At 39.5% G+C, this 130,329-nt stretch overlaps 2 protein-coding genes and 3 long non-coding RNA genes across 6 annotated transcripts; 3 read left to right on the top strand and 2 right to left on the bottom strand.

The window, feature by feature from the left end:
- Positions 1–13,814: 13,814 nt before the first annotated feature.
- Positions 13,815–32,544, top strand: apip (APAF1 interacting protein). Of its 2 annotated transcripts, XM_032517877.1 has the most exons (9): positions 13,815–13,956; positions 21,551–21,619; positions 22,724–22,824; positions 26,012–26,060; positions 26,178–26,295; positions 26,999–27,028; positions 27,246–27,381; positions 31,560–31,727; positions 31,892–32,544. In XM_032517877.1, the coding sequence occupies exons 2-9, from the start codon at positions 21,554–21,556 to the stop codon at positions 31,989–31,991; spliced, it is 768 nt and encodes a 255-aa protein (XP_032373768.1). In that variant the 5' UTR covers positions 13,815–13,956; positions 21,551–21,553; the 3' UTR covers positions 31,992–32,544. The 2 variants fall into 2 exon arrangements, with proteins under 2 accessions (XP_032373768.1, XP_032373775.1); XM_032517884.1 differs by lacking the exon at positions 26,999–27,028 and having other exon boundaries at positions 13,821–13,956.
- Positions 32,545–50,363: 17,819 nt separating this feature from the next.
- On the bottom strand, positions 50,364–63,216 carry LOC116690508 (uncharacterized). Its single transcript, XR_004332275.1, has 3 exons — positions 63,088–63,216; positions 59,955–59,966; positions 50,364–50,376 (listed from the first exon to the last, which is right to left on the bottom strand). It is a non-coding gene; the product is annotated as an uncharacterized LOC116690508 (long non-coding RNA).
- LOC116690514 (uncharacterized) lies at positions 55,023–115,624 on the top strand. Its single transcript, XR_004332279.1, has 6 exons — positions 55,023–55,141; positions 68,504–68,509; positions 89,442–89,452; positions 112,978–113,057; positions 115,359–115,363; positions 115,612–115,624. It is a non-coding gene; the product is annotated as an uncharacterized LOC116690514 (long non-coding RNA).
- lrrc4cb (leucine rich repeat containing 4C, genome duplicate b) lies at positions 66,549–112,150 on the top strand. Its single transcript, XM_032517512.1, has 2 exons — positions 66,549–67,574; positions 105,555–112,150. The coding sequence occupies exon 2, from the start codon at positions 105,582–105,584 to the stop codon at positions 107,475–107,477; it is 1,896 nt and encodes a 631-aa protein (XP_032373403.1). The 5' UTR covers positions 66,549–67,574; positions 105,555–105,581; the 3' UTR covers positions 107,478–112,150.
- Positions 76,590–89,962, bottom strand: LOC116690521 (uncharacterized). Its single transcript, XR_004332280.1, has 3 exons — positions 89,952–89,962; positions 80,097–80,100; positions 76,590–76,696 (listed from the first exon to the last, which is right to left on the bottom strand). It is a non-coding gene; the product is annotated as an uncharacterized LOC116690521 (long non-coding RNA).
- Positions 115,625–130,329: the final 14,705 nt, after the last annotated feature.

Below are 130,329 nucleotides of genomic sequence, written 5' to 3'. Positions count from 1 at the left end.
TAAATCTTTGTTTGGCTGAATGTTATGCATTCTGGAGGAAAAAGCAATGTGTATTTGAAATAACTTGGATCCTGCAACTTTACGATACATATTAATGGATAGCTCTTAAGACACCTATATTCCATTTTGTGTGCATCCATGTCCCAGAAATGCTTGTTACTAATCTAGCTCTGGGGAGTCATTCCCCGGAGTCCTTATGTTCTTTTTTGCCCCAGCATGTTTCCTTGGATCAGGGAAGCTCCAAAATCATGGTAGCAGCTGTCGCCATGGTCCCGCTACATGTTCTGTGATGCCCTGTTACATCCTGCTACGCTCTGCGGTTCCCTACTACGTCCTGCTACGCTGTGCTGTGCCCTGCTACGTCCTTCTGTGCCTTGTAATGCCGCACAGTGCCCTTCTATGCCATGAACTACTACAAAGAACTACTACACACTACAATTTTTTGTGACTGTTATTTCCACTCTTCATTCTAACCCCAACTGGTTGTCAGACACCACCTACCAAGAGCCTGGGTCTGTCCGAGGTTTCTGCCTAAAAGGAAGTTTTTCCTTGCCACTGTCGCACTGTTGCTTGCTCTGGAGGAAACTACTAGAACTGTTGGGTCCTTGTAAATTCTGGAGTGTGGTCTAGACCTACTCTATCTGTAAAGTGTCTCGAGATAATTCTTGTTATGAATTGATACTATAAATAAAATTGAATTGAATTGAATTCGAATTCAATGAGATGACATCACCTAAGCCCATCACCGTGTGTGATCAACGATCTATGTACACTTTATACATGCCATATAAGACAGGCCCCCCAAGTTGCTAGGGCAATGTCCAAATGGCTGTCCATGTTGGTCCGCAAGTTGCAAGATCCTCCAAGGACACAGTTAAAAAAAACGCCAGATGCAAGAATTAAAACTGAGTCTGGGCCACCCGAGTCAGCCCACCAGACGCAAGGCTAACCAAGAGGGACTCACCCCCGCTCTACACAAAGCACACACTGGCTACCACCTTCAGGCAAACTGCTATGCCTCACAATTAATTAACAAAAGGCAGTCTCATCATCTTCACTACCCTCGTCTGTTCTGTCATCATCTTATTCAGACCCTTCATCCCTCTCTTTGTGTTCTTGGTGTTGGTGTAAGTATGATGCAGCATATCCCATCATTGCCTTTGCAGGAACAATAACTGGTACAGGCCAGACCTACAGTTGTACAGCTGCACTTTGGTAATGTGCAAGGTTTCAACCCGACTTTGCAACCACAGTTGACAACATGTAACAAAGCAGGAGGATGGACTTGAATCCTGGGTGGGCATAATAAGTTCCTCTCCTTCCTTTAGGCCCATCTTCTTGTCCCATCCATATAGGCAAGGCAAGGCAGCTTTGTTTGTATAGCACATTTCAGCAAAAGGGCAATTCAAAGTGCTTTACACAAAAAACAGTTAAAAAACAGTTAAAAAATAAAAACAGATAAAACACAAGAATAAACAGTTAAAAATAAAAAATAAAAACAGATAAAACACAATAATAAAAGTTACAGTGCCGTATAAGAAATTAAACATAACCATTTAGAGAAAGGCAACATCAAAAAGAAAGGTCTTCAGCCTTGATTTAAAAGAACTGAGAGTAGCAGCGGATCTGATACTGTTGACACATAAGTCCTTTAACCCTTGATATATTCTTAAAGTGTTAATAGGCTGACTTTGTAATTGTCTTAATGTGGCTGTTAAAATTCAGGTCAGAGTCCATGACTACACCAAGATTTCTGGCTTATCTGTTTTTTTTAACATTGTTGTTTGAATCTGAGCGCAGACTTTAAATCGTTCCTCTTTTGCTCCAAAAACAACCACCTCAGTTTTTAATTTCGGAAAGTTCTAGCAAATCCAGCCATTCATTTGTTCAAAGCACTTACTTAGTTTTTGTATTGGACTATAGTCCCCTGGCCAAAGTTTATGTAAATTTGTGTGACGTCTGCATAACTATGGTAACTTATTTTGTTGTTTTCCATAATCCGAGCCAGTGGAAGCATGTAGTTGTTAAACAGAAGAGGCCCCAGAATGGAGCCTTGGGGAACTCCGCACGTCATATTTGTATGCTCAGATATATAATTAGCTATTGACACAAAGTAGTCCCTATTCTGCATGTAAGATTCAAACCAGTTTAGTACTGAGCCAGAAAGGCCGACCCAGTTTTCCAATCGGTCTAGTAATATGTCATGGTCGACCGCGTCAAATGCAGCACTGAGATCAAGTAATACTAAGACTGACATTTTGCCACGATCTGTGTTAAGGTGGATGTCATTAAAGACTTTGACAAGAGCCGTCTCAGTGCTGGGGTGTAGCTGGGGAAGCCCGACTGAAAGGTATCAAAACTGTTATTTAGTGACAAGAAATGGTTGAGTTGTTGAAAAAACGCTTTTTTAATGATTTACTTAAAAACAGGAAGGTTTGATATCGCCTATAGTTGCTTGTTAGTGATGTGTCTAGATTGTTCTTTTCAGAGTGCTTGATCATTGCAGTTTTCAGGGCCTGTGGAAAGATACTGAAAGAAGAGATGTGTTCACATCTGTAGAAGATCAGAAACCAACAATTGGAACATTTTGAAACACCCGTTTGGTAGAATTCAAGGCAACAGGTGCCAACACGACCGATCACACCCATCTCAAATCTCTCCACTGGCTTCCTGTGTCTCTCAGGATTGAGTACAGGTCTCCCTCCTCACCCATCAGTGCATCCACGTTGAAGCCCCCCCTACCTCAAGGAACTTCTCACCCTCAGACCTCTACCCGGACCCTCCGATCTGCCTCAGGTTATCTCCTGAAACCTCCCAGGACAAAGCTCCGTACTATGGGAGATCGGGCTTTCTGCTAGCGGCTCCCAGACTGTGGAATGCTCTCCTGACCACTGAGGACACACAGACTGTGGATGATTTTAAACGTGGCCTTAAAACCCACCTTTTAGGAGAGCTTATGACTGATCTCTTGCCCTTTTCTACATTGTTTTTGTTTATTTTATATTTATTTTCATGCTCTCCATGTTTTTATTTTATCACTTACTTTTCTTTTTTTTTTTACCATGTAGCACTTTGAGATTTTTGCAAATATAAAGTGCATTATAAATTAAATTTATTATTATTATTATTATTAACAGGAGGAGGTTTTTCAGATGTTGTATAATGTCCTCCAGGTTTTTATAGTTGATCGTATGAAATACTGTCATATTGGAACTAGTTTTGCTTAAACACTGTGACAACAAATATCCTGTACTTGATATGGAGGCACTGATTGTTTGTCTAATCTTCTGAATTTTGTCTTTGAAGAAGGAGGCAAAGTCATTGCAGGCCTTGGTAGATAAAAGTTCAGATGCTACTAGTACTTGAGGGTTTGTTAACCTATCAACAGTAGCAAACAAAGCACGTGAATTATTATTGTTTCTAGCGATAATGTCAGAGAAAAGGACCTTCTTGCATTCCTTAATTCCAAATTACAAATGCGAAGTCTCTCTTTACAGGTGTTATAATGGACCAGGAGATTTGTTTTTCGCCACCTTCGTTCAGCTTTCCTACACTCTCTTTTTTCTGTTCTCACCAGTAGGACATTTCTCCATGGAGATCTTTTCTTACCAGAGACAACTTTGACCTTAGTGGGTGCAATGGCATCAATGACATTTGTAATTTTACAGTTGAAATTATCTACAAGCTCAGTCACTGAGAGCCCAGAGAGGGTGGTGTGGAGGAGAAAAGCTAAATAAATGTTTCACTGGTGTTTTCAGAGATATACCGTTTTCTGATTATCTTTGTTTGGACACTTTTGGGCACAGAGATAGTGCCGTTAGAGGAAACACAGGAATGAACAGAAAGAGCAACGTCAGTCACCACAACCTTGGAAATGTTCAGACCCTTAGACACAATCAAGTCTAGAGTCAAATAAGTCAAGTCAAGAGTCAAATAAGGTGATATCCACAGCCGATGGATCAGGCTGGTCTGCTGCTTTCCATTAAAGTACCTTTAGGGAGACACGTCTTCCATGAAGGCACATATTGCGCTCTGTAGGAGGTAGTGGCTTCAGTGCTGGGGGCCTTTTGCACTTTTCGGTAAATTTCATACCTGGTTGCATCAAGGTTACAGAGTTCCTCTGATTGTATAGAGCCAGCAAGGAAGCCCTCGTTTCTTTTGTGATCTGTTACTTTGTGGCTTCGGCCTCTCCAATACAGGGGAGAAGTTTACCAGGTATGACTCTCATGGCCTTGAGTGCAGACACCTTCTTTGTAACCACTTTGTAATTTACAAGTAGCCCACAGTTCTAGTAGTTCCGTCCAGAGCGAGCAACAGTGCGACCGTGGCGAGGAAAAACTTCCTTTTAGGCAGAAACCTCGGACAAACCCAGGCTCTTGGTAGATGGTGTCTGATTGCCGGTTGGGGTTGAAATGAATAGTGGCAATAACAGTCATAGTAAGTGATAATGGACAGTGACTAGAAATAGTCAGCAGTAGTATTAGTAGTGGTTCATAGCATAGCAGGACACTGCACCGCAGAGCACAGTAGGATGTAACAGGGCATCGCAGGACGTGTAGCAGGACCACAGCGACAGCTGCAACCATGATTTTGGAGCCTGCCTGATCCAAGGAAACATGCTGGGGGAAAAGGAACATAAGGACTCTGGGGAATGACTCCCAGAGCTAGGTTAGTAACAGGCATTTCTGGGACATGGATGCACACAAATGGAAAGATAAAGAAGAGAGGAGCTCAGTGTGTCAAAGGAAGTCCCCCAGCATGTTACTACCCAGTTTACTATTAGCTTTAAATAAGCAAAACTACAAAGAGCCATATGAAAGTGCAGCTTTAACAATATTTATACATATTGGTTGGGGTATGGGGTTTAACCATGATCTCGGTCTAGGCTGTGGCTGATCCTTTTGTGGTCTTGTATGCGACGTACTAGTGTCTTGAAGTGAATGCAATTGGTAACCAGTGAAGGGAGCAGAGGAGCAGTGTAGTATGAGAGAACTTGGAGAGGCTGAAGACAAGTCAAGCTGCTGCATTCTGTATGAGCTGCAGGGGCCGGATGGCACATGCAGGCAGGCAGGCAGGCCAGCCAGGAGGTAGTTGCAGTAGTTTAGACGTGGGATGACTAGTGCCTGAACCAGAACCTCCGCCACATTCTATGTTAGAAGTGGACGTATCCTTCTGATGTTATGCAGCATGTACATACACGATCGGGTAGTTGCAGCAATATTGGCAGTGAAGGAGAGTTGGTCATCAAGTGTCACACCCAGGTTCCTAGCAGTCTGGGTGGGGACTACTACCACAGTTGTCATTTTCTTTTTTTTGTGGTCGAATTTTTACATATTTAAGAAATGAAAAGCGACAAACAATTACAAACAATACACTGATTAGAAGAACGCATCCCAGTGCCAAAAAAAAAGAAAATATAATTAAACGGAGGAAAGACGGGAGGGAGGGAGACAAAATAATACACGCAGAAACAGACACACACCAAACAATACATAAACAGACATCCACACAGGCAGACACAAGACAAGGGACCTAACACCTGAGCATGTTAGAGCCCGGACCTCACAGAGTCAGCAATGCACCGCTCTAGGTCCAGAGTCTTCCCCAGGGCATCATTAATCCCAGAACATGTTAATTATTTTCATGTGATGCATTTTCACGGGGGAAAGTTAATCTACTGATGGTCTGGATTGCGTGACACTTCTGGAATGTTAGACCATACATCATGCCAGTCGAGATTGATACTCAGGCCTGGCCAATCACGTCTCCAGATCTTCTCAATAGAAAGGCCAATGCGGTCAGATATCATTAAGAACTGATAAAGCCTCGATACCATACCACAGATTTTAGTGTGCACAGCAAATAACTTCAGGATAGGATGGATGGGCAAAGGCCTCTGGCAGAGCCAAAGAGAGAAAACAGTTGTGACACCCTTTGATCTCGCTAGTGGTGGTCACGTGGTTCATGTCAGCCTGTATAGTTCTACACAAACGCTGTGCTGTCATGGTCTTCTATGGGACTGACAGCAGCAAGTGCGGTATTGAATGGTAAATATGAATGAAAACACATGAAAACAGTGAAGTACTTGTTTCACTGTTTATGCATTATTGCATATTTGTAAATGTCAGTTTTACATTTGGAGTGCCATTTTCTTAAAGGCATAATCCGCCATTAATTCAATTCAATTCAATTTTATTTATAGTATCAATTCATAACAAGAGTTATCTCAAGACACTTTACAGATAGAGTAGGTCTAGACCACACTCCAGAATTTACAAGGACCCAACAGTTCTAGTAGTTTCCTCCAGAGCAAGCAACAGTGCGACAGTGGCGAGGAAAAACTTCCTTTTAGGCAGAAACCTCGGACAGACCCAGGCTCATGGTAGGCGGCGTCTGACGGGCCGGTTGGGGTTAGTGGAAATAACAAATATACTGATTACATTAATGTACACCCAAAATAAGTTTAAAACACATGAATAAAGATCTTTTACCTCCAGAGTGATTGTCAGGTCTTACACACACACACACACACACACACACACACACACACACACACACAAAACCCACATATATATATATATATATATATATATATATATATATATATATAATATATTATATTATATATAACTGTATATATAAATGAATGGATTATTTACACAGGGTCAGTTCTAATATTACCATCTGAAAATGTAATAGTGGGAATATCTGTGAAGTAATCAGATGACTAGGTCTAGCACCCTGAAAGTAATAGCGCTGTCTTGCTCCGTGAATTAGAAAATCAGACTTCTGTTTCACAATGTTCTTTACATCTTTGTTGACTAATGATCGTTCTAAAGCTTTTTTATCAGTAAAATTATTTTGTGTATAATCTGGTGAGCACATCTTCAAGGTTTTGCAGCTTCAGTGACGTAGTTTTGCGTGCACTAGTGCAGAAAAGTATAGTATTGCTCCTAATAAAAACTTTTTATCGCATCCCACAACATCCTTGGGTCTTCTACAGAGCCAACATTAATTTCTGTAAATATCTGGAATTCAGCAATAAACTGAGTGATGTAGGATTCATTTTTCAGTAGAAAAGTATTGAAGCGCCATCTAACCGCACGTTGAGATAGCTGGTCAATGATGGCGGGGCAAAAGGACCCATTTATGGTCAGACAATGCCATTGGAAACAACATAGCTTTATCAATTGGATGAAATAATTGAGGGGATGCAACAACAAAAAAAACAATTCTGGAAAAAGATTTATGTCTACCTGAGAAAAAGGAATAATCCTTGCAGGTGGGATTAACTACACGGCAAATGTCTATAAGCCTCTAGCTGCTGGTCCATGATTTCAGAGCATTTGTAGCCTGAGCCTGGTCCCTAGTGGCCTTTGCGTTCGACCGATCAATATTTGGGTCCCACACAGCGTTGAAACATGCACCAACAATAAAAGAACAGTCTGTTAACTCAAGCATTTGATTGGTGAGCGTATTGTAGAAATTGCCATCAAAAACATTAGGCGCGTAAGCTGACACAAATGCAATTTTCCTGGCAGCAAACTCTGTTGTGGAGATCACAATCCATCCTGTATCATCTGACCAAGAGGACAACACTTTAAGTGGAAGATTCCATTTGACAACAATGGCTACTCCTTTTGTTTTAGAAGTTGCTGATGAGGATACAATTGTGTGATAGAGTCTATTGGCTGCCTGCAGCAAATGTGTCTCCTGTAATAATGCAATGTCAACATTTCTCTTTTTTAGTAAGCCCAGAGTTCTGGCTCGTTTATGAGGAGCATTCAGGCCGCCCCAATTCCAAACTAAAAAAATAAAATATCACCCATTAAGCTGCGTTCTAAATTAGAGTATATGTGGAAATTGCTACTGCCTTTCATTTCGTTAAATCCTAACAATAGTGCATCCAAAGGTAAGTCCCTCATTACACAAACCATGTAAAAAAAACAGAGGAACAAGAACATACAAGATAGTGACGCAAAAGAGAGGAGAGAAGTGGGGAAACCATAGCCAGACGGCTAACACGCAAAGTAGGTCTGTGATCAAGACTGGATACGGAAGGTTGGAAGGATGACGACGGAAGAGAGAGAGAGGTTTCTCTAACGATGTGAAGCGTCGGTGACAGCAAGGGGGGCAGTTTCTGTTGAGTGGCCAGCCTTAAAGCCAGACTGGTGGGGATCAAGAAGGTTGTTCTGGTGGAGATAAGTAGAGAGTTGAATATAAATGGGATGCTCAAGAGTTTTGGAACTGGAAGAAGGAAGACGGGTCTATCTTGTTATTTAAGTCATATCAAAAGACTCCCTCCCTAATTCTCTCCACCTCGCTGTTATCTCATGTTTCTTGGCAGACACCATTGTTCCCATCTCCAAAGTCCCAAGGAAACCAAGCCCGGTGACATGTGCACTGCAGCTCTCACATCCATTACCACCAGGAATAATATAGAGAAGCTAGTCAGCCCTTATCACTGCCATTCTACCATGGACAAATATTGACGTCAGTTTGCAAATTTCTGCATCAAATCCAGAAAAAACACATAAAAGCGGTTCTCCTCAAAACAGTTTTATATATTGCTTGACGACCATCCAATTTTTACCATATCAGTGCAATGTGAAAATGATTCAAACAGGGAGGACAGTAAAATATTTAAGGAAATACTATATTCCTTGGACGTTTGGAGAGTGTATCCACCATGCAATCTGCAATAAAACCATTAATGCATATTTGTATATCCAGTCACTGAAGTGATTAGTCTTTGTTTACAAAGTGTCACAACCCAGCTCCTAGGCTGGGGTTGTCATAAAAGTCCTCTCAGCTACAAAAAAGGCACACACACTGTAAATTGTAACATGACTGTGCATGTTTTATATCAGTCACGCAAATGCAGAGGTGGGTAGAGTAGCCAAAATTTTACTCAAGTAAAAGTACTGTTACTTCAGAATAATATAAGTAAAAGTAAAAGTAGTCATCCAAATAATTACTTGAGTAAGAGTAAAAAAGTACTTGATGAAACTTGATGAAGTGAGTAACTGTTGAGTAACGTCTGATTTATTTCTTAACATAAGCATCAATCAGACAGACAAAAATACAAAATAATCATATTCAGGCAAACAGTGAATTAAAATAAATTAAATAAAAGTGAAAATAAATAAATTTAAATTAATTTATTAATTACAAAATAGCTTAAATGAGAGACTTGTCACATTAAATTTGGATGGATACTGCATGTGTAAAACATACTGTAACCTAAAAGACAAAGATCCACCTGTCCACAGCAGAAACTAAAACTACCGCTACGTCTCCTCAGGTTAGATGTTGAGCTGTTGAACGCTCACATGTCCGTTTGTTTTGGTCGACACTGAAGACGCCGCATGATGTAGCTGCTGTTTCGCACTTTTCCTAAGGTAACCATGCTTTCACTATGAGGACGGGGGGTTCCTCCACGTCTGTGTTGCCTTGGCGACGGTTGATTCTTTGTTTTGCTACGACTGTAAGCTAACACGTCCCGCCCATAGATATATACAGTCTATGGTCCCGCCGCTAGAACGAGGATGGTCACGTGACTGCACAACGCCGTTTGATTGGTGGAACACAGTCACGTGGTAGAGCCTTAAGCGGAAGACTTCTCTCTGTCAAAATAAAACATTAAAATGAGACGTACGCAGGGGTAAAAACAATGACGCGTAGAATACCAAAGAGGTAAAAAGAAAAGTAACGAGCTCCTTGTAGCCTGATGTAGCGGAGTAAGAGAACAGTTTCTTCTTCACTAATCTACTCAAGTACAAGTAAAAGTATAGTGATGTAAAACTACTCCTAGAAGTACATTTTTTTTCAAAAACTTATTCAAGTAAATGTAACGGAGTAAATGTAACTCGTTACTACCCACCTCTGCGCAAATGGAGATGCTTACCACACCAAAACTAATATGCTTCTTCTCTGCCCTTTCACCTTTCTTAACCCTTGTGTCAAATTGACCCATTTCAACTTTTTACAAGAAGAAAAATGCTACAATTTTTTCTTCCTGAAAATCAAAAGAATTCCTGACTCAATTCTGAAAAAATTATTCTGGATAGGACCACTGATGTTTTTTCCATAGTGAATTTGTAACATGAATTATAACCTTATGACAAAATTCCACTTTTTTATTGTGTGCTAGTTGAGACTGATTGCATTCCCTAAACATTTACTGTATGTTTTCTCAATTGTTGGAAATTGAGATAAAGACAATATTTGTTAATAGATTATTAAGTAAAATGTTATTTCAGAATTATTTTTAACCCTTGTGTTGTCTTCCCGTCAACCATGAAACATTATTATTGCTTTTCTCGACATTTTTGTCACTTTTTCAATGTTGTTGGTGCTTTTTTTGATGTTTTTTCCAAAGTTATTTGATGTTTTTAATGTTGACATTTCCAGGGCTTATTTCAAAGGCACATTTTTTGTGACAAAAAAACTGAAAATGGATCAAATTTGAGCAGAGGACAACATGAGGGTTAAGGAACCAAAATCAATGGTTTTGCCTGAAATCAGTTCCTAGGTCCTTGGCAAGTGAATTAATAATAAGGCACTGATTACGTCACATGTTAAAAGGTATATACGCAACGACTTCCTCAAAAACAATGTATAGACTCATACAAAAGTAATCAATCTCAATCAGCACTCATGACCCCCTAGAGGTGTGTGTTGGTGTCTGTGTATATATGGGCGGTCTGGTTCAGTGGTAGAGCGGTTGTCTGCCAATCGGAAGGTTGGGGGTTCAACACCAAGTCCATGTCGAAGTGTCCTTGGGCAAGACACTGAACCCTGAGTTGCCCCCGTGCTGCGCATCGGAGTGTGAATGTGTGTGAGTGTTTATCTGATGAGCAGGTGGCACCTTGTACGGCAGCCCCGGCCACAGTGTATGAATGTGTGTGAATGGTGAATGTTTCCTGTATGATGTAGAAGCGCTTTGAGTAGTTGTTAAGACTAGAAAAGCGCTATATAAATACAGCACATTTATATGCAGAGACCCTGCCCTCTGCCTATATTTTCTCTTTTCTTCTCATTTTGGAGAGTTGGAATCATGGTCGAGAGTCGGGACGCTTCTGGGCGTCAACAAAGAGAAATGTCTTATTTCTATGAACTTACCTTTCCCTGAACTTCACAGACACTTCATTTAACCATGGGAGCCTGTCAGTGGGAAAAACAAGCTCTTTTAGTGAACGCACATTGAATGTAATTGAGCCGTAGGATTACTCAATACTGGACATGTCCCCATTAGTCACCTAGATCATAAAACGTGTGAAAATGCAAAATAATTGTCTGGTTTTAAGCCCAAGTGTTTTTTACATACAGTATATACGATGTTTGTACATCATTTCTCACTGTTGATTAAGGAATTTCACAAAGTAAAATATCTTGTCACGTTTACTGTAGATTACTGTGATTCTGAGTCTAACTTTTCCTGGTTGAAAAAAAAAATGCAGCTGCCAGACTCCCCAGCAGATCATTTAGAAATTTCATATTCATTGTTACCATTCTAAAATGCATAATTATTAGATTGTTTTAATTATTTCCTGCTTCTATGCCTGCTGTTATTTTTGAAAGTCTATTGTGTTACATTTACTCTACTCTCTATTATAATTAATTCATGGGATTCCATCCAAAAGTTGTCAGGTATGATCAAAACTGTCAACCCAATGATGGTTCCAGATAAAAAGTAAGTAAGTAATGGTTGTTTAAAGAACGCTACAATTCAAGTGAATTTCAGAAAGCATTACAATCAGCAAACTCTACACACAGAGCAGCTCATCTAAGGGATAAAAGGGATTCAAAACATAGTAGAAGGCCTGCTGAAGATTGTGGGCCTGTTTCAACTCGTGTAATATGTGTCACTAGTGCAGTTGATGAATTTAATGACGCTTGATTCTTACTCTGACAAGCACTTTCACCAACGTCTGCCAGACGATTGACCAAAAATGGGAACCTCCACATGATACTCACTGTTACCCTCGGGCCTTACCGATATGACTTGGACTTTTTTCAAGAGGAAACAAAGCCAAGCTGTGAGAAGGAGTGGCTGCATGGAGTAACTGTGGGCCAAACAACAGGTACTGTAGATACATAGGCCTACAAACAGTACATAGGCCTACACACACACACACACACACACACACACACACACACACACACCACACACTAGAGTCCAGGTCTGGAGGAATTTTTCTTCTGTCTGAGCCCGGCCAGCGTCTGACAGAGCCATGAATGAACCCGGCCCGAGCCCAACAGGCATTAAGAAACCTGTATCCGGGCCCAACCTGAGCCCGACACAGAATCTCATTTTTTCTCATACTAATGATACATGTAGGCTAAGTTTTTGTGAGAAAATCCCACTTTTATTAAGCAACTGTAGGAAGGCATTTGGAAATGTCAACAGACGAGAGCATCAGCGCACACGGGCCAACAAGCACATGTTAATAAGCTGTTTAATTTTAAATGTTTAATGTGTTGAGCCAGGAGAGACTTGTTTCCTCCAAGGCTGACGTAAAATGAAGACTTCTGATGAGCAAATGAGTGAACTTGGCTTTCAGTCTGGGGTTTATTTTGGACACCGCACACACTGTGTACAAAACGTATTCCACCAAATTTCCTCCGGTCACATCTACAACATGTCTGCTTCCTCTTTCCTTATTTCTCGTCTGCCAACTTACCCCCCCCTCACACACACACACACACACACACTGAGCTCTTTTAAAGGAGCTGCAGTACCATTTTACAACAAATGCCTTTTTGCAGTGATGTGACCGAGCCTGACCCAAACCTAACCATAATTTCTAATTATCTGTCCGAACCCGGCTCGCCCCGCTGGGTACCGTCGGACTCAGGACCCGTCAGGCTCAGGTTAGGTATCCCTGCCTTAACACACACACACACACACACACACACACACACACACACACACGCCCATGCACACACAGAGTCTAAACCCCATCTGTGAGGTCCAACATTTTTAGGTCTACCTTTAAGCTGTTTTGGCTGGCCATATGTATTAATTTTGATAAAACTCCCGCACACTGTATAACTTGCAAAACATATAAAGTTTTAATAATGGGCAACGTACGGTACTTGGCCATCTTCAGGCAAAAAGCACTTGTGAAAAGCAAATGTGACTGTGAGCCGAAATAATACAGCACATTGTAATTTATGTATTCATTACCAACAATTAGTAGCCTATGCAGTTAAAATGGGGGAAATTGCATTACAGGTTTAAGGTGTGTGCCCCTGAATTTTCCGCCTGTGGCCCTAAAATTGCTCTTAGTAAAAAAGTTAGTCTGAGGCCCCTGCTACATATAGTAATGTATGCTGATATATGTTCAAACTAAATGACCACTTTAATAGTCATGTCTTGCTTGAAATAAAATCTCATATGTGGTGTTTGCATTTATGGGTTGCATTTCATATGCAGTAATTAACACATGTTCATGACAGCTGTTGGTAAATCTAGGCTATTTCTAATCTACTTCTATATATTTAGAGAAATAAGGGGAACGGTGGGGGGGGGGGCAAAGATTAGCCTACTACTTGTAAGTTGTTAATACATCATGGTTAATGTACCTACCTACCTTACACTATTGCAGTACTTGTTCCTTGGCTCTGCAGCATACCATAACACTAAATATGATATGTTGTAGGCCTAAGTTATGTTATGTTCTATGTTATTTATTTAATTAAGGAACAATAATTTCTGTGTTCTGTTCTGTGTTGGGGCTTCGGGCGTCATCAATAAAACAATATATGCCTCGAGCTCGATACGCGCTACACAGAAGACTTCCTCAACAAGCCTCAGCACAGTACACTACAAATCCCATCCGGCAATGTATCCTGTTTGGATGTCGCGTGTTGATGACGTAGTGTTAGCAGCTATTGGGTTAGATAACGTTAGCTGTTTTAACCACAGACTGACTTCTCAACATAAGTAAGGTAATAAGTTGTGTTTTTTATCCATGTTTTACTGGCCGTAAGAGAAGTCAAACTACCGTTGCCATGGCGCAACACAATGCGTTTACAAGCGTAACTAACAACCTGTTTGTCAGAGTTAGTCTAACTGCTGCAGGTTATCCAGCTAAAGCTACAGCTGTTAGGTGGATATCGTTCGGTGAGGCAAACATTAACGCAAGCACGACGTCTTTACTTAGTTAGCGACTCAACCTTTTCATGCTCCATAACGGAGACAACAGGGACGTTAATGCACGCTGACTCCTCCTTTGGGAAGACACATTTGCGTTTCAGTCTTTTGTGACTTTAGTTTATCATCCAACTATGCGTGCAGACGTGTGAAACGTAGTACTAAGAAGGCACGTAGTATTATGCAGGATTCTAGTCATCCTGCACACAACCTCTTCTCCCCCCCTTCCATCAGGGATAGTTTTTATCCTCAGGTAATCAGGTTGTTGAATGATAGCGCAGCAGGAAGGAGGGCTGGGGTCTGGATTTAGTTACTTAGCCACTGTTTATTGTGGTGGTTAAATGGTTTTATGTTTTTAAGCTATATTATGATTATTGATTGTTACTGTTGACTGGTGCTGAGAGAGTGCCATAGGGCATACTGTATTTCATTGCTGTGGTACTTGTACTAAAGTACATATGACAATAAATTTGAATTTGAACTTGACTGTTAGATAGTATTTCAGACAACAGAGTTTTATAACAGTAAACGGTCTGTGGTTGTACTAACAGGACGTGGGAGAAGATCTTATCAGTATGATTTTTCTATGGCAGTAGCAACTGTAGAGACGTGAGTCACAAACAAAGTAACTTCAGTAGGAAACTTGGCCAGCTGGCAACAACTAACGACATACACAATGACTGCTACACAGGTTATAGTTCTGTAGGGTCCATTTGATTGAAGGTACCCTGCCAAGTCTTGTTAAAAGTCTGTAATTTCAACTGCTTTGGCTAAACCTGAAACAATGCTTATTGTGAATGCCTGTGTATTTGCCACGTGAAACATGTGGCATTTAACAAAAAAAACACAAGTTACATGGCGGATTTGGAGCAAGTTGCCTATTTATTAAGTAAAATGTATAATCTTGCATCTAATCAACTGAAGACAATATCAGATTACATACAGTATGTAACGTAAGGTTATATTCCAAAAAAGCACCATGACGACGCAAATCATGTTACTGATAAACACAGAACAGGATACAGTGACACTTTATTATGATCTCTATAAATTTGAAAACCCATACGACACAGTATTGCTCATCCAAGTACGTGTGCTGACATGTAGCCTACATATCCAGAGCATTTACAGCAGAGTTTTGTAGTAGAAGGAAATGGTCTTCAGTTGTGTAAAACTTCCCCAATAAGTCATGACCAACTGCCACTTTGCTTGTTTGAAAGCCATGATGTCTCTCTCTCATGGGTGGGCAAAGCAGAGAAAGGTGAGGTAACCTTGCCCCTTATTGCCTCATAAGGAGCAACATTCCAGATTGGCCCATCTGAGCTTTCATTTTCTCAAAGGCAGAGCAGGATACCCAGGGCTCGGTTTACACCTATCACCATTTCTAGCCACTGGGGGACCACAGGCAGCATATTAACGCATATTAATGATAAAAAATCTCATAAAGTGAAATTTTCATGCCATTGGACATTTAACAGAAATTAATAAACTTGTTTTTGCGTGTGGAACAAACTTCAATTACAAATACCCACACGAACATATTACATGGCGGACGAAAAGTTAGTTTAATCTCCGCCCTGCACTTTGATTGCTTTATTGTGACTGTTATTGCCACTCTTCATTACACCCCCAACCGGTCGTCAGACTCCGCCTACCAAGAGCCTGGGTCTGTCCCAGGTTTCTTCTTAAAAGGAGTTTCTTGTCGCTACTGTCGCTACTGTCGCATAAAATTCTTGCTCTGGAGGGAACTACTAGAACTGTAGGGTCTTTGTAAATTATAGAATGTGGTCTAGACCTACTCTAGCTGTAAAGTGTCTTGAGATAACTCTTGTTATGAATTGATGCTATAAATAAAATGTAATTGAATTGAACTAGGCTTGTGCTATACTGCAAAATTTAGTATTGATCCGATACCAAGTAAATACAGTGCTAGTATTGGGGATACGAAACCGATTAGGCCTGCACAAAATTGGAAAGAAATGACATTGCGATATCTTTTCCTCTGCAATATATATTGCCATATAAAAAAAAGAAAAAGTCATTTTTAAAAGATGACATTAATAGCTCTATTTGGAAATAATAAATCATTCTTGACTACTGCGGAGATTTTGAAGGGGAGTGCATCTACATAGAAGAAAAAAATGAAAAAGGATCTTTTCTAATGTGAACCATTCTTTGTTGAACTTTAATTTTAACTTTACAAACACCGAAGCAAGTAAGCGCTGTGGGAAATTAGGTCGAAATACGCTGGTTGACTAGCATGACACCATTGTATTCATATAATAATCAATGCAGGCTAAAGTGTAAGACAATGACTGCATGTTGCTTCCTCTAAATTTCAGCGCACTAGCAACAAACTGTGTGTCCAAGAACAATTGAATCAGTGGAAATTACGTTAGATCAGACACAGGCTTCTGTAGTAGATTAGTGTTACATTTCCAGCGTTGCGGCTCCAAACCGTAACGTTAGTTGGGACAGACGGACCCCTTGTTTCTTTAGGCTAACTATATTAGCTTTAACCTGGCTGGTAGCAGCTTTCTGTGGGGGGGAAATGGCCGGCAGACGTTGTGATTATGTTGCATTAATCAGGTGATTTGGTTTGTATTTGCAGCAAATATAAAACTGACTATGACTACTGTACTGTACTTCAAAAACTATGCATATCACTGTGTCCTACGGTACTTTTCTACACACGGAGCGCCTCGCTTCCCATAACAATAACCCCCGTCGGACGAACGTCGCATACACACACTGCCCACATGGCTAACTGTCTTAAAGGGGAAGGGTCGGCCGGTAATAATCATGTAAAAGTTGAACGGTGAAAGTTTTCTTTTCTGTCAAGCAGCAAAAAAGGATTAGCGTCAAAATCGCAGCGTCCTGCGATGTGACTATTGCGCATGCACACATCTCAATATCGATGCTAAAACCCAATATTGTTCAGCCACAATATCGATACTTTTTAACAATGGTGGATGCATCATTAAATTGCTAAATTTGAATGAATTTTCATGTCCTTTTTAAAAGGGGTTTTGTGATTTTATTTTTTTCCCTTTTGGATTATTGAGAAGTTAAAACCCAGGACAGAATTGTCATATGCTTGTATAAATGTGTTGTGTTAACACTGTATCTTACAGCCTTTTTTACAAATCATACTGCTTGCCGCTCATTTTTGGGCTGAAAATATCTCTGCCATTCCGTCTCTTTCCTGCTTGTGTGTGTGTGTGTCTGTGCTGCTGGCCGCCACTGAACTTGGCTGCTTGCTTGCTTGTCTGGCTGGCGCCGCTTAGTCACATGACGGCACGACGTCAAATCGCAAGAGGGGGTAGGAGGAGCAAAGTGTGCCTGCTCTGCGCTGGGACAGGAGCAGCACTGACACAGACAGCCCGTCGCCTCTCTGATGAAACCACAGCGGTGCATACTGGAGAGAAACTCAAACTAAAGTATCACTCTCATTAATTACACTATTGATCAATATCAGTACCAACTTTGGTATCGATGGTATCGATTTGGATCAATCTGCCCACCACTAGTGCTTACTCACAGTACGCTTATACCGGCCTCCCGCTAGCTAGCTACTGTCGTGGCCAAGGGCTTTAAGACCCTCTGTTGTCATTAAGGTATCCTGTTTGGGAACACTTTGGTCTCCCGGTGAAATACAAGAACAAGTGGATAAGAGTAGTGTGCCAACATTGCTCATTAGTCATCGGGAATGTTGCTGGCAACACATCAAACTTGCTTTCTCACCTAAAACGGTACCACGTAAATGGGAATATCGCTGCTACAAGGAGGAAAAAACAACCTTAGTGCCAACGCAGCTCCCCTCCGCATTTAAGCAGACTTTGCTGGTAATTCAGATTGGGCCAAAGCATTAACAAATGCTATTGCAGCAGATCTACATCCATATTCAGTTATTGAAAACACAAGTTTTAAACACACGACGCGGTGAAGGTGATTGAGACCTGGTGTGAAATTCCTTCTCTCCAACATTTCAGCCATAAAGTCACACCAGCCCTTAATGAACAAGCAAAAACTGCTTCATATATATTTTATTATGTTATATTGTTTTAAAATCTTTATTTATTGGAGAACTTATGTTTAGTAGTTTGCAGCAGTATTTTATTTATTACTGTTATTTATTACACTTCATTTCAAAGTTAGTTTAAAAAACTGTAAACTAAAAGTTAATAATAAACAAGCACTTTGTGTTACTTATTTTTTTTTTCCCTTACTGTACCAAAAATTAACCAAACCGTGGTTTTTAAACCGAGGAACGTACCGAAGCGTTATTTCTGTGGACTGTTACACCACTAGTACACACATGCACATGCATACATACATGCACACGGAAAGACACCTTTCCATGAGGATTGTTAACAGTAAGATAACAGAGAAATGCAAAAAAGAAATTGGTGCTGGAATAAATGAAGGAATATTAATAGATATAATAAAAAAGGTTGCTTAATATCTGAGGTAGGTGAATATGACAGCATAGTGTATATTTGAGATATCTACTATCTATTTTTAAATTATATGTATCTAAGATTTAAAACGCCTAAAGAAATAAAAGTGAAATACAATATACATTACATGTATTTACTTAATACGTAGCCTAGGCATATCTATTAACTATGTAACAATTGAATAATGGTACAAAAGGACACTTATATTAGGCTAGGTCTTGCCTTACAGTCATTTTCTGAAATTCAGCCCTTTGCTGAACAAAAGTGATAGTTGACTATCAGTCTGTCACTGCAAAACTCACCCATCCTGTAGCCTCACATCCAACCCTTCAGGTAATTCTAGCTGTCTAGCTTACAGACATATTAACATTAGCTTGTCCTTCGCCATTAAAGGTCCCATGGCATGAAAATTTCACCTCATGAGGTTTTTTTTTTTTTTTTAATTAATATGATTTCCCCCAGCCTGGTGAAATGGTGATAGATGTAAACCGAGCCCTGGGTATCCTGCTCTGCCTTTGAGAAAATGTAAGCTCAGATGGGAATCTGGAATCTTGCCCTTTATGATCTCATCCTCCACGTCCAACTCAGATATGGTATTAGGGGACCACTAAGGTCTGTTTAAAAGAGACTTCAGATATAGTATTAGGGAACCACTAAGGTCTATATAAAAGAGACTTCAGATACAGTATCAGGAGACCACTAAGGTCTATATAAAAGAGACTTCAGATACAGTATTAGGAGACCACTAAGGTCTATATAAAAGAGACTTCAGATACAGTATTAGGGGACCAGTAGGGTCTATATAAAAGAGACTTCAGATACAGTATTAGGGGACCACTAAGGTCTATATAAAAGAGACTTCAGATACAGTATTAGGGGTCCAGTAGGGTCTATATAAAAGAGACTTCAGATACAGTATTAACTGACACTAATTAGCAGTCAACATTTGAGGATTCTTCCAAAAGGATCCCTGTAGGTGTTCGTACAACGTTCTAAATGTACAGTCAATGCTTGTGTACACGCAGCCAGCTTGCCCACAGGAAACCGTTTTAATGTGAAAGGCTGTCTGTTAGGGTTGTTGAAATTAATCATTGCGTCAATACATTGCAATGAAATTGATTTGAATCCTTGACAGGATAAACTAGGGGTGGGGGAAAAATCGATACAGCGATATTTTCAATGGCAATACTGTATCGATACACAGTCACCAAGTATTGTTTTTTTATTATATATGTGTTGGTCAGTTTGTCCCATTTTGCAGCAATACAATTGAAGTGAGATGAACAGAGAACTGTATCTTTTTCGATAAAACAGATGTTGACAAAGTTTCCTTTTGGGGACGTCATTTAAAGTTGGGAAAGATTGGAAGTTGGGAAAAAGGTTATACATTGCAATATATCACAGAATATTGCAGTATGTTTAAAATTACAATAATATTGTATCATGGCGTAAGTATCATGAGGATATTGTATCGGGAGGCGTCTGGGGATTCCCACCCCTAGGATAAACGTAATCAAATTGTGAGACCAGTGAAGACTCACTTCAACGCCCTACTGTCTGTCGTTTCGGCTACATGGTCTGGCAGCTTGACTTTTGAATAAACCTTCTGATGCGTCAGGTCAGTGTGTCATGCCCCTCAGCTCATGGGAGCTCATAGTTGTACGGTGCTAAAAAAACTAAAACAATAAAAAATTATTTGCAATTCTCAAATGAATGCAGAGCGATTTGTATCCAAAAATGCATATTTGTGTATGTGTGTTTAATTTTTAACTCTCATTTAAGTTAAAAGATCCTCACACTATCACATACCCTTCACCATACATAGAGATAGGCATGGGGAACTTTCCATCAGATCATCTCTCAATGCAAATCAAACCAGTTATTAAGCTTACTGACACCCTGCCAATCTTTATGTATGGTGAAGGGTATGTGATGATGGGGGGTTACTTTAATTCCAAAGGCCAAGGGAACTTTATCAGGATGCATAGTGTCCTTATTCATGAAATATCTAGCCTTTAAAAATAAAAGTAGTGGGGTGTATAAAAATGCCCCCTGTATTTTAAGGAAGAACATTTCAAAGAAAATTGGTGTCTTTAAAAGGTTGGATTTTCCTAATTTTTTTTAAATCAAGGCATTAAGATCAATTTCCAAAAGATCTTTTTTTCTTTTTCTTTTTAATCACCTTTAGCATGGGTGTGTAAACGCTCTCAAGCCACTGTGAAAACAGATGTTGATTTGAATGCTCAAAGACTGAGATGGCTATTGACATGTGAAACAAGGAGGAAGCCTGGGAGACAAGAAAAAAAGCATCTTACCGAGATGATTTGTAGATTTTTGTTTGTATTTGGTTTTGGTATTTTTATTTTTTTATTTTCTGTTATTCATGTATTTCTCCACATAATTTGTATGCTAAACCGGATGATGCCAGCAGTCAAATACTGGTGTCTTGTATTCCCAAATGGGATTAGCCAAATGTTTGGAATGACACAAAAATAAAACTAACTAACTCTATCTTATTGTTAAAAAAATCTTGTTTGTAAAAATTGCCATAGCTTTAAGGTTTTCCGTTGTGTAATCGTTCAAAGATAGAAAGTCATATCAGTAGTGGCATCTAAGATTTTTTAACAGCGCTGCCTAGCTGCCCTTCCTTCAAAGGAAACTGTGGCTACTCCCTAACTGGTGTGTGGGAGGAGAAGGAAGGAGAGGAATTAGTAAACTGTAAATCAATTCTCGCTTATTCTTCCCTGTGTTTTCTCAACTATCTAATAAATAGTAATAAATAAATCAGAATAAGGAAGTAAGATTGTGACTAAGGAGCACTACGTCTTTCTCAAATGACACTAGAATCAATGTTACGGCAACCATTTCCCACACATCTTCTCTTGGCATTGTGAAGTGTCTCTAAATGTGCTCAATCATTTTCTCACAGGAGATGTCCTCTCTGTGTGGCACCAGCAGCAGCTGTCAAGAAGCAGGTCAAGAGGCCTCAGAGAAACAGGCAAGCATGGCATGACACAATGATGCAATGGAAACACACCTGAACTTACTGACAGATGTCTGCCAAAGAGAGAAACTACAGTATATAAAATGGGACAGCCTCTGGTATGAGACAGAAGAATTGCCGTACCATATTGCGATGCAGTTGGTAAGGATGCTCTTGATTGGTGCAGCGCTAGAAGTTCACCACATTATGAGGAGACAGATGGACTTTCTTCAGTCTCAAAAGCACAGCGTATGCAGACATTTTAAATGCATGGATGGTGTTACAACAAAGTCAACAAAGACCAAAACCAGCAATGCGTTAGTCCGTCTCTCAATACTTTTTGACTTACCTAACCTGTTTACACACAGTGTTGCAACAGGGTGGTGATGGGAGATTGAGTCAGAACTACTAGAGAGTGTGTGTGCACTGGAGGGAACTACTAAAACTGTTGGTAAATTATAGATTGTGTTCTAGACCTACTGTATCTATAAAGTGTCTTGAGATAACTCTTGTTATGAATTATTACTGTAAATAAAATGTAATTGAATGTACGGGTTAGGGATTTGATATGTTGGTATGTTAATAGTTTGATATGTTTATTATGATCAAAAATAACACCAAGATTTTTGGACTTTGGACTGTACAGCTCAAGAAAGGGACTCCAAAAGGTAAACAGTCTTGGAGGCTGTCGTATCCGGAGCAACAATAGGGACTTTGGTATTATCTTCATTAAGCTGCAAGAAATTGGTCACAGTTCAGTCCTTAATGAAAGACTAACATTTGAGCAGTACTGACACTTCAGTGTGAGTGGGATCGAGTTATTATTGGTTTTAATTTGATCTGGGATTTGTTGACAATAAGAAACCTGTAGCCGACAATAACACCAAACATTTCCTTAAATAATAAATTCAGTCGGGCATTCAACAGCAAATAAAATGTATGCATCGGTTATACTAAATAACAGTTTTCTGTTACAGTGACACAGTACTGGTACAGCAATGCCATCAACATAAAAGCACAGTGCTTACACATTTAACCATGTGCCTTTTAAAATGTAATGACTTCTATTCACACTGATGTACGCTAAGATTGTTAAACTTGATCTATGATAACTTACAGGAGAAGGAGCATCCTCGTGTTCTCATCCCCGAGTTATGTCGACTCTTCTACCAGCTGGGATGGGTGACGGGGACGGGCGGAGGGATCAGTCTGAGACAAGGGTTCGTACGTACATTAATTTCTTGCAGAATATTTTGAAGGATCAGAAATGACACGCCTTCATTTAACTTTTCTGTTTGCATATCTTAGACAATCATGCCAAAAATGTTGTTTTCCGACATTCGCATGGTGACAGAAGTGCAGCAAGGCTGATCTGAGGTCAGTTACATCAGTTTTGACAATGTTTGCAAATCTAGGGTGAAGACAGAAGGTCACAGTGATGCCAAAATGAAACAGAATTCAAACTGAAGGCTTTGACAGGTTATTACGACCATCTTTGAACTGTGGTGTTTTGGATGGCAGCTACAAGGAAAGCGCCACCCGTCAGCAAATCCCTGTTTGAAATGGGGAATGGCAGACATTAATTTGAGCCAACAGGGGAGGATGATGGAAGTTCAAATGAAACCAAATTAGATTTACTGACTGCCGCTGGTATTTCATCCAGATAGAAGAAAAGTCTTAAATGATTGACAGGAGAATTTCCTTTAATCTTGTTAAATTATTATACTTTTTTTAGATTTTGATAGAAAATAAGCACCACTGCAATACTTAATCCATCCATCCATCTTCATCCACTTATCCGGTATCGGGTCGCGGGGGCAGCAGCTCCAGTAGGGGACCCCAAACTTCCCTTTCCCGAGCCACATCAACCAGCTCCGACTGGGGGATCCCGAGGCGTTCCCAGGCCAGAGATATAAACTCTCCACCTAGTCCCGGGTCTTCCCTGAGGCCTCCTCCCAGCTGGACGTGCCTGGAACACCTCCCTAGGGAGGCCCCCAGGAGGCATCCTTACTAGATGCCCGAACCACCTCAACTGGCTCCTTTCAACGCGAAGGAGCAGCGGCTCTACTCCGAGCTCCTCTCGGATGACTGAGCTTCTCACCCTATCTCCTCCCCCCCTGAGGAAACCTATTTTGGCCGCTTGTCACCCTGGATCTCGTTCTTTCGGTCATGACCCAGCCTTCATGACCGTAGGTGAGGGTAGGAATGAAAATTGCCCGGTAGATCGAGAGCTTTGCCTTCTGGCTCAGCTCTCTTTTCATCACAACGGTGCGATAAATTGAATGCTGCTCCGATTCTCCGACCAATCTCCCTCTCCATGGTTCCCTCACTTGCAAACAAGACCCCAAGGTGTGTGTGTGTGTGTGTGTGTGTGTGTGTGTGTGTGGTGTGTGTGTTGTGGTGTGTGTGTGTGTGTGTGTGTGTGTGGTATTAATAACATTGTAAAGGCTACCATACACAAATTTTTGGGTAAAATGAAAAAAATCTGTCTAGATTGCATTACATACTCTATATCAGAGATGGGAAGTAACAAAGTACAAATACTTTGTTACTGTAAAGTACAAATACTTTGTTACTGTACTCAAGTAGATTTTTCAGATATTTTTACTTTACTTTACTATTTATTTTTGTGGCGACTGTTTACTTGTACTCATTACATTTTAACACAAATATTACATTTTACAAAACTGACTCGTTACTTTAGTTTTGTACAAAAGGTCGTCATGTCGGAGAATAGCGCGGACACACGCCTCACACCGCGAGCGAGAGAGAAAAGGATTCATAACAATTCGTGCTCAAGGATTTTTAAACGTGAGCAAAATAGGAAAGCTATTCTATATATAAACTTACCTTAATTATAACTCGTAATAACGTAATAATCCATGCGCATGGTTTAAAAAACTGCAAATTAGGAAAGATATTCACAGATTCAAACTTCTGGAATCAATTTCTCTATAGCAAAATTATATTAAATCACAAATGATGCATCTTTCCTAACGTAGTAAAGTTAACAATGAGCTACAAATACATTTTTATCAAGACGAGTCGTCCTTGAACCTGGAGAAATAAGATTGGTCTCTAGCAGCAGCCGACGGTCCTTGGACGTATATAAACTACAACACTGACACAAAAATATCTGTTCATTTAATGATTAAATAAGGTAGTGTCTCCAAACTTATGTCTTAACAGCAAGTGCTGTAGTACAACTAGGAGGAGACAGTTATAATTAAGGTAAGTTTATATATAGAATAGCTTTCCTATTTCGCTCACGTTTAAAAATCCTTGAGCACGAATTGTTATGAATCCTTTTCTCTCTCGCTCGCGGTGTGAGGCGTGTGTCCGCGCTATTCTCCGACATGACGACCTTTTGTACAAAACTAAAGTAACGAGTCAGTTTTGTAAAATGTAATATTTGTGTTAAAATGTAAGGAGTACAAGTAAAAAGTCGCCACAAAAATAAATTGTAAAGTAAAGTAAAAATATCTGAAAAATCTACTTGAGTACAGTAACAAAGTATTTGTACTTTGTTACTTCCCATCTCCGATATAGAGTATGTAATGCAATCTAGACAGATTTTTTTTCATTTTCCCAAAACATTATATTAAGATATTTTAAAATTATTTTTATTTTTTGTTGTTTGTATTGCTTTGGTTTGACTCACATGTGACTCAGAGCCTGAGGCGGCCTCTCCAAACATTGCACACAAAAATCAATAGGCTACTCCTTTATCTGTTGTCTTTATTGCTAGATTGAAAAAAGAATGCAATGGCTTTATCCTCCACATTCTACGGGGAAACGTTACGGCTGTCAATACATACGATAAGTTTGTTAGTTGATAACTTTTTAAATGTTTTTTTTCCATTGGGTCTTTTGGTCCAGGCTGTAGAATGAAACATTTTCCAACAATGATTACTACTTGGTTAAGGAAACGTGATTCAAGATTCAAGATATTTATTTGTCATATGCACAGATTTTACACCATGCAATGAAATTCTTAAGTTGCAACGTTTCCCACAATATAAAAATGTACACAATATACACACAATATATTGAAAAGATTCATGTTGATATGTTGAAATGTTATTTACATTACAGTTCAAAGGGCATTCCAAGTAAAACAATGGACACTACAGGATGACTCAAGCAATAACTACAGAAAAAAAAAAAACTTAATTAAAATAAATAATAAATAATTACTTAAAATAACTGCCCAGAGAAATGGGTTCTTTGTGGATGAATGGAAAAGCTTTGGTGAGTGTTTCTTAGCATCTACAGAGGACTGCTCCTTGCATAACATAATAAGACATAATAGCCTGAGAAGACTCCTATTATTTGTATACCATGTAAGGCCCTCGCCCTTCTTCTCCTTATTAAAACCTACCATGCTGTTTGTTGTATACCTCACAGAGAACAGATCTACATCGCACCATCCGGCGTCCAGAAAGAGAGAATACAGGTAAGCAGGTTACAATATCGTTCTTCTCAGTACAAATAATCAAGAGTTCAGATTGAGCAGCATTATTTCAGAAACAAATTTGTGTGTTTACACCTGTGTAATGTTTGTGTTACTCAGCCAGAAGACATGTTCGTGTGTGACATGAAGGAGAGGAGCATCAGCTGTCCACCTGCCTGGAAGAAGTTAAAGAAGAGCCAATGTACACCACTTTTTATGAATGCCTATACTATGAGAGGTGAGTCATTATTATTACATTCGTACACATTACCACCCATACTAACCACCGTTTGCAGTGGGTCAGCGGTAGAACTGATCAGTAATCCCAGTACCCCCAATTGTCTTTTTAATTAAGTGATATACTTGTTTTGCCTGTGTCAGAGTCCAATCCAATGTTTATTAGACAAAGAAAAGTAACAAAGAAAGAAATAGGAAAACATACAAATTACTTTTTTATTCAAACATGTTTCTAATTTGAAAGGCTGAATGGAATTAGAAATGTGGAAATGTTTTCCTGAATGTTGATGATTAGGTTCACTAAAGGTGGTAAAAACGGTTTTGAAATTGTGTAACAAATAGCAAGGAAACAACATTGGAAAACCATTAACAGATGCCAAACATTCTCCTCTGGTCTTCTTTCTTTTTTTTTTAGCAGCTGCATTTCACAAACATTTTATTCCATAAACATGGTTTATAAAACAATTTTCTTAGGAAAGACTTTGTTAGAAATTAAGGCTGAGACAAGTGTAAGGTTATTGTCCTCAAAATGGAGTTCTTGCATGGGAAAGCTGTGGTGTGTGGCTTCCTTTTTAAGATGAAATTCCAAAATGTATAATATTTTATAAAGAAGCAAACAAGGCATAAGCCATCATAATTAAAGGTCAACATTTTAATGAAATACCTCAGCCAAAAAGTATGATTTTTTTTGTTTTTTGTTTCAATTACTCATCCTCTCTATCGTGGAATACCAGGTGAGAGTTTGTATCTTTTACAGATAAGGAAGCCACCAAAAATAGAACTTGAACTAACACACTTTAAATTGTACAAAAGAATTTTAAAGCATAGTGCACCTTGGTGTCTGGTCATCATCTGTGGCATGCTTTCTCCTGCCTTGTTATAATTATAATTTGAGAATGACAATACCAGGAGACAAAACTGAAAACCTGCTTTTCCTTTGCTAAAATTCAGGCGCACAGGCAGTTATACACACCCACTCCAAGGCTGCTGTCATGGCAACACTGCTGTATCCTGGCAAAGAGTTCAGGATAACACACCAGGAGATGATCAAGGGGATTCGTAAGGGCACATCAGGCACTAACTATGGGTATGTAATCAAGCAGCAAGGATTAGTCAAGTCCAAAAAGCTTCCAATCCTTTTTATTTTCAGTCAAGTGAAAGTTTACGAATTATTGGTTCTGAAAGTATCTTGGCACTTGTAGTAGAAATCATAGCTGCAAAATAAACAATACGGATCCCTTGTGTAGATTTGAGATGTGTCTGCACTCCGCTTGGGCAGACACATTAGACTTAAGGCACAATCCGGCATGTTTGTAATGAAACTGTTTTTAGATTCTAGAGCTTGAAAATATTGCTGTTTAACTGAGCATAATCTGAGTAACATAATCTTGTAATTACACACACAAAATCAGCTCGAACCCTCTCTCACAGCAAATAAAAAAAGAAATGGAGGGTTGAGTGAGTATCGACTGTAGGACTTGTTTCTCTTGTTTGGAAACACACCTGAGATAAGATAAGTTTTCATCCCGAGGGAAATTGCTGTGCAGCAGTAGCAGTTGCAAGTGACAAATAAAATGTAAATGCGAATAACAATGTAAATGGACTGTTCTTATATAGCGCTTTTCTAGTCTAAACGACTACTCAAAGCACTTTTACATGGTACAGGATACATTCACCATTCATACACATTCATACACTGTGGCCGTACAAGGTGCCACCTGCTCAACAGATACACACTCACACACCTTTACACTACGATGGCGATCAGTGTACACAGCCGCCCCTAAATACAAACAAAGGTTATCTATACGGTGCAAAAACCAAATGTACTGTACACAATGCCAGAAATGTAAATGGTCAACGGTAAGGATCGTAAAAGTTAACAGATTAACGATGAGGTGCAAATAAAAAAATATCCACTTTGGTAGGGTAAACGTAAATAACACAGACTTTGTATGAACTATGGCATTTAGCTATGTAAAATTTTAAATCTTAGTACAGGTAAGTGTATGCTTAGTCTAACATTGCCAGACCTATCTCCACAGCGCTGTGGAGTAAGGTCTGTCTGCACCACACTTACATTCTAGAATAGGAGAAATAAATGATCTTTGTTGTTTGAATTTCTATAAATCATTCGCAAAAGAACTGAGCAGACCTGCCTTGTTGCACAATTTCAGCGTGTATATTGCTAGGTCAGAACTTGTCGTTGTTTCCCAAAGCAAAGCACCCAGCACACAAAAGCAAAACAAACAGCCCTGGCTCCCACAGACTGGTAGGACATCCTTGGCTTGGTACTGCACACATTGAATAACCTTCACAAGTAATCCTTCACAGTTGTCACATCCATGACAGTAGAACTTTCCAGCACCGCCTGGTATTGCAGCCATCAACTTTGCAGTGAAACATGTTTGGCCCACTGCCTTCATCAGGGTTAAGTAAAGCATGGACATGGTACATCAAAATCAATCACATGAAGATCACATGTCCATGGTCCATCATAGTCTGTGGATATTTACACAGGGGAAAAGTGATGAGATGAACATCTCTTTCATGGCCATGTTGTCTTTGTAAAGAAATGTGCCTTGCGCTTCTCAATAACCATGATGCAGTTGACAGGCGGAAACGTGAGTCATTGCCAAAAAGTGGACTTTTTTCATACCTGGCAAAAAGTCAGGTAGAAATAACCTTTTAACAAGTCATAGGTTGGGCTTGTTACCCATCCAGGCGGCTTAAAAACAGGTAAATGTTGGCAGAGAGTTGGATAATTATTCTCTGGTTAGAGCTATGAAGGAGGCAGTTAGGATTATTAGGCCTCTTTGATTACAGCAATAAGTAATCTTTTTTTTTAACATTCAGATTTGATTTGATTTTCTAAATTTACATAACAATGCATATAAGCATACATCAAGTAGTGGTCTGAGCTTAGGGGAGAAAATTAATAAGCACAATTCAAATAAAGTATAAAATGAAAAGAAAGAAATAAAACAAAAAAAAGGGGGGGGATGAAAGCAACCTATCGACATAACAAGAGATATGTGTCATTGTACCAAAGGAGAAATATGTCTCATCACTGGTCTGCTTAGTCAGGCACCTTTCAAGCCACTGCTTCCTCTCTGGATAATTTCACTTAGATCCTAAGGCAGGTAATCCATTAGAGGCCGCCACATGTCCTTAAACACGTTTCATTTCCTTTCAATATGGCACTTAGTCTTTCCATAGGAAAAACTCTAAATATTTCTTTGTACCACTGAGTTACAGTGGGAGGTTTCTCCTTAATCTAGTTAAATAATATACATTTTTCTGGCCAAAAATAACTTTGAGTTTATTAAGTAATTTGGATCTTTTCACATCCATATCTCTAATCAAAGATGGCAACCCCAATAGAAACTGGCCCAGATCTTTACCTATGCTGTGTTTAAATATTGCCATCACTTCCTTAGATATACATGACCAGAACTTTGTGTGCTCCAGAAGCAGTGCATGTATGTCCCACTTGTTACCTTACATCTAAAGCACAATGGAGATCTATTAGGGTCGACACGTTGATAACATGAGATGTCCTCTGCTGCCTATGAAGGATTCTATGTTCTATTTCTTTAACTGTATTGCTGAGGAAGAGAGAGTGAGTGGTCTGAATACACCCCACCCAAGCATCTTCATCATATACCCTTTGGAGGTCCTCCTCCCATCGCTTCACAAGCCCATCAACATTGTGTTGGTTACAACTCCGAAGGCTATTATAAAAGTATGTGAAAAGACCTTTTATTCAATGTAAAATTAATTGTGAACTTATCCATTGGTCCCTTCAGTGTTTCTTGTTGAGTTGGCTAGAAATTTGTGTTGATGGACTTGAAGATAGGCAAAAAAAAGTATTTTTGTGGATGTCCAAATCTGTTTTGTGCTTGTGGAAAAGACATGAGGACATTATCATCAAACTAATCTCTAACCACTCTCACTGCCCTTTACTGCCAAGAGCAGAAGACAATATTATCAATATTATCAACACTAGGTAGGAAGTCCCTGTTACCCATAGGTGGAGTCAAATAGGAAAAGGCACCCTTTTGGCCTACAAACCTATGCATGTCCAGCCAGATATTAAAAGAGCTAGACCAAAGGAATTGGAATTCCGGCATGTTTGACACATTATGACCATATCCAATTTGCAAGGCCATTGACTTATTAAAATGAGTCTTGTAACCAGAGAAGGATCTAAAGGTCAGAATAACAGACATTAGATCTGGTATGGACTCATCCAGACTAGTGAGAAAAAGAACACCATCTACTCTATTTTGAGCTCCTCACGGATGACTGAGCTTCTCACCTTATCTCTAAGGCAGGCCCCCTCCTGAGGAATCCCATTTCGGCCGCTTGTACCCTGGATCTCGTTTGTTCGGTCATGACCCAGCCTTCATGACCATAGGTGAGGGTAGGAACAAACACTGACCGGTAGATTGAGAACTTTGCCTTCTGGCTCAGCTCTCTTTTCATCACAACGGTACGATAAATTAAGTGTAATTCTGCACCCGCTGCGCTGATTCCCTGACCAATCCCTTCAAGACCCTAAGGTATTTAAACTCCTTCACTTGGAAAAAGGTTTCATTCCCTTAATCATTATTAGTCATAACAGTTACTAAACCAAAGAAAACAAGAAGTTTCAATTTACAATGGTATACAACAGAGAAAATTTGGGAATGTTTGGTCTTTATACTTGATATACTTCTTCCAGTACTGTGCCTGATTAGCTGTATCACTTTGACAATCGGAGAGGCTGTACAACGGATGATGGTGCAAATCTTTGAGAACAGGCATGCAGAGCCTCTACAGCAGGGGTCTTCAACGTTTTCCAGGCCAAGGACCCCCAAACTGATGGCGAGATGGAGCGGGGACCCCCTAATTATATATTTTGTATAAAATTGTGTTATATCAAACTGGTCCTATAGTGCCATGTGTGCATTGATGACTGAAAGACATCTTCTGCCTCCATTTATCTGTTTACTACAGTGTGTTGAATTCAAGTTAATGTTTATTTAAAGACATTTCAATTAGTGGAAAAAATTGCAGGTGGGGGGGGATATAAAAAAAAAAAGTCTAATCAACCAAAACTTTCGCGACCCCCATGTAGTACCTCCGCGGACCCCCTAGGGGTCGCGGACCCCCTGTTGAAGACCCCTGCTCTACAGTATCTGACAGCCCTCTGATTGCAAAGGTTAAGGCCTCGAAAAGATTTCAGCCTGTGTTTAATTTGTCATTGTGTACCCTGCACAGGTATAATGACCTCCTGGTGGTGCCTATTATTGAAAATACGCCAGAGGAGGAGGACTTGAAATATCGGATGGTTCGGGCAATGGAGGAATATCCAGATTCTTGTGCCGTCCTCGTCCGCCGACACGGTGTCTATGTCTGGGGCGAGTCGTGGGAAAAAGCTAAGACCATGTGAGCATTTACCTCCCAGCACTATTAACCTTTTGTTCTCATTTATGACTAAGAATATATTAGTATATTTGTATAGAGGGCAGGTTTAACAAAGAAGCCCGATTTTAAATACCTCCCATTGTATGTCTCTCTTTCAACACTCAAAATCCTGCTGCATTTGGTAGGTGTGAATGCTACGACTACCTGTTTGAGATTGCCGTCCAGATGAAGCAGTGTGGACTGGACCCTTCAGCCCTCCCAACGGAAGAAAAAGGAATAGTTTGACATTCACTGGTGCTTTTAAAATAGACTTTTGTTGCAGAAAGGTCAGAGGTGTTGAATCAGGATTGCAGATTGTAATCATTTGCCTTTCACTCCGGTCTGCTTCAAACTTGATGAGATGTGATGGTAAAGGCAGATCCAGGGTTAAAGGAAATGAAATGCCTGTCATCTGGAAGCACTTACTGCATAGCGCTGTGGGACAACTCTTAAATGAGCAGCTGGCAAATCAAAGTCTCTGGTTTAAAGGCTTCCTATTCATGTTAGACTGCACTGGAATCATGGTCTTAATGTATGTCGGGCACGCACATACTGTGTATTTCAATTGATCTACAATGACGATGAACTGCCTTTTATTCAATTAATAAAAACTTTATAATTGAGAATAGCAGAAATTATTTTGAGATTATTGTTCAAGTTTTCCCTTACCTTCCGTCTTTTTGGGCTTATCTGGTGCCGGGTTGCCGTGGCAGCAGGCTAACCAAGGTAGTCCAGATGTCCACCCTCCCCAGCAATGTTTTTAAGATCCAAAGCTAAAAAATAAAGTTTTAAAATGCAATTTTCCATTTTGAAAACCTTTTTATTTCTAATTCTCTTTTTTTAATGCAAGGCACACAGACACACATTATTTCTGATTTTCTTTGTTTAAAGCGTAACTCTCGCCAAAATACAACCTAGTTTTTTTTTTAATGCCTTTACCAGAGTCAAACATTCATTTAAAAGCATAATTATGAGATTTATCGTATTCTTGTTTTGGGATAATGGCGTTTTGAATGGGAGTCCTAGGGGCACTTCTGTGATAGCTTAAAATCACTATTTTTCAAACACTAAGAAGCCTCAACACAACATGCAACTTTACTTGAAGTATTACCAGGGCCTCTACACATGAACTCAGCATTGACAACATTGTTTGTGTTCACAGAGTTTACTAAAAAGAAAGGTTTTGATCAACTCACTTTAGCTGTTAGTTTTCCCCTCACTGCCATCTCCCAGTCAAAAAGGTGATCTCTGAATGCCAATGAATGGACTCCATAGGAGGAAATGTCTTATATGAGGCTCCTTTTTCAACTGCAACGTCAAAATTGTTTTTCACTAACAACAAAACAACAAATTATCAATGCATTTATATGGCCCTAATATAAGCTTTAGGAGCTTTCCATCTTTACTCTCCTCCCTGTTACGTTGCATCCCCCCCCCCCCCCAACAAAGTTTCATGTTGTGTCGAGCTTTCGTAGTGTTTTAAAAATAGTGATTTTGATTAGTGCTGTCAAATATTAAAATATTGTGATTAATTGCATAGTTAACTCGCAATTGATCGCACATTTTTATCTATTTTAATTGTACCCTTAATTTCTTTTTGTCCCATTAATTTTTTCTCATTTTAATGCTCTAATCAACGTGCAAATGTTTTTTTTTCTTCTTTTTTTAAAACAACATTGGCATACAGCCTACTGTAGTGTTCAATCACACACATAACAGAATCTGTCACACAGTGTAACACTGTCCATCAATAAAAGGGTGAAAAACATACTTTGACAAAGGGGGGGGGGGGAATTGGCATCAGCTGTGTGCCTGGCCATCAAGTGGTATTTCAGACTGGACGTGCTGTGATGTTAGCTCAGTTCACAACAACAAAACACAAAGATCACTTTGTTTTTGTCAATGGACTTTAAAAAGTAAACTTTCCATTCAGAATCTTATCGGCGTCCATTCAGTCGTCTCATGCTCTCCATCCACTCAAAATGTACAGTTACTACTCTTTGGCCGGCTTGCAAGCCCAAACGGCATGTGTGCGACGTGCCTGTTGTATTGTTTCCGGTCCAACTAGATCTGGTGTGGTGTTGTTGTTTTTGTAACGTTACTTGTTCCAACAGCATGTAAAAAAAAAAAACTAAGTTTGCTTGGCCAAAAAGAACGTTAATCTCGCAATAAACGCCGTTAATAACACGTTTAACTGACAGCACTCATTTTGATGCTAGCATAGTGCCCCTAGCTCTCTCATTCAAAAGGCCATTTGACCAAAAACAAAAATACGGTAAATCTTAAAATCGCGCTTACATCCTAAATATGCTTTTAAACAAAAGTTTGACTCTGGTACATTAAAAAAAAAAAGTTCCTAGGTTGCATTTTGGTGAGAGTTATGCTTTAAGCTACACATCATTTTTGAAGCCATATTTCAGTTTTGAACAAAAAGCAAACACTTGTCATGCACTTGTCATAAACACTGTATACACACAACTGATTGTGGACGTCTGATCATTTTCCTTATAATATCCCACACCACCATCCCAGCACCAGGCAGCGACGTTTGGTGCAGGGATAGCACAATAGCTGTGGATCCTTGCGCTGCATGCCTCCACTCTACATACTCATTTCTCATAAAAGTCAGAGTTCTGTTAACAAGCTCCCTATGTGGCCACCATTCCTTTCTTCCCCTAGTGTATTCCCTCAAAACAGAGTGCTGTCAAATATGCTGCAGGCTTATTTGAATTTTTTCTCTTTTTTAAAAAAGAAAAAAAAGTATTTTGTGCCGAGTTAACACTGCCAAGATTCCCCTTCCTCTGATTAATGAGGAATTCTAGTAAACCCAATTGCAAAAAAACAAAAAAACTGAACACCAACCCATAATATAAAATGACATTTTGAAGCCCACAGTGTCAGTCTCATTGTCTACCGAACAGATAAAAAATTGTTCTCAGACTTTCTTGTATTGTTGTTGCTGTTCAGTGATTTTCTGAGGAATGATCTGTAAAAATCTGTCAAATGTCTGTCTTTAAGAAAAATGAAAGTTCCTAAAGTATTTAACACTGTCAAAGTCAGACTGTGACTGAGTCTCCCCTATCTCCTGCTGGCGCTTTGGGTTGTGTCGCATCATAACTGCTCTGCTTTTTTCTCTGTACGTCTGTCTTGTTTATCTTCTATGTATTTGTGTGACCCTTTTTTTCTTTTTGTCACAGTCACCAAAAAAATAAAAATTATATTAAAAGTCAGACTGTTCCCCGACACCCAAAACCAAGTATGTGTATTACATAATTGAATATTCATGCCATCATGCATTTATATTAATATGTATTACCTGTCAGACTGCGAAGTTCAGCAGTAGATACACTAGGAATGGAATATGAAGCCAAAGAAGACCCACGTGATATGGGGGCTCAGGAGGGCGCTGTAGCAGGGCACCTAGTGATCGAGTGTAAGAAAGAGCTCCAAGCTATAGTGTACAGTGTACATGGGAACAAACATGCTTTACCATTTTCAAAGGCGATAGGTTTTTGAAAGGATCACATTATAAAGTTTTTAAGAGTTGTCAACAACCTGTCTAATAACAGGGTCTGTGTCCCTAGATCTAACTAAGTGGGTAGGTTCAATTTTATAAAAATGGGTTACAATGTTGAGTGTAAACCAAAGACAAAGACTAGAAAAATAAATTATTTATATATACTGTTTGGTGTGTGTGTGGTGTGTGTGTGTGTGTGTGTGTGTGTGTTGTGTGTGGTGTGTGTGTGTGTGTGTGTGTGTGTGTGTGTGTGTGTGTGTATATATTATATATGCATTTTGAAGTTTCAAACGAGTATATTATTTTCTTTCCCAATGTTGAAAGGAGTTTATCACATTGTAAGAATATTACAATGTAGCCTAAGTACAGAAGTATTATCGGCAACATGTTCTCAAAGTGTCCAAGTAAAAATACTTGCTCTGCAGAGCAATGGCCCCTTTGAGTTATACATATTATATTATTTTTACTAATGCATCAGTTTCCTTTTCACTTTAAAAGAGATAATGTTGTGCCGTCTGTCCGGCACACCGTGTATAGAAGGTATGGTCACGGTATAGAGGGACACGCACACACACAAACACACACACACTAGGCGCCAACGCTGTTGTGTTAGATTTCCCGCCTCTTCTGCTTCCGGAATTCCAGCATGCTATCTAAAATCGCACAGTGGAACAGCATTATGCCGTCGTTGTTTGGTTTAGTATAAAAAAGAAAAGCCGGCATATTAGCTGATCTTCTTTACGGCAGTATTGCGAAAACCCTCTGTAAAAGAGTCTAATGTGTTTTACTGTTGTAGCTTGTTGAGGGGAAGAAGCTTATTGTAACTACTTCATTTACACCATTGTTTAGTTGTGTATTGCAAGTGTAAAACTCATATGCTTTGTATGTAAAATCTTAATATTAAAGTAACTGGTAAACTCTCAGATAACTGTATTGAAGTAAAATACAATATTTCCCTTTGAAATGTAGTGGAAACGTATAAAGTGGCATAAAATGGAAATATTCTAGTACTTAAGCAGAAGTATTATTGGTTCCCAGTGGAAGCATGTAGATGTTAAACAGAAGAGGCCCCAGAATGGAGCCTTGCGGAACTCCGCACGTCATATTTGTACGCTCAGATGTATAATTACCTATTGACACAAAGTAATCCCTATTCTTTAGGTAGGATTCAAACCAGTTTAGTACTAAGCCAGAAAGTCCTACCCAGTTTTCCAATCGGTCTAGTAATATGTCATGGTCGACCGTGTCAAATGCAGCACTGAGATCAAGTAATACTAAGATTGAAATTTTGCCACTATCTGTGTTAAGGTGGATGTCATTAAAGACTTTGACAAGAGCCGTTTCAGTGCTGTGGTGTGGTCGGAAACCCGACTGAAAGGTATCAAAACTGTTGCTTAGTGACAAGAAATGGTTGAGTTGTTGAAAGACTACTTTTTCAATGATTTTACTTAAAAACGGAAGGTTTGATATTGGCCTATAGTTGCTCATTAGTGACTTGTCTAGGTTGTTCTTTTTTAAAAGTGGCTTGATTACTGCAGTTTTCAGGGCCTGTGGAAAGATATCTGAAAGAAGAGATGTGTTCACAATCTGTAGAAGATCAGAAGTAATGCATTTAAGTGATAACACTGGATATAAACACAACTTTTATCTATAAGTAAACTCCACAGGGCACCTTTAGTTACTTTTTACCCATACATTTTCCAATGTTTTCCAGAATCTAACACTGACGGCAATTTATTAAAACATAGACAAAGTAATATTTTATTATTAATATTTTAATATTTGTTTTAAAAGGATAAATTACGTAGGCTTATCCATCGGAGGGAGGCTGTCCATGATATATACAAAATATCCTTTTTTTAATCATTTTGCTCCATGTTTGCATTCCATTTGAACTCCCTCAAAAAGCTTTTTTAATTTATGTTTGTTCATAAAAAAAATAAATGGTACAAACAGTATGTTGCCTGGGTAGACAAGAAATCACATTAGTGTTTTTGATCCTCTTCTCTTTCATCACTACAACCATTAGTAGTCTTTTTTTGTACAGGGCATCTCATTATAAGCATCCCCAGCCCTTTCAATCAAATGAGGGATGTATAACTGTTGAAGTGCTGTAGTGGCGCCTCTCAACCCATAAATTATCTTCAAGTTGTTTGGCACCCATGTCTCAGGAGAAAAGGAACACTCATTGCTGCACCATATTTTTTATGATATTGATTAAAGTGTAAATGTGTTTATGATTTTTAGCTTCAGTAAAAGCCTTCTGACAGACCAAATGGTGATATAAATTAATAGTATTGATGTTCAGACATGAGTACTGTAAGCCTATGTGTGTCAGCCACTCAGCCAGCAGTCACACATCCACACAAACAACACTAATGTATCTCAGCCTTAACATTTAAAAGATCACTTTTGCATTTTGACAGTCTTCAACCGCTCCTTTCTGACACTCTGTTCTTTGGCATTTTGCCTTCATTAGATTGTTCTAAAAAGGTAGTAACAGAAAATGCAGAAAGAGAGGAGCCAGCATGATAAAAGTGGTGGATTTGACAGCAGTTACATGGTACTGTTTACTCCTTAGCCCACCGAGTCACTACATTAGATTCTAATGTTGGTTCTAGAATAAAGTAAATTGTCACTTGTATTTTTTGGGGGATCTGTATGATCTACTTTAGTCCCCTAAAGGAATTATGTATTATATATTTTTCACCAAGAAACGAGGAGGCATCTTACACAAAAAAGCCCTTGGTTCATAAAACATGCTATGGAACCACTTGAACATGGACACCTTTTTCTGTTGATTACCGGACAGCTCATTGACAACAATGCAACATGGATTTTCTTCTGGAAGCCTTGTTCATACTGGGGCATAGAGTGGGTTGCAACCACATCAGTGTAATTGACCAACACTCATGTCAATCAAGCCTACTCACTTACAAATATAGCATACCGCCCTTTATGCTTTCAGTCAAACTGTATTTTTAGAAAATGCTTTTGAAGTTTCTCCGCCCTTTACTGGTTACAGTCTAAAGTAAAAAAACATGTAATGCATCTCAGCCAGAGTCAATTCTGATTGGTGTGAACTGTTAACCAAGGCTGAAGTCAAGTCCACCTTAGTCGAGTCCAAGACTAGTCCAAGACCAGGACTGGTCAAGACCGAGTCCAAAGAGGTTCAAGTCTTAGTCAAGACCAAGTCTCAATGAGACACAGTCAGTCCCGAGACAGAAAAATAGAATCCTCTTCAAGACCCATCACTTACCTGTTCATAACTGATGTGATGTGAGAGACAGGATATCTTCTACTTTAAGATAATTTTGCTTAATTATTTGTAATAATCAAAAAGCAAGTGGAAAGTAACAAATATAAAATGGAAATGTACCTGATGATTGAGGTATATGATGCAGCCAGGCGTGTACCAGGCAACCAATCTCAAGGCCTGTAAATCTATCTAGCATCATCAAATTCTGACTTTCCTGTGTCCAAATGTGAAGATCGATGGCCGTTCTGTTCCTATTTGCAAGTTAAATCAAATGGTAATTTACATTTGGCAAGCAAGCTAGCTTCAGTGACTTGTGTGAAACTATGAATTTACACGATGTAAATGTCTCAGCTAAATGTCTCTGTTTGGTGTTGTTGAAGAAACATTCAATGTACTAATAGTGCACACATTACGCACTTGTGAATTACTTATTGTACTAATTGAAGTAGACTGACAGAGAAGGGGGCTTCATTACTGTTAGTCACCGGGTTAAAACACAATGAGGACCCTGAGCATAGAGCTGCTGCTGGTTCAGGTTGGCACTCAGACTTTAGCCTCTCAATCAGGTTTCACCACATCATCTAAGTTAGGTAGCTGGCTAAATAAGTTTAGTAAAACATCAATAAATCAAGCTCAGTGGCTAAGTGTAGCTGATGTGAGCTGTATACAAACTAAAGGGGTCTTTCCACAGTCTGTGCTGCTTACAGGTTTTTAGCTACAGTTTAAGAATTCCTAATGTATCTTTTTTTTTTCTTCTGTCCTCTGCAAGCAGTAACAGTTTGATGTCTAGTAAATTCTAATGTGAGTCAGCCTCCTCATCAAACTTATCAGACCAGCAGCAGCACTTTGCTCTGGGCCCTCTTCCTCTCTTAATCCTTCCACCCAGGCCTCACTTTGTTTCCTTGCCTGTTTTGACTTTGCTGATACAGATGTATAGAAACTCATTCCACTTCTGTAGAAAACCTTTTGTTTGCACGCAAAAAAAATACAATGATTTCTGTTCAAGCTGTAGATATTTGCAGGTTAAAGTCAGCGGTCAAAAACAACCCAAAGTGCTTTGTGTGTCATTGGTTTTAAACGTATTAATATTACGCTGTAACAAATTTGACGTAAAATTTACAGTAATTTACTGGCAACAATTGGCCAGCCAGTTACTGTGAATTATTTTTACAGTAAAGGTACCGTACTTCCTTTTACAGTATTTTATTTATTCACTGTAAAATACAAAACAATTAAACACAACATAATATAAAAAGTAAAAATACAGTAGTTTACTATTTAAAGTACTATATTGGCTATAATGTGATTTTTTTTTGACAGTAATGCTTTGTCAAAAAATCATATACAGTAGTGTTAATGTGAAACCTAAAGTAAATAACTGTAGATTTCACAGCCATTATTTACAGTGTAAATATAACTTCCAAAAGAACTTAACAAGCGTCTTTTTCTCTTAAAGTTGTACGTTCAGCCCAGGCTTTTCATAAGTCTTGCACAGAACAAATAAATAATAATAATAATAATAATTTTGACTTATATAGCGCCTTTCACAAACCCAAGGACGCTTAACAAACAAGGGGGGGGGGGGGGGGTTTAAGAGGTGGCCAGGAGAGACTAAATTCCATAAGCCTCAGTGAAGAGGTATGTTTTGAGCTGGGTTTTAAAGGTTATATTAGAGGAGGCAGAGCGAATAGCAAGAGGAAGCTGGTTCCAGAGCAATGGTGCACTGACACAGAAGGCTCTGTCACCAAATGTCCGGAGCCTGGCTTTTGGGACAGCAAGCAAGTCCTTGTCAGAGGACCGCAGAGACCATGACTGAGTGTATGGGTGGAGCAGATCTGTTAGGTACTGAGGAAACTTAAAGTCTTCTGTTTTTTTAATGTGGTTCCCTCACAAGTTGAATTCTGCAGTAGGTCCAAAAAGTGAGTATGCGCGCCATATTACATTGCAAACCTTCTGATAATTAGTAGGATTTCACTGTGGATCAAAGTGTTGGGCTGACCAACCAGCTGACATTGTCATCCCTAGAGCTTTGCCACAATAAATAATGACTAGATACAAATGGTGATTGTTAAGTGTAATATATGCACATGCACAATTATCAGTAAATGAAATACATTCTGGTGCATAGTCCTGCTAAATATATCTTCCAAATATATTTAATCAGACAGTAACGTGGGATTTGTGTGTTCTCATTTAAAATAAACCTAAACTCCTGAGCATTCACGTTCCCTGTATAAAGACTTGTTCTGTCCTGTATGTGTTCTTATACACTGTCATTACATGTACCAGAGGATGTGCCAAAGGAAGCAATGCCTGAGAAATTATATAGCTGTCGTTAATGTAGCTGCATGACATAGCAGAAAGAAAAGAGCAGCCAATGTTTAATGAAATGATTAGTACAATCCATTTTATACCTTTTGTTGTAGGGTCAGGTGGAAGGAACCATTCAATGAAGTTATTTGTGCATTCATTTTACTGTCGTATTTGTAACTTATCTATGATTGTTTGTGCAAAAGTTCTTCCTGCCAATAATTCACTTTGTTTAATTTAGAGGAAATTGCATGTGTCATTACAATCAGAAGAGTTTACTCTTCTGGAGACATAAATGTTCTCCACAATTTCCATGGCAATCTGCCATGCAATCTACAATATTAGGTTATGAGAACTCATGCATGCAGAGTTGATAAATTTGCAAGGAAAATACATCACCAAAACATTTAGATTTATCCTTTGGGGACCATTGTTATCCACAGCCAATTTAATGGAAGTTCAGTTGCTTTTTGGGGGCGGGATATTAACGCATGCACCATGTCAGTCAACTATTTTTATTGTTCTTATTTTATTGTTTTTATTGATCCCCAGTGGGGAAATTACAATGTAGTGAAATGCAATATGGAGGAACCATTCTGTAAACATTGTCAACAGGTGTGTTCCATACTGTGTGATATTTTATCCTCTTAAATGAATAATGGAAACGTCATGCTTTTGTTATACTAAAGATATGAATGTGAATTACTCAATCATACTGAATGCTGAAAAAGAAACACGTATTAGTATTTTGTATCGGCTTGAATTTAGAAGGATTAAATTAGAAATAAAAAAGCCTTTCCGAGACAACCTCATATGAGGTTTCCTGTCACTTCCTTTTCACTCATCAGATTGTACAAGTCAGCTGGACGCGAGATGTCTTGTCATGAATCTAGCATGAATGGACGGCCATTCATTTTACAGTGTACTTGGAGAGAAGCTCAGAAATAAAGTTCCATTAAAACTGTTGTGATGATCAATGAACAACAGCCACCTATTTGTGAATACTTTATAAGTTGACTGCATTTATAGATTAGCATTTCACATTTGACTTTAGTATTCTTTGAGGAGATGCCTGCATGTCTGACTTCAAACACGTGGAGTTCATTATAACTTTGGCTTTGAGAACACAGCTTTGACTCTAGCTTGGGTTTTCTCCTCAGCAGATTCCTTTTCCCGAGGGCTCTGAACAGATCCTCAAACGGATGGAATGGGCAAGAAATATCAATAAAAAACCTCTGAATTAATATTACCTTTAATGTGCAAATGTGTACGCATATATGCCTTTTATTTTAATTGTGTGTAAGATATCTCTCCTTTATTTAAGAGCAGGACACTGAACCTACAGGAGAAGTAATGCAAGAGAGGGCATGTGGCATAGACTATCAGCCAGACTTATCATTGATTGATAATAATTCCTCTAAATCCCGATTTCCAAGTGCCAAACAGGCTCTGGACGGCCCAAAGTCATAAATTACGTTGATCCTGCAGACATTACAGGCAATACATTCCCTTCCAAAAACAGTATATGTCTGCAATCCTAATTTCTACAAAAAAAATGATGCTTGAAAGGTCGAAGCAAAAACTGTTCTCCAGAAGCACATCAGTGACGAATACGTTCATAAAATGTTGATGTTATGTTAAAGCCTGGGTTAAATTAGCTGGTGTTAAATATACAGTAAGTCTGACAAGCCAGGACACTATATCACTTTATCAAGAGCCCCTATAGGCAAAGTTATGATGTTGAATTGTCCTTGAAACCGTTGAGGCACTGACAAAGATTAAATGGATTATGATCATAAATTCATGTAATGCATCCTCTCACATCCTTCATGTTCCATGCAAGTGCAGTCAGGACTGCAGCCACTAATTCGTCTATGAGTAGCCCTGCTGACATTTCACTTGGCATTAGTTTGAAAATATGACACATGCGAATCTTAAGTCTTTTATTAGTCCTGAAACGAGTCCATTTCAATTAGGATTTATATGATAAGCAAAGTTAATCTTAATTCTCAAAGACAGTTTAGTGTAGATGCTGCAAAAGGAGCCTCATAGCATATGGATTTAAATGCAAATATTATTTCTGCTGCTGTTATATAATAGTTGTTTCATTAAAAATATTAATAATATAAAGAGTTTAATAATTTTCTTAGCTGAGGCTATTCATTTTACTATGAAGAATAAAATACAGAGATAAAAGACGATGGGCATCAATGGGGAGCAATAACACTGCAATTACTTAAGTAGCCTAATTTAAAACAGCTAATACCATGTCTTCTGACTTCTCCTTGCACACATAGTAAAGAAAACACTAGTAGTTCAGATATATTTAATTAAGGACGCAATTATTCGAAAACAACGTACGCACAGCTTCCAAGTTATATTTTGACTTCCCTCTTGATCATGCATGCTTATGGCCTTGACACAAGATATTTGCTTTTAAATGTAGTACTGGAGACCAGTATTTTCCAACATTGTGCTACGTCCCATGTAAACATTGCTAACCATTTCCCATTTATCCAAAGAGAAACTAAACATGAGATTTTCTTCATCATATATTTACTGGATAGTCTACAGCCACCTTAAGCACACATTTGTATTCTCGGCTACATTCACAGGTGAAACCACATGGGAACCTGACTGAGATAGCCTCTTTTACTACTGATGTACTGATCAGCATGCTCCATAAATACGCAGAGCATTGCACAGTAAAGCACAGCATTATGCATTATTCAACCACTTGTGCACTTGTCTTGTCTTGGTTTCCAAGTTACACAAGGGGCCAAATCCTTTTACGTTTTCAGACCTGTTTATATCTTATTATAATAAAAAAACAAAACTGCTTTTATTTATTTGAAAAAGAAAGTATGTCGGAGCCTGCGGACTGTAATATTATGTAACATCTTCTGCAAGAGAATCACCGAACGATAGTAAGTGTGTGCATGTGTGTTACAGTATGTTTTGTCCGTGTAACTAAATGATGTGGATTGCAGAAAAAGGATATTTGGGCACTTGGGGGTTGCAAGTAACACAATCACAATGATCTCTGTTGTCCTTGTAAGCATCAAAAAGCTATTAATTTGGGTAAAGTATGCGCAGTGGGGCAAGGAAACATTTCATTATTACTTTCTAAGCAGACCGTGAGGCAGTGATTGGTGGGCGTTTTTACCTGATTACAGCTACAGCTGACCAAACTTTTTTGCTCCTTTTACAGAGCCCATAAGTCATTGCTGTTGGGATGTCATTTTATATGTTTTTTTTTTATATTATATGGATGTAATGTATAAAAAAAGAGCTTATTGGACTAGTTGCCAAACCTGCTTTTAAGATGATATTGTGAACTATAACATTTGTTAATTTGCACATCAAAGACAGAGTAGTCTCGCTTTGCCATGCCTTCCTATGGAGTTAGATTCCTGCCAAAAGGTTGTACACAAAAAAATGTGTTGCACACAAATAAAAGTTGTTTGTACATAAAAAAATGTGTTGCACACAAATAAAAGTTGTTTTACAAACTGTCCCCAAACGTTGCACTCAAAACATCATTTATAAATTGTCCACGAGTACAAAACGGTCTCTACTCGCTCAAAACAGCCTCTCCTCGAGTACGAAACAATTCCACACCCCTCTGCGGCAAATTTCTGCCAAAAGTCACGTGATACGTTAAGAGTAGTTCTGACTTCGCGACAGCAGGGCGCGACCTCAAAACAACTGAAACGCCCGGTTTGGCTGAGGAAGACAGATGGCATTTCACAGCTAACACCATGAGCACCCCACAGGGGAGTTTCCTAACTTTCACGGTGAAAAATGAATATCTGACTATGTCATAACTATGCAGATAGAGCATTTACAATTTCAGTTAAAGGCACCGCTATGTCACGGCAAGGGACCATGTTACTTTTCAAATCAAATAACATGAAAGCTAGCCTGAAATTGAACACTGCTAAAACAACTTTTGCTTTAGTCCCTCTGGTTAGCTTCTCCCTTTACTGTGGTATTTTAAATAGATAGAACCAGAGTGGATACCCAGATAAAGGCATTGTTAACAGCTCATAATTTGGGTTTTATGTTGTTGTTTTTTAACAAAAAAATAACAAAAAAATAACCTTGTCTATCTGCATAGTTATGACATAGTCAGATATTCATTTTTCACCGTGAAAGTTAGGAAACTCCCCTGTGGGGTGCTCATGGTGTTAGCTGTGAAATGCCGTCTGTCTTCCTCAGCCAAACCGGGCGTTTCAGTTGTTTTGAGTGCGCCCCCTGCTGTCGCAAAGTCAGAACTACTCTTAACGTATCACGTGACTTTTGGCAGAAATTTGCCGCAGAGGGGTGTGGAATTGTTTCGTACTCGAGGAGAGGCTGTTTTGAGCGAGCAGAGACCGTTTTGTACTCGTGGACAATTTATAAATGATATTTTGAGTGCAACGTTTGGGGACAGTTTGTAAAACAAGTTTTATTTGTGTGCAACACATTTTTTTATGTACAAACAACTTTTATTTGTGTGCAACACATTTTTTTGTGTACAACCTTTTGGCAGGAATCTAACTCCATACCTTCCTCCACAGAGCCGCAAAGAAGGGTTGGGCGAGTCCAGCATTCCGGCATGGGAGAGAAACGTGCTCTGGTTTATTGACATTTCTTTAAACCAATCACAATTGTCATGGGCGGTGCTAAGCGTTAAGTGGAGCCACGGTGCAAAATAGCCTCTGGGAGGTGTTTTGGTGGAATGTGTGTGTATGTTCAAAGGTTGCACAGACATTCTATTTACCCTACAGAGATGTGAGGAGCAGTTAACCATAGTCCTCATAAATATACCGGAGTTTTAAATCCAGACACAATGAAAGCAGAGTGTAACGTCCGGCCGAATGAAGGTCCTTTGGTGGAATTTCCCGAGGCAACAGAGCAGTCATGGAAGTGGAACATTGTGGATATAGACTACTCTCATTTGGTTGTGTTCTGGCCATTTGAGTCACCAACTTTGTCGGTTTTACCTTTGGTATCTGGCAGGTCTTGAACAGTATGTTTACAGCTTCTTCTTCTTCTTCTTATTTTTATTTCTTTACAGCCTAATGCATCTGGACAGACATGCACACTACACCCGGAGCATTATTGCTATGAGGCACCACCCATGGATCACTATAGATTAAATCTGTTTGCATATTTCCTACCTGCATAAACCGAGAAAAATAATGTCTTAGATGTGTTAACCAAGTGTATTGTTTGAGCCCCGGGGATACACCTCCTGACTCTTGGGCACGTGCGTCATTCCCCTCCCCCTCATCACCTCTCCCAATTGGAGCTCAACGTTCTGTCATGCAAACTACTTTTTGCCAAATCAAATTTGAATGGATTGGAGGGATGACAACCATTCCCAGTGAATGGATTTGCAAGGGACTTAGTTCCTTCCTTTCTTGGCACACATCCCTGCTTCAAGAAGCAGCCACAAGACAGAGTGCCTATGCAGCTGCCGCCGCACATCTCAGCTATCACAGTTGGAATACCGGTATTTTATATTCCTGGAGTGTATTTCAAACATAACGTGATTGGATACATCCAGTGGAGATCTGGCAGAGTTGCTTCTAATCTATTTACCACCACATCTGGATTAAATGAACTGCTAGCCAAGTAGATGTAGGATGGTGCATTGTTTTACACATATTTCATTATCAAAGCAGAACCTTGTTCATCTGCCATCTGAGAAATGGAGGTTGTTTTCTCTGGTGAAATGACTGGATGAATACAATTATTGCATTAGTCCTCGCTCTGAACCTCAAAGGTAAAATGGTTTATCCTAGCATGTAATCATAGAAAAGAGCTGCAGCGTGAGTTATTTAACAACTGCTCATCTCAAACCGTTTTGAGAAAGCGGACTGTGATTGCTGGTGAAGTCAGAAAGCCAGTACTGTCCAGTTGTGCACAGCTGGTACATTTAAGGTTTGAGCAAGCTGACAGCTTCACTACTGTTCTGCAGCACAACACGACAGCAATCTGTTAGCCCAGCCTAGCTGTCACATGTAACATGCGGCTGTCCCACAGCTTTCATCTTTTTCTTATTGTCCCTGGTGCATCCTTTGGATTCTTGTTAAATATAAATAAAAATTCAGATACATAACATGATACTTTGATGAAAAATAGTTCTTACATTGTATCTATAGCAGCCCTTAACAAACTGCTTCGCTGACACTGTTGAAGGGGTACTAGAAGGGGCAGAAATATATTCAGGATACATTTTAAGTTAATGGACTGTTCTTATGTAGCGATTTTCTAGTCTTAACGACTAGTCAAAGCTCTTTCACATCGAACAGGAACCATTCACCATTCATACACTGTGGCCGAGGCTGCCGTACAAGGTGCCACCTGCTCATCAGATGAACACTCACACACATTTACACTCCGATGCACAACTCGGGGGCAACTGATATAACTGTTGGAGCCATCCCACAGATGGTTGGCTGGGGACATAATGATTTTTTGATGCCCTCTGCTGGTGCCTTGTAGTTGCTAATTGATGCTTGTTGCTAGTGCTATTAATAATAATGTGATTCAGAAGAATGTACACAGGAAAGCTATGAAAACAAACAAACAGCGAGGGGTAGAGCGTGTGCCCCCTGTATAAATGCTCAGTCCTTGTCGCAGCAGCCGCAAGTTCAACGCCGACCTGCAGCTCTTTGCTACATGTCACTCCCCCTCTCTCCCCCTTCACATCTTCATCTGTACTATCTAATAAAGGCCTAAAATTCTCTTTAAAAAAAACACAAAACAGCAGAGTGACAAAAATCTCCAAAGCCTTTCAGTCACCAACACAAGATAACAGTGGTGTTTTCGAAGCCTTCCGCAATTGCGTTTGTTCGTTTTATCCAAACCTCATGACTGAGATGAGAGCTGTGCTGTTTCCATAGAGCTGCTGCCTCAGCAAAGTGGCATCATGAGGCTAATTAGGCCGTCAAAAGTCAATCTTCACTAATTACATACATATACAACACATCAGAGATAATTGTATACCTGATATAGGCTACAGTAGATGTATTGTCACCACAGTTACCTTCTCCACTCCTCCTCCTCCACTCTGACCGATATTCAAACCTGGATGCAAAAAAACTTCCTCCGATTCAAGTACAATACATCTGACACGATCATCATCAGCCCCAAATTCCTTGCGAAAAACACCCACAACTTCAGTCTGTCCGTTAACAACCCTAACCTGTCTACATCTCAGAGTCACTTATAAAGCGACCTCACTTTTGAAAGTCAAATCAACCAAATCACCAGAACTGCCTTCTTCCTAGGGCTGGCTGCAGAATTCCATCCTTTTTGAGCACAGACCAAATTTCTTCCATAGTATCAAGTATCAAAAAAATGCCTTGCCATTCAATACTAAATTTCATTACCTTCTCATCAGCGTCAGTGAGCCACTAAGCATCCAGCATGCTTCTACCAGGATCTAATAATGCTGTTGGGTTGCTGTCTAACGTTAAATGTTGTAGAGACATGCAGGGAATACTCTACGTTACGCACAGAGACAGGCCTCACGTAGTAGGAGCTGAAAAATACATAAAACACATTTGTGCCGAAATGTGTAATGCTGTAATTTCTTTAGTTAAAATGGATTCTATAAATTTGGCACGGAAAAAAAGTATTGTTTAGACAATACCCAGCCCTACTTCTTCTATCTGCATCTTTGAGTACTTTGGAAAGTGCTATGTAAATACAATGTTATTATTATTATTATTATTATTATTATTATTATTATTATTATTATTATTATTATTATGTAATTTCATGTCCATACTGAGGTGAAAGTGTATATCCTGAAGATCATCTGTGCTTTTGGATTTGATAACACCTTAAGTGATAACTGGAGAGAAGGGCTTTTATCTGCTCACCCTTCTTTTTGTCATTAGCCCTTAAGTGGGAATTGGAAGGGAACATTACATCCTTATTGTTATTTTGGTTATGTTGTGCATTTACAGAGAGAAAGGACATATTATAACAACAGCTGGGCAAGCAAGGTATATATCAGTATCCATGGTGATGGATGTTTTCTGTTTAAAATGCCAAGCGCATCCCACAGCCAACCTTTCCATTTGTAAATTCTCCCCTAATACGGAGTAGTGCTGGAACGAGGCGTCGATCAGTCAATTAGTCGACAGATAATTGACTGCGAACAATTTTCCTAATTAGTGAATTGTTTAAAGCTGCAAAAATCGATAATTTGATAATAAAAATGGAAAAGCTGTTACTCATAGTGAGGAACCCATGAGAATTGGTACTTGACCCGGCAGTTCATCTCAGCTCTTTAGTTCTTTCAGCTAAGTGTTTTGCTTTTACGGTCTGCAACTTTACTGTTCTGGTTCACTCTCTCTCTGTCCTCATAAACCCAATTATAAAAAATAAATAAACCCAGCAGCAGCAGGCAGTTATTTTCAGTGAAAAAAGCTCTGATGAACCCACTGTAAGCTACCTGCCCAGCACTAAACGAATGGCAAACAAAGGTAGCAGTGATAGCGAGTGAACATAGTGGAGCATTTAGCAGCTACAGAAACAGATATTTTCTGCCAATTTTGCTTCATTTCTGATGGATGTGTTACTAGGCAACTGCAATTGCCAACTTTGTAAGGTGTTGATTCATCCATGTTGTAGTAAAAATTAAGTCAAAGTTGATGCTGCTCTTATTCAATTATCAATCAAAATAGCTGCTGGTTTCATCTGCTCAAATGGGAAGATGTACGGCTTTTCTCTGTTTTATTAGAAACTGAAGTATATGACTAATGTAGCTCATGGAAATCCTTTCAGGGAGACCTGACTCTTAATCAGTGCTCTCTTCCTAAATCCATTCAGCTGTTGGAGGCGTTCACCTTCCTGCTGAACCAATCAGAATCGTACACAAATGTCAAGGGCCAATCACAGAGTCACAACCGTGCTTTAAATAATATTTTCTCCCTTTGCTATCAGCTGTCGTTGCAGGCAAAGAGCGGAACCCTCCCCCCCCCCCACCCCACCCGCCACCTCCAGTCATCTACTCCAGCTGACCAGTCCAGAGCCTCCTTCTGTCTGGTCTCTCCTGGTTGAAATGACATCTTAATTAATAAAGAAAGTAATCGGTCCTTACAGCCTTGTTATGGATCTTCCTCAGTTTTGAGTAGACAACATCACATAATGAAGGGTTAATCGAGATGGACCGGTTTGGGAGGGGGGACATCACATACATTTTAGCAAGAATTGAAAACATAATCCTCAGCTTTGAGCAACAGCAGCTACCATACTCAAATATGTGAAATCAAACGTGTAAATGTGTCAACTGGTAAAACCATCTGAGTTCAGGGGCAAGGAGAACAGGGGCGGATGAACTCAAGACCATCAGACCAAAACAACTACTGATTTCAATTACAAACTGAAATTATTAATGAGTATAGATAAACCTCATGCTTGCCTCAAAACCTTTCAAAAAAGAAAAATGTGTGCTATGAGATAACGGAGAATTTCAGTACTGCGCCTTCGTAGTTAATGGAAATACTAAAGTAACATGTTCACAATAGAGATGAAGAAGACTGTCAGGCAGAGCAGAGGTCCATTACAAAGGAGGGGGGGGGGAGTGACATCTCGGTATTACACCTTTAACAAAAGAAAGGCTCGATTTCTTTTTAACACATTGGAGTTTTCACAGAGATATGCATCATCTCTTGCATAATATGTCAGTATCATCATTCATTCATCATTCATCATTCATTTCATCTTCAAGTGCTACGTGTAAAAAAAAAACTTATTTTTTTCTACTGACTATGTCTACATGCACATAATATTCTGTTTTTTGCCCGTATATATATATGTATATATATATATATAATTTTTTTTAATTATATGATGAAAGTAAATATTCCACTACTATTCCCGTTCACATGTAACGTTAGTTGTGCAAAATAGGATTTTGTTCAAATTTTACCAGCGGCGGAGGACTTGTTGGAGTGTGCAAAAACATTTTTTAAAACACCTGTTGATATCCAATACCCTATCCAGTATTTGATAATGTTTAATCAATAGAGCTTTGTTCCTCATTCTTATCGGGTCTTCAGCCTTGCAAACGATTAGTTGTTTTGTGTACAGAATCCATAGCAATGCACAGAGTGGACCATAAGCCTGCGGTAAAACCCAGATTGAGACGCATATTCCGAATGCACTGTGTATACATGTCCAAAGAATGCCTCTAAAAACCCAAATAATACCGGGATATCCCACGTCTTAATTTGGAAATGCTATATTTGGAAATGGCATTCGAAATATCCAACCGGAATATGCTGTTTATATGATCATAATTGGAATAATAGTGGAATATTGGTGTGCATATAAATGTAGTGACTGTCACACACAGATTATGGCTTATGTTTGCAGTTTGGCAATGTGATTTGAGATTGTTTGTAGCTTGCAAAACCCCAAATGTGCCATGGGACTGCAAAGTAGCTGCACTTGCTATAACAATGACTTCTTGTTGCTATTTCATTTGCAAATGTATGCAAATCCTCTTGACACTTTATATTTGTGTAATTTCTGCTCAAAAGAAAATGTCCACTTTGTTATACTTTGGATTGCATTGTTTGCCCTACTTTCCTCCACACCAACTTGGCATGCTGAAGCACTCAGCACTAGCCCACGGTGTCTGGCAGAGACATGTGTCTAGTGCACCTTTCTGTGAGCCTCCCTGCCAGTTATGCTTTCTAGGGCCACAGTCAAACACAGGGGGACGGGGCCCTCCCTATCCAAGCTCACAGCAAGCTCTGGAGTGTGTTCTGCTCGCTGCCTGCATGTTTTTTTAACTCTTGAATCAATGCGTATGCAGCGGGATTCGTCATTAGGGCTTGTTTGTGTCAAGTATTTTATAATAGCACTGATCGCTTGAGACCAGCTGCTCCAGGAATATGTAGACACACTTGAAAAGTTCATACGTTTCACATATTCCAGCTTCACATACTAGTTCTATACTGCTTTGCAACTTGGCAAGTGATCGTTGAATCATGAAATGCGCAGGCATACATATTCTACACCAGTCAGAGTGGGAATAAAAATAGATGACTGTCAGATCTGAGATTTCATTGCACCTTTCTGGTGGAAAGGAAGCTGTGGAAAGCATCTGGCTTCCTGATGATGGGAATGATAAATTTTGCATTGACGTTTGGATAACATCACTCCTAGATATTATGCATTACTATCAGAATCAGAAAATACTTTATCACCACAGCCTCTAGAAAGCAGCAGGCACTTCTTACGTTAAACAGCAAGAGGTATGCTGATGGTAATCTTACATCCCACAGAAGATGAATAATAAAAAACAAAGTCGTGAGCTCAGAAAACTCAAAGGTCTGCAGCCTTGCTGGAATAACACAAGAGGGGCTGAGTGCTACAAATGCCTGTGAAGCTGAGGTAATAATTTAGATGTGCCGCCAGAAGTCAGATCTTACTGAGCTCTTAGGAAACCATGACGCCACCTCATCCGTCATCTGTCATCCTCCCTTCAGCCCATCTCCTGGGCCCGGCTGGAGAGCATCCTCCGTCTCTCCTTGCCCACATAGACAGACACGTACACCCTCAAATATGATGGATGAGTGGGGGTGTGTACACACGCCTTACTCTTTCATCTGAGCATGACTCCATTTACACCTACAGCATTACCAGTGGACACTGTCTGGCTGGTGGATCCCAGTGCTGTCTTTATCCTCCCCGGCTTTATGAACTAATGCAGACAGATGTAGGGCACACTTGGCTCCATTTTTACTCTGTGACTCCAATCTCAAAGCTGCTGTTAAAGTAGATGCAACCGTTGGAATGAGCTGGTGCCATTAAAAAGGAAAACATGTATTAGCATATTAAAATATTCCTTCCGGCAGAGAATAAAAAAGTTAAAAATAGTGATCCGCAGTGAGATGTGTATCACGGTAATTCGACTGTAATCTGTCATGAAATCATGTTTGGATTTGTATAGCCTAGTATAATTCAGTTGAGTTGAGGCCAATGAATGTCAGATATGTTTTAGATATTTTGTCTTTAACTGGGATAAGTCAGTCTGTGTTTTGGTACTGTACAGTTTTTACACCTTATTTTATTACTTTAATGTCCAATGCTCTGTTAAACTCAGACAGATCTTTATGAGAGAATATGTCATGACTTTCTACTATTTAAATAACCTTCATTATTTAATAAAGCTGACACCTGTTATGATTTCTGTCTCTTAAGAAGCCATGAGATATGCAGTGTTTTCAGTACAGTTACGATTAATCACCTTGGTCGGATTTGCTTTTAGGGAAATTACAAAGTTATTTACAGTTTCTAATATGACACACCTGTCGAAGCCTGTTTCATATTTAATATGTATCGCATCACACTTCATTTTTCTGTAACCAACCAATTTCACAGGCACGTCTTCATGTAAAAGATGATTCCAACACCGTGATGTTTGATTACTGTACATGTGAATAAATATGAAGGAGTTACTTCTTCAATATAAATAATAAAGATAAGTTTTAAATTAAATAAATACATAATTTAACCCTTTCATATTAAAAATCACCATAGCAGTTGGTATGTATTTAATCTATACCACAACCTTCCTTTCTGTTGGATTTCTAAAGTGGATTTCTGAGGACTATGGTTGACTGGTCTTCAGATCTCTGCAGGGTAAATCCAGACAGCTAGCTAGACTATCTGTCCAATCTGAGGACTATGGTTACCTGGTCCTCAGATCTCTGCAGGGTAAATCCAGACAGCTAGCTAGACTATCTGTCCAATCTGAGGACTATGGTTACCTGGTCCTCAGATCTCTGCAGGGGAAATCCAGACAGCTAGCTAGACTATCTGTCCAGTCTGAGTTGCACAACTAAAACTACTTTTGAAGACACACATGTTCAACCAAGAGTAGTTCCTTCCTGAGGCTATTTTGTGGTGGCTCTGTGCGCTAAAGCTTAGCTCGAGCCCAAAAAATCAAGCCTGACCCTTCCCGAGCATGTGCACATTGTGTCCCGACTCATTAACTGTAATTATCGCAAATGGATTCCAATGAAGACGGAGAAAATAAACATTGACCCTAGCTCCCTGAGCAGAATAGTGTGGGGAAACAGATCAAGGCAGCAACTAGGGATTTAATGATTACCCGTGTTATCTTTTTTCTTTTCTTTCCCATTTTCGGACTGGTTGAAGTGATGTGCGTAGCGCAGAAGTTGAAACTACTCTGTAGCTTGCTACACTGTTACTCCCTCATGATCTTCAATAAGTGTTCTGCTACGATGTGGTAGTTTAGCCCGTGTAACGACATGACATTTATTTGGAGAGAGGGAGAGAGATTTATATTATCACCTTGATAATTTTGCTGTTGCTGTGTTTCTCATAGCATAGCTGACAGATGTGCAGTTTGTTTAATAATACTTGTGCAGCCAGGTGTTGATATTCAGGTTATGTTTGCTAGCAACGTGCAATTAAAGGCTAAAGGTGTATTACACTGTTTGCTCTGTTATGGATATGTGGGCTGTAATAGATGTGGCTTTTTCTCAGTTTGGGTTGCTGAAAAATGTGTTACATTTGTTAATTATTACAGAGAAAGGAATGTAATCCTTAGTATTGTTTCTTGTTATATGTTGTTGGCTATACTATTTAGTTTTGGTAAATAATGTTCCTAGTAAGTCAGATGCGTATTAATGTGCATTATTATTTTCTTATATTTCAAAACCACATCCAACTTCACATGCAATGTCTAATACAACTTCATAGTTAACTTCATGTTGGAGTTGTAAATAAATCTTCCTGGATCTACAAGGCAGACATCTCAGGTTCAAGTTCTTCCCGGACACCCTACAGCGGGCCAGTGTTTCAGTAGCCAGTTTTAACAAGTCTATTGCCGATATTTTTGTATGTTTTTTTGTGATATGTGTAGGCCTATCAGTGCTTTTTGAACATATTGAACACACTTTTAAAAATACCGTGATAATACCGAAACCGTAATAATTTTGGTCACTATAAGCGTGAGGTTACAGTAAATTTCCATACCGTTACTTCCCTAGCAGCAACATAATCAAAGCCCAGGAACCGTACAGGAGACATTCTTGTCTCGATCACCTAATTAATACTGCCTTTCGCCACGGTCTGCATGACAACGCGCCGGCTATAGGACAGACCACATCTGGAGAGGCATAGCTTTCTCCCCAGCTAATAAAAAAACACAAATGCTTGATCAAAGGCCCGGCCCGAGGATAGTGGCGGGATGTATCGGCCCGACCCACGAGCCGGGTCTGGTGGGGTCAAGTTCGGGCTCGGGCAGAGAATCTAAATTCTACTGTGTGTGTGAGATTGACATTTGTTCAAAGAAATGCCAATTAACCAGAGCACCTTTCCCCCTCACACACAATGTTGTGTGGACCTGCCTGACCCTCCTCCGCAGCGTTGTGGAGGAAGGTCTGGTAATTTTTTAAATATGCTCTTTTAGTTATGGATGTGCCGTATACATATATAGTTTTAAATACACACATTTCAAATTTCACAAATTTCACTACATAATAATAACCCGACTGCCTATCCTCTGAGTTAATGTTTAGTAAACACCCTCCCTCTTCACCTACTGTATATGATGATATCATAATCCATCACATGTGTTCTAATGGTCTAAGTTTGTTACCTCCTGAGTGGTTTGCCTTTATTGTTCATTTGGAGCCAGAAGGGCCACATCTTTAATTTGAAGATACCATTATCTCTTTTCATATACTGGTTTCTAACCTCTTGGTTTCACACAACACAGCCACAGTTACACAACTATTATCATAAAAATGCCAAATCCACCTTACAGGGAGTAGTTAAAATTAACCTAACTGCATTGAAATTACTTAGTGATTCTGACAAATGGTATTTCCTCACTTGCTTGCCACAGATGTATTCAATTTCTTACACGTCCTGTCTGTTTTTGTTTTACTAATGCTTCCCTGTTTATATAGGTGTTTATTTCTTTACCGTTTTCTATTTATTTATTTTTTTTGCTGAGCCTGCTCCTATCGATTGGCTGTACTTTGCAGCTGAGAGGGATGGGTAGGTGGTGCGCGGGCGTTTTATGATCCGTCCTCATCCTCTTTCCATCCTGTAAAGTGCTTAACGACAATCAATCTTAACTCCCCTCCTTAGGAGATAACGCCGACCATGAGGTTGGTATTGATTTGGAGAGAGGCCTCCAGGTGGTCTTTCGTCATTCCACAAACCTCACCTACCTGCCGACACAGAAAAATAATGATTTAGATGTAATCGAGGGACCCAGGAAACATAACCTCTATTAATTAAATTAGTTGGTAGCAGTTAGATTAGTTGGTTACATAATGATTTGTGCATGGCCCAGTTACAATTTGCAAGAGGATATCCTTCTACTTCCTTTTGAATTGGGCTTTTGTATGGCTGCGCAGCTTGAAATTTGGCACAAAAGACTGTAACATCAGATTCTGTGTATTGATTAATACAACCCCCTGATCGTATCTGTCATCCATCAGCCAGTTTATAGGATTTCAGAGAAGAGAAAATGGTCTTGTTCAGGTGAACATTTTATCTTCAAAACAACTACGGAGCGCTCACTGGTCCCAGACTTTAGTTTCTCTGAACATTGATTTTTTTACACAAACGTGCCTGACATTCAGATTTGTTTGTAAGAGGAGGCCTTGTTAAATAAATAATGTCTGCAAGATATCAAAAATATTTAAATTAGTACGATTTGCGGATAAAACAAAAACATTTTGTTGGTGAGGGAGACACAAAGGAGCTACTGGAGACTATTACGTCAGAACTTCGCTGATTAAAAAGGTGGTTTGACAGAAACAAATTCCCATTAGGTAAAACTTAGTCCGTAAGTACCACGGTCCACATTCCCTCCTCCGCAGTGCCGTGGAGGAAGGTCTGGCAAAGTGAGACTAAGTCAAACTAACATCAGGTTTTTGTTAATGGTCAAATTAGAATTCTACAGATACAAGGGGATGGTGTGGCCATTGAAGTTAATTCAAAATAAGTTCATTGGCGTTATAATAAATGACAAAATAAGCCGGAAATCTCATATAACACATTTCAGCACTGACAGAACACAGAACACATTCTGGACTACAACTCACTCCACATGCTTTACTGTTCACTGGTATTACCATATTTAAATTACTATGCAAAGGTTTGGGGCAATACTTAAAAATATCCACTATCATCACAATCTATATTGCAAAAAAAGAGCCGTAAGGATCATTCATAATACCGGTTATAGAGATCACACAAATTTAACACTGCCACCAGATACTGACTGGTTTTTAGACCCCCCCCCCCCAATACGGTAAAAATACGGCACATTTTAGAGTGGCCTTGTATTGTGGCCAGCCTAAGCACACCTGTGCAATAATCATGCTGTTTAATCAGCATCTTGATACCTGGGAGGTGGATGGATTTTCTCGGCAAAGGAGAAGTGCTCACTAACACAGACCTAGGCAGATTTGTGAACAATATTTGAGAGGAATAAGACTTTTGTATAGATGTAGAAACTTAGTCTTAGATCTTTGAGCTTCAGCTCATGAGAAATGGGGGCAAAAGCAAAAGTGTTTATGATTTGGTTCAGTATATGTCCCCATTAATGAGGAAAATTAAGTTGGACAAATGGAAGATGATAAACGTGACCTTATGGGGGAAAATTATCAAAATGCTGGTTGTGGTTGTGCTAAAATTCCTTACGGAATCTTCAAGCAATATAATAATTTGATTAAACAGTTTCTATGGGATGGAATGGCATTTATAATTTTGTTCAGTTCATGTATGTTTCTACTTTTTGGGGTGGGCATGTAGCTTACATATAAATATACGTAGCAAATTGTAAAGAATATGTTAAGATAGAATGTTATGTAAATATAGCAATCTGATGATTATTCATGAGAATGGAGAATAGGTGGGATTAAATAAATGTATGCTTCTTATTTCTTTTCAGACATTTTAAGTTAATATTGTTTTGTTCTTTTAGCTTGTATTGTATACTGTTTACATCTTCAAAATGAAGCCTTCATTCATTTATTTATTGTTACTTAAATTCTTAAACGGACTAATACTTAAACAATATTAGTATTATTATTATTTTTATTACTGTATTACTTTATTACATGTATTATTTATCATAAGAGGTTATCCTAATGGAAGTTCACTGCTTCGGTCCTTTGACACCCACTGTCTATTCTGATTAAGAAAGACATTGAACTGCCACTGCAGGAGCACCGCCAGGAGCTCAGCCTGCAGAACTGAACTGTGATCATTCACACCGGGTGCCTCTACTGAATGTGGAAGGGAATGGTCTCTTCCTTTCATTAATTGATGATGTGGGACTGCCTGTGTGACATGTCCACACTAAAACCTTGTATACATGTCTTCTATCTGACAGGTATCAAATCATTCAATGCATTACTCATCTGTATATTCTTTTTCAGTCCTAAACCTTTTCACCCTTGAGAACATTTTTCAGAGTAAAGATGTCTAACACAGCGGTCTCAGGACTGCGCCTAACAGATCAAACAGGACGACATGAATGTAAGGAGCGGATTTTGTCATTTCCCACTGCTATGAGGCCGAACACAGAAGAGTCATATGTAAGTGCGTTCTGGTTTACTTTATTGTGACACACCACAGCATTTATGGCATAATAACAGGTCACACTAAATTGCCCTTAACTGTGGTACCTGTTCACTCCTCAGTGCCTAAAGCACTCACATTAATCACCATACTCATGTATTTAGTTTGTCTGAGCTGTGCTGTTTAGGTGGTAAAGCTGTCCAGAAAGTTACCAGATAAAATATATAACACTCAAGCCCATTTTAGAAGCATCTCTTTGTCTTCATGTTTATGCTAATAGGCCTCATTATGATGCTTTATCCAAATCTGGACCCGCATAGGAAGTGACACGACAACGATTTGGCAAGCTATTCTGGGGGTCATTCAGTTTCAATGGGGACCTGGTGTAATTAATCAAAATAATGTTTCCTGGAGAAACAAGGCCTGTTGGACAGCAGTGTTCAACAACGATGGCAACATGGAATTGACTATGTGCCAACATATCAATATTAGCATGGCAAAGGAGTGGAGGCAGCTTTGCCTAACTCGTCATTGTTTCTCTGCACTTAAAATAAACTGGCCTAGAACCTAGGGGTGCAACATTGTTTTCTTTTGCAAAATGGGTCACATAATATTTGCAACATTAGGCATGTAGCTCGTTAAAATACACCTGCAAGAAAGACTTCAAATTCTTACTGTTTCTGCAGATGTCTTTAGTATACATATGAATGTTTATGGTTAAAAAAGACGTCCCTCTGAATTGCTTCTAACGGACATCTTATGTAAACAACAACGGTGCAATGAAAGGAATTGACAACAGAATGGTGCTGTTAAATCCAGATATACTGATGGACTATGTTTTTCACACTGGTTTGCACTTATCTTTGCTTCAAATTAATTCAGTGCATCAAAGAAATTATCAGCTTGGGTGTTTTTCACATCAGTCACAAAAGGCTTTTAAAAAAGGAAGATTTGTGGTCAAGCATCAAAGGTCAAAAAGTCAATATTGAAGCCATGTCCCACTCTAATGGCAAACAATATGAAAATATGATTATATTTGACCTACATGAAGATAATTTGGAATCTTTATAGGCAATAAAAAGAAAACATATTTTTAAGACTTACTGCAGTGCAATACTAGCAACAGTTGCATTAGTAGACTGCACACTAACTCTAGAAAACCAGATTTTGACACAAATGAAACTCAAGAATATGTACAAACGTGCTTTACTTTTTTGCTATTTTTGCAAATATGTTAAACCTTTTCCCAGGGTTATTTAGCTTCACATGCCCCCAGAAGATCTTAAACTGGCATATTTTCATTCACGTCAGAGTGGAAACATTTACACTATTCAAATCCATTTCACCAGTTGAGTTTTTTTTTTTGTCCACAAAGGGGCTTTAACATAATATCCATACAGAGAAATACTACTTCAGTTATCTGGAACTGCTGTAATGAGAGAAACATGTTCCATTAACATCCATCATCCTACGCTGCTTACTGTGAACACTGAATACAAACAAAATCAAAGCCAATAAAGAAAATCATTACAAAATAAAATTCCTTGGGGTATCTCTGGGGGATGTTTCTTTAGAGACACGATAACAAATTAGAAGTGGTAAGGTATACAGAAGGCTATGTGTTGTTATTCCCCTCTACTTGATCTTAGCCTTGAGGTGACGTGAATAAATTAGCAGGAATCATAAAACATGCAAATGCTTCTATAGAAGGACCAAGGGGGCACCTAATGGTCTCATGAATATGATACCATTTGAATGATATGCTAAGCAGACACTGTGTTTATATTAATGCACGGTATGTTAACTTACACTACACATTAGAAAAGAGTTTAATGCCTCAATTAGTTACACTTTTGTGGAATTTGCCTTGGTGAGTAGTGCATGCATACAAACATATTTGCATAAGAAAAAAGAGGCTATATGGGTTGAGTGCAGAATGTGCAAAAACTAAAGAATGGTTAGTGCAAAGTGTAGTGATGGTGTGGTGCTCACACTGACTGAAATCACAAAAACCCCGGTTGGTAAGCTTATTACAAGATTACCATGTCCTCTACAATTGTTGAAAAAAAAAGAAGGGCGGCATTAGCATTTGTGTAATTCTACTATGATTGAAAAGTAAGAGGAAAAGGGGGAAATATAAAAGCCGAAGATTGCTGGATGATGCAACAATCTTTACCATCATCACTAAAACACCAAATGAGCGAATATCATTTGTTCCAGTGACTTGGAGAGTCTATGTCAAGCTGCACGTAAAACTCTTCCGGTTACAAAGACAAATTAGATTTTTTTTTTCTTTCATTAGTTTTGTATCTCAGGTGCATAATTCCATGTAATCCATTCCATTACCGTACTTTTTTAAAGTCCAGGGCCCACTGTAGTTGTAATAATTGACAGCTTTACACATTGTCAGGAAAAAGCAGGGATTAAACCACCCAGTGGTGGAACATCTGTACATGCAGAGAGGGCAAATATACGGTGCTTGTGCTTTACTTGAGTATTTCACTTTTACTGTATCACTATTGTACTTTTTAGTCAACACATCCTCATACCTAAACGACAAAACGACACATATGACTGTTCTATTTACTGTTACTGCTCTGGTTTAATCATGTCACCGTGATCATGTGACCGTTCTATTTAACATAACGGGCGCATTTTAAAACAAGTAGTTAACATTGTGAAACAGAACTAGATAAGTTTAGGCAGCACAAATAATGTATTGGGGTTAGTAAAGCATCAGGGATTGGCTAAAAATGAGTCACGTAAAACTTATTACTAAAATGAGGACGTAACATGTAACACTACGGACTAAAACTGGCTTTGAACCATCCACCAACCCAACTTTCCTCCTTATGCGTGATTATGCAATCTGATTTAAGATATAAATATGGTTACTAGTTACTACTTTGCAGATTCATATACATAACATTTTAGAATTGTGTCCATAGCAGCCCTGAACCAACTGCCTCACTGACACTTTTGAAGGGGTACTAGACGGGGCAGGAGTATATTCATGATCAATTTTATGTAAATGGACTGTTCTTATAGAGCGCTTTTCCAGTCTTAACGACTACTCAAAGCTCTTTTACATAGTACAGGAACCATTCACCATTCATACACATACACTGTGGCTGAGGTTGCTGTACAAGGCGCCATCTGCTCTTCAGATAAACACTCACACACATTTACATCCGATGGTTTGGTGTATGCCCAAGGACACTTGAACACGAAACCACCAACCTTCTGATTGGCTGTTCTACTACTGAGCCACAACCGTCCCTGTGTTGCCTTTGAAAACAAATGTTCATCAGGTTCACCAAATCTCATCTATACATATTTTACTAAAGTATAAGATCTAAATAATTCTTCCATTACTGCCGTACCATGAATGGCCAAATGGCTCTAAACCGTAAACCACATGATTACCTGGGTTCAATTCATTCAATCTCATTATAGGAATTTTTGCACTTCATTCAAAATCTTTTTATTGATTTCAAGTAAAATCTAACCAAACCCAAGTTGCCTAGCTCCGCTATTTATCTGAGACAAGTGATGTCCAATCAATGCAGAGTGTATCATAAAAGATGATTATCACGTCACAAAATCTCAACTGACTATGGTGACCAGGCCGAGCCCCCAAAATAAGGACCAGAACCACTGTTATACTTCACAATACACTTCTGAGAGGAGTGGGTATTTCCTGTATGTTGGGATACAGGTTGCATGCTCTATTTGATGCTAATATAGCAGTCCCTCAGCCTTTCTGTAATGGAATTTAGGCCAAACGTGATAGGAATGCTACCCTCTTCAAAGTCATGCAGTCAGTTGCATAGATAGTCTCCCGTTCATCGACTGCTGTGGCGGGAATGCGAGAAGTCAAGCACATTCATCCTTTGAACTCTGCGTGGGTTTCATCTTCTGGATATCTGTCTCTTTGGGGGCAGCCATTTTAATATTCAAACCAAGCAGAGAGAACAAGTGCAGAGGGACAGCGGCCATTTGAATAATTGAAGAGGTTCCGTAGTGCTAAAGGATCCTCTCTCTCTCTCTCTCTCTACTATATTTTCCCTTCCATCTCTTTTCCAGCCCAGCTTCTTGAAGTTTGTCCCAGAAAGCAGTCTGGGACGTGTGCTATAATAGCAGCCGATCCAACAATCCCAACAGGCTGATGGAAGAAGATAGAAAGGAAGCAAGACGTAAAAGAGATGTCTCACAGAGAGAAAGAAATATAGAGGCCAAATCTATTTTGACAGAAAAATGGCTATGGACCAAAACGAGGGATGAAAAGAATCAACTACAGCCATCTCTGCCCATAATTTGCTAAACACATTCACATAGCTCGTCCCATCTGTGTCCCTCAATTTGTTTGACAGACTTTAAAGCCAGGATATCTAAATAAGTCAGCGAGAATAACCTTCTTCCTTCCAAAAGCCTGGATAAAGCATGAAGCACTTTCCAATCAATCAATTTTCAGCATTCTTTCTCATTTTTTTAATTACATCTCAATCAGTTAACTAGTTAAAGTTAAATGAAGAGGATAAAAAGGGATGCACATTGTGCTTTGTGCTAATCATGTCAGAGCCCTTTGTTAGAAGAAATGCTTGCACATTAAAATGCGTCTGGCAGCAGAGCTTGGTGTATTTTAGAGTATTTCAATCCAATACAAGAGTTTGCAGAATCAAACCATTATATTATCGCCATTTTGATTAATTGTTTATTAATAATTGGTCAAAGTACAATACCAAGCCATTTTTTGCTCCATTTCTATACAAAGTGGGTATTTGAGATAATTTATTCTGTCATTTGGACAATATAGGCTGTGTGTCGGCCCATCTGTCTGTCTGTCTGTCTGTCTGCATAAAGATTCAGTTAATCAAACAACTTCAAATAAAGCATATTGGATTCCTTCAGAACAATGCTGGTCTAAAACATTTCCAACTTTTCCTTTTGCATAGTAAATAAAAGTAATAAAAGCTGCCAAAAATGCTTGCAACACCATGTCTTGATTTAGGGCCCAATAGCCGTTTGTGGGCTGGGAATCTTTGGCACTGACAACACATATTGCTGTTGCATGGATTCAAATACTACTAATAGAAAATATAAAATACTACTACTCAAATCGCATACAAGGTGTGCATTTCTCCCCCTTGTTCCTTGAACTTTTATTCTTTTAATTTATTTGCTCAGGTGATCTCGAGAAATTACAATTCTTATTTCATCAAAGCATGAATCAAATGCTGATAACAGAAAATACATCAAACGTATCTCTAGTGTTAGAAGTTAAGTCCAATTATCTTATTACATATTACATAATATAGGTAATTTGAAAGCCACAAAGGTCCAGCTGGTGCACCTGGACCTGATTTTATCCGAAGCAATGGAAATTCTCTCAGATGAGACTTATTTAGCCTTAGGACAGAATGATATTTCATCTATATGAAATTGGCTTTTGTTTTAACACACTACCCTTTTTGGCAATGCATGACAAAGAATGTTTTGACTTTTCACTTAAATGTTCTGAGATGAGAGTTTAGTGTATGAGAGTGCAGACACTGCTTTCAATTCAAGATACTAAAGTTGGATAACCGATTAAAAAGAGGACTTTTAAATTAAGACCTTATTACTCAATTTCATGGCTCACGAGTAGTGTATATTGATTTTTTTTAACTGAATATTGATGTCACTTTTGTTGAAATAGACTTGTAGTGACACAGTTTTAACAATGACAAATCGACGCAAAAAGTAAGGGTTAGGGCTGACTTTGATTCAGTCAGAAATCAAATTTTTGAGGTCTGCACGTTTTCATCTTAGCTGTGTGTAAAACTCAAAGCCTTACATTATATAGGGAATAAAGACATAATTACTGCTTCCCGTTTAAAAAAAAAAAAGAAGTGACAAATGGCAGATGAGTGGCTTGGTATGCATTACAAATCACAAAATCATGTTGTGGATCCAGTGATTGCATGGACAGGCAGACAGATAGATATGGATGATGAATTAAAGCTGTGTCTCAGTAAGGTGTGATTTTAACTGTACTGGAGCGATGGAGCACCCTTCTTTTCCAAAATATATTCCGTCTCGAACTATTTCATCAGCAAACAAATTCATCATTCATGTCATTTTTAGCAACGCTAGCCATGAAGCTTTAATAATGGCAATGTTGGCCTTTAGATCTGCAGTACATCAGATGCATGCTCCTACCTACTGGTGGTTCTATATGCAACTGGAGCAGTAGGTTGACATTTAAGGTGTTCAGTAAAAAGTCTGTTGAGTGGATGGTGCAGACATTGTTGATTCCCTGACTTTTCATCCAGCGCCATCATCAGGTCAGTTTTTTTCAATATGTATCAAACCAATCTATTTTTTTTCTTTAACCTATTATTACAATGAGCATTAAAGCGTTATGGCACAGGCTACAATCTTAGTATTGTTTAGGCAGAAGCGCTAAAAAGTCACAAGGTACAACTTCAAATAATTTTTGAATATTTGCTTATTTTATTTCATCCAATAGAATATCCTTGGGTGTTGGACTGTTTGCCGGGCAAAAAAAGCATTTTGAAGACGTCAACTTGGTCCTGAGCTTTGGGAAATTGTGATATTGTTCTCTATTTCGGACATTTTAGAGACAAAATGACTGCTCAAGATATTGTGTTGGAGGTCACACAGATTCCCTTATTTGGTGTTTGATCATGGTGGTGGGAAGCCACTGGTGGAAGTATTCGGTTCGTAAAAGTACTAATACCACACTGTCAGAATACCCCACTAAAAGTCCTACATTCTAATTCTTAAGTAAAAGTATGTAAATATTATCAGTAAAATATTGTGTCAGTGTTTTACTATTCTACATGATGTTTCTACATCAACCCTAATGCTGCATTGTTGTGTATGTTGCATGTTATTGCTGTAGATGTTCATGGTTGTGCTAAACTCTTAATCCATAAAGTCACATGTCATATCAATGTCCTGTTTTTTGTTTGTTTGTTGAAGAGTACTTTATATAATTTTTTTATCTTAAGAACGAGGAGAATTTTCTCAACACAAAGAAACACTTAAGTTCATCAGAAAAAAAGCATTTCTTTTTTGTTCATACTGGAATGGAAATCTAGGAAAATTGGTAATCAGAAATGTAACTAAAGCTGTCAATCAAAACAACATATTCAATCCCAGTTTGACTGATTTATATTCACATAAATTTACATTCATATCGTGGTTTTCTTTCTCTCTCTGTCTTTCTTACTCTCGTAAAGCAGCGTGGCCTCAGTGACCAGGAGCCACGCTGTCGTAGCTGACTTGCGACCCATTATGTCGTCTAAGGAGACCCTATGTTCATCTCATATGAAATTAATGCTCACTCACTATGTCTGAAAGTCTCCATGTCCCTAAGCCTTCTTACCTATAAGTGCCACCCTGTCTTCCACAGTGATCTTCGCAGTGGATGAAGTTGTCCCTTCTTATGACCATCAGCAGTAAAGAAAATCACCAAGAAGGTTTCATGCCACATTGCCTGGTTACAGTTGTCTGCTTCTGACAGCATTTTAAAACAGAATACACTGGCTGCATGTAGATGTGATGTTCCAGTTCAGTCCAAAGACTTAATCAGGATTTCTTTTGTGGCTGATTGTAACATGGTGGGCACACATCTCTGTGCTTTCATTGTTAAGGAAAACTGATAAGACCTCTACACATGTTGAATGTGAATTCATTTGTGGATTGAGACGGTGAAAATGCTCCGTTTTGGATGACTTGATAGAGACGAACGCCTGTAGGTGGCAACCATACCTCATCAACAATTGAATCCCACATGCACGCGCACGTACACACACACACACACAAACACTCAGAGACATCAGATATGGGATTTATGCGTCAATGCGATTGATCCCTGATAATTGACGAGTGCTGGGTGATTAAATGGGCAGATGGACCCACAGGCAAAGTGGTCAAAGTTAAAGTGCGCCCTGGGCAATTCAGGAACACGCTCACGCCTACACACGCGCGTACCTACCTAGCCACCACGACACAACCCACACACACACACACACACACCACACACACACAACCACACACACCACACACGTGACTCGCGCACACGCGCGTGGCAGATCTGTGCCTGGAGACCGTGATTTCAACTTGCTCGCTATTCAAGTCATGGACTGCAGCGAGCTGGGGAACCATTAGGAGCCGGTGGCAAAAAAAAAAAAAAAACCCGCTTTATTTGGAACACCGGATGATGATGCTGCTGCCACACCAGCCGGATCGGACACACTCTCCCCGACAAGCGGAATTATTACTAATAGCTTCGCTTATGTAATCAATACACCGAATTGCTTTTGGGGGGTGGGTGGGGGGAAATAGCATCCCGTGGATCCTTCCCGTTCTATTTCATAGAAAATATCCTACTGTATACCATATGCTCTGCGATTTTTAGAGCAGCCTATGGCAAACCCATTTGTCCTGATGCGACGCGTGTGATGGTTGCAGTGGGACGGATATCCTTAATTTGATCCAATAGGCGTTCTCAGGATTTTTCGTAGGACGCTTCTGCACCCCTTTCTGCGCTGACCTTAACAATGCTTTAAATAGGTAGTTAATTGTCATATCTGGCCATGGTTTTGTTAATTTTGAGTCAATGACAATCGCAAAAAAAAAAAGATTGACTAGTAAATCCAAGTGAATTAGTACACTTCGGTTGTTTATGTACAATATTTTTTGTTGTGAAATTTGATTTAGCGATCTTTCACGGGAGGAAACCACCAGTGGGAGTACATTTTGGACTGTGACTGGTTTGAGGGAAAGAAGGGCCTATACAGACTTGATCCCCCTATTAAAAACTCTGCAGGATTGCATCCTCTTCAGTCCGGAGGAATATCTTCAAGTCCAGGGGGTTACTGCTCCTCTGAGGGCTTTCATCGGCGCTCATTGCATCCGAGGGAATGGTGGCCGCACCGCAGATCCACGCAACTCTTTCTCAATGTTTCGCAGGCGAGCATCTTGACTTGTGATCGAGAGAGACGCGGACTGCAGCAGCCTCCAATCCCTTTCACATGGAGATTTGTGCCTCGCTCGTACAAATCTTGAAAACGGGGACCGTGGCCCTGCTGGTTTTTCCTTCACTGTTCTCAACGTCGATTTCATTTATTCGAGAAAATGCGTAAGTATTCCATTTAATTCTTTCCAATTGGAGCCTATTCAATGTGATTTGCTGTTGTATATCCTCATTTAGACCGATCCATCGCCATTTCACCCGTGATTTGTGGTTGCCTTACAGACTTCAATTTAAAGAAAGATACTTTTATTTTTTGAGATGCCCTTTTTACATCTCTATAGGTAGGTTATGATAGCTGTCGCATCCTCTTTTGTGCGTGATGGTGCGTGTTTCCGAATGTGTGTGTGTGTGTGTGTGTGTGTGTGTGTGTGTGTGTGTGTGTGTGTGTGGTGTGTGTTGTTATAGGCTAGAGAGATATACAGATGAGAGATAAAGATGGAAAGGGACAGAAAGGAGGTTGAGAAGGTTGTGTGTGTGTGTGGGTGGGGGGGGGGGGGGCTGGTGCAACAATTTGTGTGTTTGAGCGCTTGCTTGAGACTGTATGGATCTGTGGTAGTCCCTGTTGCCAGCAAGACACTACTGCTAGAAAAAGGCCTACGTCATATGGTAATTCAAATTCAGTTCAGGTATTCTCAGCATACACGTTTGCAGCAAAGAGAGCGCCGGATAGGCCAGGTGGGCAGGCTGGCCCTCAGGAAGGCTGCTTTGAGTGGGAATGTGGCAAAGCAAAAGCTTCAGGTCAAGCTTTATTTTACAGAATGTGCTCATGCATACAGCTTGCACACAATTTCCCATCCCTCTTATTTGTTGTTCTGCCTGTTGACCGATTATATCTGCAAAATAACCATCAAAGCCACCCATAGGTGATACTCAGAAATGAGGTTGTCATTTCTCCCTTTCACAGCCTGAGCAGGAAGTAAAGGGAGCATTTTTTTAAAGGTAAATTATGAAGTCCTAGAGTTGTTGCTTTGGCAATACAGGCCTTCTTTTTCTTTTTCTTTTTCTTTTTGAAATAAATAGGCGCTGTCCATCAGTGGGAGGTGCTGAAAATGCCCTGATGCTGAAAATAGTTGTGTGTGTTGGCTGAAATGGGTAGAGCGAGCTGCATTTGAAGCAGACAGCACATCTGAAACAGCTAGTGCTTCTGCATCCAAAGGCATTCCACTTAAACCTGAACCGGTTCATCCTCAAGTGTACACTTCTATAATATGCACATCTGGTGATTTTACAACCAGCCTGTAAAATGAAGGACACAGTCAAAGTGTTGAAGGATGGGACTGCCATTTAGGGGTGGTTAACGCAATATTTGCATGCATATACAAGCCTAGCCTACCCATTAATTATTTGACCTATAGTCTGCTTGATGGGGTTGGGAGTTTGATGAGTGAATGGCAAATTGAAATATCTTAAATATTGCATATTTCAGCAAAGGGTCCTGTAAATATTATGAAGAATAGTGCCTGTTTCACATCAGATCATTAATTCCTTAGTATCAGTGGGCTCTTTAAACGTCTGAAAATCTAGAGAAAAATGATATTTTAAATTGTTAGTTGTGTTCTCACCAACATATATGCAGAAACAAAAGGATTGTTCTTTTAACAGTGAGATTTACAGTTACATTTGAAATTGGTGTTACATTTGGTTCTAGGTCTGGATTATTTCAGTGCACAATAAAATGCTGGTAACCACTCAAATTAAGGCCCCCAACCAATAAGTGTCTCAATAGGTCGTTAGGTCAGAATGAGCCACCTGAGCTGCTACACTGAGCTTTATGATTCTGAAAAAACCTAGAGCGAATGCAACTAGAAAAATGCAAGAATTAATTTACAAGACATTCCAGTCAGCAATCATTCTTAGTAGAATAAGTATAGTCTTAGGGTTGGTTGAGAACTGGTGACCATTACTGCCAGGGTGGTAAACATGTTGTCCGTGCTTAACTCAGGGACCCGTCATGGCCTGTGGATTTGGGTTTGTCCTCTTGTAACATTCCTCAGTCATCAAGACAGAAACAGTTAGACACAAAAAAGGTGATCAGCCCGGCAGGCGTTGCTAATTTTTGGCATTCACCTGCCTGCTAAGGGACCAAATAGATGTAGACCATGCCAGGACCACTCACCAGAACAGCTTAGACAGAAGCCTTCACTGTGGGAAATAAGCACTTGGGCGAAAAGATTTCTTTTCATGCGTGACACACATGTAGTCAACCACTGGTTCAGAACAGGGTGAGTGGTGACTCATCTAACCATATGAGTTTTTTTACCCTCAGTAAACCACCACTTTGGTTCTTGTGCAACCTGCTGTGTAGAAAAGCAAATTTATATAATATATAGTATAATAAGGGCTTTATGTGATGCAGTTCCACCATTATATTACTCCCTAAATTTCTTGTGACACCTCAGACAGACATTTGTAGTGTGTTGATTCATAGTGCTTTGTCTTTTTTCTCGTGCATCTTTTATATTGCACAGATTTTACTGTCGAGGGCTATGTGCGTCTGTACTTCCCAGGTGGTTATGTCGTTTCAACATATTTTCACGCCACCATTACCTTAGCCACATTTTCCAATTGTGAAACATAATTAAGTCAAACAATGTACATTGTACAACACAAGCTCCAGCAAAATATACTTCAAAAGTCAGCCCTCTAGAAAAGTCATGGATTTCTTGTTTGAGCCACAGGAGACAAAATAACGAGCAAAATACCAAACATCATCTGATTCCAACTTCTCTTTAATTTAGTGAATGACTTCTCATAATGATGGTGTATTATGTTAGTATGCAATTGCCCATTTTGAAAACCTTGGCTTTCAATCTGTCTACAGCAGAAATGCTGATGCATTTTCAAATTACTATCTACTTTATTGCACTTTTACTTTTGGCGATTGAAGGGGGCAGTCAGTGTTTTTAAGAATATGCTTTACTATATGGGGGAACTGTTTTTTTGTTTCATCAATTTATATTGTAGTCTTGGCCTTGTGCATACTTCTGTGTGATATGAGGATTGGCGTTGGGAGTGGCGATAAATTAGGGCTGAGGGTCCGTCTGTATAAGTGAAAAAAAATCAGGCCTGTGCTTTTTATCTGAACTAAACCAGAAGGATTGTGCGTATTTCTGTATGTATATGTATGTCGCTGTGTGACACAAATAAGTGAGTGGGATGCAGTTTGAGATTAGACTGACTTCCAGTCGGCTCCATTTTGATAGATAGCACTCTGTATCTTTCCAGTGGTACCTCCACAAAACATGTGTTTGTGTCGAGTGAAGAGACAGGCCAATCTGAACAACTTGAACTGCTCGGGTGTGAAAGAGTCCAACGCATGCCAGGCTGGAGAGAGACTTAGTATTCAGTGTAGCAGCTTAAGTTATGCTTTTGTGCACCAGAAAGGGGATTATTCAGCGCATCCTGCTCTGTGTCATTCACAAGTCTGCCATTCTAAATCAACAAATATTAATGTGGTGATGTATGAAGAGGCTGTATCTGCTTGTGTGTGCCTGTAGTACCACTACGGTTTATTACTACGGAGTGTATCTTATGTAGAGTGACAGTGTTGATGTCTGCAAAAAAATCACAACTTGTGGCATAAATGTCATTATGAGACATTCACTGTTTTGACTGCAGCCGTTGGTGCCTTATTTCACCATCTGTGTTGTGTTCTATGTGTCTGTTGTGGCCTGCAGCAGCAACCAGCCATCAACTCCAGTGAGAGCCTCTGATAGAAAGAGTATGCTCAGGCTACGGGTACCATGTTTCTGCCTCTTCAGCAACCAGCTACTTTCTGCAAATGCCATAATGCTCTTTATAGATTCCTCTACATACTCTGAACAACCTACACATGTACAGTTTAGCAATACTGCTGCAGTAGACACTATTTCCTGTGATTATATGTATGGCGTTGCTGTGGTGTGAGGTACATCTGAGTACCACCCACTGCTGTAGAATGTATAATCACAGTAAACAATGTCCAAAAGGCAATTATGACTTTGTCTTTTTTTCTTCAGAGTGTAGTAACATGAAAAAAATCAGGACATATAACAATGGTAGATAAAGCTTGGTGGGACACATTGAAAGCTGTGCAGCATGGGAATTGTTCCTGGAAATGGGTAAGGATGTGGTTTGATAGCTCATTATGGATCTGATCCCAAGTTGATTAAACACTCTGAGTCAAGTCAAACAAATCTCCCACTGAATACTGTATGTCCTCCCTATTTTATTAGCAACAACACTAAAAACATTCAGGGAGAGTAATCATGAATTCAGGTCATTTAGCTAAATGGAGACATATTCCAGTAAGCATGGTATTGATTTGCAGGTCAAAAGATGTTAATCCAAGTTAAAACTGGGCGGAACGAACCACCCTTATATTACCACAGCTGTTGTTTAAGAGCATTTCAATGGCTACAGTATATTTCAATGAAAAGCATAGTAATTTACCTAGTCCTTATTTACCTTGCACGGCAGCTGGATTCTCGCAATATCACAAGGTCACATGAGAATCAGGGGATCACACATCCCAATATAAACTCATCCTGTCAGGCTTCAAGTAATTTGTTTGTGTCCTTTTGGCCAGACCAATCAGCACCCACGTATTTCTTCATTGAAAGAAGAGCAAAGAACAGCACAAAGGGCTTTTCTTGATGGGAAAAATAGTTTTTCTCTTCTCCTGATTGGCTTCTTCAAGAGTTTAAGAGACAGATGGTTTCATCCAGTGGCGTAGACAGAAATAGTGTTTTGGACGGGCCAGTACAAATTGAGTGGGCCATTTTCAAAAAGACGTAGAAGTAGCAAAAAGAAAAAACTGATAAAAAAACAGTAACAATTATACCTTCCACTAGATACTGCATTAGAACAACATTAGCTGTACTGTCTATAACTTGCTCAACCAACAAAGCTCAGTCTAAAAGTTTTAAGGCTAAAACATATATTCACCGACAGAACCAGCAGCATGTTATAAAATTAACCATTTTATTGCACAAAGTGGCAACTAAACATGAACCAAACAGCAGAGAAGGCGTTTACATCCTGCAGGACATAGACCAGCCCACATCAAACAGAAATCACACATGGAACGTATCCTTTGTGCATTCATAACAGCTTTGTTGCTTCAGGACTGCGTCGGATCATGGGCAGCAAATGTGCTACCATCGGTAAAAGAAAATCAAAGAATGAAAACTTCCAGCCAGGCATTGTTTGAATTATGAAAGATATAATGAAAAGTGTCCAGCAAGGTGCCAAATCTTACTGTATCAAGGCCACGGCAGTGACAGGATCAAAGGAAACTAAAAACAATGTCACTCCCAGATCAGTTATCTTCTCATTTAATGTGGGCGAAACACAAACGTGTTTCAGTTAGAAGCCATCATCAGTGTTCACCATTTCTTACTAAATAGGAAGGTTCCTACTGGGTTACAAGAAGCATGAAACCCGTTGTACTTACTGTTACCTCTGTGAGGGCCTCCTCTGTCGCTGATGGGCTGTCAGCTCCGCTGGGGAAATGTCTGCACACGCTGCAGAAAAGCTCGTCTTTATTTACACAGTGTTCCATCCAAGAAAACTGTCCATGCCACTTTAAAGAGAAGCCATTGTTGCCACGGTTACTTTTAACAGTACATTGCTTAACACACCCATGGTACATTGTGTAAAAAGCCAGCTAGCTAACGTTAGCTGCTGAAGGCAGCTCGGAGAGTCTGCCTGTTGTTACCATAGTAACCACCTATTATCCGAAAGCTTTCTAATTGTTACATCCCTATTCTCTGGTTTAAACAGTTTTGTTTTAATCAGAAGACAAAACACATTAAAACACACACAACTAGTTCTGTTACTATTTTTTTTTTTTATTTTTTTTTTTTCATACATTTCAATATTTTTCATAGCAAAACTTATCTCGATCCGACCTGGCTGGACGGGCCAGTGCCGCCCTGGCCCATTACTGGCTATGCGCCTGGTTTCATGTTTTTTTTTTTTGCCTGGCCTTTTCCAAACAGTTAAGGGCGACTTCTCAGATGGTTCTGTGTTAACAAACCATCTGACGCATCAGGTGAGGTCCCAACCATCAGTTCAGATATGGTCACTTTAATGCTGTGGAAACAACGGCTGTGGGACCCAGACAATCAATAACAATTTGGTTCAGTTTTAGTATCTAGATGTCTTTTGACCCGCAACAACAAATCAAGACTTAATGGGAATGTAATGGGTTTTAATTGTTGTAATTGTAGCCTTTTGATTTTTATGTAATATATTCGCTTATGGGTTTATAAGGAAGAATTCTATTACTAATACCTGTTAACTGCTAAACCCAAAAAAGGGATTAAACAGGATTCAGATTGTATAAGGAGATTCAATACTTCATTCCAAAAGGTTTTTAAACCCCAATTTGAGGAATGTACAATTTGCGGAGCCTGACACTGCCAAATGCATGTCCTGCAATGGCCACAGAACATGTTAATGAGGCTGACGTGTGAATACAGTTACCAGCTACGACAATCGGAAAACTGACAGATTAAGTGAGACCCAATCTAATCTATGACAAAATTAAATTTTAAACTATGTTTTGACTATCAAACAGTCTCCCAGGCTTGGAAGGTAGCTCTTGTCCCTTCATGGAGGAAAGCTGCATGGATTAACAGCTCAATGAATAAAAATAAAAAAAAGAATCACAGAGGGAAATAAGTAACAAAGTGTCTTTAGAAACTTCAAAAATTCCTGCAGCCTAATCTGTTTCTCCTCTGTCCATCTGTGTGGTCAGTATGTTCCAAACAGTCAATTTGTTTTGCCAAAATGTGAAGCTAGCAAGAGTCTGGAACATGCTGAGTATATGGATGGACAGTGAAGAGAAGAATATTATGCTGCAGGATGGACTTCAAAAGTTCCGGTGTACAATTTGATACTTTGTTGTAACCATCACCTTAGTTAGCTGTTGGAATCCATGTTGGAACTGCCACAAATCAAAGCTATCGTCCTCTGCAAAGCAGCACACTACAAACATTTAAGCTTACTTTGAGCCCTACAGGGAAATAGTGTTTGGAAGTAAAAATAGTTTTAACTATTGGAGAAGTATCCCTTCACTTCCTCTGGTCTGTGGTATGGCATGAACAGAAAAATAAACACATTTTTCACACAAGATATTTATGTTCTGATAAAAAGTGCACTGATACATTGTAAATATATTTTGAACACTAAGAAGATTGAAGGACTATTGTCATGCCCGCAGTTTTTTGTGGCTATACTTACAGGCCCAGTGGTGCTTTGTGCTTTATGTACACAATGCCAATGCACATGCTGATGCCATGTCATTCTTAGTTAAGCATGTTAGCATGCTAATATTAGCTAACTCAGCTTTCTGTGGATTAGAGACCCAACAGAGGGTAAAAGAAAATGATTTAAATTGTTAATACTGCAAGACTACAGGCAGTTTACACGTGCAACACAATGAATCTATGTTGTAAGCCACCCACCTGCTTATGTTGCTTTAAAACACAACTACAGAGTCCAACATACACCAAAGAGAGCTATATGAGTATTCTGCCATTTGATGTGTCAAGTTCAAACTTAGAGTAGGTGAAAGCAAGCTCTTGGAAGGGCTTTGCCTCAAAGCCCGGGCAAATCTCATTGTCTGCTTATCAGCCTCAAATTTACTCCGCCTTACTAAGATATTCCCTTAGAGAATTAGGGATAATAGCTAACGTGATGACTGTCATGATGAGTCTCTATCTCTCTCATGTTCAATGGGCCCCTCCTCTTTCTGCCTGCCTCTCTCTAACCTTCCCTTATTTATCTAACTTTCCCCATATATTAATATGCATGTTATCTCCTGCCAGTTCATTTAGCAGATGCCTTTGATGAGAATATCTCAGCATGACTTAAGAGCCATGCATGCATGGACTTTCATGTTGCAACTCATAACAGAGAGTGATTCATGGTACAATGACAGAAGTTAACAAATCAATATAAGAATGAAATGAATATCTAGTTCATTAACATGTTGGCAAACCGCTCAGATTCTAGTTGCTTAAATACATTTGATTGGCTTAATTGGCAAAGATGAAACCCCAGTAACTGGCGCCAAGTCAAACACTACTAAACCGAGAAGAGAATCTTGTAAGTCTGACAAGATTGCCTCTTTAGTGTGTGGCTCAGAGTCGCCTCAGCTACATTTCTCCCCTTTTATGACAACACTGTTCCTCAACCACCGTGTTTTCTTGGCTTGAACAAGGCTGTTCTAACATCTTGTTCCCTTGTTGCCATGTACTAATACATTATTGGCGAACCTCATTGTTTGCCACAAGAGCATTTTGTCCTTCAAATTCAAAGGCAAAGAAAGAGAAAAGCTCTTACGATGCCAGTCTTTGTCTTGTATTCTCAATAATAACACAAAGTCCCTTTTGTGCAATGCATTAAGCTTTCGCCAAGTATCCAATGCAGCTGAGGTACTTAAAGGACAGTTGCAACACAATTTGATCTTTCCCTTGTTTTGGTTTTTTTGCATCTTGTACCATTTTACATCATCTGAGATAAGGGATGTCCCAATCACATTTGTATGCAGCTAATTCCAGTCCTCCTATTGAGTCTATGCCGATACAATCTGTTATTCATTACGGTGACTAAACCTTTAAAAAATGTTTGGATCAACTGACCTGCAGGTTAGGACCATAAAAGACAAGACGCAATTTCGTTATTCAATATAACATCCATTAAAACATTTTTTTTAAATACTAAAATGCTGTCTCAATAACTGAATGAAGCAGGCGCATTACAGGACGGACATATGCCATCAATTAGACAAAAATATGCTATTAGTGGCAGAATAACAATATCATACATCTGTAGGTTACCAGACTAAGTGGACAATTCCTTCTGGAAAGAAACATTGTTACTGAGGTTTTGTTTCTAATGTGATTTCTTTAATGCTTTGAAAACTACAAAGGAGATTCAATTAGTCTCCGATTTACTGGGTGGCTGCAGAAATCTCCGACACAGACATCTCCAAACCTCAGCACATAATGTATATCAAAACGTATGTACATGGCTCAATAACGCCTGGGTTTAAGGTGTGTACAATTTCCACATTAAAGTGTCTGACAGTGATTAGACGTACGTCATATATTTTGTTAAGTTGTGAACTCATTCTGACTCCCAATTCATCAAATACTGACACTTGGTCAGTGGCTCTCAGCGTCAGATACCGACCCAAAAATCACCCTTTAGCGTCTGTTTGGGCCTCAACCGGGGCACTGGAAGATGACACAGTATTAGGAGCGAATAGTATGAAAGTTCAAAAATCTGCATAAAGAGGCAGGTCGGGGTGGATTATTAATTAGGGCAGTAATCAGCAGATTAACCAATAAGGGAAATAATCATTAGTCACCTCCCTCATTCTTTAGCTCTTCATACATCAAAAGTGGCAAAACTTCTCGCCCCATCATTTGTCACACCTGTAGCTCAGTAATAAGCGTGATTCGTTTCCGTGTAATGTCTTTGAGAATACACAGCTGAAGCTACATTTTGCAAGCTACGCTAACTAGCACCTGCTGCTTGGACTTTAATTATCCAGACGGGGAATACGGAAACAAACTGAGGGGGATCCCCAGGTCTTTATCTCATTCACACATTGGTAATGAAAGTGACTAACAGCAAGGGCCAGTTAATAAAATTAGAGACTGCGGCACTGCTTGACTAACCCACCTACCACTTGTGGTGCAAGGTTTTTAATTAACAGATCCTGTCATCTGATTGGATAAGGATGTATCACTGGATACAGAAATACACACATTGTTTCTGTGTCCAGTCAGGCTTCAGACTCTTCAGTCTTTGATTCACCCTTCTTTCCTCCCCGACAGAGTATTAACAAGGGTGCAAGGCAGGTCTGATATCATGAATAATACGTATCTATGTAATACCTGATATTAAGATAAAATCTGATTCTACTTTTTTGGTGAAAACTTTGCAGTCACTGAAATATATATATATATATATATATATATATATATATATATATATATATATATATATATATTACGTGTTTAAAAGAGTTTATCCCAACCCCCAAAGAACCTCACACCCTCACACACATAGATACGTTGTAGTCATGTTGTTCATTTGAACACTAACAAGATCAAGAGTCCACAGCCATGCTAGCAGCTCTGTGAGGCTGTACATACAAGCATAGTTGTGTTATGTGCTAATTGGCACTAAACAGCCTGATGGGATGTCATAAGAGTTGCAGGTATTTGGTCATGAAATCCAGTATTGGACAAATTAACATTTTCACGCTATATGGAAACCTAAAGGATAAAGAGAGTTAGTATAATTCATCCTGAAGGGAACATGAATGTCTGTATTTCATGGTTATTCATCCAATAGTTGCCAAGACATTTCACTCAAAACCCCAAATGTCAATCTCATGATGGCGCTAGAGGAAAAGCAGATGATCACCAATGCCTCTAGCATGGTTACCAATTGTACAACTACCTACACCTTTTTGTTGTTTGACTCATAGTGCTATTTAGACACCCACAGTGGGCAGGGAAAGGAGAATCAAATATGTACACTGCAAAGACAACAGGCAACTTATATGTGCAACACGATGAATCTATAGTGTAAGCCATTTACCAACAACTGCACAGCTCCTGCTATGTTGCTTAAAAACACAACTACACAGCAGAGCCCAACATACAACAAAGAGAGCCATATGCGTAGTCTGCCATTTGATGTGTCAAGTTTAAACCTTGCGTAGGCCTTGCCTTGGTAGCTCTGTTTTCAGCTTGACAGTGAGGTATTTGCTAGTACACTGGGTTTGAACATGCTTTTAAAAGGGAAATCCCAACCCAGAGAGGAGCTTGTGTCTTCTCAAATGAACATGGAAATCTTCGACGTCGAAGTAGCATGATGTTTTCACATTGCATTCTCAATAGATTGTATCCCAACAAGGATCACAACAACAATTACCTTCCTTATCAATTCATTTGTAGATCAATTCATCATTAAGTCACATCTTTTCAAAGCCCAAAGAGAGGTCTTTAAAGTTGTGTCCAAATTACCAGTCCACATTGCTAAAAAGACATCCAGTTTACTTAACTTTAGTTTAGTTAACTAAGATAAAGAAAACCATCAAATCCTCTCATTTAAGAAGCGGAAACCATAAGATGTGAAAATTACTCAGTTATTGATTACCAAAATTATGCTGATTCATTTCCTGTCAATTGAGGTATTTCTTTTAGCCTTAATCAAAACAATTACTCAAGAGAATTGACAACATTTTTGAAATAATTTTACATTGCAGTCTTTTTACCATGAGAAATGCAATGATTGTAAACCTTTAAGTCACATTTTTATCACGAAAACAGTCAAAAGACCAATTCCTAATGGCAGTAATGCAGCCCTAGATGTTATTGTTGTGCAACTGGCATCTTGTTGCACTAAAACTATGACTTGAGCCAGACAAGCAACCATAAATCTTTTCACTAGATTGTCCACCAGCATCCTCCAGTCGTGTTTTCTCATTCTTGGGTAGTGATGATATGTAGTCTCTGTATCATGAGTCATTCAATACAGCGTGGAGCAGCTAGGCTAAGGGGCATATGGCCATGTTGGAGGAGAGCCATGCGGCTTCAGGCGGGGTAAACGAATGGGCAGAGATTGTTGGTGCATTAGCTGTTCGGCTCTGCATCATGTTTCACTGTCGTTTCTACAGTGAGCACACCATTTATCCAACAGCAGTAAATAAATCATTGCAATCATATTGTTTGCTGCATGTTTGAGAAAGTTGGTGGTCCAGGGAATTAGGGCTGTCACACTCTAAATACCGTTTGACTGTGCATGAAGATGAGAGAGAGAGAGAAAGAAAAAAATAGAGACAGAAGGAGAACGCTTGTGTTCCACTAAAATATCCTTGGCGACTAAAGATGCTGTATTCACACATTATTCACAGACAGTTTGTACCAACACCAACAATCTGCTAAGGCTATGATCGGCTGCTATTGGCTAAATGCACTGGAGGAAATGCTGCTGCAGAGCTGCAGAGCCACAGAGCTGACGGCGGACTGTGTGCGTCGACTGTTGATTATGGGGAGAGCCTGTGGTTCCACCTATTTCATATTCATGAGCCAAATGGTTCATGTTGTATTATTCATGAACAAATTAGACGTTCAAAACACCAGTGTGAGCGAGGCCGTATGCAGAATGCATAGGGACTCATAAACCAAACTTTCACTTGAAACTCTCCACATTCTCCTTGCCTGATGCCCACATTTAAATTGTCCTTTCTTTTCATCCCTGATCCTGATGCTGTGTTAAAATGAGCTACTGAGGCTCAATATATCCCCCATTCTTCTTCTTATAATTCATTCTGGGCTGCTGTCCTTGCAGCAGTTTCCACTATCTACAAGCAGTGGTGAACTCTTTTATGAAGAAAAAAAAGAATATACAGTACTGTGTGTATACAGTTTACTGTACAAGAGGTTGAGAGCTGACCTGCTTGTAAGAGACCAGCTTTGTTCTGCCTCTCTGAGCTGCTGGCTTGCCTGCAGTCGGGTACGGAGCAACAGAAGTGTGTCCAATCAAGCTGAGCCCTGTTTTAAAAGGCCCTGCAGTCGTTGGGCAGAGGCCGCGTTTACGACCCAAAATCGAGGAGACGAGCCTGGCACTATTCCAAGCCCTGGAGCTCGTATATTCTGTCTGAGCATATCCAGAGTGAAGTGCAGCACTGCAAGGAGGCCCCACGAGACACCTGTACATATGTTACTGACTGTATGTGTGTGTGTGTGTGTGTGTGTGTGTGTGTGTGTGTGTTTGTGTGTGTGTGTGTGTGTGTTAACAGTGTTTAGGATGAAAGAAAATCTTGCTAACCTTCAAATCTTCTATATTTTTTCAAGTCGAGACATGGATGGAAACATAGCAACAACAATGAAATTGTATTGATGTCAATGTAAATAGTATCACAGCTGAAGAAATATTCTAGAAGGTCAATAGAAAAAAAAAAAAAACTCCTGCTCAACCCATATACTCCCAAATGCGACCAACAGAATAAAGTCCCTCAGCCATAATAGATAAAATCTGCTCAGTGTTGCTAAAATATACTTTTGACTTCAGTTAACAAATATAAAAGCACTTCATTTACATTAGCCAAATGGGAAGGTACAGTCATTTTTGTGATTACAATGCGGTTGGTCAATTACTGTAATAGTGTGGACTTATGGCACATTAGGTGATCAGCGTTTTACACCACAGTAGGTATTATCTATTCCAGAGCTAATCCTAAAACTGAAGGTCAAAATAACAATCCAATGCCTTTGTGAGCCTGAAATCGATTTGAACAGACCAGATGTGGTTAGGGACCAAAATATGAAATTCCTGTTGATTGTCATAACTTTATCTTCATTATTGTATTATCTTTTTTATTCTTATCTTTGGCTCGGTTTTGTACTCTTACCTGAAGCTCTCCTTTGTCTCATTCCCGTTGCTGTTGCTGCTATAACACCTGAATTTCCCTCTGGGATTAATAAAGGTTTATCAAATTGTATCTTAATATTTGCTAATGGCCTGTAGAAATGATGCTGTGAAGGTAATCAGTTGAATTGCATACCTCAAGTACTAACTTTCTTTGAGAAAGGGTTTGATCATCGCAAAAGGAATCGTCCATCTTTATAATTCGTCAAGAATCTCCTTTTCAAACAAGCTCTGTGGAAGTAACTACTGTCACAGCAGGAACGTTAGCTTGAATGCAGACATCGAGTCAGCCACCCCGACTGTTTGGGCTGTGTTCGTGTAATGATTTGTTTTCCTCAGAGTGGAGCCATGCCAGCATGGCCCACAATTTTGCCTTGCTCATAGTGATCAATAGGCATTAGCTTGGGACAAGAAGTTTTCAAGTAGCTTGTTCAGTGAATGATTGGCAGCTCTCTGCATCACCCAGACATGAACATGAAAGCTTCCTACACCTGACTGAGCCAACACACTTCTCAGCCGGAATGAATGGATCTGCCACTCACTGGGCTCTTATTGCTGCAAAATACATATTGCAACTGTTTTGGAGCTCTGACATTATCCATCAAAAATTGTTTTAGGATCATTCTGAGGTGGATAGAAGGCACCGCCGTCACCTCACAGTAAGTTTGCAGGTTGCCATGGTGTTCACCCGGGTTTCCGCCCAAACCAAAAGTCATGTTTCGAATACTTGTGCTGTATACTTGTGCCCTGCAGTGCCCTGCTATGACATGAACCACCATGACTGCTATTTCTAGTCACTGTTCCATTATCTTTATTGTGACTGTTATTGCCACTGTGCATCACACCCCCAACCGGTCGTCAGACTCTGCCTACCGAGAGCCTTTGAGGGTCTGACCCAGGTTTCTTCCTAAAAGGCAGTTTTTCCTCGCCACTGTTGCACCGTTGCTTGCTCTGGAGGGAACTACTGTTGGGGAACTGTTGGGGCTTTGTAAATTATAGCGTGTGGTTTAGACCTACTCTATTTCTATGATTTGATATTATAAATAAAATTGAATTGAATTGAATTGAACCAAGGCTCTTAACTCTGAACCGCAGGTTGACCCATGGCACTCCTTCCTGACTGGCCACTGCTCTTAAACAGAGGAGGAAAGTAACAAAATACATTCATTCAAGTTACTGTATTGAGTAGTTTTGTTTTGCATTTTGTTTTTTGTAAGTAGTTTTTAAAATCGGTATTTTAAAATGTACCGGATTACGTTTTGAGTTAAGTATTAGATTTTGCTGCACTACACATTCTATGCGTTACTGAGTAAAAAAAACAACTTTGACTAACAAAAACAGAAAGGAATTAAAAAATATTAAATACTTGGGCATTCTTTTTTTGTGTGAACGTATGTAGCTTCTTCTTCTCTGGTTGCAAGTCGCAATTAAAAAGAAGTAGAAGAAAACACTTCCCAAATAAGGGAATTTTGGATTGCAAAATTTTGGCTTCGTTTCTGAAAAAGGCAACGTTGGGAGGTTTAATTTCTTCAAAAATTTTTTTGTTTAAAAATTCTGTTATAAAAGGGTAACTAAGTAATTTTGAAAACCATGTCCCGGGTTTGAAAACCACGGGTTGTTTAAATTTTTAATTTTTCCCTTCCGAAGCTGAAAAGCCTGTTCGCGTTCGGGCCGGTGAAGGGTTTTGAAAACTCAAAACCAAAACTCAAGACTTTTACCGGGGGCCCCTGGGGGCTTGGCCCCCCCAAAAGGGCCCTCTCTTTTTTTCATTGGCTTGGGGGAAACTTGTTGGAAAGGGGGCTTTTAACTTGAAAGCCCCTTTTTAGGATTTTAAAGTTGAAAAAATGAACACCTAAGAAAAACCCAGTTAAAAAGGGACCCTCGAGGGGGAAAAACAGAGGGTAAAAAACTTTCAGTTTATAATTTTTGGGGGGGTGCATTTTTAAAGGGAATTTTAATTTAATTACTTACTTTAAAAAAAGGAAAAATTCTGGGCCCCTAAAAATTTTGCCTTTTTTTTTAAAAAATTTTTTAAAAGAAAATTAAAAATTTTTTTTCCCCCTTTTTTTAAAAAAAAATATGATTTTCGTTAAAATTTGAAAAAAATTTTAAAAAAGTATTAAGGGGACTGCATGGGGATTGTTTTTAAAGTGATGGGGGGGGACTGAATGTATCCTCCCCCAGGGACAATTTGACGTGAAAGGGGGTTTTAAAAAGTTGATTTTATATATTTTTCAAAAAGTAAAGCGTGGGTGGGAAACGACTTCCCCCGTGGGGATTTAATTATACTTTTTTTTAAAAAATTTTAAAACGGGAAATCATTCCCCCTCAAGAAAGGAAATTAAATTTTGCATAAAAAACCCCCCAAACCCTTTCCAAAAAAAAACCTTTTTGGATAAATTTGAAAAAACCCCAGACCCCCCTTTTTTTTGTTTGTTTTTTAAATTTTTTTTTTTTGTTTTAAATGCCTTTAATTTATTACCAAAAGGGTTTTTGTTTTTTAAGCCCCTTTTTCTCTCCTGGGGTTTTTTTTTGGGGATTTGATAAAAAATGTTGGGAAAAACCCCCTTTTGAAAGTTTGAAAATTTAAAACAAAAAAATTGTTTTTTCCCCGTATAACCAAATTTTAATTTCCCCGGGGCCCCCCCAAAAAGGCGATTGGTATTTTATAATAAAAAATTAGGGAAAAAAAGTAAAAAAAATTTTTAAATTTTAAAAAGCCTTTCCTTTAAAACAAATTTTAAAACCCCTTTTAAAAAGGTAAAAGAAGGTGTATGGTTAAATTAAACAGTTAAAAAAAATGAATTTTTTTTTAAAGGGGGGCCCATTTTTACCCAGTATTGTAAAAAGCAATTTTTCAAAAATTTTAAAAAATCAAAAAACCTTTTGCTCAGAATTAAAAAAACCAAAATAATTTTTTTTTTAAAAATTGGAACAAAAATATTTCTTTTTTACATTTTCACAATAAACCCAAAAATTGTTTTCTTTTGTATATGTACCCCTTTTTTTTAATTAAATTTAGATTTTTCATATTTTTAACCCTTTTGTAGAAAAAAATTTATTCATTTTTTACCCCCGTTCATAATTTTTGACCCATGTAAATTTTTAGGTTTGCAGGGTTAATTTAATTATAAAGTTGGGACTCTACCCCCGGGGATTCCAAAGTAATTTACAAAATTTCAAATTAAAATGGGCCCCAAAAAAATTTTCCAACCCATCAATTTTATGGGGTCTCGGGTTTCATGGAATCATTCATGAGTTTCCCCTCCCCCCTGGATCTTTTTAAAAACTGGGTTTAAAAGATTTTTAAACCCCAAAACCTTCAAATAGGGCCCTTCGGGAATACAAAATGGGCTTTGCGTGGGGGAAAGGGGGCCCCTTGCGGGGCGTTAGCTGCCCCCCTTTAGAGGTTTGTTGGTTTCCCCGTTTAAGGGTTTAAAACCCCATTTTTAACCACGGGAAAAGAAAAAACAGGACTTCAGCCAACATCTGTCGTTTTCCCCTCGATCTCCTTTCCTCTCCGCCGGGCCTTTCATCCACTCAAATCGTGAAAAAGACGGATATGTAATCGAAGAAAAAATTCCCCCTAAATAGAAGAAAAAAAGCTTTTGGGGAAATGCAACACGGATACTAACAAATGGAACAATGTCGCTTTGATAAAAGCCATCAATAAAAAATTTTTTCCTTAATTTTTTGGATTTTGCGGTCCTACAAAAGGATCCGATCACATTTTTTCACATCAGGTTCCCGTTGGGGGTAAAAGGTTTTATTTTAAACTGGAACTCCTTTTTTTTGAAAAAAAGGTGCAAAATAACTGTTACTATTTAAAAATGTTCAAAAAAAAAATCCAAACATTTTGTTTCATCCCAACTTAAATGGGAAAATTGCTTTTTTTGTCTTTTGATCTGAATCTGAACATCAGTTTTTAGGGGTTGCTCAGACCAAACTTTTTTTTGCAGACAACAATTTTACATTTTTAAACCAAAAAATTTTTGATTTAAACAAATAAAGAAGTTTTAAAAAATCGTTAGGGCGCCTTTTCCCGATGTTCCAATTCCAGGTTTCAAAGCTCCGCAATTTTTCCCCAAAATTCACTATTGGCCGGTGTCCCTTACCTTCCACTTCCTTGGTTGGTATCAACAGGGACTAAAATCATCGAAAAAAGGGGCTGTGAAAGTGTCGTATCCACCACTACACACAAAATTGTATTCCAAAGCACATGGTTGAAGGGCAGCGTATTGCAATTCCAGTGTTAGGGCGTAGTTCTAAAATAGACAAAAAGTGGTAAAAAATCGGCAAATCCCCCCAATTTCATTTTATTTATGACTTATCTTAATTTGCTTAAAGTGCCAAAGCAGTTGTTTTTCATGCCCCATACAGTAATAAGGAACTTGGTGGGCGGGTTGTCAGCAGCAAGTGGGATTATTAAAAAGAAAAACATGTAGGGGAAGGAAAGCATTAACAGAATGACATGTGATTTTTTTTCATAACAACCATGAAATGGGGGGGGGGGGGGGAGATAAAGGTTTGGGCCCAGCAGTTTGACAAGATTTGGCACTGGATCCCGTAGTGTAAGAGCCAGTTAATGGTGCTGCCCGTCAAATGTTGTCGTGGTTCCTTTGGTTTGGGGTTTTGGGGTTGGGAATTGTTGTACTAAGTTGTTTGGGCTGAATGGGCAGAATGGAAGATGTAAGCCGCTTGAAACACAGCTTTTGTTGACAGTTCAAGGCCCCTCGTGTTTTTTAGAAACACTTCCTGGCTAAATTTTTTGAGATCTTTTTTCCCATTTTTATTTTTGGGAACTTTGAATGACATTGTTTTTCCAAAAAAACGACAAGTCTCTTTGTTCAACATTGTCCCCTGTTTCCTTAAATGCTTTTTTTCTTTGGGGAAAGGGAAAACCCAAACTCACTAAAAATTTAATTTAAAGTTTCTTTTTATTGTTTTTTTTTTGTCAAATTTTTCTTAGGCACAACTACCAGAATGGGTGTGTACAAAGACCCCTTAATATTTTTCATGCTGAAAAGTGAAAAAAAACAACAAAAAAAAAACAAGGTGGGGGTGGCCCTTATTTCCTGCCCTTTTGGACTTTTTAAAAATAAATTTACATTTGAAAAATAAACTGTGTCGCCCTATCATGCTACTGAATAAAATACTTAAAATAAATTTCGTCTTTAAATAAATGTAGATTATAGGCGAACTAAAAAATTCATTCTGCCATCAAAATGAATTACTTTACAAACTATTTCTCTTTCTTTTTCATTTCAAAGTAAAGCTTGCGTCAACTATCATGCTAATGAATAAAATACTTGACATTTTTTATATATTTTAACTAAACAGTAACGGCAATCATACAAATGAATACAATACTTTAAAAATATGTCCGTCTGTAAAAAAAAATGCAGATTATGGGCAAACAGCTTGCATCTGGAATAAAATACTCAATCAGTTTTGCAGCTGTAAAGCCTGCAAACAACAGCCTATGTTGATTAAGGAATAAATTGTCATATAAAAGACAGATGAATTTGAAGTCTGATAGAGAATCATGGACAAAGAAAAAAAAAAAATGAGCAACACAATGGCATTGCGCTTTTTCTTACATTTTGTGTAATTTGATTCTAAGTAGGTGACATTCTTGTTTCTGTCTATTTTATCACGTGGCTGTACGCATGCTAACTGTCTTCCTTTGTTTATTCCAAAAAAGCTGCTGTGGCTGCTCCAAGAACAGCAGAAGCATCATTTTCTGTGCTGAACAAGAGATTTTTGTTCCTATAACTATAAGACCTACGAGACACTGAGTGCTTGCACAGCAAATGTTAAAGTTTTCATGACCTGGATATATGTTGAATCGCTCCTCTATGGTATGAATTGTTAATAGAGAACAATTTGTGTTGCTATTATTGTCTCTTTAGTTTTGATGCTTTTAAATTGGTAATCAGAAGCTCATGTTGACTTTATTGTAGCCCATACAGTATGTTAAAAGGATTAATTAGATTTTAGATTTAGAACAATATGGGGCTTGTTGCACATCTGGATTCAGTAGGATTCTGGATTGACACACCACCACACACACACACAACCCCACACACAACACACACACACACACAACCACACACACACACACACACAAAACACACACCTAGAGAATGGTTTTTAACTGTAGTCAAGAGTAATGAAAGCTGGTATCCTTTGGGATCTAAACCCACCAATCAGAGAGACAATTATTTGGTTTGAATGACGGGACTCACAAACACACACACACACACACACAGACACACATACACACACACACACACACTAGGATTATTTTGACTCCAACCTTTATCACTGCTGTCAGAACAAGGCCAAAACAAACAACTTTGTTGTTCAAATATAGCTCAAACCCCCCCGCACACACATCCACAGACACACACACACACACCTAGAGAATGAACAGGGGGATGATCAGCTCGCCCTATTTTTAACATTATTTCGCTCGCGTAGTGTTTTCAGGATCAAATAACACACACCTGTTTGATTTCTTTTTTAACATGACAAATATTTGTGCATTGTAAAGTGTGTATGCACGAGACTGGATTGATTTATAAATCAAATGCAATAAAACAATTAAAAATTCTTCCTTACAAATAGGTAAATATGCCAGAGTTGCATGTGCTTTGATTATTAAATCTTTATCTTGAAACTTTTCTTTGTAATAAGCAATTTCCTCACATGCACTGTATAACAAATAGGTCATGGTTTGTTTGTTATTTATAGGTCATGTTGCACATTTGCATATTTATATCTTGGATTCATTCTCATGTCAGAAAATGTCACCCTACATACTGGGTGAAGCACTAGAAGTGTCCTGACAGCAAGTTGCATCCAGGTAAACATAATTTATAAATCCCCGGAGCATGACTACTGAAAAACAGCCCTATTAAATATTGTACATAGAAAACCAGTCTATCATAGCTCTTTTCATTTTGGAGCAGGCCCTGATTTTAATTACTATACATGGTGAATTAGCTAATGAATAATGAATGGATTCCTCACACTAAGTGCTCTGACTGCTAATGCACTTGCAATTCACTCTCTCTACTCCCTCACACACTGCCAATGTTGCTTCTGTCTTTTTTAATTTTTTTTTTTAAGCCCCCTTCTCCAAGTCTAAATCACACACTTCCCACCTCTGCTTTTGCTCACTCTCACTCCGATTTGATTAGATTTTCCTCTGTAAGGAATTATTTAGTGATGAGAGTGGAGAATGAGACGGAGTAAGAGAAAGGCTCCAGGATAGACCGAGACAGATAGTGGTTCTCACGGGAGAGAGGGAGAAGGAGATAGGTGCTTTGAGGAAAGAGAGTGAAAAAGCTGGAGGATTAAGGTGCAGTGGAGCTGCAGACATGTAGTGAGAGAGAGAGAGAGAGAGAGAGAGAGAGAGAGAGAGAGAGAGAGAGAGAGAGAGAGAGAGAGAGAGAGACAGTGAAAGACAATGTGCTCTGTGTGCTCAGTGCTCTTCAAATCCAATGGAATGGAGCTCTACACACGTGCATCTAGAAATAGGGCTGCAACTATTGGTTATTTTCATTGAAGATGAATCTGTCAATTATTTTCTTGATTAATTGATCAGTTGTTTGATTTATACAATGTCAGAAAAGTCTTCATCAGTGTTTTCTAAAGCCCAAGATGGCGTCCTGAAATGTCTCGGTTTGTCCACAACTCAAAAGAAATTCTGTTTACAGTCACAGAGGAGTGAAGAAACTAGAAAAGATTCACATTTAGGAAGCTGGATCAGAGAAGTTTTACCTTTTTTCATAAAAAAAAAGGACTCAAACCAAATTATCAATGATCAAAAATAGTTGGCGATGAATTTAATATCTTTGCAGCACTATTTAGAAATATAGGACAATATAGGTGATACATGCAATGGAGAGCTGGGGAGAACATTCCAGAAATTCCAGACACATAGGTACTCTGGACTGGAATGTGTACTTCAGTTTCCTCCCAAAGTCCACAGGGTTAGGTGGAGAGACTCTAAAGTGCTTGTAGGTGTGAATGTGTTTATCTGTCTATATGTGTTAGCACTGTGAAGACTGGCAACCTGTCCATGGTAGTTCTCACCCAGTGCATGATGGGAAAGGCTGCTGCCCCCTATGGCGCCGAACACTAGTGATATAGAATATGGATGGGTTCGCTAGCAGTAAAACTATAAATAATTTATTTAAAGTATTTTCAGTTATTTAAAGCTGTCATGACCTTAATCTTAAGCAACCATAATCTTTTTTTAATATTAACAATTAATTTTTTTTTTTTATTGAAGTTCTCTGTGGAGCATTTCAGAATATTTCAGCTCATTGTTTTTGATTTCTATTTTTTTTAAAGCACAGCCTGTAGCTGTTTTCATCAAAGTAGCTCCAAAAACCCACAGTAAACCAGCTGCCCAGCACCTAACAGCAGTCTCAGTTAAAGACACATGGGGGTGAACATGGGGGAGAATTCAGCTGCTAGAGAGCCAGATATCTTCTCTGGTGTTGGTAGCGATCAAAACAGCGAAAGGGAGAGTAAAAAAGGGAGTTACGTATAGTGTATTGATCGGGTGTCCAGTAACACAACTCCAAACGAATTCTAAGGTTGCTCCATATCTGCTGGATGATAAATTATAAATACACAGAGGTTTTCTAACAAAATCGCTGCATCAACTTACTTGTTCTGCAGAGATGTGCTTCAGGTGTTAATCAAAAAATCCAAATGTGGGGATTTTTTAGATGCATTGAAAGACTACATGTCCCTTTTTATAGTATCAGTTTTACATGACATAATCCATACAGCAACAGGGAATTTGCATCACAAGAGATGAGGTGTGTCATCACACAGTATGTATGGCAACTAGCCTCAGCCTAAAAAAACGTATCCCTTTTCTAAAATTATGAATAATTGAGAGTACAACATGCACATTTGGGAACAAGTAAGTGGCCTGGGGTCGTGCAAGCTACGTGCTTGACACAAACAACCAAAGCAGAGAAAAACAAGCTACCTCAGATAAACAATAATCAGCACCACAGCAGCTGGACAGCTTCGCCTCAGGCTAACCAGGATTAAACACAAACAATGTCAGACGTGAAAAGATAACCCAGGGTAATGTTAAATCGAGATTAAAGCCCAGGGTTAACAGGTTAAAAGACACATGTACTGTAATGGATGTTTGGACCGTAGGGCATTGGATGAATGCTGATTAACAACTGCAGCATGATTCATAAAGGTAAAAATTAATGTCAAAAATTAAATAATGTGTCATTTTTCACATACCATCACCATCATCTTTGTCACTATGCTGAGAAACAGAGTTATGCATATTAAAATACAAAAAATTTTCCAAAGTAGGACGATATCATACATCACCAAATTAAAGTAAAGGCATGCACGATTTAGACTCTAAGTGGCTGAGGCAGTCGTCTCCCATGAAAGGACACTGTGTTGTGCAATAATTAGCATTTGATTGACATCCGTCTTTATAAAGGATCAATAATGAACAGAAATTAAAACATGGATTAGGATTTCAAAGAATGGAAGTGGCACCAGAACACCAAGGACAAACGAGGACACACCAACAGGGAAAACATTTTCGGGGGGGATGCACATTTTGGCACAACACCAATCCTTAACAGCTTATTAGCATGCCAGCTGAGAATTCTCCCCATGAGCAAGTAATGAAGGAAAAACAAGATGGACTACCTAGCGTATGCTGTCAACACTGGCTACATGCAATCAATCAGCCATCAGCAGTGAGGAAACCAACACAATGCCTTGCCTAGCACAGCCACAGCTAGTCTGCTCACCAGCTGGTTTGCTAGATAATAAAACATAATAACGCTGGGTAATGATCGTCATCACCATCATCAGCGCACAATCCAAAGTTAGAAAGTCACATCATGTTTGGGTTGCAACAACACAACCAATCCCAGGCCTACAAAATGACCCTTCACAAGCAGAGCAATAACACAACCCTTTGTGATGACCTGTGATCCTGTCGGTAGATTGAGCCTTTATGAGAGACTATTTGTACAGTGTACGTTCATCTTTTACAAAAACTGTTGACTGCCACTTGAATAATTGCATCTTCCTTGCTTTGATTTCGGACTGACTTTAAGGCGGTCTCCCACCAAGCGTCACGCATTCGCTGCTGAATTATCAAAGCAGATTAAAAGAGGAAAGAGAAAAGAGGAGGGAGAAGAGGGGGAGGGATCAAAATCACACCACTGAGAACATGTCTGCTCTATAGCTTTCATTTATTAGGTCCAAATATATTTGATGGAGGTTATTTTTAAACAAACCTTAATCCTCTGTTCACCCTTCACCGTGAGGTAGATAATAATAGTAATCTAGTTGAAGGGAATTTCATTTCCAAGCTGAGAAACGTTGCACTGGGATAGACTAGTTGCTTTATTAAGGGAATTTATAGTGTCTTACAAATTAGGCAGTTTGAGGACAACACACATTCAACATTGCTGAGGATCAACTCACAATCTAGCACTAGTGGCACCTGATCCCCATACAATACAACATGGCACATTGCAGGGATATACTTTAAGAAGAAAAGCTGAGAAGTACCCATTGTTCCTTTTTGTTCTACATAGAAGACTAGGTGAATAGATTGCCTTCGAAGTAGGACAGCCTATTGGTGCTCTCTTAATATTCACTTCAAATAGCAATCTATCCTATTCCTATTCTACAAGCTTTGTGTCTTAGGTTGGGAACTTCTTTTGATATTCTAAGTAGGAGAGATTTAAGATCCTCCCATTGTAGCCATGCAGGAAAGAGCTTGTAATGTACACTTCATTCTTGTCCTGCCCTTGAGCAAGTCAGCAATTCCCCATTGACTCACTGCCAGCTCCAGGGGCGCGCTTTGTGAAGATGACCCAACACTCTGACCTCCCTGGAGGGAGCCAAGTGAAAAGAGAGTTTCACTGCAGGGATCAATAGAAGTATCACACCCTTATCACTTTATTCAAGCAATTTGGGACGGAAGGGTTTAGCTTGCATTTAATCCTTGACCAAGATTTGAAGGCTTCTACTGTACTGTATTGATGTATAATTCTTACACTGTGCATGTGTTTGTGTGTGTGGAGCTGGTATAATTCTTACACTGTGCATGTGTTTGTGTGTCTGGAGCTGTAGCGGGATGAAATGTGACCATGCGGTGAATTTATGTGTGTTCCTTTCACAGTTGATGAATGTTAATTTGTGTATTTGGAGTTGCAGAATATCAAAGAATCCACCTCCTTATGCACAATGATAAAGCCTAATGGCATAATCATTTTTCTTACTGCATTTGAGTTTTTCAGTGCAATGTTTAATGCTTTTTGTTGATGTTTGTATAAAAGGTAATTAAGCACAGCCTACTTCTAGTCCCACAGGTCAGAGAGTGGAGTATGCTCTTCATGGATGCTGGATGATGAGATGCTGTGTGCTTTTTAGACTATATAGGCCATTTTATATGGTGAAGCCCATTAACTATACAAAAGCTATGTTTCCTCACAGCTTTCATCTTTTTTTTTTACGACTCCAAACATGATTATGAGTGCTGGAGCCTGGCTTCAGAGTGGATACAGATCTGAACTCGACTAGACGTCTCAGCCCTATTAATCCATCACCGTTGCATCAGAACAGTAACATCTACTTTTGAAATGTTCAAAGTAGTTTCTGCTCCTCATTACATGTTAATGCCTACTGTGAGGAGTAGCCTACTGTGTCAGCTAAGGCAAGTCAGGAGAAGCACCTTATCCGTTTCTGTGATTTCTACGTTTTTCTCTCCAAAATAAAGCTATCATAAGTTAACACTGCTTGGTGTGGGGCATTTGGTCAAGTCAAGTGGAAACCCAGTCAAGCCAACAGACAAAGCAAAGCAAAATGTTTCCACCAGCTAGTTTCAAATGAGTCATATGGCTGGCATGGCTAAAAACTGGCAATTATAGGTTTCACTTTTTATTTTATTTTTTATTTTGGATTAGGAGAAAAGCAGGCATAGCATAGAGTATCTTCAGCCTTCATCTTTTTGGTCTTGCTACACCTGTTTGGGAGTATTGATTTGATGTGTGTGGGTGTGCATACTTTTGTTTGTTTTATAGACTGAAAGTAAGCCCTCTTTATAGTTAAAAAAGTGACTACTGCTAGAATTGAATATTTTTTAAATCTGTTTTAAAGCCAAAGAAATACCTTTACAAATATGCACTACCTTAATGCTACACCAAGCTAGAGCTGTTTACATCACCTACCTTTTATAGAAGACAAACACAATTTTATCCTACAATAATTATACAACATACATGTAGCCTGCATCGGATTCACACATCTAACCTGTGTTTCAGAAATTGTGTGACATTTTTCTTTGACTGTCAACACCAATTTTTAAATGTATGTCAGCATTGGGATATGCAACTGCATACATAGTCTCAGCATTGCACTTATTAGAGACGTGTGAATGAATTATCACATACTCATGGCTATAACGGCAGAATCCAAAGAAAGGATTTCCATTGAGACATTGTGGCACGCTGGTGGGCAGCAATCTTAAACAAAAGAACAAAAGACTGCACCACGTATGGTGCCATCTGTTGTCAGTATCCTGTCACCCCAATGTGAACACAAAAGCTCCAGAGAGAACTGCCTCCAACTTCTTCTATTCAGTCAATTTGCAAACGAGAATGGCCGGAATTCATTGGCAAATAGCTGTGACTGAACAGGGGACACTCCAGTGAACTAATCCCTTCGAGCACTCTGCATTTTGCAGGGAGCGGCAACCTGCCAAGATGGCCATTGAAGCTGCATTGCTATTGTGTCATTTTTAATGCAACACTGTTGTCTTTCTCAACACTAACAATAGCTGACAGTATTTTGGCCTTTTTGGAAGTATTTCCACTGCACCAGTGATACAGTAGGCCACAGGAAGAGAGCAATCTAAATGCTTCCTACAAATTGCAAACTAAAATCGCTTTTTATCCCTGGCCATGGACATTTGAAATGCACTTGTTATATGATTAAAATACAACTCCCTGGCCAACTTCCTACAGCTTCTGAACCTGAAAGAAATCACACGCAATATGCTATTAACACATTTGGAAAGTGCCAAGTTCCACTGATGAAGCATAACATGTTACAATGTGGAACCTTTTGAATTAAATATTTAATAATCTTTCCAACAAAATGAGTGTCACAAGTTCATTCAGAATTATTTTGCAGGCGGTACAGTTGTTACAAGGGCTTAAACATTGTGTGTGATTTGCATTATACATACGTCATAAAAAGGATTCACACATCAACATCTGAGATTCTGACTAGTAATTGACTGAACCCTGAGACCGGAGCAGGATTTAGCAGTACAAAATTGGCCCTCAGCTGCATGCTCCCTTCACCAATCACACTAATTCTCTGCTAAAGCAGCGATGTGTTTAACTACTGTAAGAGGGCAGCTTATGGGGTCTGTTCAGCTCATTATTCTGCCACTGATGCAGGCTGTGTGTACTCACCTACCTAAACCCAAGCGGACACCTGCTTTTTAGCACTGCATTTGTTTCCAAAATTGTTGTTTGGCAGTGAAAGCAGTAGTTTATATCTGTGCATCCACTTACTGAGATTGTCCCCACCCGCCATGAGTCATGCTAACATACTCTACTGTGCCATGTTTTCATTTAGTCCTATCCGGCTTGATAGCCATGATGCTATTCCACCTACAATTGGCAGATCTTGCAGATCTCCCTTTTTTAGCAACTCAGTCATGGGAGCAGATTGGTGGGCTCGACAAGTGACACGAATACTAACAGCGCCCTCGCATTCAGTCAGCCTGCCACCCAGGGCATCCTGTCTTAATCCCTTTGCAGAGACCATACAGAGACTTGGCAGAGTGCATCTGAACATGGAGGTCCCTGCAGATTATTTAGCCCATGCAATTATTATAATGGCGGTAGCATAAGGTAATACGTGAACAGGAATTGAATTATCACTTGAAAGGTGTCTCTTTACCCTCTGGCTCTCCCTCTATCCAGTATTGGCACAAGTGGCAACTTTTTTCTACTCGCTAGTAATCAAAGCACATGAAATAACATACAGGGCCTCAAAATGTTCTATAATGTGAACAGCAACAACACCAAAGGTTACACAAGGATAATTCCCTGAAAAACAACTGCACCCAGGTATACAGTGGGGCTTGAAAGTTTGGGCACCCAGGTCAGGTAAAAATTTGTATTAATGTGCACAAAGAAGCCAAGAAAAGATGGAAAAATCTCCAAAAGGCATCAAATTACAGATTAGACATTCGTATAATATGTCACAAAAAGTTAGATTTTATTTCCATCATTTACACTTTCAAAAATACAGAAAACAAAAAAATGGCATCTGCAAAAGTTTGGGCACCCTGCAGAGTTTCTAGCATGCACCGCCCCCTTTGGGAAGCTGAGACCTGACAGTGTCATGGATTGTTCTCAATCATTGTCTGGAAAGACCAGGTGATGTCAATCTTAAGGTTTTAAATGCCCAGACTCATCTGACCTTGCCCCAACAATCAGCACCATGGCTTCTTCTAAGCAGTTGTCTAGAAAACTGAAACTGAAAATAGTTGATGCTCACAGAGCAGGAGAAGGCTATAAGAAGATAGCAAAGCATTTTCAGATACCAATATCCTCTGTTTGGAATGTAATTAAGAAATGGCAGTCATCAGGAACAGTGGAAGTTAAAGCAAGATCTGGAAGATCAAGAAAAATATCAGACAGAACAGCTCGCAGGATTGTGAGAAAAGCAAGCCCAAACCCACGTTTGACTGCACGATCCATCCAGAAAGACCTGGCAGACACTGGAGTTGTGGTACACCATTCCACTATAAAGAGATACTTGTACAAATATGTTCTTCATGGAAGAGTCATCAGAAGAAAACCTCTTCTACGTCCTCACCACAAAAATCAGCCTTTAGAGTTTGCAAATGAACATATAGACAAGCCTGATGCATTGTGGGAACAAGTTATTTTTGGCCGGAAGGAGCAAAGGTATGTTTGGATAAAAAAGGGCACAGAATTTAATGAAAAGAACCTCTGTCCAACTGTTAAGCATGGGGGGGATCAATCATGCCTTGAGGTTGTATTGCAACCAGTGACACAGGGAACATTTAACAATTAGAAGGAGAAATGGATTAAATAAAATTTCAGCAAATTTTGGACGCCAACTTGATGCCATCTGTGAAAAAGCTGACGTTAAAGAGACGATGGCTTCTACAAATGGATAATGATCCTAAACACACCTCAAAATCAACGGTGGATTAGATCAAGAGGCTGAAAATTGAAGGTTTTGCCATGGCCTTCACAATCTCCTGACCTCAACATAATTGAAAATCTATGGATAGACCTTAGAAGAGCAGTGTGTGACAGACAGCACAGAAATCTCAAAGAACTGGAAGACTTTTGGAAGGCAGAATGGGTGAAGATACCTCAAACAAGAATTTAAGACTCTTGGCTGGCTACAAGAAGCGTTTCCTAGCTGTCGTGGGGGGGGGGGGGGCAGTACAAGGTATTAACTTTGAAGGGTGCCTAAACTTTTGCAGACGCCTATTTTTTTGTTTTCTGTTAATTTGAAAATGTAAATGATGGAAATAAAATCTAACTTTTTGTGAAATTATATACGAATGTCTAATCTGTCATTTGATGCCTTTTGGAGATTTTTCCATCTTTTCTTTGCTTCTTTATGCACATTAATACAAATGTTTACCTGGGGTGCCCAAACTTTCGAGCCCCACTAAACATGTTGGACACTAGCTGTACCTACTCTTCCTTAATATACTGTACTATTCTATACTATAATATAATTGTACTCACTCTCACCCTTGGGTTGAGTTGCATTGTTATTAAGGAAGTCATATCTTCTACTTACATCATTACAAAACTTTTTACACAGTAGTTTAATACTTCTAAACCTCTCTATAAACCTCCCCGTCAGACCAGAAGTTTTTTAACACTTCTATAAAAATGCTGCCGAATTCTCCACTCACTACTTGGCTTGTCTCACTCTTCTCCAAAGTTTGTAATATGTGTCATGCCAGTTTCTGAGCCATTTAATAAACAAAAGCAATCTATATACGGCTGTCAGAATGCAATAGCCAAGACTGCATTCAGTCTATGGAGCAAAGTGTCTGGACGGCCAATAATACAGTAAGATTATGTTTATCAGAAAGAAGTAATTGATTATTATGTCTTTTGTACCATTTTCAGACATAATACCATAACACATTGCCTCATACCAAATTAAAATGTGTCTACGGATTTTTTTTCCTCAAAGTTATTGTCTGTCTGACCATAATTCCAGATGGCAGTTTGATTGCTCTCAATTTTGCCTTTCTTTTAATTCAATCTCATTCCATCACAGACGGGAGAAATGAGCCTGGTCATCTAAAATTGTGATTATTTTCAATAATGCGATTGTGCCATCTGGAAGCGCTGCTGTCCTGAGGGGATGGTGGAGGTTAAGCTCAGGTCAGAGGGTCAACTGCACCACATTTCCCCCCGTGATAGTTCATGATGAAGAGACCTAGATTACAGGCTGCTCTCTTTTGTTGTTCAGAGAAAACAAAGATTTTCTGGAAAGTTATAGACCCTTTTACATCACATTTAGCTGAACAATTGATAATAAATAAGCAAGAACATTTTCAGTATATAGCAAGCTACACATATATATAAATATAAATATATATATATTTACAATACAGGCCAAAAGTTTGGACACACCTTCTCATTCAATGTGTTTCCTTTATTTTCATTACTATTTACATTGTAGATTATCACTGAAGGCATCAAAACTATGAATAAATACACATGGAATTATGTACTTACTAAAAAAGTGTGAAATAACTGAAAACATGTCTTATATTCCAGTTTCTTCAAAGTAGCCACCCTTTGCTCTGATTACTGTTTTGCACACTCTTGGCATTCTCTTGATGAGCTTCAAGAGGTAGTCACCTGAAATGGTTTCCCAACCGTCTTGAAGGAGTTCCCAGAATGCTCAGCACTTGTTGGCCCTTTTGCTTTCACTCTGCGGTCCAGCTCTTCCCAAACCATCTCGATTGGGTTCAGGTCCTGTGACTGTGGAGGCGCAGTACTCCATCACTCTCCTTCTTGGTCAAATAGCCCTTACACAGCCTGGAGGTGTGTTTGGGGTCATTGTCCTGTTGAAAAATAAATGATGGTCCAACTAAACGCAAACCGGATGGGATGTTGCATGCCGCTGCATGATGCTGTGGTAGTTATGCTGGTTCAGTTTGCCTTCAATTTGGAATAAATTCCCAACAGTGTCACCAGCAAAGCCCCCCCACATCATCACACCTCCTCCTCCATGGGAACCAGGCATGTAGAATCCATCCGGTCACCTTTTCTGCGTTGCGCAAAGACCACGCGGTTGGAACCAGAGATCTCAAACTTGGACTCATCAGACCAAAGCCCAGCTTTTCACTGGTCTAATGTCCATTCCTTGTGTTTCTTGGCCCAAATAAATGTCTTCTGCTTGTTGCCTCTCCTTAGCAGTGGTTTCCTAGATACTATTTGACCCTGATTCGCGCAGTCTCCTCTTAACAGTTGTTCTAGAGATGTGTCTGCTGCTAGACCTCTGTGTGGTATTCATCTGGTCTCTAATCTGAGCTGCTGTTAACTTGCGATTTCTGAGGCTGGTGATTCAGATGAACTTATCCTCAGCAGCAGCAGAGACTCTTGGTCTTCCTTTCCTTTCCATGTGAGCCAGTTTCCTTGTAGCGCTTTAGGGTTTTTGTGACTGCACTTGGGGACACATTAAAATTTTTCGCAATTTTCCGACTGACCTTCATTTCTTAAAGTAATGATGGCCACTTGTTTCTCTTTACTTAACTGATTGGTTCTTGCCATAATATGAATTCTAACAGTTGTCCAATAGGGCTGTTGGCTGTGTATCAACCTGACTTCTGCACAACACAACTGATGGTCCAAACCCCATTAATAAGGCAAGAAATTCCACTAATTAACCCACACCTGTGAAGTGAAAACCATTTCAGGTGACTATCTCATGAAGCTCATTGAGGGTTTGCAGCTCTATCAAAAAAAGCAAAGGGTGGCTACTTTGGGGAATCTAAACTATAAGACCCATTTTAGAGTTATTTCACACTTTTTTGTTAAGTACATAATTCCATATGTGTTCATTCATAGTTTTGATACCTTCAGTGAGAATCTCCAATGTAAATAGTCATGAAAATAAAGGAAACACATTGAATGAGAAGGTATACACTCTATATATGAATGAGGTATATATGAAATGAAAGAGGTTGCTCTTAGTGTCAAAAGCAGTGTAGTAGTAGTAGTGTCTGCCAACCTTGGAGTCCTGTAAAGCTTTTTAGCCTCTTCTGGCTCATTGTTAAGAATTGTATGGCCTGCATACATGATTTGCTGTAGGTTTGAGTCAATGTATCAGAAAGCTTGTTTTCATGTTTTTGTGCCCCCTAGTGACCAATAATCGTTTAATGCAGCTTTAAAATGAAAGGAGCCAATGGAGTGTGTATGTGAAACCATTTAGAAAATCCAATATCATTGTTCTATTGAACTGTCCAAAATGTCTAAGAATTATTTCAAACGTTTCTGAAATTGAAACACAGTCTGGCGCTGTGAGCAACTGAGTAAACACTTTTGGTTTGGTCAGCTTTATTAAATCTGGAGTATCCCTGCAGTCGTGACAGCATCCTGCACCCTGCAACCTATAGCTTAGAGTCCCATTCCAGCTTTCACTGGCCCCCTTGGCAGCTATCCATTCATGAAGCACTTTATCTCCACACAGATGACAGAAAACACTTCAACGTAACCCACTAGTACGACCTGCCCTGTATGTCTTATCTTTTCCATTTCATGTATGCTGTTGTCTTTTAACAAGACGTTACAGAATGTGCACGGATTGTATGTCCTGTGCCATCAGAATGATGTTACCTTGAATCCACTGTAAATTACATATTGTGGCTCCAGATAGTTTTACTTTAGTAGTTTTTCCAGATTACAGTGCACTGCACAGCACTCTAAGGCCAAGGTGGGGGACGGGAATTCATTTTTTTTTCAGCTGGAGAAGAGGCGGAGAATGGAGCACTCAGTCTGAATGTCAGAATGAAACAGCAGCAGCAAAATATTTTCAAACTTCCACCCCCCAATGTTAGACATAAAGGTGCACACAGATTTTGAACCCCAGCACACATTGTTTGGAAGCTAATAGCAATGCTGCTGTTAGGTAATATTGAACTGATTATTACTGGATTTCCTTAAACTTCATCTCTAATTGTATAAATTTGCCTGTAAAAACTTTCCAACCATTATACTGGGCCAACATGAGCTATTTTCTAAATGTAAGATTTAAATGAAAAATTAAACAATATCTACTTGTTAGTTTAATCTGCTGCAGCTTATCTTTTTAAGGCTGTTATTATTCAGTGGTAGAGCGGTTGCCTGCCAATCGGAAGGTTGGTGGTTCGATCCCTGCCCCTGCAGTCATTGTCGAAGTGTCCTTGGGCAAGACACTGAACCCCGAGTTGCCCCCGGTGCTGCGCATCGGAGTGTGAATGTGTATGATTGTTTATCTGATGAGCAGGTGGCACCTTGTACGGCAGCCCCGGCCACAGTGTATGAATGTGTGTGAATGGTGAATGTCTCCTGTAGATGTAAAAGCGCTTTGAGCAGTTGTTAAGACTGGAAAAGCGCTATATAAATACAGCACATTTACATTTACATTATCTTTTATTCTGCCATTTTTTTCTCACTTATTTATCCATAATTACTTTGTCTATAAGATATTATTAAATTGCCATTGTAAAGCCCAACCTGATGTGATTAAAATTGTGTCTTTTATCTGACCAGCAGTCCATGACCCAAATATATTCAGTTTACCATCTCAGGTGACAGACGAAAAGAAAACCCTCACTTTTTAAAAGCTGGAACCAGAGAATGTTTTGACATTTCTGCTTGAAAAACTACTCAAATAATGCCAATTAAATTTGTGTTGATTAACGAATCAATTCATTGACTAATCATTTAAGCTCTTTTAGGATTTTCTCTAAACCATTTAAATGTTAATGCTGGCACTATTCTATATTGTTCCTGTTCTTCTTTTTCTCAACAAATCCCGATGAAGTGATGCTACTAATAAGTATTTTCTGTGTAGCCAAAATGTGTTTCTTGTCCCTCTGTGCTCCACTATTATCAAAAAACAACAAGAAAACATAAATGAGTTACAGTGTTGCTTCATTACAACAAACATGGGTAATTTATTTTGAGTCAATTCTACTTACCCACTAGTGCACCAAATGTGTATTATTCTATAGCCAAAAACACTCACCAACAAATGCATTATTTACTCCTGTGTGAGATAACTACAGCGCCCAGCTTTTTTAGGATTGTGTTGGGTCTGTGTAACAAAATGAAACTATGCATCCGTGACCTTTTTTTAAAGATTTTTGTGTTCAATAGTAAAAAATGGGGCTTTGGGCTGAATAATGGCGATCTAGTGGGAACGTCATTAAGTATTGACAGATGGACTAGTAGCTCAGCGTTGGTTTTAGTCTTTACCTTAGATATAGCCTTATCTTTCAAAGGTCCAATGGCATGGAAATTTCACTTTATGAGATTTTTCAACATTAATGTGCGTTCCCCCACCCTCCACTTTGCCCCCCCTCTCTCCTCATCAATAGCTACAGACTCAGAAATGGCACATACTGAGGAAAGCTCATTGTGGGACTGGCTCTAGTGGCTGGAATTCTGCACCAAGGCTGAATTTTGGGAAAGAGACTTCAGATACAGTATTAGGGGACCACTAAGGTCTATATAAAAGAGACTTCAGATACAGTATTAGGGGACCACTAAGGTCTATTTAAAAGAGACTTCAGATACAGTATTAGGGGACCACTAAGGTCTATATAAAAGAGACTTCAGATACAGTATTAGGGGACTACTAAGGTCTTTTAAAAGCCTCCAAAGAACACCATGTCATAGGACCTTTAACAATCTCCCTTGTATTATGTTGTTGCTTAGGTACTTATTTATTGTATGTACTATATGCAAAAATATTCATTAGCTTTCAAGATGTCATAATTTCAAACACGGACACAACAAACCTTTTACTTACTTGTATCTGGTATAGGCACATTGTATGCAGGTCTTGTAAAACCCAGATGGCCTGTGAGGTTACAACATCATCACAAACAAGGTAAAAACAAGACAAACTTATGCAAGTGTAATGAATCAGTAATGTGTTGAATGAATTAGCAAGATGACATTCAGTTCAACAGACAGCCCTCTAAGTGGCCACAGGCTTCTTTCTCCATCATGATGAGACTTGCCACATTTCATATCGCTTCATATTTTACCCACTCTATCAGTTTCACACTCACTGGGCCAACTGCAAATGACTAATCACTAATAAACAATGTGTTATTGTTTAATAAGAAATGTGAATTAAATATCACAATTGATTATGAAATAAATCAATAAAAAATGTCATGTTCTTTCTAGTAACTTAGACATTATAGTGTATTATTTCATTTAATGTAGGAAAATGTAAAATATCTGTTTTACAGGGATGTGGGGCGGGGGTGGGGGTTGTGATTCCCGAGGGTATATTAAGCGAGTTCAATTTTGCCAGGATGTAGAGTGTCAATAACACTGGGTATTAATTGTGATAATATCAGTATATAATATAATCTTGTGCTACACATAAGATTAGCATGCTAACTGCTGAACATGTGACTTTTTTTATCTGATAGTAACACTGCAAATTGAGATGTCTGCCATCTTGTCACTTGGTTGGAATACTCACATTGTACATAAAACAGTGCAAATCTCCTCTTACAACTCTGAGGGGAATTGTTTAATGTGCCAACAAGCTAAGACAAACATGAAAATATAATTGTGACTGCAAAGCAAGTTGTTCAATAATGCAACATTTCTTGTTAAATTTCACCATCAAAGATGTCTTATCTTCCTCTATTCGACTTGTGTGGAACAGTGTTTACATATTTATTCTCATCATCATACCACAATACTATGAAACAGAGAGGTTTTTTTATAGGTGTTTCCTAATTTCTTGAGTGCTAGACACTCTGCAATTTGCACCATTGACTGCCAAGCTTGCTTCCCTGGTGTGTGGGAATGTCCAACCTAACATGATTTGGCTAGTTAGAGTGAAACACTTACACAACTCTAATCACGTGACATTGTAGTTTAAGTGCTCTGAAATAATCTGCTTTATATTACAGTCTTCTTGCTATGTGTATCCAGATTGAGACCTACAGTATGTAGCACTTTCCCAACAATCTCATTAGACCAAATACATTTGGCAATCACAGTGGTGTCAATCATAATGCCAGTGGCTGCTGATGCAGGAGCAGAAAAAGTAAGGGTGGGTGTCTTTTTATGTTGCTGGCAGGATTTTAGATGTAAGCAGTAGCTATGAATACAGTTTGAGCGTGCCTACATGAAATTAATCCATGCAGTATTGCACCAACAAAGGGAGGAAGTATGTTTGGAGCTGGTTTTTTATTCTTCTTCTGCAATCCCTTCATGTAATGAGGCATTCTATGCTGATAAAATTTATTTAGATAAAAACAAATTATGAAGAAGGCATGTGGCCAACGCTATAATTACTCTATGAGTGGTCGAGCAGCATGCTCATTGCTGAATTTACTGTTTTTCCTAAAGCCTTCCAGAGGAAATACAAACGGAGATGTTTTTTGACAGTTGATATTCAATCAGTGGGTTTGCCATCTCTGACTGCTTCTTCTCTTAGGTGGCAGCATAGGGTTGTTGTAATTCCAGCCAGATAAATTGATCGTCTGCCGGTGGGAGGCCTAATTCTACTTGATTCCCCAGCAGAGGCTTGTCTCTCCGCAGCCTCCCTAAACCATGGCTGGCGTGGCACCCTTTGCTGGTGCAAAAACTAGCCACATGTCGGTTCATTTCTACTGATTAAGCCAGGCACTCATCCTCACCGAAGAACATTTCCCCCTCAGTTCACAATTTTTACAGTTAAAAAAACACCTGTCATAATATACTGGCTTTTGGCTCCTGGGTTGATGGAAAGAGATGATTAACAGATAACTTGAGTTGGAAGAGTTGAAAAGAGACAAGGAGAATACTTAAATGAAAAGGACCCAGTAGGCAAGGTTAATGTTTCTTGCACAAGGCAAGAGTGCTTTTGCTCTTGGCAAAGGCATTAATAACTGCACTGAAAAATGGTGTCTGCATTACTTAATAGCACAGTCTGACACAATGCTGTCACATTTTATAATTTCACAGCATATGTAATATGTTTGGAATACAGTATATATTGATTTATATGTAAGGTACCATCTCTGTGGGCAGGAGATGATAAGGAATGATAGCAACAAATCAACACTGTTGTGTGGCAGTAGGAGGTACAGGCTTTACTGGATGTGTCTGAGTGTCTTGGTCTATTTTTATCTTGAGCACACTCAGGCATATTCTTTTACACTTTGGCAGAATGGACTAATCTTATCTAATTTAATCTAATCTAAGATAACAGAGGAACGAGTTTCTTGTTAGTCACTTGATTTGGGAGATAGTAAATTCTGGGCAATATCAGGCCACTTCACACACTTGAATCACGGTATCTGTGAGGGATTTTGCTGTGACAATAAATTGGATCGTAATGAAACGTAAACAGCACAGCAGTACTGCTTTGGGTAAAAACACATTAATCATGAATCAATGAAAAATGCTGTTTTTGAAACCCCAGAAAATGAATCACAGATAAATAATTCCAAAGGCAATAAAAAGGCTATAGAATATTTGACTAGAAAGTCGAGATAGTGAAAAATAACCCTCATTGTTTTGTCACTGGATAACATTCATCAATGAGTTTGGTAATATATTGTTATGTTTAACATATAAGCCACAGCACAATATCAGGCAAGAATCGCTCAACTTCCTCTTTTTCCCAGTGTACAGTATGAATGCATTTCTCAGTTTGTATTGCTTTTTAACATGGACATACAGTATATTTTGTACACATTTTTCATTGGCACTAAGACTGTGAGTTGTTTGTGTGGCCAGGTTGGGTCAGTGGTAGACCAGGCGCACGTGTACTGAGAGGTTTATGCCTCAAAGCAGAGGTCCAGGGTTGGAACCCGACCTGTGATGATTTGTGTGATGTCTCCCCCCTCTTTCTTTACTTTCTTACCTAGCTGTCTTCTCAAAAATGAAAGGCGGCATAGCCCAAAAAAATGATCTTTAAAAAAATAAATAAATAAAACTACGATTTGTTTGTGACAGTGCAGGGCCACATTAATTGAGTGTGATGGTAAACTTGTAAATTATTCAGGACTAAGGCTTTGTGTAGTAAATAGTTCCAGGCTTAGGATTCCAATAAGGAAGGGGCTCACAAGAAATTAATCAGAATGCTAAATTCTCCTTTTCATTTTCAGTCTCCAGTGTAGATGCATCAGCTTTTGTGAAGTCTAGAAATATATTATGAATTTCTTTTATCAATTTTCTGTCAATTTAGCACTAAAAACTATATTGTATTGATAGCTTGAACTCACTACAGCAACATCCATTATGTACTCCTCACTAATTAATGTGGTTCCTGAATATTTTTTTCTCTGTTTTCTTCTTTTTGCAGAGAACACGAACAGCAGATGAACTATGAATGCTGAACACAATGATTTCTTCCCTCCAGCGCCAGACAATGAGAGGTCGTAGGCTGAAGGGGGCGCTGTCCAACCCCCTCTTTGTGCTGCTTTTGGCCCTCCAGATCCTGGTGGTGGCTGGGCTGGTTCGCGCTCAGACCTGTCCTTCTGTCTGCTCATGCAGCAACCAGTTCAGCAAAGTGATATGCACCCGACGCAGTCTGCGGGACGTCCCAGATGGCATTTCCACCAACACTCGCTACCTGAACCTCCAGGACAACCTCATCCAGGTCATCAAGGTGGACAGTTTCAAACATCTGCGCCATCTGGAGATCCTGCAGCTGAGCAAGAACCACATCCGCAGCATTGAAATTGGCGCCTTTAATGGACTGGCCAGTCTCAACACCTTGGAGCTCTTTGATAATCGGCTCACAACAATCCCCAATGGAGCATTTGAGTACTTGTCTAAGCTGAAGGAATTGTGGCTAAGGAACAACCCCATCGAAAGTATACCATCTTATGCCTTCAACCGGGTCCCCTCGCTTCGAAGGCTGGATCTAGGTGAGCTCAAACGTCTCTCCTACATTTCTGACGGAGCCTTCAAGGACTTGAGCAACCTGCGCTACCTGAACCTGGGAATGTGCAACCTCAAGGAGATCCCCAATATCTTACCTTTGGTCAGACTTGAAGAGCTAGAAATGTCAGGAAACCAGCTCTCGGTTGTCAAGCCCAGCTCCTTTTTAGGTTTAGTGAACCTCCAAAAGCTGTGGATGATGCATGCCCAGATCCAAACAATCGAGAGGAATTCCTTTGATGATCTTCAGTCACTGGTCGAGCTCAACCTAGCTCACAACAACCTTACCTTTCTACCACATGACCTCTTCACACCATTGCATCGCCTGGAGCGGGTCCACCTCCATCACAACCCTTGGAACTGCAACTGTGATATCTTGTGGCTCAGCTGGTGGCTGAAGGAGGCAGTACCTGCCAATACTAGCTGCTGCGCCCGTTGCCATTCTCCTGCAGTCTTTAAAGGTCGCTACATTGGGGAATTGGACCACAGCTATTTCCAGTGTGATGTTCCTGTCATTGTGGAGCCACCCAGTGACTTGAATGTTACAGAAGGCATGGGTGCAGAGCTTAAATGTCGTACCAGCTCGCTGACATCCATCAGCTGGCTTACACCAAATGGCTCTTTGGTGACACATGGGGCTTATAAGGTGCGTTTGTCTGTACTTAATGATGGGACACTGAACTTCACTAGCGTCACAATGCAGGACACTGGGACTTACACCTGTATGGTAAGCAACACAGCAGGCAACATTTCTGCCTCCGCTGTGCTTAATGTCACTTCTGTGGAAAACAGCGGAGTGACCTATTTTACCACAGTCACCGTGGAGACCATTGAGACTCCGGGGGATGATAGCCAAACGCCACTTCCCCCATTTGGCTGGGTCTCATCCTCTACAACAAAAGGGACTCCTGTTTCAACACGGACCACAGAGCGGACTTATACAATTCCAGTTCTTGATCTGGATGGAGAGGGAGCCCTCAATGGTCTAGATGAGGTGATGAAAACCACCAAGATTATCATAGGCTGCTTCGTGGCCATCACACTTATGGCTGCAGTTCTGCTGGTTATTTTCTACAAGATGAGGAAGCAACATAACCAGCAGGATTCTGATGGCCCTGCCTCCTCCATGGAGGTCATTACAGTTGAAGAAGAGCTTGCAGGTGTCGCTGCCATGGAGAGACACCTAACCCTGCCCCCTCTGGAGCACTACAACCACTACAACACCTACAAGAACACTTACCACCATGCTCCTATGCTCAGTACCATACACAGCTCAACCACACAGGAACCTTTACTGATTCAAGCCTGCTCAAAAGACAATGTACAAGAGACCCAAATCTGATCTTGAATTTAAATAAACATCCAGTATCAGCAGTTTCATACTTGGCATACAATGGACCAAAACGTGAAGATAAAAGAAGTCAAAATGACACTGACTTGACAGAGTTGACGTTGGTAAATCAGCATTTGGCAAATGGACAACATATGATACTTTAACAAGTGTCTTTACAAAAACAAAGATTATTTATTAAAAGTATGTCTAGTGGCTAAATGATGAAAAACAATTTGTGATAGCTTTTTAGCTCAGTTTATTTCTCTCTCTCTCTCTCTGTGTAACACTGCACAAAGGGAAAGAATGGTTTTCTTAAAGTGAATATGTAAGGTATGAAATGCAGCTCATTGGAAACCGCTGCCATTGGCCTTAAACTAAACTTAATGCAATGCCATTACTTTAATATTTGGATTTTACCTAATAATGTGTTTTGTTGAGGGGAATTGCTTTAGTATTTCTACACATTTATTTACTAGTTGTTCAGCATACCAAGTCTAATTTGGAGGAGGTTTATGAAGACAAAAAAAAAAAAATGGTTTATTTTTATTGCCATCATATTCTAACTGTCACTCATCACAAAATGAGATCTCTTAATAACACAGCTCTGGGTGATATCACAGTGAAGCCAGCATGCCTGAGGAGCAAAGCAGTCAAAAAGAGCAGCTGTGCATTTCCCCTGTGGCTCCTAAACAACAGCCATACATCCTTCACTTTAATTAAGATTAAGTTCTTGCTCCCACTCCTCCTCCTACCTTTTCTTCACACTTCAACCTTTACTACTTTTCTCCTACTCCTCCTCTCTTCTTCTTCCATGTCTGAGTTCTCCATCTTCCCTGTCAATCCTCTCTCTGCTCTCGCCCCACTCTCATTTCCTCCATGTCCTCTTGCTTCTTTGATTGTCTCTCTGTCACTTAGCTCAGGCACGTTTCTCACCCCTCTCCATGTCTCATTTGTCTCGCTTTATCTGGCGGCATGTGCTGCACGACGGCAGAATATTGCTTGGGAAAATGAAGGGGAGCATAAGGATGCAGTCTGTAGCATCCCTGTTAACCCAGTAATGATCTACGTCCACTCAGTGTCCCGTTACCTTGCCATCACCCCAGGGTCACACGAGCTTGGGCGCTGATAGTCCATCTGTTATACACATAAAGAGGCAAATGAGGCTGCTTTGTAATGTAGTGTGACCCTGTCAGACGAACGCAGACGGGACTAACATAGTCAGTGAAGCAGCTAGGAACCTGCAAAAAAATAAGGGGAAGATGGGTTAGATCTCATTAATCTGTATCAGCAATTCATTTGCAGACTAACAGAGGAAAGCTGATAACAAAACAGTGTGAGACTTTTCCACTATCCCTGTGCCAAACATCTAACAGAGGGTGGAGGCCTTTGATATTGAAGCGACCCCTGCTCAGTCTCATTTTTGTCACAGAAAAACACACACACTTTGATGTTGCATCATTTATAGGCCATCAAAACATTGTCTCTCCTCTAGTCTGTTTACGCTTTGATTTTTCATTTAGTCTTCAAAGAGGAAGGCTTAAGGAAGAGGGAGGTAGGGATGAAAAGTGAAGAACAGTTGGTGGGGAGGCGGGAGCCGGAGCCACAACAGTCACGAGGGGTCTTCAAACAGATATATTGCAGATATGAAGGGAGTGGAGTGAAAAAATATAAGGACTAAGGAGGCAAAACTAGCCATCACACTGTCGCCATGGAAACAGTGACCTTGTGCAGAAAGTAAGAAGAGGTAGATATGCCTGTTGCTTTGGTCCCTGTGCAACAAGCATATTTTAATTTCCAACAGGAGATTTCACAAATGTGCCAGATTATCGACCAATTTGACATAATGGAATCTGTATTTACAAATGGTTTTGATGGGATTTGGACCCACACGTGACGTCACCTTTGCAGGGCAAACACACTATTTCTGTTATTTCTAATGAAATATTACTGCATGATGTGAAAATTTCAACATAACTTTTCAGTAGCTCTACTCGCCTTATTAATTTTCCTCTCAGTCAAGACACCTTCCACAGCTTATAGCCTAATAAAGCACTGTCACACAAATGCATGTGCTTCTCATCAGTCGGTCTTCTAAATGTATTCTTTTATCCAATACAATAATGGTGGAAGCCAAATATACATTTAAAGACCGGTCGTGTCCGTTGAGGTGGTAGAGACATTTTAAAGTGTAAGTGAAGAAGGAACAATTGAGAGCTATTCATGCCTTTCATTGAGAGTGAATGACGAGAATAGTACCATAAATGGTAACGTCATAGAGTGAACCATTCTTTCCCTTTCCACTGTTTTCTTTTTCAATGCTCAATTCCTTTTCAACGCTTTCGGTGGCTTAATGATTCAATGTTAATGCTGGCTACAGTAAAAAAAAAAAAAAAAAGTTTGAGTTTTTTTTTAATATATATACAGTATATATGTGGAAGAGGGTTGTGAGTTATCCAGAATGAATGGAATATCTCTGTATTGGTATTTCCTTGAACAGGACGGCTTTATGTGGAGAGATATTTGAATGCCAGAATGAAATTACAGTAAGGCTGACCTGCAGAATATTGGACTTGAAATACCAGCAGAGTGAGCTTGACTTTTGTGCAAAACCCCAAGCCAAGGTGATCATATTCGTGTGTGTTATTCTGCCAACTGTCTATGTATAGGGAGGGTTACTGTATGTGTGAATATTCTCTCTCATTTTTGGAGAGAATAATCATCAAATGGTTCAATTTCTACAAAAAAAAATATTTTCAAAAACACAACGCAAAGAAAAGATCTTCTGATCATAATTTTACATGTGCTTCAATTGTTAAAAAAAAAATCAAAAAAGCAAAACAAAAACAAGAAAAAAAAACAAGAGACTGTGCTTGTAAGGAGTCCAACTAATTTCTCTGAGGATGATGTTCAATTATTGATACCTGAGATTGTAGTTCATACTCTACATGAATACAAATAAAAATTGAAATTCTTTTTTTCCAAGAGATTTCATAGTATGTATTATTCAAAGACAAGTTGTCACCATTTTGCCTTCATTGTCCCATTTGCACATGAACACGTGTACAGAAATATTCAAAGAAAAAGGATTACTAAGCAGCTCCAAGAATGCTGAACTGTGAAGAATGTGCTTTGAAGAAATGTGCTGTAGCTTATTTTATGAGGTCAGAAGAGGGAAGTGGATCCCTCTCAAAAGAAAAGGAAGTCATCTTTCTGTACTATACATGGGAAGTCCGATTCTTTTCACTAATTTGAATTTCTCCATCTGTCTGACAGAATCATTTGATTCATACGGGCAAACCTGAGAATTTCATTACCATTAGCACAATATGCTACTCCTGCTCTGTACGCTGAATCAATATGATGAACAAAGAACCTCACAGAACCTTGGATCCACTGTCACAGTCCTAAAAATACAAGCCTACGCTACTGCGGCGTCAGGATTATTTCTCATATCTCGCGAGCGTGATAAAATATGTCCACGAGCAAATTACAAAATTTAACTTGCACAGATGTTACTCTTCGTGCACCAGTTCAACAATGGAGAGTTGTCCAGGCAGCTGCGAACGTGAAACAAAACAGAGGGAGAGGGAAAGAATGGCACCTGCACGTAGGAAACATAAGCAGCATGGAGCAGCCACGCGCAGACGAGTGTCTGCTGTGCAGAGTTGTACCGAAACACTGTTTTTCTGTCTTTATCAACGATGTAGCTCAGAAAGCACAGTAAATAGGGAATGTATGAGTGTCTCGATGACAGTTAAGTTTAGGCAACAAAGTCTAAGAAAAAAATTGTGCCTTGGATTTAAAAAAATCCCAAGAAAGCGTTTCCTGGGTATGTATTTTGTTTTTGCCAAGAAATGAACTCGACTCCCCGGCTTTAACGCACCATGTTTCCTGTTGTGCTATTTCATTCTGAGATTATATTTTTATTGAATATTGAAGTGCATAAATTAAGTGTTTTGGCATGGCTGGCCGAGTGGCACTATATCCATGATATTTAAAGGGGGATTTAATTCTTGCATGTTTTGTTTTGTTGTGCCCCCCCCCCCGGCCCCTTTTTTTCTTCTTCTACAAATCACACCCTGGCTGTGAGCCTGGCCAGCCAGTCCGACTATTCCAGGAAGAGAATTAATGATTCATGACGGGTGTATGATGTACCATCAACATTCCTGTGTGATCACGTTCAACTAATAACTTAAACATACCAAATCTAAGTATAATTTGGTAAACTCTAAATTTATGTTATGGATTAATCAGAGTGGCTGGCCAGGCAAAACAATAGCTATTAGAGATAAGGGTACGGAACATTGCGTACATGTGCAAGGATTTACAGACATTACAGCGCCACATATATCCCAACAGCAGAACAGAGGACAGACTTGCATTCCTTTATTTACAGTGCTGCCTTGTGCTACATAGGTAATGACAGACAGAACGCCTGTCTTTGCTTTTTTTTAACAGTAGTAAGTAAAATAATGAATAAGCTCTTGTTTAAAATCAAAGCTCTTCTCCCTTTAATCCTACAGCAAAAAAGTGCAATTTTAGCAACATATGAACTTAGATGTCTCAAATAAATCCAACAATGAAACCAAGTAACATTTCAAGTCATTTTCAGCAGGAATACAAAAATTAAAAAAAAAAAAAAAACAGTATAAAAATGTTCACTCTCCTTTCCAAGGAAATTATGAGCCCAAACCCGATTTGAACCCTGGGTCATTATACCTGACGCTATAAAGGACTCGTGAAATATCTAAAACAATCTGGCCTGGTTACATAATTATCAAAGACAGTGGTACAGATGGGGGAGACACGCTCAAGTCAGTGCAGGACATATTGGCCCAATCCCAAAGTGAGCCCTGAGGACTAAATTCTTAAGACTCAGAGACTTAATTGATCTCAGGTGTAAAGTGAGGTAATGTGTGAGGCCACATGGGCTCAGATGGGTATAATTGGGATTGGGAAAGCACTTCACGAGATCACGTTACCTTGGCTACGTTTAATAACATAGTTGTTGCTGACAGTTGCCGGTTTGGAAATTTTCATTTTAAGTTTGTTGCTTTCCACATGGCCAAGGCCCAGGAGACGGCTGCCTGATTTCAATTCAATTTTATTTATAGTATCAATTCAATTCATAACAAGAGTATCTCGAGACACTTTACAGATATAGTAGGTATAGACCCCACTCCAGAATTTACAAGGACCCAACAGTTCTAGTAGTTTTCAAAATGTTATCAAACTCTTGTTTTACCATGTGGACAACAGGTCCGTTCCGTTCTGTTGCCGTTACGCTTTGAACCGTGGGTAATTCCCTTTGATGAAGTCTGCGTTGATGCAGACTCACAGAAAGGGCTCGATAAGTGTGTGCGCTAACCCTCACGCCCTTTAAAATTCGACATTGGGACAACGCTAAGTCCTTAGGATTTTTAAGAGAACGAGCACCAAATTCCACCAGAGTCCGGACTTTGGGAATGGGCCACTGTATACCCGTGAGCTACGGGAGAAGCTGGAGAAGCATAGGTGAGCAGAACTTACAGTGTTTTGCTGCTGTTATCCTGACTCAGGGATCATTTTACAAAGTCTACAGACTACCATGTTGTTGTTGGCTTTAAAGGAGAATTCCGGTCGATTTCAACATGTAGCTCTGTTTTTTATTAAATGTGTAGTGTTGTCAGTAGCGTGTAGCATGTTATCATCTTGCTAGAGTTAGCACCCAACAGGCTTAATCAGGGCAAGTTTTAAACATGTTTTTAGCCTCTATACAGGCTCGAAATGGCATTACCAGTGCCTAGCCATGTGCAGTTATCCCTTCCAAGTGAACACAGAAAATTTGACTGCAGTAGATGTGACAGAAAGGCATAAAAGTTGTGTTAATTCAGCTACTGCACATACCTCTGTTTATTTCCTGTTTTCCGATGAAGTCCACACATGTCAATTGTCACACCTTTTACGCCTTTTCTGTCACATCTACTACAGTCAGATTCACTGTGTTCACTTGGAAGGAATAACTGAACGTGGCTAGGCACTGGTACAAAAACCTTTAAAACTTGCCCTGTTTAAGCCTGTTGGGTGCTAACTCTAGCAGGAGGATAACAGGGTGTAGGCAGCACCGATTGGTTTCATTTGTCTTGCTACTGACAGCACTACACATTTAAAAAAAAACAGAGCTACATGTTGAAATTGACCGGAATTCTCCTTTAAGAGTAAAATACTCCCACACCTTAGAAGACCGTGTGCAAGCCTTTCTCTCAACGTGTTGTTGCAAGGAATCCATACTTGCGCTGTTGCTGTAGGCAGCCATGTTATTTTTAGACACAAATTATTTGTGTCAATGCATTTACATAATCAATGACGTCAGCTATGTCAACAAATAGTCCCAACCTTACTCTGAAGCTAATCCCTGCCAGGTCCAGATTTGTTGCGGAACGGCTGCGGCCATGACTGACAGCTGAAGTCACAAGGACCCATGAGATCTCGCGAACTCATGTAGAATAGAACCACAAAAACATCAACAGTATGTTTCCATCCAGTGGAGTAGAGGGGGAACAACTCTGTGCTGTGATTTCAAGGTGTAGTGCAGGGATATATGATCTATTTAATTTTTTTAAATTAACCGGATGTTTTATCTTGTTTCTGTGCTGTCCTGCACTATCTGCTGTATGCTGAATTGTTGCGGAGCTCTACGGCGTCCAACTTGGCGAGAAGATTTTACCTGCGAGAGTGTGTATGCTATCTAGCGATTGCTCAGCAGACACTTGTGGGCGCGTGCTGGCTGCTCTGTGCGTGTGGTTAGTTTCATGCACGCAGGTGCCCTTTTTTCCCTGTCCTTATGTTTTGTTTTACGCTCGCAGCTGCCTGTACAACTCTCCATTGTGCATGTGTGAAATAATAAATTAAATAATTTGCTTGTGAGGATGTTGTATTGGACTCCTGAAACATGACATAATCCTGACACCATACACTACCCACACTTCAGTGAAGAGACTGCTATTTATTATGACATCCCCACTACCAAAATAGCACAAAATGGCTCACAGTCACAATTGCCTTTGGGATCGCTCCATTTTATTCACAAAGTACTTGATGGCTGCCCAGCAAAATGTTGCGAGGCAATTGGTGCCGGCTTTACTCAGACACTTAATGGTAGGTGTGGTCAGTCTCAAATGCAAGAATGTCTATTCCAACAAAAGGATCATTAGTTCATTCTGATTACAATTTACTAAGGAGACGACACACTTGGCCTTAATGAAATCCAAGGCCGGATCCAATTCGGCAAAAATGAACAGTAATGTCATTAATGTCCAGGCAGTTATTGTATATATACTGTATGTGGGAAATGGAAGTATTTTCACAAGCAGCGAATCATTCATTTTTTGTGTTTGGAATTGAATGTGAACGTTATTTCACACTCAGTACTTATTTCAGTGGTAATGCGTCATACTTGGATCCAGCTCTGCTTCCAGAAAAGGCAAGTCCCAGTACTTGTGAGTATAATCTGACAAGGAGTAGAAAGGAAGAAAATGAAGAGGCCAGGCTGTTCCTCTGTGGCTGGGAGGCTGTGTGTGATGCATCCGTTAGCTGGTGTGAAACACTGGTCATCCTAAACTGAACAATCAGCTGCACAGACTGCACTGAGAAAAAAAAGAGACTCTGGAAAACAAACAGTATGACCATTTGCTTCAATGACATTCTGAGTTCTGTCCCCCCCCCCCTCCAAATAAAAGACTGTTGTTTATCAGTAGCTAGTCACGTCTTACGTGTTGGAGGTTCTTGGGACACATTCATGCACAAGTGCCAGCCAAGCACAGAGCAGCCTGTAGTGGATCTTTTCAACCAAAACAGGGACATTCAGACAAAGACTAGCACAAAGCTAAACCACACAAGTGGCTGCATCAGTACAAGTAAACAAATTATTTTGAAATATGAGAAAATCCACTTAAGGCTCATTAAATACCAAGGACCTGCATAGTGGTTTACACAAAGCCTGAAAAAACCCTGAGCTATCAGCAACATTAGAAGTAGTAGTCATTAAAAGGAAGCCTGCTTTTCCACTGCAGAGTTGGAGTTAAAGACGCCTTACCCTGTGTGCACATTGTCACCCATTAACAGATAACACAAGTTATAATTTCTGTGAATACGAAGGAGGAAGCAACTTCAAAACAGAAAATTTCTAATTTATTTAGATAGAAAAAATAATAACTATTAATACTTATTTTTTGCAGCAACAATTTGACTACTGGTTAATACTGGCTTTTTTAAGCATTGCAAATTATTTGGTTCTTGCAAAGATTAAAAAAAAAAAAACTTTAGAAGTTTTAGATAATTTATCTTGTTTTAAGAGTTAAATTTCTTATTTTAAGTGTAACTTGAACTATAATCTTGAATCAAGCAAGCATGTCAAGTGAATTATCTTGCTGCATGGACAGATAATTTCACTTGTTTTGATCACCTTTTCCCTCAGATTTAGTGTTTCTATCTTGTTTTTAGAAACCCTTTTTTTGCTGTGAGGGGTTATCCATCATGACAAAGGCCAGTTTATAATTACTTCCAAACAGTTCTTCAAACTGTTTGGAAGAAGCAAAGAAGCTTAATAGCATTTTTCCTGATCCAATTGCTTAAAGCGTAACTCTTGCCAAAGCGCAACCTAGGATCTTTTTGTGAATGTACCCGAGTCAAACTTTAGTTCAAAAGTATATTTAGGACAGAGGCGCCAATTTTAAGATTTACCGTATTCATGTTTTTTAGTCAAATGGCCTTTTGAATGGGAGTCCTAGGGGTACTTTTACCCTAGTCTCAAATTAGCTGTTTTTAAAACACTAAGATGGCTCGACACAACATCAAACTCTCCTGGAGGTATCACCAGGGGCTCTACACCTTAACTCAGCATTGACAACATTGTTTGTGTTCACAGAGTTAACTAAAAAAAAGGTTTTGAACAACTCACTTTGCAGTGGTTTACGCATACCCACCATTTTCCCAGTCAAAAATAGGCGATCACCCCAATGCAAATGAACGGATTGCATAGGACCATATTTTTTAGTAAACTCAGTGTACACAAAGAATGTTCTAAATGCTCAAGTTCACGTGTAGAGCCCCTGGTGATACTTGGAGCCGTTTACCTCCAGGATCTGTGCTGAGCTAGGCTAACGGTACAGAGTTACAGAGTTACGATACACATGGAGATGAGAAGGGTATGTATGGACTCATCGAACTCTGGGGGATACGGTGAATAAGCTAAAGTCCCAATAACTTGGCGTTTTCCTTTAAGTCTGGTACTCTGTGCTTGCAGTACCTTTGTCAGGTTATCAAGCCCCATGAAACAGCTAACACAAGCATGTTGTAAGAAAGGGAGGAAAGTTGTCATTTCATAGCCAGGAGTACTTTACACAAGTCAAAATATATACATGTTCATTTTGTTAAAATATATTTTATTAAAACCGACATAATACCCAAAGCAACATAGTGCAAATGTCCCCTTTAAGAAAATCTTCTGGTTCCAAGAGGACAGGTTAAATGGACCACCACCAGCAAGCTGTGAAACAGATGGTATCCCACTTGACTGCTGTTGTCTATAATCAAGAGTCTAATAACACCTGTTATACATAAGACAGGCAGAGAGAGATAAAAAAAAAAAAGGGAGAGGTTGCCAACCAGTAGCATGCACAAACTGAAAGGTGCAGGGTAGAAAAATCCTATTAAAAGTTTAGTAATTGAGTATTCTACCGATTTCATTGATTGATCAAACAATATTTTTGCTTTATAATAAACAGCAATAGTATATATACACACATAAGGTTTCCTTTTTTTATTGTATCAATTGCAAACAATACCAGGGACAGAAGTGTTGGTTCAGTTCTGACCCAGAACGCAGAGATAAACACACAGGACTGGAAATTCAGTTTTAAAGGAATATTTAATGAACAGATAGTACTTATAAGTACCATTGACAGTAAAGTCAAGGCAGGGAAGCTCCAGGGCTGCTCCAAGGCTCGAGGTGGGCCAACAGCGAAGAATCCAGGCTGGACAGGGGACACGAGGCGAGCAGACAGAGGGGAGTACACTCTAGCACATACAGGTGGAATCCCACGAGCAATGACGAAACAGGATGGTGTGCACTGGAAGCACAGTAGAGATGGCAGCCGGTCTAGAGCGGAATCTAGATGGAGAACACAAGGTAAGTAAGAGTGCCAAGTACAAAGGATACTTCAGACTGACAAGACCACTGAGCCAAGTTACCACATGGATTGTTGTAACAAACTGGCGCTGAAGAGATGACAGCCTGGGTATTAGTACTGCTGAGGTGAATCATGGAATGTGCTGCAGCTGTGCATGTATCAGAGCAGGGATGAATGGTCCCGCCTCTTGACCTAGTTCCTCTAAACACGCCCCTTGATACTTCCAGGTGGAGACAGAAACAGCACAGACAGAAACACAGGGGAGAAGGGGAGAGAACACATATACCGGACGGGGAAGAACAGCTCACCCATAACAGCATGGGCCACAAAGCCCCTTATACTGTAAGCAATAGTACATTTTTGGTGGCCCAAATGTTCATCTTTTTCTTCCCTTTCCCCTTCTTGCCTCTGGCTCTTTACACTGGATATGCAAACGAGCTGTTCACTAAGCCCAGGTAAATGTGACTGTACAGAGTTCACAGCAGGGCTATTCAACTACACTGTTCAAGGGGGACACATTTTAAGGAGGCTAATACTGAGTGAGGAGAAAGCATGAAGAAGTTGACATTTTCATTCCTTTTTCAGACTTCTTTTTTTAGTTTTCACTAACACCACCTTACTACTACTAGTTTTACCGTACCTTTTGGAATCCATAGTCAATATGCCTCTTTATGTAAATGTTTACCTAATATTTGACTTAAAAAAGCAGAAATTATGAATTATTTTGACTAATAGTTAAGATCAGAGGAACGTATGGATGAGTTTAGTCAGGAATGAAAGTGATCAATTGTATTATCAATGAGCGTTGTGTCAAATCCAATCCATTTTTTCTGGTAATTTGGTTAAAAAGAAATCCATATTTCAGATACAGACATTGTTTTAAAGGGGTTAAATGTGACACGAGGACAACAGGAGGGCTATGTAGCCATGAGGTTAGCGCTCCAGCGGCGAGGTGCTGGTTTGTCTCCAGCCACAGCTACATTTACAAAAATGTGTTAAAATTTCAAGATAAGTAGCACACAGCAAAACAGTTAGACTACGAACTGACAGCTTTTGCTTTAGCTAATCTGGCAGAGTAGCATGCTCTAGTTGTGTAAAACAGCACGGTGGAGAGAGCAGCAGACGTTAGTTATCTTGTGTCGGGTTCTTTCCGTGGAATGCAGGAGTTGACTGGATGTTTTCTGCTGAGGTGATGTAGCATCACCTTGCTATTGTGGTAAGCTAGTTCGATTTTACAATAAACACACAGTACAGAGTTGTCGTTTTCTCTTGCCTGTCTCTTCTCTTAGCCCCTCATTATTTTTGCTGTCTTATTTCATTTTATTACCTGTCAGTCTTATCCAGCGTCAGCACCGCTTTAAACCTGTTCTAGTTGTGATTCACTCGGATCTTTAACTTGAGATTTTAAATTGACTCACGAATCGCGAGTCTCTGGTATCATTAACCTGGATCAGTTGAGTCCTACTACAAATCAATCTAAAATGATAACAGCACCACACACAAGCCTCTTGCAACATTAGCTACTACTATTCCTAGCCATCTTAGCTGAAAAAAGCTTAACTTTTTTGTAGGCAACAACAACTCCACAAGTCAAATCGAATGACTGAGTGAGCAAAGAGAAAGTCTGACCCACAGACTCAGAGCCGGAAGCTCGGAGACCATGGCATTCACTTGAGAACTCAATGACCTCGATTAGTCGTGCGAGTCAGTCAATCCCGCGAATCAGCCGGTGGATCTGATTCAGACGAGCGAGTGAAGTCTCTCCTCGAGCTCTGGGTAAAGCAAACTAACAACAAAAGCCATTCTTTCACTTCTGAAATAACATAGTGTTCTGCACGTAGCTTAGCTGAAGAAATTAGCTTGAACAGACAGTCCGAACCATTGCAAGCTTGCCTCGGCTTGTGGCTCGGGACCACTTCGCTGACAACTCACAAGTCCTCGATGACTTGTGAGCCCTTGTGTGAGTAAGTCAAATGCACAAATCAGCCGGCTATGACTGGATCTGTAGGAAACAAGTGCATGAGCGAGCTCAGAGTAAAGCAATTCAACAACTAAAGCCATTCTTTCACTTCTGAAACATACAGTGTTCTTCTTGTAGTCTAGCTAGGCCTACTGTAGGTTTGGTGTATAAATGTAATATGTTAAAATGCAATTAGGTCAAGCACACAGTCGATTTAAAAAAATATTTTACTTACTTTAATATATTTTTTTAATTTTTTATTCCCTAGCAATACTGAGTCAAGTGATTCAAGTGACTCACACAACCCGGTTCAGTCTAGTGAGTGACTCAGAATAACCCAAATCCTTAAAAGGAACCGGGTTTCCCAGTAACTGTAAAATTCATTCGTGCAAAAAACACATATAACGTTTGTTACATTGACTAAACAAAGCTTCGAGGCAAAAACAATTGCATCGAGAATTTTTAGTAATCAAATTATTCGAGTTACTCGAGGAATGGATTCTGCTCTAGTTGTATCCCTTCACTCTTTTCACAATACATTATCCAATGAAATAGGAAAGTAAACAAATATTGTTTGAAATAAATACTATGGCTATGAGCTTTCACTGGGATTAATATATTGTCCTATTAAAAAAATGCAATAAGAAGTATTGTAAGAATAGCAAAAACTAGTTTTGTAATCAATAACTGAAGATACCACTATTCCATCAATAGAAGTCAATGGGAAAAAGATGTAGGCCAAGACCCTAAAATTATGTTTCCAGGCACTGACAGTTTCCTCTCAATATAGTTTGGCATCTCTCACATTTTTGGCAGTTTTTTTGCCCAAAGTAGCTACAGACAATTGTGTGCACAGACTGGGTAAGCGAGTATTATGATTTTATGGAGAAGAGGAAAACATTCATGTGTCCTCAATGCTCACTCTGTATGTGTATAATGTGTTATTGGTCTGTGTGTTTTTTTTTGTATTGATTGGTTTGATTAATTATGCTAGTTAATAGATAATTTATTTCAACGTCTGACAGACGCAAACAGCTGAAAAACTGTGTCCAAAAAAGTTACATCATTCCAAACTCAAAGGCTTATGTCACAGCGAGATTTTGAGTTGTAGTTTTTAAGCTATGGTTTAAAGATTTGGTTCCATGACAGATGAAGAGGAGCTAGATGTTTTCATCACAGATACTGCTGAGTGAAAACAACTTAGAGACTTCAATATTGGAACATATTCGTTCTATAGTGGCAGATAGACTGGATAATGGCAGTGGTCCCTATGGAACTGCAATTAGGAAGCAAAAGAAAGGCTGCATGTTGCCTTGACAGCAGCCAATCCCAGTTCCACCTACACAAGACATCCGGTTATTCAAAAAATGATCTAAAAGTAGATTTGAGCAAACTGGCAGCAGCAGCAGCAGCAGCATGTGGTTGCTGCCTGAAAGTAATACACGCTCAACATGCCGTTCGACTCATGTAGGCTGAAAATCTGAAATATCTGTCGCAGCTCCAGAAATTAGCCCTCCTTGAAAAAGAGAGCTTAAAAACGACATGCAGCTGGTGCCCTTTGGCATAGAAGACATCTGCTTTTCTTAATCTGTAACAGTCTGTGTGGTTGTTACTACAAAAAAAACATTACCGGGCTAAATCTCACAAGCTGAGTTTCATCTGATGAAAAAAAAAATCATTATTTCATTTATTTGGGCTTTTTTAAGGGATACACAAAGTGAATTCCAAAGAAAGAGAAAGAAAGAAAATGGTATATACAGACTAGTATTCCAATTTTTCAAATTAGAGATACTGTGGTACACTTGTTTACTCCATATCCAAGCTGCTCCTCAGGCTTTTACCAGAATCAGAATTGCTTTATTTGACCGTGTGAAAGGGAGCAGAAGGAATGTGACCCGGCTAATTGGTGCAGACAAAGACAAGATTGACACATTTTTTGCAATAGGACCTCACATGTTGTGCAGACAAGTCAGACTGTCAAGTAGAAGATTAAACACAAACACACCAACAACCATATACATTTAAGACTGAATTGAATCTCAGTGTGCTGGTGTTGCAGCTCTGGCATACTTTCAAGCACTGCTGACATAGTCATAAAACTGCACTGAGCATCTAGGTTGACATGTAGGAAAAGCTGCAGAGGAGGAGAGAACTATAAACAAACATAGCAATTGTGTATGTAGGTGTAGTGCTGATTAACTGTTACCCTTATCAGCCAAAAACAGAAAAGTGAAAATATCCCCTGGTTCCAGCTTTCAAATTGTAGATTTTCAGCTTTCCTTCGTATTAAATCAGTGTACACTGGAGTCATTTTTAAGATAATAATTGTTATTTGCAGCCTAAGGAGTTTATTTGGGACAAGGGACTGTATGGTTGTGGTTTGAAGAGTCATATCAATCAATTTTATTATTTTATTATATTATTTTTCACATGAAATTGTACAAGGTACAATTATGGTGAAATGAAAACCCATCAGCTCCTTCAGTGTGTGTGTGCGTTTGTGTGTGTGTGTGAGTGTGTAGCCTGGTGTATCCGTACCTTCTGCCCAACCTCAACAGGGAGAAAAGTACATACAATACATAGTTAGTAGGGGGTTGTGACTGCTGCTGTGGAGGCTGCTGTGAGCTCAGACGCATCAGTGTTTTTTGCCAAACATGTTCTTACCTGCGTTGGCAGACAAGGTTGGCAGTGACAGTGATATTTTCTGCCCTTTTGCGTGCTTTGATGAGCTGGCAGCGACTACCTGACTATTCAGCCGTTCAAATGACAGGCTGCCGCTTCGCTCTGGCACCTCTAATGTAAGTGCCCTAATCTAGCAGCAACGACCACCACATTCGTTGGATTTTTAATGCCGTTATGCCGGCAAAACCAAAATGAATTATCGATCAGCATTCCTGCTCATACATACTCAATAAATGCCAGACTAATGGTTCTATAAACTGTACACCAATAGGTCACATGTTGGGTTAGAAACCGAATGACAGAAACACTGACTTACAGTCCTCCCTGACCAAAGACAAGGTCTCTACGCACTGTACGACTGATCTCAGAAAATGGCGTATGATACACCAATTTGTATGCCATTATTGGCGTGTTATAAAGACGCATACTCGCTTTTTAGCGTGTTTATCAACACCATTTGGCCTCCATTGACTTACATTACCTTGTGATAGTGCGTGAATTTACGCCATATCGAGCAGTATGAAAGGGCTAAAATCCACATAGGGAGGTTGGTCGGAGTGGTAGATGGGTAAAACACAGGACTTTCACCCAGCTGACCGGGGATCCTGTTCGGCGTGTCACGTTTCCTAAACTCAACCGTTACTTTCTTCTCCCGATTACATGGCAAGTGGTGATAACACGGCATGTACTGTATGTTTCCGCCCGCTGTATACAGCGTAGACATGCACGTGGATAGGTACAGATAACACGCCACTTATGCTTATGCAAAGTCATGCTGTCATGTTGGTTTACGGCTGGGGTCCACTTAATACTCAATGTTAAATTATTAACATTACTTGTATGGTCAAAATAGTAATAGTCATGGATGGCATGATAACATGAAAGATCCACAGGACACAACACAAAATCGACTAAGACAAATTAAATTACCATATAAAAATGATTCAATATGCAAAATAACAAAAACAAAAAACACTTAAGGAAATAAAAAGATAGAAATAAATTCTCCAAAGCATATCTCTTCAATGTGACACATTTGAAGGTGTTTTTTTTCCAGCTCCTCTGGTGTGACATTCCCCAGTGGTTTGGCTCTGAGGGCAAAGGCCCAATTACCTGTACAATATATGGCATAATGCCAGGAAATATGTCCAGGAGGACCCTGCTTGAGAATGTCAGAACCTGGTCTATCTTTTAAAGGAATTAAAACAGTTGAGAAATGGTCCAGTCTTGTCAAGGCTTCTGTAGAATCTAAAAACAAAATCGATTCAAAACCTGACAGGCGGCTGGAGTTCAGGCGTGGGATAGTGGTAATATGGTGCTGTGATGTGCATGCAGCACAGTGTACTGCAATGCTACAGCAGGTAGGGTGGAGAACAGAGGATTACACAAGCTAAGACAAGATGAAATAAAGCCTCATTGGATGTCGAACATTGCAAAGTTGGGAAAAAAAAATCTTTGCAAGTGATCCTGGGTTGTTAAAAGAAACAGCAGGTTAATCTGGCTTAGCATAATACCCTTCACACTGATGTTTAACTTAGTTTTGAGTTCTTCATTCAACCTAGAGACAACTTGTTTTTTCATTATTTTTTAGAAGAAAAATGTGTGATTTAGGGGTATTCTCACCCCTTTAGCTGTGTCTATTACATTATTTCCATGATCAAGACAGTTAAATTTGGAAAACCAAGTGCTAGTTATCACTTGTCTGTGACCAGTATTCAAAGTAACAGTAACAGCAAACAGCACGGTGGCTCAGTGGTTAGCACTTCTGCCTCACAGGGAGATGGCACTGCAGATCCCGGTCCGGCAGGGGCAGGGCCTGTCTGTGTCGGTTGAGTGTTCTCCCGGTGTTTGCGTGGGTTTCCTCCCACCATAAAGACGTGCATGCTGGGTAACCAGGACTACAGTTGAAAATTAGCCGAGTGGCGCATTCACAGAAATGTTTAAGGTGCATTGTCCTAATCAAATAAATAAAAAAAAGACATTACTAACAAATATGTAATCACACTACACTCCCCGGTAAAAGCAATGTAAAACATTACCGTTCAAGTTGTTAAGAAAGGAGAGGAGGACTCAAACGCACAGCTCAGGGGAAACATTTTTTGTAAGGAGCAAGGGAAAGGGGATTGGGAGGGAGGACGCCAACGACCGGAAAGCCAGAAACAGAGGCTGGGGAGAACACGTGATAGATGGCTGACAGGAGACTGGGAACCAAGGAGCAGACACAGGCAAGGACGGAGACTGGAAGCCGAGGAAGAGACACGGACGGAATCCGTGGGATACGCCGAGGAGGAGAGACAGACGCAGGGAGCGGAGTAACAGGCCTCCAGCAGGGCGCCATGGGAGGAGGACCAGGAGGACAGCCAGCTGACCGGAGGCAGGAACAGGGGTGGAGATGACAATGCGAAGGGAAGAAACAAAAGGAGGTAAGTACATATAAAACATAGGGAGACTAAAAGTTTCATGAAGGCTTGTTTTAGCAAAGTTCACCAGTGTGAAGGTAGCAACGATCAAGCGAAGGGTGGATGGAGAGCCGGGGTAGATATACTGTTGGTGATGGCTGCTGACAGGCAGGTGTGAGCAGCGGGAGCGGCTGATTGTTGATGATTGTCAGGTGTGCGCAGTCAGCTGGCTTTGGCAGGAGAAAGGGAGAAATCAAACAGCAGAGAAAAAAAACAAAGGCAGGACAACAAAGAAGTCAGAAAAAATAGTAAGTAGACAAAACTCACGGCCAGCTGGACCCCAACCATAACACAAGTTTTGGTAATGACATCACAGTTGCTGAACTAGTCATTGAATGTCATTGAAATTCAACTGAACTACTCCATGACGCAACTTCTATCCAATAGCCTGTACACTGACTATTGAATATTGTTTTAAGGTTAATATTAATATTCTAATGCAGCCATGACCTGTTGCCTAGCAACAGCTGCTGTAAGTGGAAGAAGACAGACAAATGTTTGGAGGACAGGATTTTTTTCAAAGTAGTGGAGGGGTACATAGAATATCAAATAAAGAGTGCAGTTTTTATCAAGCATATTTTGCGTAGGAAGACCAACTGGGGGTAAAAACCCAAAAGAAGTTATTAGTGTGGAAACACAGTATGCCAAAAAATGACAAATGGCAAATGTACATGGGCCATTTTGACCTCCTTTACAAATCCTTGGGGTAGTGAGATAAATATGACCAGTGGAAAGGGACTTAGTGGAATACATAGAATATAAAAGGAATACAACACATTGTTTTTTTCTTGATTACATGTTGGTACAAAAACACATCCATGAACAATCTCACTCACCTCAGTGCATCCTAGGGTTAACACATCAATTCAATTCAATTCAATTTATTTATAGTATCAATTCATAAAAAAATTATCTCAAGACACTTTACGATAAGACCACACTCCGGAATTTACAAGGACCCAACAGTTCTAGTTTCCTCCAGAGCAAGCAACAGTGCGACAGTGGCGAGGAAAAACTTCCTTTTAGGCAGAAACCTCGGTCAGACCCAGGCTCTTGGTAGGCGGTGTCTGACGGCCGGTTGGGGTTAGAATGAAGAGTGGCAATAACAAAATAGAAAAAATAGTAGTTTGTAGCAGTTCTTGTGGTAGTTCATGGCATAGCAGGACGCTGTGCACGCATTACAAGGCACAGCAGGACGTAGCAGGACGTAGCAGGACGTAGCAGGACGTAGCAGGACGTAGCAGGACGTAGCAGGGCACCACAGGTAGCAGTTTGAACATGCATCACAGAACGTGTAGCGGAACCATGGCGATAGCTGCTACCCTGATTTCGGAGCCCTCTCTGATCCAAGGGAACATGCTGGGGAAAAAAGAACATAAGGACTCCGGGAATGACTCCCCAGAAATAGGTTAGTAACAAGCATTTCTGGGACATGGATCACATAAATAAAAAGATGGAGAGATAGGGGAAGAGGAGCTCAGTGTACAAAAAAAGGTTCCCCAGCGGGCAAAAAACTTTTCCCAAAAAAACCAAGAGACGGGAAAAAGAGAGCTCCCCCCGGGGGCCCAAACCCTCCCAACCGGAGGGTGTATCCCAATTCCCCCTTTGGTTTCTATTAAATTCTTGATTTTGATGTTTAAATCTAAAAAACTATGGGGACTACTACTATCCCTAAAAATATTCGTTCTAGGCCTAACAGGGTATCAAAAAAAAGTCCCCAGTTCTAAAACTTTTCAAAAAAAACCAAGAGGACGGGTAAAAGAGAGCTCCACCCCGGGGGCCAAATTTCCCCCCAAACCCCGGATCGGGTTTGTATCCAAGTCTTTTTTAAATTTATTTTTTATGATAGATAAATCTGAAAAAAGGGGAACTAACTTACCCCCCTAACAATTTCATTCTATCCCAAAACTATAATTTACCCAAAAAGGGAAAGGGTTTTTAAGCTACTCTTAAATGTGGAAAACGGTGTTCCCCCCGGCCCCAAACGGAACCGGGTTTCCACGGGAAGAGGAGTTTGGTAGTGAACGTTGGCCCCTTTTTCTATTTTTAGAGACTCTGGGAACCCAGTAACCGGGCATTCTGGGAGCGTAGTTCTCCCCCGGGTTTAAGGGTACATAAGCTTTTTAAATAAGAGGGAGCCTGCCCAGAAGATTTTGTAGGGAGAAAAAGGTTTTAAAATTTCTTTTCAAAATTTTAAAAAAGCCAATGCAGAGAAGCTAAAACAGGGGAAACGTGATCTCTTTCCTGGTTCCTGTCAGAACACGTGCCGCAGCATTCTGGATCAGCTGTAGAGTCTTATGGTTTTTTTTCGAGAAAGCCTGATAACAGAGAATTGCAGTAATCCAACCTAGAAGTAACAAATGCATGGACTAGTTTTTTGATCATTTTTAGCCCGGATATTCCTGATTTTTGCAATATTAAACTAGGTAAAAAGGCGATCCTTGAAATTTGCTTTAAATGGGAATTAAGGACATGTCCTGATCAAAGATGACCCAAGTTCTTCACTGTGGTGCTGGGGGCCCCAGGGTGATGCCATCCCAGAGTAACTAATCTTTGGATAGTGCGTAAACGAAGGTGCTGGGTCCGAGAGCAATACTTCAGTTTTATCGGAGTTTAACATTAGAATTACAGGTCATCCAGGTTTTAATATCTTGAAGGCACTTTTGAGTTTAGCTAAACTGATTATTTTTCATCCGGTTTGATTGAAAGATATAATTGAGTATCATCTGCTAACAATGAAAGTTTATTGGAGTGTTTTCCTAAAAATACTGCCTAAAGGAAGCATATATAATTTGAACAGGATTGGACCGAGCACAGATCCTTGGGGGACTCCATGACAACTTTGGCGTGCACGAGGATTCATCTTAACTTTAACCAAACTGGAACGATCTGATAATAAGACTTAAACCAGCTTGGGGCAGCCCCTTCTAATCAAGAGCTTTTTATTTTTTGTATTTCCTTAGACTCAAGTCAAACTCAATTACTAGTTTAATAAATGTTTAACTTGAGTGGGTTTTTTAAATGAGAAAAATAATTCCATTATAATTTAGAGTGAATAATTTCTAATTAACTAGGTTTTCAGGGTTTTCAGGGACTCCTGTGCAAACACAGTCTCAGATGACATTGAAAACACTCATCTTTTATAGAACTGGGTTATCTAGCCGGATGTGTCTTCCTCTGACAGCCCCAAGCTTTTAAAATGTTTTGACACAGTCTATGTGAATGATGTGGCTCTTATCGAGGAGGAATGCATCATTGGGGAAATGGGTTGAGGATTTGTAGTGATTTGACTTTAACTGAATGGTATAATAACGTACTAGTTTAACATACACCACCTCAGCCCACAAATATCCTTGGGAAAGATGCTTTAAAAATATGCTTCGGCAATAAATAAAAATGGAACATCTCACTCAGGATATACTTTACACTGCTACTATAAATCCATATGTACTGATACCAAAATAATCCTTTCAAAGCCAGAGCATGAAAGAGGGAGAGTGACTCATTGTTCACCTCCAGAACTTGGAGTAAGCACTTTTCTGGTGTTGGAGTCTGGAGTGGTGCCAAGCTCTAACCAAAGACCTCATCACCTCTTGAAAGGATTACATGCCTTGACATTTTGACATTTGTATACATACAAATTACATCTCCCTTTCTTTGTTAGTGTTTTCTTAGTCTTGCCAAGTGCACAATGCAGGGATCAGCTTCAGTGGGATCACCTTGAGAAAAGCTGCACTGCAATGTCCCTGGAAACTAAAAGAATATCATGTGTACCTTCTTCATAAGGGTCCATGGCAGTTTTTACCTGCTGTATGGAGGGAACAGCTAGATTTGTAACAGATTTGGTGTGCTTCTTTGTATTGCCATTGGCAGGTAAACAAAGTCTTCAGTTCCATTTTGAGATTTGTTTATTTGTCAATACTGGAAGTTGAGAATAACAGCAAATCATCAGCCTATATTTGTACATTTGTAATACCGGGCATGGGTAAGTTTATCATAAATATACAAATATGGTACTCTTGTTTATCCCCGTATACAGTGTTATGACAATCATCAGACTGAGTCTTTGAAAAGTCCCCTCCTCCCTTCCCCCACTCTGGACGGCACACGGGTAAGACAAGCCAAAAACAATACATATACATACACATATACATATACACACAAACACACACACACACAAACACACATACACACACACAATATATATATATATATATATATATTAACATATATATATATATATATATTATATATATATATATAGTAATACATATGTTTATATATAATATATACAGATTTCTGTAACTTGTGCACATGCAGCACAAATAAAAATGTATGTAATTGTGGCCTATTATAGATCTATTTATATAATGTATTCTCTGATTCAGGTAAAGAACATCTACTGACATTTATAAAAAAAAAAAGATTCACTCATCAAATGTTTACGTACTGTAATGACAAAAAGAGGACATATACCCCATGATCAGACAGGGGACAGAGACAGAGCATGACGAAAGTTATCAGGTGAGAGGTCCTTCAGTTCATTTTTGTCCTTAATTGAGTCATTAGTAATTGTGTGTGTGCGTGTGCGTGTGTGTGTGTGTGTGTGTGTGAGTGAGTATGTGTGTATGTGGTTGGGTGGAGGGTGGGGGGTGAGAAGCATCACTAAAAGGTGTGCCTTGTTCATCTTCACTGGTCCAAACACACAAGCATTGTTATTTTTGGACCGCTGCTTTGGGCCGTGTGCTTGTGTTTGCACTTCTGTGTATGTGTGTTCCTTGTTACATTTTTGATGGATAGAGCTGGACCATGATGAATAGTGTCCATCAGTAAATTATTGCAAAGCTGTTAAACAAAGCTGAGACTGGGTCTATGTGGTCCATGGTCCTGTGATTACAGATGAACTCACACACACACACACACACACCACACACACACACACACACACACACACACACACACACACACCACACACACCACACAGGACAGGATCAAGTGCATGAGAGAGTCAGTTGTTAAAGCCCATGTTGCAAGTTAACCACCACTGTTTATTATTGGGTACAAAAAGCACTCAAGATATGTATATCCATTTTAAAAATGTCTCCAAATAGTTTTAAAAGTTAGTTTTTGGTCATTTTTGGTATTCGCGGGTTTATGGAGTCAATTCAGCGATGACGTCACAGGAGGGAGTTAAGTCTCAGCCTGGCACTAGAACTACGGTGAGTGACTGGGATGAGGAAGAGGAGGAAAGGCCAGCAGCCCAATAATTACAAACCTGACAGACATGAGAGGGCAAATGAGGAATTGTCAAGATTGTGGGGAAGTCTCCTTCATTTAGCAACGCAGCAGTGAGCAATGACTTTACTTTTTACTGTCAGTGAACAGCACCGAGTGAACGTCAACATTTTCTCTCGATCTAGTGACAGGGATCATGTTGTTAGTTCAGATAAGTACTGGTACACTTATCTAGATATAGGAATAGAAGGCATCCCCGAGTGTTATTTCTAAGTGTTTACCTCGTCCTCCGGTGAAAACGTGTTGCTGTTTGGCCGGTGCTTGTGTGTGCAGGGCTGCCAACTTTTCCAAAAACC

The sequence above is a fragment of the Etheostoma spectabile genome, chromosome 1 (assembly GCF_008692095.1).
Source record: "Etheostoma spectabile isolate EspeVRDwgs_2016 chromosome 1, UIUC_Espe_1.0, whole genome shotgun sequence".
Taxonomy (NCBI): domain Eukaryota; kingdom Metazoa; phylum Chordata; class Actinopteri; order Perciformes; family Percidae; genus Etheostoma; species Etheostoma spectabile.
The sequence above is the reverse complement of the archived record's forward strand: the minus strand, read 5'-3'. Positions and strand labels throughout refer to the sequence as shown.

Coding starts and splice junctions, on each gene's coding strand:
- apip (XM_032517877.1), top strand. CDS start 21,554: ATGTCCTCTCTGTGTGGCACCAGCAGCAGCTGTCAAGAAGCAGGTCAA. Junction 26,296..26,998: donor GAATGCCTATACTATGAGAG/GTGAGTCATTAT, acceptor TTTTTGTTTCAA/TTACTCATCCTCTCTATCGT. Junction 27,029..27,245: donor TCTCTATCGTGGAATACCAG/GTGAGAGTTTGT, acceptor GCTAAAATTCAG/GCGCACAGGCAGTTATACAC.
- lrrc4cb (XM_032517512.1), top strand. CDS start 105,582: ATGCTGAACACAATGATTTCTTCCCTCCAGCGCCAGACAATGAGAGGT.